The 135,224-nt window shown below is 48.6% G+C and overlaps 1 protein-coding gene across 2 annotated transcripts; it reads right to left on the reverse strand.

The window, feature by feature from the left end:
- Positions 1-20,833: 20,833 nt before the first annotated feature.
- Positions 20,834-96,811, reverse strand: ETS1 (ETS proto-oncogene 1, transcription factor). Of its 2 annotated transcripts, XM_051638533.1 has the most exons (10): positions 96,722-96,811; positions 90,025-90,107; positions 87,808-87,952; positions 45,896-46,015; positions 45,049-45,249; positions 41,406-41,483; positions 40,369-40,617; positions 36,684-36,944; positions 26,945-27,063; positions 20,834-25,652 (listed from the first exon to the last, which is right to left on the reverse strand). In XM_051638533.1, exons 2-10 carry the CDS (start codon positions 90,094-90,096, stop codon positions 25,437-25,439), a joined length of 1,461 nt encoding a protein of 486 aa, XP_051494493.1. In that variant the 5' UTR covers positions 90,097-90,107; positions 96,722-96,811; the 3' UTR covers positions 20,834-25,436. The 2 variants fall into 2 exon arrangements, with proteins under 2 accessions (XP_051494493.1, XP_051494494.1); XM_051638534.1 differs by lacking the exons at positions 87,808-87,952; positions 90,025-90,107; positions 96,722-96,811 and adding an exon at positions 67,892-68,097.
- Between the last annotated feature and the right edge of the window lie 38,413 nt (positions 96,812-135,224).

Here is a 135,224-nt window from a genome sequence, read left to right on the forward strand (position 1 = left end):
GAAACAAAGTGATTAGAAAGGAGAAGGTTGGTCTTTTACTGACCTGTTAGTAGGAGCTACTGGGAGGTGGAATTTCCCTTTAGTTGTATTCAGGTCATTAGAAAGAAGCGCTCAGAGCTGTGGGTTCCTTTATCTCCTGGTCATCTAGCTGAGAGACAACAATCATGGTTGTTTGCTAAGGGTGGCATCCATCTTGCTTGGTGCAGGTCACCTTGCACTCAGGTGCCTCTAGGGGCTAATGCCCTGGATCCCATGGGGACACGGCTCCAAAATCAGGTCCCTAAAACTACTGGAGGAGTTTCAAAACACTTTGCAACCACCAAGGCAGTTAGGTGGAGGTGGCCCCAAGTGCCATGTCCTCACCAAGCAAGGTTTGGGATACTTGGGAAGAAAATCACTGGGACAAGCAAGTCCCAGTGTCTTACTGAAACAAGTAAGAAATAAATGTCAGCTCTGTGGTCACCACACCTGTGGGGTTCAATTCCTCTTGGATCACACAAAGCCCTTGGAGATGCCATGTCTCCCAGGTCCATCTGGCTGCACATCCAAGGTCTGTGTGGACACAAAGCCACGTGGCAGCCTCCCACATGCTCCCCTTGCCTGGCTGCTGGGACTCAGGAAACCAGAACCTCCCTGGTGGTAAACTCAGCAGTTTTTATCAGAGCCTGGGCCCCAACACGAGGGGAGGGAGGAGGACACAAGCTGCTTTGTTGTGCAGGCCAGCTGGAATCAGGGAGATGGCATGAGACTTAAAATATGTCCCCAGGCCACAGCTGGATCCGTGGAGTCCACACGAGGTGACACTGCCCAAATAAACCCACTCATTTTACAGGTGGGAAAACTGAAGCAGGGTGTTAGGGGGGAAACAGTGAGACACCGTGGCCTGAGAAACCTGAGTTCTTGTAGCAAAGCACCTCAGTTCTGTGTATCTGCTCCAGGTTGGTGCTTCCCCAGTGAGGGGCTGGTTGGGGTTACTTTTTCTGAACTTGGGGGGATGGTTGAAGAATGTTGGCCCCCTCCTGCCCACACTGTGCTCTCGTTCTCACTGCTGGCTCTGTGGTCTTCACCGAGATGTAGCAGAGAACAAGGACCTGGCATGTCTATCCCTCCCCATCCTCCTCCTGTCATTTCTGCTGGGTAAAAATCACATATTCATTTTTAATATAAAATTCTATGTCTTTAGGATTGTGCTACAGCACTGGCAAAGGTGACTTTTCTTCTGGGAAGAGCTGGCTCCCAACAAGGAATGTAGAAGGAAGTCCCAGACCTGAAGAACCCATGGCAGATGCTTTGGGATGGCTCCATGGAGCATTTCAAGGATCACCTCCCCTGTGGGAAGTGATGGCACTTCTAGGATGGGTTTTCCTTCCTACAAAGAGCCCAAAAGCAGCTCTGCTGCCACCCTTCAAGCCTAGGGTGAAGCTCTGAGGGAAGCAGGAACATCACAGGGATGGGAAAAAGGATTTAGAGGAGGAGGAGAGCTCTGGGCACAGAGGGTGAGGAAAAACACCAGATCTTAGCAGCAGGGATGGGAAGAAGCCAACAACAGGGAATGGTGGGAACGTTTGTGGACATTTAGAAGCTGGAAAATCAGTGGCTATGCCAAGTCCCACAAACATCCACCCTTTTTTTCCCACCATCCCCACCCACTCCGAAGTGGAGTTGGCTACAGTTCCCTGTGCCAGGGATGGAGGAAGGAAGAGCAAGGAGGGTTGGAGGGGGGGACATTGTCCATGATGGGATGGGAAGGCTTTGCAGTGAGAATTCAAGGGAAACTTTGAGAATAAATTCACATTTTTGAGCCAAAAAGCTGCAAATTTGGTGTGGTTGGTTTTTTTTGTTGTTTTTTTGTTTGCTTGTTTTCCTTCTTCTTCTTAATTGACCATTACTTCTGGAGCAGAAGGAAACGAATTCCCTGGAAATTTGTGGGATTACAGTGAAAACCAGATCCCTTCCCCTCTGCAGCTTCACGAAAACCTCTAGTACCCACTTGTGTCACACCAGGAAAAGTCCCTTCCACCCCTTCCAGGAACTTCCCAAGCCCTGATCCCTTCCCTCTGTTTTATCCTCCTGGATCATCCAGACTATGAGGAACTGGGATAAGTGGAAGATGGTTTAGACAGGAGGGTAAGCATCACTGGGAGGAAAAGACCTGCTGGTACATCTTCCCTCTGTACACACTCCCATGAGGACATCAGCATGGGACCCTTGGTGGGTGGCTTTGGGCAGGCCAACAAAAGCCCAGCTTAAAGCCACAGCAATCCAATAACTCCGAAAAAACCCTCCAGTAACTCATCCAAACCCTGGCTCTGGAGATGTTGAGCTTAAATTCAGTTTTCTCAGGGACAAATCCACAAATTCCCCTTCATGTCTTCACGCCAACATCACGGCAATGCCACCAGGCCTGGAGATGGATCCTGCAGAGAGCTCCTCCCCATTCCTGCCTCACTTTCCCCAGTGATGAATGATCTTTTCCACCCCTGCTCAGTGCACACCTGAGTGGCACATGAGCTGCACGTCATGAACACATTTTTAAAATGCCATTCTGGATTTTAACACCTCAATCTCTAGAAGAACAGAGCCAGCAGATGTGGGCTACTGCACCCTGAGCCAGTAGAAATCCATTGTGAAGCTCTTTGAGGGGGTGTTGGTTTGTTTTCCAAGGTTTTCTTTTCCTTCCCAGTGCACTTCAAAGATCTGGTGAATACAATCATGTCCCAGTGGGGTTATTCTCTTTCCTTCCCCACACTGAGCAGACAAGGGTGTAGAAGGGGCCAAGCCAGGAGATATGCCCTGCCAATACTGATACACCTCTAATAACAGCAAACAAGGAAGAAATTCCAATGAAATTAAGGAGGGAAGGAGGATAATGGAACATCCTGAATTGTCCTACAGGTTGAAGAGAGATGAGATGAAGCCTGAGGAGGTTTCTCATCCTCTGCAGCCCTCGGGGCAGGACCACAAGCAGCTTCAGGAGATGTAGATGTGTAGCCAAGACAGAGAATAAGTTAATTTGGGATCTACAGGATAAATTTCTTACAGAGGCCCGTTCAGCTTGTCTTATTGGTGCTTTGTATCCTCTAAAGCTTATAAATCTATTAACTCGGGGCTGCTAAGCTAATTACAGCTCGTTACACATCCAGCTAATAAAATAGTTGTCATTTTTAAAGCACGTGGGAGTTTTTCTTCAGCTTAACCAAATCATCCCGACAAGCCCTTGAACTGAAGTGATTCCCAGCAGCATTTTCACCAGAGGTAGGAAAAATCTGATTATCTGAGATGATAAGAAGTTTTCCCAGCTGGAGAATGAGGTGGTGGATGGGAGTGATGTGTGGCTGCATCCTCCAGCATGGCTCCCTTCAACAGCCCAATGGGGATGGACAAATTCTGGCCTTGAGGGTGCAGAGACTCACCAGACACTTGGGTTCAAGGGGTTTCATCATTTTGGCTTCATCCTTAAGGCAAGTTTTGGTGGCCCTGGAAGGATTCAAGCTCAGCTGGCTGTTTGGGTTTTTTTAGTTTATTTATTCCTCTCCTGGTACACTTAATTTAGCAAAGAAAAAAGAAGCTTTAAGAATTAGTTTCTAGTTTTTCTCCTTCTATCTTCCTTTATTTTTTTAATGGACTTAATAAAAAAAGGAAATGTATTAGCCAGGTCCAGCCCATGTGGTTTTAATAACTCAATTTAATTAACATCTCCCAAACTGTCTTATTAAAACTAAATTAAATCCTTATTGGAGATGTTTAATAGATCACATAGACTTTGTGCAGAGACAAGGGCAGCTGTGGGAGTGCCAGAAAAAAGGAGCTGAGATTTTCCTTGCTCACCTTTGCAGGGGCCAGACCTGCTCCTTCCCCCATTCCCAGGCCACAATCCAGGACTCCTGCTGCGATTATTCAGTGGAAATTCACTGGGACTGGAGAGAACTAGGGGGTAGAAATGGGCAGTAGCTCCCTGCTCCCTAATTTATCCTGAAAAGCAACAAAATCTGGCAACACAGCAAATTATGCAGAATATATAACCCTTTCCGTGGTGTTTTCCATTTGGATGAACCATTTTTTGACTTAAAAACCTGAGGCCACTCAGGTTAAGTAAGAATTATCCCAATATTTGCACAGTTTGTGACACACATTACATGGGAAAGGGATTTACCTTTGGGCTTAGCTGGAAACAAGGAATTTCTTGACAGGGAAAATACCAACTTCTTTTGCAAATGTTTGCTCTCAACATAAAGTCAAGTGCCAGCTCCACTACCCTCATCTTCTGTCAAGAAGCTGGTGCCTTCTCCTGGTGCCTCATCCCCATCTTCTTGGTCTTCTTAGTCCCTTTCTCTTTACATTCCTTAGCTTCCTTTCCACTTCTGTATGTTTTTACCTTCCCCCCCTGACCCAGATTTTGTAGATGCTCAGACTCCAAAAAAACCATCCAGGCAAGTGCTTCTGGTCACGCTTTTCCCACCAGGACCTCGAAAGCCAAGGAAGACAGTGTCTGCTTTCCATCATACCTGCCAGGCAGGGCTTAGATCTCCTCCAGTGTAAGACATGTTGGTGAATTAAATACATCCAACCAGATTAAAACCATGTTCAACCAGTGTTCACTTGTGGCCCTGTGGGTTGGAGTTCAAAGGAGCTTGTTGAGGGTGATGCTCTGAGATTGCACAGCCCAAAGCTGCTGGTGAAGGTGCCTTGGACCTCATGGACAGACCGACAGGATTGAAACTGAAGGCTTTTTTCTTCAGCATCTGCTGGCTCCTGTCGACCACTGATGTGATGTCAACCACATGGCTGAGATCTTCCCCTGGGCTCTGGGTGGGTGGGTTTGGTAGCAGAGTTCAGCTGCTGCTTTCACTGCAGGAATGCAGAGATGCCCCGGCTGGATGAGGGCACCAGGAATGGTGGGAATTGTCAGTCCCAGGAGATAATGTCAGTCTGGAAAACATCTAAACTAAATACAGAAGACAATGTGCAAAAAAGCAGACGCAAAGGCCAGGGGAGCTGGGCAGAGTCACGCAAATGGGCTCAAATCCCTTAAATCCTGCTGGCCAGAAGGTCACCTCAGAGAGGGACTGGAAAGTGCTTGGGGGGTGGATGAAGCTGGACCACATAGCAGTGGCAGAAAGTCTGAGATTCATTTGTCTGTGAGCCCCAAAGATCCCCCATGCCCACCAAAATGACCCTCATGTCTCAGCCAAGAGCAGGGGAGCGCACAAGGGAGAGCTGCCATGATGGGTTGGACACAGGACCCAGCACTTAGGCAAAAACGTTCAAAAAACCACTTGAAAAACAGAGTAATCAGTTAAAAAGCCATCATTGTGCTTGAGGAGAGCAACTCGGAGCTGGCAGCTGGTTGTTTTGCAATTCCATTGACAATGATTTTCCAACCTCATATCCACCCTTGCTGACGTGTGTGGAGTTGTATCACCTGGAAATCTGCTCCAAATGTGCCTCCAGCAGCATTGTTTACTGACCAGTTTTAATCCTCCATTTACAGCTGCACTGAATTCAGTAAAGGCATTTGAAAGGGGGGGGGGGGGGGGGGGGGGAAGAAAAAAAAGAGCAAAAACCCAAAAAAAGTGGAAGGGGAAAGAGATTTGAATCATCAAGTGCTGGAAAACTTCTCTCATCCGTTTGTTCTTGGGCCTGACATCTCAGGCCTGGAAAGGTTAATCCTGGATGTTGAAGCCTTTCAGGAAGCTGTGTCCTTATTCTCTTTTGTTGGGCTCATTATCTCCCCTTGGGCTGGGGCAGCCCTGGGTGCAGGGATGTGGATCAGCCCCTGGGCCTTGTTTGCACCTAACTCCTTCTAACGAGGGGAGATAACAGGTGGGTGATAATTGTCTTGAAAAGATAAAATGCTGCTGGTGTCTAAGCCATCCTTTCTACAGCTCCATCCTTGTGTTGATTCCACTTCTCCCTAAAAAGTGTCTAAAAAACAAATGGAAAAGTATCCCTGGGGCTTTTTTTCCTGCTTGGCACCATCAAGGGGCAGCCACAACTTCTCTCCAGGTAGATTTTCGGGGTGCTCTCTTCTCCTCACAAGGTTGAAGTTTTGGGGAGGAGTGATAAGATTCATGGTGGCATCTGGGCTGGGTTTGGTCCCAAGACCCTGAGCATGTCGGGTGAAACGTGGTGTTGTTTCAAAGCCAGAGCTACAAGAGGGATTTAGCAACTGAGCTTTGCAGGTTTTAAAGCTGTTCTTCTCTTCTTTATAAAGTGTCCTTAGAGGTTCTTATTTCTTGGTATAAACAAATGTGCTTTTCCTTTACCTGATAATTCAGATTTACAGCGTTTTGTTTAAGCCAACCCCTCCAGCATCTCAAGGAGGTTGGCTGCCATCACTATGGACCTGCTTGCAGAAATTCAGGCAAAAGAGGAAAAATCATAGAAATTATTTTCCTTTCACTTTTAAAACCTCTTTTCCCATCTTTGCTACCTTGGCCCTTTTCATCTGTGTCTTTTTTCCATTCATGGAGCAGTTGGTTCCAAGTGAAGTTCACCTACAAATTGAACTTTTCTTTCAGAAAAAAAATCTTCAATCTTAAAAATAAAAACAGTGCCAGGAGAAAGGCAGAGTAAAAAAAAAATTAAATAAATCAATATATTTTAATAGCATAAAACATGTGAGTGTATTATAATAATATACAACAATGTAAAAACATGGTAAAAACAGATTTATGGACAGCCAACTTATTGATACACTTGTGTGCAATGACCATGTGCAACCATCCTCCTGGGTTGTATTTTGGGGGGTTGTTTTTCTTTCTTCTCCAAGGCCCTTTTGAATGGCACAAGTGCCAGGACGAGTCCATGGAGGTGGGATCTCCTGCCATGGACCCCTGGAGCTTCTCCCTCTCCCTTCTCCCTGCATCCACAGGAGAACCTGAACTTCCCAGGGCAAACATCAAAGTCAAGGGGAGCCAGGGCTGGTGCACAGAAGCTGGGGGCTTGTTTCCAGAGTTTCAGGAGGCAAAATTCCCCCAGTGAATCTCCAGTTTGAACCCAAGAGGTTAATGTGGCCATTTATAGACGGGAGCAGAGATGAGACATGTTGAAAGGGGAGAGGAGGAGGAACCCAACGTTGCTTTTGATCCCTTCTCTGCTGTTCCCCACCCCCCCAAAGCCACCATGTGCCCAGCACCTGATAAATGCTATTTATAAACCTGGAGGAGGGGAAGAGAGGCCATAAATCTTCCTGCTTTCCTCTTCTCTATGGATGGAGAGGAAAATTAAAACCATGTGCTTGATTTCCCAGGGGTGCCCCAAGGACAGAGGTGGCCTTGGGGACCCTCCTGGTGATACTCATGTAAGTCAGGAGGTGAGGTCCCCACACTAGTGAGGGTGATGTTTCACCCAGATGAGAGACTGCTCTATAAAACTAAGGGGGGGGGGGGAAAGAAATTTTACTGACTTTTTGGTGGGGTTTCATGAAAACAAAACAAGGCTCCAGGGTCATGAACTTTGCTGCTGAACCTCCATCCCTGCAGCCCCTCTGAGGACCAGATTCCCTCATGTCATTTCCTTGGAAAGCAGAAAGCTGATCATTTTTGGAAGGGACCCAAACCCTTAATTTTACCAGGCAGGAGCAGCAGGAACCATAGTTTCCAACAGGTCACAGAGATTCTCTGATGTCTGATAAAGGGCTGAGCTTGTGCTGCATCCCAGCACCTCTACAGTTGTGATGAATTTGGTTGCTGGACCCAAAACTTCTGGGCAGAAAAGAAGATGCCAAACAGGCAGCATGGTCTTACACCATCAGGATTCCTGGTGCTGCAGGGATGACATCCCACTCACACAGAGTTATCTGATGGGATTCTTTGGGAGCGACAGGTCAAAGGTCAGTGCCACCAAATGTGACCCACACGGATGACCTCACTCAGGGGTGAGGAGCAGGTCCAGACACCAAAACCCATGGTGGGGGTGTTGGAGGCAGCAAGAAGGGGAGTTGGGGAGGGTATAATGCTCCTTCTCCCCTTCCCCACTGAGCCAGCCCGGGTGAAAGGGGAGATGTCCTGGGCAGAGCTGGTGACCCAAGTGGCCACGAGGGAAGCAGGACCAGATGTCAAACAGAAGCTCCCAGTGTTGCTGTGGTCAGCAGGAGCCTGCCCCGCAGGAAATGACCCCGAGTAAGATGCTTTGTCACCGCAATTTCTTAACACGAGATGGCAGCCAACTGATTAGGACGAGCTGCCCCGGGGGCAGGGGCTGCTAAAAATACCAGAGGGGCAGAAAAACCGGCTCCTCCTGGCCCTGGAAAAAACTGTGCCATGGGGAACCCTCTGTGCTCTTCTCATGGAATTGGAAACGGCTTTCCCCCAGTTTGGGGGTTTCCTTTCCCATTCCTCCTGCTTTCCTACCTGTGATTTTCTGTAGAGCCTGGGGATCTGCAAAAAAAATCCAACCCACCAATTTTAAATGTAATTTAATCTAATTTTTAAGATGGGGAAACTGAGGCACGGAGTAGGGGTGGATTTTGGCCTCACCTTCATATCCTGGGGTTTAGAATGTTTCATACACATTTTTTGTGTGTGTGCAATTCTGGCCAAAATCAAAGCTTCTGGCATGGGATGTGATCCACCCAGAGCCACCCTGCCCAAAGCCTTTTGCCTCCCCATCCTCTCAGCCAGAGAGAAAAGAAACCAATCAACCAAAAAGAGTCACCAAAATCCCTCCTAAAAGCCCAGCTTCTCATGGTTGTCAGTGAGGAGCCTCCCTTGGAAAAACTTGGGGATTTTTATCCAGGTGGGATCATGGGAGAAAAAAAAAGAAGGGCTTATTTTGAAGTCACAAGTCCCAGGGTGAAGAGCAAGTGGGGCCAAGAGCCAACCTTCCCAGCGCTGCTGCAAACCACATTCCTGGGATATCATCGGGCACAAAAACTGGGAAAAGCAGCAAAAGGAAAAAGGAAACAAATTTTTAAAACAGGGAAAATATTCACCAGCCCCATCCAAGTGTTTCCTAACCCTCCCAGACTGAGCTGCAGGAAAACAGCAATAATTCAGCAAATAGGAGCAGGATTTCAAGCACTGGGGGAAAAAGCAACGGCTGAAGTTTCCAGAAACCTCCCCCAGCACCTGCGTAATATTTTTTCTTGCTGCCTTTCCCCTAATTGCCTCCATCTGGGACACAGGATCTCTTTCAGCACCACAGTGCGTGGGCAGGAACCCGGGGGGTTTTGCCCCATCTTTTTCTCAGGCAGCACAGACAAACGTGACCTTTTCCCTCCGAAAGGCTCTTAGATGCTGCGACCACGTGAACACGGAGGGTTCTTCTGGTGCTGCCACCGACGGAGCCTTTGAGAAAGAAGTTTTTAGAAAATGGCTGATTTTCATTCTCTTTTCCTCACATTTCTGGGAAGATAAAGAGAACAGAGCAATCTCCACTTTCCTTTTCCCCAGGAGCATCACTGGGATACAGGCACTTGCTGCCAACTCCTGCATCTGGCTGTGTGCCTCAGTTTCCCTGTTTCTCTTAAGGAGATGCTAAAACTTCACACCCAGGTGAGCTTTGCCAGAAAAAAATCAGTGTTTAAAGTAACATTCCCATGTGCCATCCCAGGTGTGATGTTCCCTCCATCAGAGCAGCACCAAACCAGCAGGAATTTAAAGAGAAAGAGAAACTAGTGCTGCTTGGTGCCAAAACCTCTGGTAGGAGAGATCCTACAAGACAAGGGACCGGGGAGGGAGATTCAAGCTGGTTGGAGTTCAGCACCCCCACTGGGATCAGCATCCCCCAGAGATCAGCATCCTCCTGGGATCAGCATCCCTCCAGGGACCAGCATCCCTCCAGGGACCAGCATTCCACCCAACATCAGCATTCCCCCAGGATCAGCATCCTTCTGGGATCAGCACACCACTCAAGGACCAGCATCCCCTCAGGAACCAGCACTCCCCCAGACACCAGCTTTGCTCTGCAATCAGCATCCCTCTGAATCAGCTGGAATGCACATCTCTATAAAACATGCAAGTTTTGATCAGGTGGGAAAATCCACAGGTGGGTTGTTTGGAGGGATTGGGATGGATTTTTTTTTCCTATTTGCATTTTTTTTTTGGCTGGATGACAAGCCCTGGTGCTCCAAACCACCCCAGTGACTCCAGAGCCTTACAGACACCAACTCAAAATAAGACACTGGCTTTTTGACACCATCCAACCAAGTTGTGGATTTTTCCCCCCATCAATTGCTTCCTAGATGCTAAGGAGAGGAGATCATTAAGCTGCCATTTCAGTGGAGCCTCATTAAGTGTTTTGAGAGTCCATCTCTCCTAAGTGCTCCTATGGTCCCTGTGACTCCAATTAGTCTAGCAATGACCTTTTGCTGAGCTCATCCCATATAATTCAGCTGGAGAAGGGGGAAAGATCCAAATGGGAGATGCTCAGGGATGGAGAAGAGTCAGGAAAAAGGATTTAGATCCAATCTCCTGTTGACACCTCATGGCAGGATGGTCAGGATGGGATGTGGCATCTGAAATTGCAGGACTTGTGGAGGTCTCACAGCTCTGAGCTCACCTCAGCACCCAAAGGTGCCATCAGATCACTCATTATTTTCTCTGCTTTTCTCTGCCCCAAGGTCTCCCCTGCTCCCCTCGACCCAGATAAATGTGGCTTAGTGGGAGGGAAGAGATGGTCATGGAGGTAGAGGAGGGAAGAAAAGAGGAGGGAGGTCCAGGGCCAGCAGATCACTGAGGTTTCTGTTGTTGTTGTTTCTATTTTTACTCCCTTTCTGGTTTTTCCAATTTTGAAATTCCACTTAAAAAAGCAATCTAAATAAATAATAATAAGCCCTGCCTGGAATCTCTTTCATGCCCCGTTCTCAGCCTGCGTGAGCCTTTCCCAGTGCGTTGTCAAGGGTTGCATTGACTCAGCGGGGACAAGAGCCAGCTCTGGTTTCTATTACCAGTGATTAATGCCAGGGAACATGTTTAGACTCCCAGGGCTTACACGCTGCTCAGGGACTCAGGGAATTTTTTGGTACCGGCTCTGGTAAAATCCTTCATTCCTACAGGGTTCACATTACCCACCAGCTCGCCGGGAGGGTGGGAGCAGGGCAGTGAGGCAGGACACCCCGAGTTTGGCAGCTGTTGGGGTAACCTCTGCTTTCCCTGACCTCTGTGGAGGATTTCTTCATCCTCAGGTCCCTGTTCCATCCATGGGAAATCCAGGAGGTCATTACAGGGAGGAATGGGAGGGAGCAGTGCTAGGAGGTTTGCAACGGTGATCACAAAACACAGCAGATCAAAGCAGAATTCCTCCTTCCCTGTCCCATAAAGTCCTGGGGACATCTGGAAATCAACCTCCAGCACCAGAGTCTTCCTCCCCTCCAGCAATTTTCAGCCAACTTCAACCCCTTCCCCACCAAAGGGAACGCTAAATTCACTTTTATTTTATTCCTTATAGTTTTCTTTGCTTAGTTCTTATTGCAAAGGCCAGAGCTGGCTACTCCCAAATTCTAGACTGGGGGGCTGAGGGCAGAAAGAGATGGATTTTAGGAGGAATCGGGAAAGCTGGGAAGATCTTCAGGGCCACAGGATGAAAGGATGCCCAGTCCATGTACACCAAGTCCATGCTCCTGTGGTTTGGCTTCAGGGGTGAAGGAACAACTCCCCTGGGAGGGTTAATCCCTCTGTACCCCTCTCCCAAAGGGACCGTGCCCATCCAGGCATGTTCACAAAGCTCTCCCCAAGCTGGGTTAATTGGATTAGCCCTGGGAGGAAATGCCCAGGCTCCCCAAACTCCTCCAACAGATGTTCAAATAAAGCCGCATTAAAAAATCAAGTTTCCTCTTCCAGGTAGCTTTAGCTGTCAGAGAAGCAGAGGTGAAGTTTATCCTCCTGCTCTTGATGGAATAAATCCTTTCCTGGGCTCCGGGCCAAGGCAGCTGCTGTTGAGGGGCTGACAGATGCACAGAGACTTAATTCCTCCTGCCCTTGCACCAGCCAGCCTGGGCCTATGGGGGGCAAAAACCCTCAAATGCCTTGAAACCCCACGAGGGTGACCCATTGACTTCTCCCTGCCCAGACAAACGAGACGGCCTTGGAAGGGCATGAATTGCTCAGGGTACACCAGTGGCATCACCATGCACCAGCAAGACCTCAGGAGGTTGTTTGGGCCACTTCTTTCTGCTAAGATAGATGGAGGTCTCCATCACTCTTGGTTGCCTCCGAAGCCTTGGAAGGCCACCAAAAACTTCAACTGTCAGTCCTGACCTCCAACAGCCATTTCTCTGGGTTGCAAACGTTTTAGATATCTCACTGACATCCCATTTTTCCCTAAACATTTTCCATTTTCAGCTCCATCCTCTGTTCCTTCCAGAAGGATACTCAGGGCTGGGTTCTCAGGAGCTGCTGCTCTTTATGCCTGCCCACAGACAGCTCTTTCTAAGCTTTTGAAGTCATGGGTTCCAGTTCTCCAAGCAAGGTCAGGGCTTGCTTTTGCAGGCAGAAAGGGTGATGAGATGTGGAAAGGATGGAAGAAAAAGCCCCTATGCCAGGGTGGGAAAGTTGCTTGGGTTACAGCCTCCAGTACCTGGGAGATTTTGGGAGCTAGAAATGCTGAGATTTTTTTTTTTTTTTTTTTTTTTTTTTGAGAGCTGGTCAAAACCTGGTTTGTTTTAATTTTGTTCCTCTCCATCCCCAGAAAACTGTTATTCTTCAGCTAGAAGTCAAACTTGTCCCAGTTTGCTCCCACACAGTGAGTATTTCTGGGTAAGTTGGTGTCGATTCCTTCCCCTCTTCTGTGATGTCAATCCCAGAATGTCCATGGAAAGTTGACAGCTTTTTAAAAATCCTCTATATGAGATCCCATTTTTCACCTAGAAAATTGTATTGAGGGATTGAAGCATTTTCTGGGAATGCAAATTATGCCCTTTCCAGGTTTTTATTCATTTGACAACTCAAGTGACCCAGAAGTTGGCAGAGCCATGAGGATGCAGGGTAGAGATCTCCTGCTCCTCTGAGCATCCTGCATGGAAAAGGAGAGCAAGTTGGGGCTGTGCTGGCCCATTCAATTCTGCTTGAGGTCATGGTCCTTTGTGTTCATCCTCCATTCCTGGAAAGCAGATGCATATTGTCTTCTCCATCCTGAATTCCAAGCCATTCTTGCTTCCCAGCCCATCCCACACTCTCCTGTGTGAAGCCCAAACAACCAGCTCAACTGGAATGGTTTCAAGGTCCAGCTTTAATGGTTGGACTTGATGAGCTTCAAGGTGTTTTCCAACCAAAACGATGCTGAGATTCAGCCCCAGCTTGGTTCCGCTGGCGATGTGGATGAAGAGCTGACGTTGCCTCCTCCCAGCTCTGCTCCTAAATAATAACACAACCACTGGCTTCCTGCTGGCTTCGGCGAGACCTCTTGTCTGCTTCCCCCCATGTCCTTCATGGGGAGAGAGAAAGTGGTGGGAAAGTTATTTCCCAGGGCACCCAGCCGGCTGCGGCAGCGTCTTCTTGGAACAATGCTTGGAAGGGAAGATGGGGAAAAAAATAGACTGGGATGATGGTGGTACAGCCTTCTCCAAGCAGCAGCAGTGCATAGTTTGTGGTGGAAATGGCCTAGAGTTATTTCCTACAGAAATCTGGTTTAGGTTAAGTAGCTCCTCTCACGGGCTGAGATCTTCACAGCTCTGAGCTCCTTTGCTGGACTTTCATTCATTTACCACCAGTTTTTCTGCTGCAGGTTTTGTTTTTCCCCAAGGAGATCTTCTGGCCTCCTCCTTGACTGGTTTTCTGAGGGATATTCCCAAAAACGCATCTGCTGATGGCCGGGGTTTCACCCACAGGAGGACAGGACACCATGGGACCCCTCACTTGGACATTCATTCTTCCCATCCATCACATCCCTGTGCTGTGCCTTCAAGAATGAGTCAGGGACTGTGCCAGTGATTTTGGTGGCTCAACCGGGTGAGATTAAGTTCATGGAGAGGGCAGGTCCAACAAAAATGGGGACATCCATGGCTTGGACCAGAGCATGACAAGAAAAGAAAAATCTGAGTACTTTTCCAAAGAACCTTTTTTTTTTTTTTGGAGGGGGGGGTGGAACAGGAAAGACAAGACCTGAATTCCCACTTGTTAGCACTTCTAATATCTGCTGGGACGTGAACCCCATCAACCAGGTGCTTTTTGACCAAAACCACCCTTGCAGCCCACCTTCATCACTCGTAAGAAGTGCACACAGGAAGCCACCAGCATTTTCTCCCATGGCACACACAGGCATCTTGCTAAGCTTAGATCACCTTCTCCATAGCTCCATCAGCTCCTGCTTGTGATACCACGCCCTACATTTCGGGAGCCCACTTTGAAAGGCTTCACACAGTCCTGCTCTTCCCTGGCAACATCATCAGCATGGTCGGAAAAAAAGGCCTTGGAGCATCTGGAACCTGAGTGCACAGAAGTTGGTCAGACAAAAAAACACAAGCTGTTTTTCTCCACCACCAGAAAGTTCTCGGTGTAGTGCTGCAGTGATGGCAGCCCCACAGGGAGGTGTCTCAGGGCTTAAAAAGAGACAGCTGAGGAAATGGTCAGTGAGTGTGACACTGTCTGGGTACAGGAGGGATGTGCAACGTGAAGAAGATGCAGGTCCCCATGCAATGCCAGGCTGGAAACCCACCACCTGCTCCTGTGCCTCCTGGTCATGGTCAAGGCAAGATTTGGGGCTGAATTTTTCAAACTCTTCTTCTATCCAGCCTGCCCAGCAAATCCAGCCCTTATCTGGGACGGGTCATCTCCAGACGTGCAGGGACCAGCTTGCAGCTCCGTGCAAACCAGCCGGCGAGTGCATACCAGCCCACGGCTGATTTGTATCAGTTTTGCTTGTGTGGTTAAGCAAGTTTGAATCATAAACCAAAATGTTTATTAAACTAATTTAGCTAAAATGTGCAACTTCTGGAAGCAGCTTCAGCTCTTTCCCTCCCCCTACAAGCCCAGCGCTCGCGGTGGGGGGATCGAACGCTCCAGCTGCTGGGATTTCTAAATCCACACATAAAGCTGTATTACTCTGGTTCTGTTTATCATTTCCATAAGCCATCCCGGTAGGAATCGTGCATTCCTCATTGCTAATTTTAATGGAGAAGGGTTGCTGAGATCCCCAGGAGTGCTCCTATGGAAATGGCATTGCTTTCTCCTGCCAGCACCTTGGGTGTGCACAGGGTGGCCTGAGAAGACTTGAAGGCTTTTTGTTGAGTTTGGGTTGGTGTTTTCTTCACTTTGCTGGTGGGTGAGCAGGGAGCTGGCACAGCCTTGCCAGCCATGAGGCTGCCTGTGGCTCACCATGACCAGGCAAAGGTGGCCACATCACTTTGTTTCTGTTTCTTCCCTGCTTGTCTGGTTGCAACCACCATTTTGGGTCAAGGTTGGGAAGTTTTGAGGCTGGGCATCCGTGGGGTTGGTGCAGCCCTGGGTGCTCAGGGAAGGAAAAGATGCAAAATCACATTTTGCTGCTGCAACCTTGGGATTCAGGAGGGATGAGCTTCCCATTGGCACCCAGATATGTTTCCATCTCAAAAGGAGATTGGCTGCAAGAAACTCACCCAAAACTCGTGTGAAAACCCCAGGATTGTCAGCATCTCTGCTGCAAGGCACAAATTCTTTTCTTCGAGCTAGGGCAAATATTTGAGGGGGGGCAATGGAAACAAGAGCCCTCCCAGCTCCATTTAAGCCATGGCAGTGGTGTGAAAGCCCTTCCAGAGGTTACCAAACCTGGCCACTGAATATATCTTCCTCATTTCCACTCTTAAGAAGCCCTCATATTCACATCATATTCCCTGATTTTTCATTCCAAAATCAGACCCATGTATTGGCAGAGCCATCAGGCTGAGCACTTGTCTTTGATCACTTTCCTTATCAGACCAGAGGACAAGGATGATAAAATTGAGGATCCAAACCTGGCAAAACCCCCCAGCAGCACCAAGCAAAATCTGGCACAGCAAAGCCACGGGCAAAATCCTGCCCCAAATAATGATTTTTGTAATATCTGAGACTCAGTTACAGAATCACAGAATGTTTGGAGTCGGAAGAGACCTCAAAGATCATTGAGTTCTGTCTCCCCTGCATAGGCAGGGACACCTCCCACCAGACCAGGCTGCTCAGAGCCCCATCCAACCTGCCCTTCAACACCTCCAGGGATGGAGCCCCCACAACATCTCTGGGCAGCCTGTTCCAGTGTCTCACCACCCTCACACTGAAGAATTTCCACCTGATCTCTCACCTAAAACTCTCTTCTTTCAGTTTGAAACCACTACCCCTTGTCCTCTCACTGCAAGCCCCTGTAAAAAGCCCCTGCCCAGCTTTCCTGTAGCCCCTTCAGGTGCTGGAAGGCCACTATGAGGTGCCCCCAGAGCCTTCTCTTCTTCAGACTGAACAACCCCAGCTCCCTCAGCCTGTCCTCACCAGAGAGCTGCTCCAGCCCTCGGATCATTTTCGTGGCTCATTTTCATTGCACTTCCATAGATGTTGGAACCACTTTGAATTACCCAACCAGCCTGGAGCACACTTGGCTAAGGCACCCGTGGGTGCTGGGAGGGCTCAAGCAGGTGCTGGTTGCCTAAAATCACCATCTGAAACCTTTCCCCAAGTTTACACCCCTGGCAGCCAGCAGCCCCTTGGCCCCACAAGCCCTCGCTCATTTCCATTGATTTAATTTACATTTCATCCCCTCTTTCTCCCTTTCCTCTTGATGCCATGAAGCCCTCAACACTTTTTACTGGGGGGGGGTTGAAGCTGCCATGGAAGCTGCCACAGGGGACCACAGGGGCAAAGCCACGACCCTAAAAAGGAGAAAAGGAAGAATAAATAGATATTTCAGCCCATACCAGTGGGCTGGTTCTCACGGGCCGTGCCTGTTTCATGCCAAAAGTGATATTTCCCCCACTCACCATTTTTTTTAGTGTCTTTGTGATGAAAAAGGAGCCCCTGGTGATGCAGAGCCAGGTGATTTACAGGGAGCTCTGCTCTGACAAGAGCTTTCTGCTCACCCAGACTTGGGGGGGGGGGTGGAGGAGAGGGTGTCTGGGGGAGATCAGGAGGAGAGGAGCATGAGCTGGCAGGGAAATTGGACACAGATGGGCTGCAAAACCCCTGGGCACGAAGGGGGCTGAAAAACACCTCCAGCCCTGGCCAAAATCTTCAACCAGGCTGAGCAGTCATGGGGGAACATGGGGTCTTGCCCCCATCACTCTTTTTCAGGGTCCTTGAACCTGCTGGACTCTAAAATAGAGGGACAGGTCCAAGGTGGATGAAGCAATGCTCTGTGGAGCAGAGAGCATTTTGGGGACCCAGGTGGGTGTATTTGGGAAAACAGAACCATGTGCAGAGGCTGCTCATAGGAAGCAAGTGCCCTGAGATGCTCAGAGCATCCCAGCCACCTCCTAGTGGAGCTCTGCAGTCCTGTGCTGGGGGTCCCAGCCCCCCACTATTGTCCATGGTGTCCCCAAGGAAACCCCAGGCAACATCCCCCACTCTCCCCCATCTCACCTGCACCAGAGATATTTGGGGTAGAACTGGGGGCAGGCTGCTGTGTTGTTTTTTTTGCAGGAGCAACTGGGATAGGGAAGAGGAGAAAAATAAAAACCCCAAAGAAAAAAATGCCATTGTGGGGATTTTCATGTTTTATTTTAGTTTCTTAGGAGGGATGGTGGGAGATGGTGGGTGTGGGGAACTGGGAGGGGTGAAGGAGGAGGGATGGGAGGGTCAGTGGAGTGTAAGAAGGTGGCTAAGAGACAGGACAGAGGTGAGCTGGGGCACAGAGTGGCAGGCAGCAGGTCTCATCACTCTGGGGCAATCCAAGCAGTAGAGGGACAACCAGGACATCCCAGGGACAGCCCTGCCCCCATTCCAGATCCTGAAAAGATGTCACAGACAATGCAGGGATGCAGCATTTTGGAGAACATTCCCACCCCAGGGATGCAGCATTTTGGAGAGCATCCTCACCTCAGGGATGCAACATCTTGCAGAGCATCCCCCACCCCAGCGATGCAGCATTTTAGGGAGCACCCCCCTGCCTTAAGGATGCAACATTTTGGGGAGCACCCCTGTCCTTGGTGTCCCTACAGGGCAGCCGGGTGCTGGCAGCCCCACGGCCCCGGCAGCAGCTGCTTTCTGGCCCCGGTGGCTGTTCCCTCCCCGCCGGAGCAGCCTGGCACAATAGCTCATTGTGGGGGCAGCTTTCAAGCGGGGCCAGGGAACAGCAGCGCCGGGGAAAGGCCGCTGGAGGAGCCGGGAAGTTGCTGTTGGATGGAGTTCAGAGGCCTCGGAGCAGCAGGAGGGAGCCGGGCGCGGAAAGCAAACAGCGCTGGAGTGGAAAATGCTGACTCGGGAAGGCAGCTCCGGCACCCCCGGCACCCCCCCCGGCAGCACCACCCCGGGCACGGCGAGCCCCGGGCAGGGAAAGGGGATCCAAGTGTCCAAAAACCTTCCAGCAACCCCAAATCTCCTGTTCGTGTGGGGTAAGGCCTTTGCTGTTGCCAGCAAAGTCATCGCCACGTGCTTGATGTGGGTGTGCAAAGGTGTACATGGGTGTGCAAGGGGGTACATGGGTGTGCAAGTGTGTGCCAGGGTGTACATGTCTGCATGGGTGTGCAAGGGCATACATGTCTCTACATGCTTGTGCAAGGGTGTGCATGCCTCTACATGGGTGTGCATGCCTGTACATGGGTGTGCATGCCTCTACATGGGTGTGCATGCCTCTACATGGGTGCTGTGCAGGCCTCTACATGGGTGCTGTGCAGGCCTCTACATGGGTGTGCAAGGGGGTACATGGGTGTGCAAGGGGGTACATGCCTCTACATGGGTGTGCAAGGGGGTACAATGGTGTGCAAGGGGGTACGTGCCTCTACATGGGAGTGCAAGGGTATGCATGCCTCTACATGGGTGTGCAAGGGTGTACATGCTTCTACATGCATGTACATGCCCTGTATCCCCGAGGGAAGGAGCAAAGCTCCCTGCTGCAGCACCCTCGGCCACCGCCCCACACCTCTCCATCCTTCCCCTGTATTCCTGCTTCTTCTTGTTCTCCTCTCTTGTTCCATCTTGCAGATTTCTAGAGAGCCCTTCCCCTGGTTCAGTCCTCAATAATTTCGGTTCCCCTTTCACTCCCACTTCATTCCCCCAGCACCAGTTTAGGTGTCACATTTCAAGACACCGACCTGAAAAAAGCCCCTTTCCTCTCCAGCCTCTACTTAGAGCAGCAGCTCTTGGCTGCTTTGGAGCCTGCAAACCCCCCTCCACCCTGCAGCCCCTGGCCGTGGGGATACACACATCTCTGGGACACAGACATCCTGAGGATACAGACATCCCTGGGATACCAACATTCCTGGGACACATTAATGCCTGGGATACCAGGGGTACCAACACCCCTGGACTCCCATGTGCCAGTGCCTGGGAAAACCCTTTTTACTGCTCTGGCTTTGTTTAAAGCTCCATATCTGGAGTCAATAAGCCATGGAAAATCCTCCTGAAGGTGCAATTCCCTGCACAGGCAGGTTTGGCCTGCAAGGCTCTTCCTCCTCAGCTGAATGTTGATGCTCTTTTATTAACAGCTTAATTAATGCTGTGGTCTCACAGGCAGAGACCACTTCAGGGGGTGCGGTGCTGCCCTGGTGATGCTCTTCCCACCCCACACCCTGAACTCTGCTTCTCCACCCTAAATGTCCTTATTTATTATTATTATAATATTCCATGGAGAACCTTGGCTTGGGAAAAGGAGATGGGCACAGGGCAGGGGCACCAAAGAGGGGAGTGTTGGCTTCATCCCCCACCCCTGGTGCTTCCTCTGGGGGGCTGGGGTGCTGAGCGGGGCCGTTAACTGCCATCATTTCCCTAGAGGCTGCCCCAGGTGCACAGGGGCTTCCCAGAGGGTATTTTTAGTGAAAAACGTTAAAATAATCATCTGCAGTCACTAGGGGGGGGATGATGAAGGATACAGCTCACCTTCCCCTTCGTTTTTTTAACTCTTCTCCCTCCCTCTCACCTGCAAGGACACCTTAACCTGAAGCCCTTCCCCAGGACATCTTGCTTCCTTGCCTGGCTGCGAGCTGAGTGACTAGAAATGGAATCATTCTAAATATTCCTTGTCCTGGATTCATCTTTTGCAACCTCCTTCAGCTGATGACTCCTCCACCCTTCTCGGTGTTCAACCAAGGGGGACAGCACGTTGGTGGATGCCCAGTCTGATCCACTTCATGCTGATTCAAGCAACCAAGTGTCAGATGGTGTCCCCTGGGAATTTCCTGTCTCTCCGACTCACCAGCCCGGTGAGTAAGCTCCTCCTGGAGTCTGAAGCTATCAAGATGCTGGCCTCATGAATCAGCACAACGGTCTGATTTGTTGCACTAAGAGCCTAGAGGCTATTTCTCCTCTTGAAGGCCCACGGCCCAAGGTCTCCAGGAGGAAAGTGGATGCCCAGCAGCATCTTCATGGCGAGCTGGTGGCCACGGGGAGTTGGCCCCACCTATTTCACAGGAGTCTACTGAAGCAAACAGCTGCTACCGACGTCATTTGAGGTGGTAAACCACAGGTATCCCAAGCTCCCAGTGATGATTCAGGACGAAAGACCAGTTTGAAGCCCTGGGGGAACAATGCAGTGGGGACAGCCTCTGACGAGCTGGAGGGGACAACCCACGAGTCCTGCTCCCAAAGTGAGATGGAGCCAACAGCACCTCCCTTCTCCCACCCCCGAGACCACAACTGTGCTGACAGAAGCCAGACAAGCCAGACCCTTATCTCCTATAACCATGTAACTTTTTTTAACAAGCCAAAAAAATAGCAAATTTTCTGGGATTTCCAAGTTTTTCCACTTTGCTCCCCAAATTTTAAGAGTGAAGGCAACCAATAAGCACACGGACACGGGGGGCTATGAATTATTCTTCTTTTAATTTCACATGGTTTAAAATACGATATGAAATAAGGCTACAGTATATAAAAAACTCTCCAGCAAAATGATGTGCCAGCATCAGCAATTAAAACAAAACCAACCCCCTCCTTCTTTCAGAATTCCATGTTGGAGGGACTTTTCTTTTTATTTTTGTATCCCTTAAAAAAAAACAACACAACAAAACCCAAGACAAAACAAAACACAACACACAGACACACACACGTCGCTACATCTCTACGCTACCTCAGCTCAGTTGTTTGGTTTCTTTTTTTTAAAAAAAAAGCACCTGCTTTTTTCCTTTTTTTCGGATTTTTTTTTTTAATCTCACTTTTAAAATTTTTTTCCACTTTTAAAAAATATAAATTATATGAAAATACAAGTTGGAAAATAGTCGAACAGCACAATATAACAATCTCTTTCTTTTTTTTTTTTCTTTTATGTTTATCAGCTTATAAACAAAAGAAATCCTGTGTGTAAAAAACAAAACAAAACAAAAGACTTTTTTTTTTTTTCTTTTTTCATTTACTGAGGCAGTTAATTCCTGGAGATATTCCATTAACATATATGTATACATAGATTTATCATCTATTTAAACCTCTTTGGAATGTAGACAACAGCTCATGGATGTTATATAGACCCTACCAGAGAGCAGAGCAAGCCAAGGCATCCAAATTTTGCAGTATTAATGAGGAACAAGCAATTAAGCCTTAAAGCCTCACAGAAAACCCTTCCAGGAGAGCAGGAGTCAGAAGATAAAGATGTTTCCTAAAGCATCTAAATTTATTGGTGCTTACAGGGCCTGTTTTTATGGAGGAGGTGTTGGTTTGGAAAGACGTGAGAAGGTTAAATTTACAATGTTTTCTATTTCTTGCCCTGTTTGGATCCACCTGATGTTTGGAGCAGGATAGTGCTGGTGTAGAAATAAACCTACACGAATGGTTATGGTCATCCTACACACAGAGATGGAGACAGGCAGCAGAAAAAGTGCTTTGCATTTTTCATCAGGTTTTGGGGTTATTTTACCTTTTACTGAGATGCCAAACCTGAAGCCCTGTAAAGCTCCTGTTTGCAAGAGCAAAGCTCCCAAGGGAGGGCTCAGGCTTTGCTGGGGACACACACTCCTGCATGAAGAACAGCAGATCACAAGGACAACATAGAAAATAACCACCCAAAAAATCACCAGACACACCTGAGACGTTCCAAAACAAGACAAAATTTCCCCGTTGCCAAAAGCCATGTGTATCTGCCAAGGGTGAAGCTCATCCCCATGCAGACAAACCAGCACAGGAGCAAGTCCCATCCCTGGCAGATCTCCATCATCCTTCTCAAATCCATCCTCTGGTGTATGGGTTAACCAAATTTTCATGGCCTCAAAAAATAGGTCAGAGGGTTTGGGTTCCAGACAGCCCTTGCCATAGGTCAGCAAGCAGTTAAAAAGCAGAATGAAAAGAGAGAAGAAAAAAAAAAAAAAAAGAGAAACAAAATCTCCAGTGTATAAACAGCACACAACCCTCTCTGGGATGGTCTCTAGGTTGGGAATATTGAGCTAAAGGAAAACACAAAGTGATGTCCCTTTTTTCTGTTGCACCTCCTGTGCACAAGCTGTGAGCTGGGATGGCCAATGGCTGGGAAAAATGATGGAGAAGATCTGACCAGGGGCTACTGCCAAAAACCAGAGCTGCTTTCTACAACTCACCCTTTCTAACCTTCAAACTGCCTTCCCAAAATCACTGGGAACACACAGGTTCATGCTGGAAACCTGGAACAAATAAGCATGGTGAAGCAAAGGAGGTATTTAGCCTGGCAGAAGGATGGTACCTGAACCTGCGGGTTTTTTTGTCAAGAGGGGAAATTTCATCCCTGTTTTCTGCTGGAAAAAGGCACTTCAGCTGCAGTGGAGCAGCTGAGCAAAGCAGGAGCCACAACCTGAGGCACAGCGTGAGGGCAGGACATGGTGTGCCCAGCTTCCTGGCAGCACCCTGCTGTAGGGTGCAAGGGAGTTTCATTGCTGGAAGTGGCCTGTGAAGGGTAAGCTAAGGGCACTTGGCAGCAATCCTGAACCTAAAAAACCCACCCAACTGCTGGAAATCCAACCCCCACAGTGTGTCCTGGCAGGGTGCTCTTTAACTGCTCCCCCTGCACACGTCTGTGCCATCACGTCTTGCTCAACTCCCAGAGCTCTACCCCAGGGCCTCACTGGCAGGGGATCTCATCCATGATATCCACATTTCCTTTCCTCTCTCCCCAGCTCAGCCAAGCTCTTTTCTCCCATCCTCCCTACCTGCCCAAGATAGGAGCTGAAATTTAACCTCTCAGCAGGCAGCATCCCTTTCCTCCTTTGGTGCACGTTCCTTCCACCTTCCTTCCATCTCCTTTTCCTTCCTTTCCACCCTTTTCCCTCCATATGCTCAGTGGGATGATGCCCAGCCCCATGAGCTAATAGCATAACTGAAAACCTCCCTCACCTAACCCACCATCTGCTTCCAAACCCCTTGGCTGGAGCTCCCTCTTAGCCCACTTATTTCCCCTCCAGGACCCCCTTTTTTAAGCAGGCAGCAGTTTGGGGGCTGAATCCCCCCAACATGACCCCCTGAGGATACAGAGGTGCTGGGTGCCTCTGGCTCCAGAGGAAGTAGAGGACAGCCCAGCACCTCTGAGCATCACCTTGCCCCTCTGATGGGGGTTACAGGCCCCAATGTTGCAGCTCTTTGCCATCCTGTCCTGCCAAAGATTTATCAGCCTGGATCAAACTGGCAGTGCCCAGTGAGGATTCTGGGGAAGCTGAAGCCCTTCCCTGCCTCCCCCAACTACTGTCTCACAGCACCTGTGCAGGGAACACAACTACCTCTACCACACCGACAACACAAAGAGAAGGTACTTTTGGTTCAAACACTGTCTTCCGAAAGAAAATGCCCAGTGGCTCTCAGGGGAGAAAAACCCCATTCCAGCAGTCAGATCCATGCAGATCTGGCTCTGGGGTTCTATTTGGACAGGGAAACACCTCTTAACTCCTCTAACATCTCAACAATCCCTTAGCTCACCCTTTGCTCAGAGCATCCCGGGAAGTGCTGGGGGCAGCAGGATTTCCCCCTCTGAACACAAACCATGCTGTGAAAGGCTTGGAGGAGAGAGGGAGCAGCTGCCTCTGGACTCATCCTGCAGCCATCTCGAGCAAGCAGTGACACCTCTGATTTACTCTGGTGGCACTGGGATACACTTTGTGTCACTCACACCCTGACAGGGTTTGCAGGATCAGGAAAGAACCCATTTGCAAGGACAATTTCCTTTCTGCGTGTGCCCAGGATGGTAAAAAGATACAGCAATAAAGACAGAGCTGGTCGAAACAGGAAGAAAAAAACATTTCCCTTTGTTTTTTCAATTTTTCCTGATTTTTCCCCCTTCAATGAACTTACACATTTTCCATTTCTCACACTCAAAACACGTGAATTTCTCCCCTTTCTCCTTCCAAAAAACAAAACCCCCACATTTTCTGAAAGCACCAAAGTGTTCCTTGAGCACTGAAGAAATTTGGAAAATGCAAAAAAGACATTTTCCCAGCAAATCTCGTTAGGTTTTGTGCACGAAGCAGACACAGCCATACAAAAAGACCCCTTTTTAACAACAAAGAAAAGCAGAAATTTCAACCAGCTTTATCAGCAAACAGCAGAGCAAAGAGCGGGGGATTGGAAGCACAAGCCACACACCCAGCCAGCATCACCAGGAGCCAGTTTGGAGTTAAATTTTTCCTTCACATATGATCTGGAGATGCCAAGTGTTACACTTCTCCAGTGGGGTCTACATAAACACACTGGTTATTTATTGATTTTTTTTAGTTTTTCCTCACTGTGATAAAACTCTCTGCTGGCAGAACAGAAACAAACACACACAATATTGCAATACTGAGACCATCTTAGAGCTTAAGACTATTTAAAAAAAAAATACTGGCACAAAATTTAATAAAATTTTAACAAAAAAAAAAAAAGTCTTGATCCCTCCTAGAAAAAATTCTGCCTTTTGTAGAGAGAAAGGCCTTGTACCAAGAATTACAAAGTTCTTGGTTTTTTCCTATATTGCCCCTCCCCAAAGCAGGACTATTCATCCACTTTGGTTTTCCCTCCCTGACCTTAAAAAAAGATTTAAATCCTTGGGAATACTGTCACTTCCTGAACTGTTGGCTTGTGTGAATAACACCAAAACCAAAGGGATCTGCTTGATTCTTTTTTTCTACACAGCAAGGGATGAGGAGGGGTTTGTTTCTTTTTTGAAGTGAGCTACATTGTTCTGGCTTTCTTAAAACTCAGAATTTCACCCCAAAAAAAGCCTGTCTTGGAGCTTTCAGGAAAGAAAGAAAAAAAAACAACAACCCATCCTTCTGCGAACCAAACTCTTTGGGTTTTTGGCCAAAAGTCTGCTTCTTTCACCACCCTCTTTCCTCAAAGCATCAAAAAAAAACCCAAAACAAAAACGAACACCGAAAGTAACAGCAAAAAAAAATAAAAAAATCAAAAAGAACCAACAGAAAAAAGTCCCATCGACTCTCCAAAATAACACGGGTGAGGTTCTCCACCCATGGTTGACCACCTTCACTCATCAGCATCTGGCTTGACGTCCAGCATGGCGTGCAGCTCCTCGGGGGTGTAGCCCAGCAGGCTCTGCAGGTCGCAGACGAAGCGGTAGACGTAGCGCTTCCCGGCCGTCTTGTGGATGATGTTCTTGTCGTAGTAGTAACGCAAGCCCCGGCTCAGCTTCTCGTAGTTCATCTTGGGTTTGTTTTTCCTCTTCCCCCACCGCCTGGCCACCTGGGAAGATGGGGAGGAGGAGAGTCAAGGTGGGATGCAGGGCATGGGGAACGGGGAGGAAAAATCAGTCTGGATTTGTTGGGCAAGCAGCTGGACGTGAGGGAAGGGAGAGGACTGGGTATTAGAAGAAACTTCTTCACTGAAGGGGTTAACTGAAACCGGCTGCCCAGGGAGGTGGTGGAGTCATCCTTGGAGGTTTAGAATCAGAGACTGGCTTGGGTTGGAAGGGACCTTAAAGATCATCCAGTTCCAACCCCTCTGCTTGGGCAGGGACACCTCCAAGCCCCATCCAACCTGCCCTTCAACACCTCCAGGGATGGGGCAGCCAGTTTCCCAGGGTAACATGTCCCAGGGTCTCACCACCCTCACAAGAAGGAATTTCCTTCTCATGTCTCACCTACATCTCCCCTCCTCCAGCTTTAATCCATTCCTTCTTGTCCTCTCACTCCCTGCCCTTGTCTCAGGTCTCTCCCCAGCTTTCCTGGAGCCCCTTCAGGCACTGAAAGGTGCTCTAAGGTCTCCCTGAAGCCTCCTCTTCTCCAGGCTGAAGAGCCCCAACTCTCTCAGCCTGTCTTCATAGGAGAGATGCTCCAGCCCTCTGACCATTTGGGAGTGCTCCTCTGGGCTCAAGATCTCAGTGTCCTTCTAAAGCTGGGAGTCCAGAACTGGACACAGTACTCCAGGCAGGGTCTCAAGAAAGCAGAGTAGAAGGGAAGAATCACCTCCCTTGAGACCTGCTGACCATGCTGCTTTTGATGCAGTCCAGGACACGAGGTGTTTAAAAGCCTTGCAGATGTGGTGCTGAGGGAGACTCCGTAGAGTTGTTAATGCTCGATGACCTTAAAGGTCTTTTCCAACCAAAGCAGTTCTGACTTCCCTCATCTTGATGGACACAGATGGGTCACCAGCATTAAAGTTTGGGAAAACCAACCTCCACATGATGGCAAAACATTACAGAGGACTCTATGAAGACCCGTAAGTCAGGGAAGGGAATGATTTTCCCCAAAATCAGTGGGAAGCACCCCCCAACCTGTACACATCCTATTTTAAGAACTTTGGCTCTGTGACTCTCTCTATGGTGTTTCAGCTCCTTCCCACCAACTTTGGGCACAAACTACTGTGCCCTAGTTGTTACCACAGCCCTGTTTTTAACACATTTTTAGCTGGGCTCTCATTCAAGACCAGAGCCAAGTGACTGCCCCAATCTCAACCCTGAAGGGAGGATGGGAGGGTCATTCACACCAATATTTCAGAGGAATTTGGGCTGTGCACTTAATTCCAAAGCACTCTACCTCATCTGGGTCAGAGAGCTTGAATTCCCAACCATCACCCGTCCAGCTGATGAAGGACTGACAGGACTTGTCAGTGAGCAGTTCCAGCAAGAATTGCCACAGTTGGATAGGTCCACTGCCTAGAAAGACAAAGAGAACATGAGACATTAATGCCAGGAAAAGCACGGCCCCTTCTGCCCTGGGGAGGAGGGGCTGGAAATTAATATGCTCACTGAAAAAAAATAAAACCTACTATAAATAAAAAGCACCAACAGCCACAGGGCAAGAGCTGGGCTGGGATGAGAGCTTGAGAGTTAAATCCTGTAGGTAAAGGAGCTTCCTATTTGCAATTAGAGCTGAATATTCATGCACTGGAATGCTTCACGTTGAGTTACATAAATAGGATTATTTTTCTGGCACCCAAGCAACAAGGAGTCATCGCCTTGGCACAAGAGCACCCCCGTTTCCTCCGCGCCAAAACCCTCCTGGCCACTGCCTGAACTCCAGCAGACTCCTGCTTCCCGACCTTGACTCTTTGCTCCGTGGCTGTTTACTGAGATAAGGAGGGGGGGACACCCAGGTATGAAAATTATTTGGCCTCTTTCCAGGGCGTGTTGCTGCAGGAATGGGCTACGCCAGCTCACGAAGGCAGGGTCTGGTTGGATCTCCCCAGGACTGGTGGGTCTCCCCAGTGCAGTCTTGGTAAAGCCATCAGCAAACCTTCCTGTGGCTTCTGGGTCACCTAATCCATGTGGAGAGAGAGGCACAAGGTGGCAGAGGCAGTGACCCTGCCACATATGTTCAGCCTGTCCTTACAACCCTGCAGTTTCCATCTTCTCCCTTGGGTGCTAGTTTTGGCCAACAACAATTTGTCCCGAGCCAAACACATCAAACCTGCAGTACCCAGCACATCCCACTGAGAGTCTGCGGCTCCCCAGCCCAGCTTGGGCTGGATTACTGGGACACGTGGAGTGATTTTGAAATCCTTATCTCTTCTTTGTGCCTGTGTCCCAACCAAAGGTAGAGGAGAAGCCCTCAAGCCAAAATCTCTTTGATGAGCAACTTCCAAACGCGGCCACACCCAAAATATCATGTTTGGCTCCAGGCAACATGTTTGGGGAGAGATTTTGCCAGGTTTTAAATGCAGCTTAGAGTGTATCACTGATAAGAATGACAATAATAACAATAAACAGAACCAGAGGTTAGAGGAAACAATTTATCACAAAAAAACCCTGCACAGGCTGGATTAGGATGACAGGCTGGGATGAACCTGCCTGCTGACAGCAATGAGCAAGGAAAAGCAGGGAAAAAACAAGGAAAAGGGAAGGAGAACTGACTTGTTTCCAGGAGTAACAATGAAGGCTGTCAGAGCTGTGGCTGTGGGATAACCCACTGAGGGAAGAGGGGGCTGCTCCCCTTTTTCCTCAAGGTTTGAAATTACTAAAAAGCAGAGAAGCTGCTGGAGAGGAGGAAATGAGAGAGCTGGCTCCAGGACATGGGAATCGCTGTGCCCTGTCCAGCCCTCCCCAAATTGTTTCCCTTCTGTAATCCCTAAGGAACTGCTGCAGGGTTTTGCAGGCACCAGGTTCTCTGCTGAGCTCTGGAGATGGATATCACACAGGACCAAGCAGAGGGCAGACAGCATCTCTCTGCCTGGAAACGGGCAGATGCCAGTTGGCAGGGAAAGGCTCCAGGCTGTTGTCCTTGGCAGGAACTTGCCAAGACTCCAAGATTGAGCTCCCCAGCAGGGATGGAGTTGGGTTATCCACACCAAAACGAGGGAGGAATTTCAGATCATGCCTTCACCTCTCATCTGAAAGGGAAGTGCCAAAACTGTGGCCTGAAATGCCACCTCATCTCAAAGCTTAGACCTATTTATAGCAGCGAGCTTTAAATACAGAGAAACTATTGGGCAAAAAGGTTATTTCAGCCACCCAAGGTCCTCCACAGGGAACTGCAGGTCAGTTAATGTGGGGTCAGATTCTCTTGGCCCACCCAATTTTACACCAACTCCCCACATGCATATAGAGAGCATCCCAAATCAGGTTAGCAGAGAAACACTCCTACGAAACACGATTCATCCAGGTTCATCACCTCACCTTGATTTCCCTCCTGCCCAACCAAAGGACAAGTGTATTTTTTTTCTTCCTTCTTCGGAATAAGATGGATGGAAACTCATCACCTGAGCGCCAGGTTCTTGGATACATAACTGCCCTCTAAATACCCCAGAGCTCTCAAAATACCCCTGGGCCCTCAAAATAAATACCCCAAGGCCATCCTGGCTCTACAGGAGCCTTTCAAGTTCCAGTATCACTCATAGTTGGTGCTCCCAGCTCAGCTGCCAGCTGGCATGGAGAGGTGTCAGGAAACCCAGCAATGTCTCACCCTCTCCAGCAAGCCAGGTAGGACTTCTTCCACTGCACTGGGTATTTTGGGAATTTGAGGGCAGCAGTGTCATCCTTGGAACAGGGGTTCCCAAGGTCTGTTCCAAGCTGCCCGCAGGACGCGCGTAAAAACCCAAATCCGCTGGACGAGCAATTATGTCAGGAATGTGTTTGTTTACTGCAGACATGTCTCAGCTCCTAGAGACACACGCCCTGCCAGAGGGGAAGGCAGCAGAGGCCCTGCACAGCTCCAAAATGCCAGAAAGGCAGGAGATGCACGAGGTGGCAGGAACCAAACCCCAGCACATGCCCAAGCCTGTGTGCCTGAAAAGATCATGGAGGAAGAAGGTGAAATGAACAGGGAGCTGGAGGTCCAGGTGTCATCCAGTGGGCCAGTACAGCTGTAATTAATGCTGGGAGGGCCATCTCCATAAATTAGCTTCTTTTGCCTTCTCTACAGACCAGCAAGGAGCAGGAAGTTAATTTTTCCTGGCGTCTGAAAGGACTTCAAGGTGACCTGTGGCTCATGCAGAGATGCCTCCCCTCCACATCACGTCCCCAAAGCTCTCAGGGCAAGAACAAAGCTGCAGGGCTGGTCTCCTCACCCCAAACCTACCACCCTTGCAGGACCTGGGAGCAGTGCCCATTTTCCATCCCTTCTGCTCCAACCCTTCCACTTGTCTCTGGCCAGGGCTGGAAATCCCCACGGCAAAGCCTGGTCCACATGGCTTCATGGTGGAGGGAAGAACAGCCACAGTGACTGCCCCAAGGCTGGGTGCACCACACCACGCGACCTGTTGCCTTGGTTACCTCCAAAAAAAACCATCACTGGACTGTTCTTGCAGCCTTTTTTTTTTTTTTTTGGATGCAGCCCCAAGCGTGGGGTGCAGGGACACAGGCCACCTTTTATGGCACTGGTCCTGCTGCACATATCCAGGGGCTTCCCAGAGCAAATCCGGCCCTGGCTGGGGAACAGGGTCAGCCCCCACCTCCCAAAAGACAAGGCAAGGACTCAGGGTGGTGAGATGTCCTCCCTCCCCACTGTGACCTCCAGCACCCACAGAGGCTGCTAAGAATAGCACCCGCCAGAGGGGCTTGCCTGCCCGACAGGGCCACAATGGGGGCCCTGTCTGGCTTTGGTGGCACCAAACAGGGGGGGTCCTTCAGCAGGGAGTGTCACACCACAGGAATTTTCCCACGTCAGGGGGAAAATATGCCTCTGAAACCAGACCAGAGCCAGCTGCTACAGTGGGAACCATTGGCTGAGCAGTTCCTCCTTCAGCACTGGTCCTCCACCAGCACCTATGGATGTCCCTGGAGCACTGGGCTCAGTGTCATCCCCATGCCACCATCCCTTGGTCAGGACTGGAGGGTCTCTACCGCCTTCCTGGTGGCTCTGGAGGGGTTTGAAACCAAAATATGTACGTTGGCCACTTTTGCTGGAGCGGTGATGGTGGTACCACCCAGCTGGGGCAGACAGACCCAAAACACGTCATCCCCACTCTCTTTCGAGACGGTTTCACACCCCCACCCCTCTCAACGGCCTCTGTTTTGTTCTCCTTCTTTCAAACAACGAGAAAAGAAAGAAAAAAAACCCTACTTGAAAAAGTAAAAAAAAAAAAAAGCAAGCAGCACACCTATGCTTTTCACTCTGTGGTTTGTGGTTCCAACCAACAAAACAATTGAGCGTAGCAACATCTCCAAAACAGCCCCTGTCTCACTCCTGTGCCTGCCCTCCCCGAGCCCCCTTTGATGGCACCGTGGCACTGAAGGTCCCCAGTTTCCCTCAGCACCCTGGAGGATGGCAGAGTTCATCCCCACTGCTCCCACGTTAGACCAAGATCAGCCACCTCCTCCACAGCTCTTGCCTAGGTAGTCTCAGCACTGCAAAGTGGTGGCCTGGCATGGGTGAGAGGGCAATGGTGGAGCTGGGATGGAAGCATCTCCAAAGAGCAGGGGTAAAGAAAGCAGGGAAGGGCCCAGAAAGCACCTTCCTTGGGGAACTATGTGCTCTTGGCCATGCTTACAGACAGGAGAGCAGGTGGGTCACCCTTGGCTTTCCTGATGCGTCTCCTGTTTCTAAGAAGAACATGCTGGGAGGACTGGTCCCACTCCTAAGGCACCTAGCAAAGTGCAAGGGATTTGGTGAGCTTCACATCTCCCCCTGAAGGTGGTCCTGCAGGCCACGAGCTGCTGTGCAACGCTCCAGCTCGTTGCTCGAAGGAGGGACTGAGCCACAGTTGCTGCTCTGCTGTCAGCTCGGGGCTGCTGAGGAGCTGCAGCAGCTCTGGGGAGCAGGGAGCTGCTGTCACGGTTGGGCAGCGTCGCGAGGGGCTGGTTTCACTCTCATTTGCACATGTCTGGCAGGTGGAGCAGGAACCACTGAACCAGCCCAGGGCCCCACCCTTGGGCTCCCCACCTTGTGGAGGCCCCTGAGCCCACACAGTGGAGGCAGAAAGCTGGCAGGAGCCATGGGCTGGTGACACTTGAAGTCATCCCAGGAGGGCACGTAAATGGTAGGACCCAGAAGGAGAGAGCTGACAACATCCCCTGCATCACACACGGGCTGGAGGGGCTGCTGTGCTGCTGCTGATTGCTGCCTGCACCTCCACATTCCCCTCACCCACACGTGGCTGTGGGTGCCTGCACAGGCCCACTTCTCCAGAAGTGCAGGCAGACTGATCACAGAATTGTTCTGGCTGGAAAAGACCTTTAAGATCATCAAGTCCAACCATTAACCCAACTCTTCCAAGTCCAGGGCTAAACCACATTCCTAAGGACCATGGCTTTAAACACCTCCAGGGATGGTTATTCAACCACCTCCCTGGGCAGCCTGTCCTGGCATCTAACGTTTCTAGGAAAGCTATGGCATGGACTCTGGATGTCAAGGATAGCTGGATCACTGGATCATGGTGGGAGAGGGGCCAGGAAGGCAGGTGCTGAGGGACTTTTGGATGCTGATGATCACAGCACATCCAGGGAGCTTGTTGGTGGAAGCTTCAGGCCAGCAGCACAAGCAACAAGAAGGGGGGAAGCAGCACCCAAGCTCTGGTGAAAGAGACCCACTTTCTGTGGCACCCACTTGACTCTTGCAAAACTGCAGCTGTGTGCTTTCACTTCTGTGTCACAGATAAGCATCACCCAGAACCAGCAGCTTGTCAAGGGCTTCAGGCTCTGCACTGCAGGCAGCTCAGACAGGGCAGATGGGTTTAGCAGGCAAATTTTGGCCCGATTGCCACGGGCCCATGAATGCTGATAGCCAGGGTCAGAGCCAGGCAAAATCATTACGGAGACAGAAGTGCTCCTGGGTGCTGGGGTGAGATAGCATCTGCAAGAAGTCAGCCATTCCCTGCACCACTCACTGTCTTCTTGAAGGACAGTGTGATAATGAAGATAGCATCAATCTGTCGATAAGAGAGACACTCAGGGCACGTGTGACATTAGCTGGGGAGGGGGCATTAACTCTTTAGGTGCAGAGATTGTCTAGTAAGGCATCAGCAACTTCCTAACCAGGTCCCTGAGAAAGGACAGCACCACAAATGTAAAAACAGCCTCTGAGATTAGGGATCAAGGTTTGGTGTGCAAACACTTTGCCTTTCTTGTCCCTTTTTCCTCCTTTTGCCTCTCAAATGTGAGGGGACTTGCTCTGTTCTGTCAGTTCAGCTGTGGAGCAGCAGCTGAGCACACAGCAGCTCTGCTGGTGTAGCAATGCAGACAACACCTCACCACGGAAAGCCCCAGCCTGCACAGATGATGCTGAGGTCCTACGTGCCACAAGGCAAACAAACACCACGTCTGGGCTGTAAACTCATGCAGGTGCTTTGGGGCACTCAAGAAAAGCCAAAAACAATTCAGCCTTGAGAACCTGAGTGGTTCAGAGGGAGGGTCTGAACCTTGGCTGGACCTGCATCCCCAGGAGGGCAGCAGCACAAGTAGGTCAGAGCAATGGAAAAATAAATCTAGGGCAGAAAGGCCCAAGCCCAGTGTGGTCAGACCCACAGCACCTGCCACACACCCTCTGAGTTTATCCACAGCATGTTTGGCCTCATGAAGGATGCTGGTGGCCATGGCAGGATCCAGGGAGGGCACAGCCACAGACAGGGTGCAGGAGGCAAAGCTGAGCTCAATTCAGCCCAATTTGGCTCAGGGATGGAGGGACCTGTGCCTGTGTGCCTGCCTGCACTGAGCAGGAGCCAACACGGCTGCACCAGAGGGAGCTTCAACTGAGCTCAGCCAGGCCAAAGGGAGCTAGGACATCTGCCTGCATCCTGACACACTGCTTGCCTACATTTAATGGATGCATTCTGTCTCTGTTTCTTAGGTCATGCTAAAAAATAAAAATAAAAAGTCCATCTTAATGTTAGACTCAAGCTTGGCCAAGCTTTGAGAGAGCTGGCTCCAAAAGCAGAGGTGTCCGGAGCTGGCCCTCCCTGCAGCTCTGGAAACTGAAGTTCACCACCTCCTGAGCAGTTACATTTCTCCTTCAAAAAAAGATAAGAAAATTGCATCAACCTCTATCTGAGCAGCCATGGCAACTTGTTAAATTAGGTCAAGATGTGGGGGCAGATAAGGCAGCGTTAAAAAGCTGCTTGTGAGCTGGGTGAAGAACACATCAAACGCAAATAAGCTTCCGCCAAAATGCACCTTCTCACAAAGGCTGCGCTTCCTCGGGCAGATACCATCAGAGCTCTGCCACTGCCATAGAGCCCCGGGCCACCTCCCCTTGGTAACAAAACCTGAACAATATTGTCAAGTTCTTCAAGTCAACTCAGAGAGCCCAGGAGATGAAGGATGTGATCTCCCAGGCTTCAGCCTTGCAGCCCCAAGAGGTGCACAGCATGGCGTGGCTGTTGGGGGCTCCGCTGGCTGGTGACTGGGATCGGGCAAGTGCCTGGGGCATCATCTGAGTGGGAAAGGGAAAGGAGGGGTCCCAGTGCTTTGGGACCCTGGGCTGGTAATCCCCTGCTCTGCTCGTTTGGAGGCTCCACCTCCTCACCAGAGCTGCAAACAGCCCAGACTACAAGTTTTTCTGCTCTAGCTGATAGACAGCACTTCCTCCTCCAAGTGTCAAAGTCATCTAAAGCAAAGCAGAAAAAGAAGGACCCGGGCATCCTGCCTGAGAGTTCCCATGCCCCTTGCTCAGCTGGCCCAAGACTGAAGTCGAGAACTTAGTGGCCACCCTGGATTTTTTTCCTTTTTTTTGCAGAAATACACAAATACAAAGCAATTTTTAGAGGGCCCAGTTCTCCTACAGTTTCTAATGCAACATGTTCTCACTTGCTCTTGCTGCGACCTGCTTTCACAGCAACCTGGCTTCACTTTGCACCCATGCTGGGCTCCCTCTGCACAGAACATGTGAGAAGCTGACAGGTCAGTAGCCTTTAAAAAGGGAGAGAGGACATCATGGAGTCACATGCCTGCAATGTTCATCTCTCCAAAGATCTTTCCCAATGCTAAATGCAGGCTGTGGCAGTCTGAGTACTGAATTATTGCTCAGCAGCCTCCAGAGCAAGCAAGCACTCCAGCCCAAGGATTTCCAAGCGACTGCTGATTCTGGAAGCACTCTGATTTTCCTCTCCCTATTTAAAGCTTCTCAAGTGAAGCAATGCAAAAAAAAAAAAAAAAATCAGGCCCTCCCACTTATTGATCCCACCAAAATGCCTGGGCCAAAGGATTATCCTCCTGGCTCCAAACACGGTCTGAAATGAGGCAAGGGAAAATGTTACGCAGCGCACAAAGTTTGGAAGTGTGCTCTGGCACTGCACTAACTGAAGTCTCCCCTTCCTGACGGCATGAAGCCAGGGACACTCTTTAGGGTGCTGATATTCCTTGGCAAAACTCAGGGTTCAGCCGCCGACTTCAGCTCCGTGCTCGCAGAGGAGCTGGGAATGCTGCCTCTCTACGGGGGTGGCTCTTTTCCATGAGCAAACGTGGAGGGAAAACATCCAGCTTGGAAAAGAAAGCTCCTGCTTTGGCCAGTGCCTCCGTGCCTCAGTTTCCCCAACTGTTAAAAAGCAAGCAACGCTCCTGCTCAGGCACTGGGCACCCAAAACTCTTCCAGGGGCTGTAGCAAAATGCATTATCAGAAGAAAATAGGAAGAAAAATTCCAAGTCGTTCTCACTGGTTTCTTTTCTAAGGAACATCAACCTTCATGGCATGGCAGAGGATGGTGTCTGGGGGCACGGCCCCTCCTACTGCTCGTGTCTCTCCCCGCCACATCTCCCAGCCAAAAAGCCATTCAGGAATAGCAAAGCACACTTTTATTTTGCATAGACTCGGTCGAAACAAGCTCATTCAGCAGGCAGGGCTAAGCCTTCTTTCTAACTAAAGCTATAGCAACAAACCACTTCCTTTTTTTACACATAGCTCCTAAAATTATCTCTCCACCTCTCCTCCCCTCTGCTTCTTTCCCCCCCCTCACAAAAAACTAGATATCAGCTCTAAGCTGAGCAGTGCGTGGGAGGAGATTTCAGGGACAGTCGCACCTCAGGATCTGCTCTGAACCTTTTGATGATCTTTATCTGCACAAACTATTTCCACCACTTGGCTCCTCCAGGCCACAGCTGCTACCAGCTGGGGCAGGAGAGATCAGTATGTACGAGGGAAAGGGGAACTGGCAGGAGGCTACCCTGTGGATTTTACTTATAGTACAGGGAAAAGACACGGCACAGAAGGACTGGAAAGGATTATCTCAGTTTTAGCTGGAAGCTCCATCCCACCAGGTTTCTCTGCTGGAGAGCAGTCACATAAAAAGCTGGAGTTTCCATGGTCAATCACCTTCTCATGTCTCCCAGTGCAGGGGATGGAAAATGTTTGGATCTGCTTTGGCATCACCCCATCTCTGCCTTGCCCCAAGGTAAAGATCAAAACCAACTGCTTCCTCCATGCCAAAAGGGGAGGAGATCATTTCACATCACACACAGCAATGCTGGAAGTGCAGCTTCTTCTTTCTGAGGTGGGAAACCACAAGCGGCCAGTACGTTGCATAAGTCAGAGGGGGAAACAAGGGCTCTATACTACCTGTCAGCAATACAAAGCACACACCAGTTCCTACCAGATCCAAGCAGGAGGCATCCAGGCATAAATGAAAACACAAGGCATCAAATACCCTGCATTCAGCCAGGTCATACATCCTTCATGAGGACTGGAGCACCCAGACTTGAAGGACATGCAGCCCTGGGGGGCTGCGTGCTCTCCAGTGTGCCCACTGGTATGTGGCTGTCCCCAGGGACCCCCCAAAATCCCTCACTCACAGACTGTTAAACCAGCAACAGACTTTGGGCAACCCAGAGACCCTGGAGGCTCTGCCCTCCACTGATGGAGAGGCTCTACCAACCATGCCCAGCAGAGAGGTGGTTTCCTGAGGTGACTCTACCTGTGTAGCCAGCGAGGGCAGCAGCAGGGATGACAGGCTTGTCCTTGTTCATATCGGCCCGATCTCGAACATAGTCCTTGAAGGTGCCCTTGGGCTTGTGGTTGGGCAGGGCAGCAGGGTAGTCCTCTGAGTCGAAGCTGTCGTAGGAGGGGACGCGCTGCAGGCTCTGGAAGGAGGACTGGCTGCTCCAGGACTGTGTCAGGCGGTCGCAGCTGTCATAGCTCTCTATGCTCTCAAAGGAGTCCTGGCCACCCAGTTTACCTGGCAAGAAGGAAAGGCATGTGAGATGTGCCTGGCCACCACAGGGATGTTCTAGCTTGCCACAGCCATGAGAAGGCTGCTTTGCCTGCCTGCTGAGCAGGCAGAAGGCAACCTGGCAAATGATGCTGTCGCACCAGGTCTCATCTCCAAACAAACTCAAAAGTACAGCTTGAAACTGGGATGCTTTTCTTATATTCGTAATTCAGAGAAGAGCTGAGCCCCAGGGCAAGGCAGAGAGTCAGGGGAAAAACTCACTCTTTACCCAGGACTGGTGGCCTGAGGCTAAGTGGAAATTGTTCTCTGTTTCAAAAAGGCAATGGCAGAGAAATAATCCACTTTAAACAGATATTTAAGGCTCAGTCCAGGTGCCAGGACCTCTTGTTCTGGCTGCTGAAATATATGGGTGTCCAGTAAGTCCCACATTCTATCTGCCAGCCCTATATAAAGGCTGCTCAGTCATATTCAAGGGCACTGGACACCCAGCTTCTTTACTTTTGATGTTTCCTACAAAACTATACAGCAGCCTTTTATTGCCATATGTTACAACCAGCTTCAACCCCCAAATCCCCAAACAGCAGCAGATTTGATGGAGGAGGAGAGCAAAAGGCTGAGAGCTCAAACAGCTATTTTTCCAGTTCTGGTAAGGTGAGCACAGCTGGGTTGTATCAAAGCTACTCTCTGGGGTATTTTTAGTAAAGACTAGAACATGAGAGGCCAGATCCTCAGCAAATCTATGCTGACTTACACCCACTAGAGACAGAGTAAGTATACCCTCTGTACTTAAAACAGAGAGCTAAAAAAGGTTCCAAAGCACACACTGAAATTGCTCTCTCTGATCTCCCGTACGCTGCCGATTGCTCAACATCTTTACTGACAAACTGAGAGCGTAACAGGATCATTCAAGTTCACTAATTTCCCAAACCAGGCTAAAAACAGCTGCTGGGATTGTGCAAGAACTCCTGGAGAAATTTCCATTGGCAGAGCTACCCACAGCTTGGGCCCAGATAGGAAATCACAGGGGAGCAGGAACGTGGAGGGACGCTGGCACGCTCCCCCACATATTTGTTGTGTTGTAGTTTGAAGAGCACTTGCTGCAAAAAGACGCAACTACTGTGGGCTCTGCCCTGACTGCTGGCTCAGAACCATTTGAAGTTTGGACCTGATTCTTGATTCTGCTGGTGAGAGCCATCCTTCAAGCTCATTTTCTTTGCTTCTCCTCGTTTTTTTGAGAATGTCACAGAATATGCTTCAATCACTTCCTGAATCCTGCCAGGGGAAAATAACCCTGCTTTGTGTGTGTTTATTAATTGGCATAACCACTTCCCTGAGAACTCCTGCTGCACAAGCTCACTTAGAAGAGGAATTAAAATCTGCCAGATTAACAGACACCATGTTGGAGATGTGATTTGGGTAATTTCACTGAAAATTCACCTAAAGTCTTTGGAAAAATCAGGCCTTGCCCCTACTCAGGAGAAACCTGCTGAGGGTTTGGCAGCAACACTTTCCAACCAGACGTCCTAACTGATAAGGGAAAGTGCAACCAGCCCCATGGGACCACAAAATGAACTCCAAAAGCCAACACAAAGAAAGGTAAAAAGTGACTGTCTGAAAAACCTTCATCTTGAATTTCCCACTGCTGGAGTACTTGACTTTGAGACTGACTAACCTTTTCATAGAGTAGAAGGTAAAGCCTTACACGATACATATATATAAAAATTACATATATAAATATAGGTATAATTATAAATACAAATTAACTACTTCTGCTTTATCTTAAGCCTTCTTTATTCCACTCTGGGAGGATTTATGCCACCCAAAAGCCCTTCTACATGGCTGAACTGTAGCATTAGGGTGAGCATGGCTGTTGCATTTCTTCAATTGCAATCATTATGTTCAAGTGTTTGCTAACACCAGGGGCCCTGGGTCCCCAGTACTGAGCTAAAGGCTCTTTCTTCCCTCCCCTGCAGCCTTTTTAGGTTTGCCAGTGAGAACAGGCTCAAGGTACAATTGCAAAAGCATGCCTGAATCATTGCACTTCAATGAGAGTTATTATGAAATCACCTACACTGAAGAAGAGCTTGAGAGATGGGAAAGACACTGATGAAAGATAGTCAGAAAGAGAACCTCAAAAAGAGGAGCTTGCCTAAAATTGTAACACTGCTGCCCTTTTGGCTCTCCATACCATCCAAGTTACACACAGCCAGCAGCAGAAGTGGAGATGATATATAAATAATAACTTGGCTGTCATTAGCTGTCTCAGCTTGGAAAAAGAGTGAGACTTAAAATGAGCTCCTCTGAGCAAGGCATATGTGATGCAGACCTGCGGAGGGGCTCCAGCTTTCACAGGGAGCCAGCACATCTTCAGCTCTCGTGGCTGGATGAATGGGTTTAGATGTTCAACATCAAACCCAGCACACAGCTACGTGTCACTATAACGAATTTTAGGCATGGGGACACCTGGATTCTATTCAGGGCACAATTGCAGGCAGGTCAGATCTCTTCCCCCTGCCTCAGGTTCCCTACCTGGAATCAGAAGATAATGACACCCCTTTGTAAATGACTTTGAGGTCTATGAATTAAACTTTTGCTTTGAATATACACCATGAGCCAGATCCTCAGCTTTGCATTAAGCGATGTAACTACAAAGTAGTCGGGCATCTGGGCCCCATGTGTTCAGAATTTAATAATATTAATTGAAAAGGCATTTGGGCTCAGATCCTCCAAAGTGTTTAGGTGTTTAAAGCCCATCATCTCCAACAGGAATCACATATCTGTAACTCTTTGGAGATGCAGGGCTGGAGCACAAGGATTCAGGGGGTCATTCAGCTCTGTCTCTGACTCAGCCCATGACATTTGCTTCTCCTAACAAAGCCCAGGGCTTGGGTTCACCAGCGAGATTATCAGTTCAAACAAAGAGCCATCAAAATCAATGGAGATAATGGACAGGGACTTTCGATCATCAAGTGTAAAACCCTTCACAGCTTTGGACAGTAATTCCTGATGAGAACTTGTGAAGGATTTGAGGAGTTTTGCCTGGTGTCCTAGGAAAATGAGATTTATACAACCACACAGCAGCATGTGCTCCCTAATAACCTTAAAGCCTATTTCAGCTTCACTCAAGTTTGACATCAAAGTCCAGAGCCAGAAATGCTACATTTTTGCAGATGATGTAAAATCAGGCAGCAAAGCAGAGCAAAGAAAGCCCTTCTTCATATTTTCCTTGGAAGAGAAAGGCAGGGAGGCCTCAAAGCCATCAGGGAACCCAATCTGGGGGGTCAACCTAAGATATATGGCTTAACTACTGGCATTGCATGGTGCCCTGATGGCCTTGGTCCCCTCAAAGCACCATATCCTCCAAGGAGGTTATGTTGATATAGACAGAAAGCAAGAACCCAAGCAAATCCTGGGAGATACCCAACTCTACCTCGACTGGCACGGCCCATGCACATGTTGTCTGGCGTCACCACTTCCTGCTTGATGGTGAAGTAGTCTGTCTGCAGGGAATCCGTCTGGACCGGGTCCCGCAGGATGACCGAAGGATAGTCGTTCTCGTACTTGAGGGACAGAAGCTCTTCTGAGCTGATGGGATGGAGGGTCTGGTAGGACTCTGTGATGAAGCTGGGCTCGGAGAACTCGGAGGGAGGCACACACTGTGCATGCTCGATGCCGTAGCCTGCCAGCAGGATGGGAGTGTCAAAAAGCAACTCACAACCAAACAGTTCCAAGAAACCAGAGAGTGTTGCTCATCCCCCCTCCAGTTTCTCACAGGGAGATTTGGGGTCTACAGTGTAAGAGGAGACTGGATATAAAATACCTGACACAACTGGGCACAATTTTTGAGTAAGGTTTCTAAAAGCTACAGAGAGATGGTGTCTTATAATTGCAGCCATTTAAAAAAAATGAGACATCCTTAACCATTATCCACGTGCATTATGCCAGACTCCTCTCAAGCAAGCTGGTAGTGGGAAAAAGCTGGAAAATCCCAAAGAGCATAGTCTCAGCAAAGAAGATATAGGGCAAAGAAGTTTCTCTGATGATTGTAATAGATGAGTCACTTCCACAGTCACCTCTCCTCTCTGGCCAGAGCCTGGAATCCACGTTCAGGTGGGTTTGGGTTCATGCTTGCTGCTTCATGAAATACACCACAAATGCTTTTCCCTTATAGAACATCTCTAAACCCATAGCAATGGGAAGTGTGGGAGTCCAGACTGTTGACTCAACATTTTCCTTGCTAGATTCATACCTAGTAATCCAGAATTAAGCCTTCTTCCCCCATTCCCTCCCTTTTTAAATAGCTTTTTTTTTTAATTCCCAACATTCTGGGGTGTTGAGGTCACTTTTCGGGTCTGCTGAGACAGAGCAATAACTGCATGGTGCAGTCCTCAAGTGATAGAAACAAACCTCTAGTAAGTGGCACTTATGCCTGGAAGCACCAGAATGATACTGATAATTAAGACTTACTAATGAAGTAGTCTGAAGTGTAGCGGGATTCTGGGTATGTTGTATTCACTCCATTTGCTGGGTATGGTTTTATCTCTTCTGCAAAGATAAAAGGAAGGAAATGTCACGTGTCCACAGGCAAATTGTGCTTTGCAAGACTTGCTGCAACTCTGAGAGGTCTGAACTTCCTAAAATGCACCTCTCTGGGTTAAAGTCAGATGTTCAAAGGAGTAGGAAGGAGTGAGGAGCTGAAATCCCACTGAAACAAGTGCTTGATGCACTCGGTTCCTTTGGGAATCGTGCTACAGGCAGGAACAAATTTCAATGAAACAAAAGCAAACAGAACAGCAACAACATTCTCAGTCAAGGGCTCCAGGTGGTTCTGAAATACAAATTGCATAATTTCCTTGCTTGCCTTCATTTCTGTCATCTTTCATTCTCCTGAGGATTGCTTATTATACTTCCACATCTGAGCTCATGAAAAGCCCCTATACAAGGACAGCTGTTTTCTTGAAAAAAGACCCTATTTTTAGACCAGCAGTAGGTGTGTGTGCAAGTGAGTGGGTAATGCACACCAAGACCAGCTCCTAGAACCCCAAGTTAATGCTAATTCCCAGTCTATGCAGCTCCTTTTACCTTATACCTGATGCAGGCAGAGGATCCCATGCTCAGAAGAGCTTTGCCACAGTGTCCCTCACCCAACTCCTGATCTGTCTCCACAGTGTAGATATGGGCAGCATGCAAGATTGTAGCATTTCTATAGGCACAATTCATGAAGAATTCATGTATCACACCAGAGCACAGATTGCCCAATTTCTATTGCTTTTTCCAAGCACTTTGGTACTCCTGGGCTTGGTGCTGAAGTTGCTTTCCCATGTAACAGCCATATTGCTCCTGAGCAGTTTTTCCACGAACACCTTACTCCTTCCAGCACGGCATGTGGGCAGAGGTACCAGCATGGGAGCTCTTCTTTTCTTTACAGAGGGTAACCAAAACAAAAAACCACACAGACTACTCAGGGTTATGTTTATTTCTGCTGAGGCTAAAGAGAAGTGAACTGAAGATAACGCACGTTCGCTTGCAAGGAGCCTAATTTTGGCCCTCTCTCCTGGGGATTGCAGGGTGGAAAATATTCTCTAACAAAAGGAGGGTTTGTGCAAACACTGAGACCTAATGAGAAATGCTCTTTTCCTCTCCCCACGGTATGTGCCAAGCGGCAGGGTGGGCGACCACAGAGAAGGAGAGCAACCTTCAGCTATGCTTACAGTCAAGGGGAGGGCAGCTGCTGACTGCTGGTAACTGAGGAGGTTATTTTAGGAAGAAATTTGGAAAAATATGCCTGAAAATACCCAAATCCATGCAGGGAAAAGTCGCCCATCTGCTGCCATTTTTAAACCCTGAGCAGCCTGTGGTACATGAGTCACTCTCAGAAAGGGCTCACAAGGGAGAGATGTTAGCAGGAGGGACAGCAAGGTCACAGCCTGTCCCAGCGTGACCCGATGCTGGCGGTCACACCACTATAGGTGAAGCCAAACATTTTGGGCTTAACCACCACTCCCAGCATCAACACCCCCGAGTGATGATGGGGGGTGGCTGGGGAAGATGGAAGAGATGAGAACTGGCAAGTTGGAGCCTGACTCTATGGGGAAACCTTCAGGCTTCACATCTCCAGTTGCCAAGTGGAGACAACCATCTCTGCCTGTTGTGGAGTCTCTGGAAATATTTAAAACCCACCTGGATGAGTGTCTGCGTGACCTACTGTAGGTGATCCTACTCTAGCAGAGCGGTTGGAATAGATGATGTTCAGAGGTCCTTTCCACCTCTGACCATTCTGTGATTCTGTGTGATTCTGTGATTTCCTCTTGCACAGGGAGTGATGTGGCAGGGACAATCTTACTACTTTTGTACAGCACAGGCACAACAGAACTCAGATCTTGTAAAAGATTTGGAGACGTACAATGAGCAAGACAAGTCCCATGACTTAAAGGGAACAGAAATCAGTCCTTGGGGTGAGGCTGGTTATTTCTTGGAAAAAGCTCTGCTTAGTTACTCTCCAAATACTTCACAGATATTGCCCTTCTGTGAAATGTGTTGAGAACCCACCACCATAGCTAAGGCTCAGCTGGCTTATGCAAGAAGTGACAAGTCGCCATTCAAACTAAACACAGGACAGAGAATTCTTGGCTCCCAGGACTGCACCAACAGTGTTGAAACAAAGACCTCCAGCTTTATTGTTTTTCATCCTTTTGGAAGAAAAGCAGCAACAGGTACAAAGGTTTCCAGCTTCTTTGTACAAGCTCCTCTCTATCTCAGACCTTCCTCATCCTCACCATTGCAGCATCTGAACACCCTCACATGCCAGAAGGAAACATGATTCCTACTTCATTGGGAAACTACAGCAGCAAGTTCATCTCTTGTGCCTTGGGGAAGCTGCAGGAAGGAGCTGCAAACCCAGTGCATCACACGCCTCTCTAGTGGGTTCCAGCCCAAACATATGAGGAACGGGTTGAGGGAAGGTAGAGCTGCATTATAAATGATGGCTTGAAGCAAAGAGACATCAGACTGACCACAACCTTCTGCTTTGTTTGGTGAAGCTGTTTGCCGTTGATATAATCACTCAATAAAAATTATGCAGAACAAAATGGATACAAAGAGCAGAAAAACAGCCCATCACACACAGACCCTGGGAAGAGCAGTGTTTACCTTCAGCAAACCACGGGTAGCAGTAAAATTAGTAATCAGCAATTAACATCCATTTGTCAATGGTTTCCTGGAAGGTGTAACTTGGCTACCCCTCCCCTTCCTGCCACCAGCACAGGCCTGGTGACAAGCACCCAGGGTTGGTATGACAGTGCCAGAGATATTCCAGGAAAGCAAACAGCTCTGCACAAAAATGACCTAGAGAAAGAGCCCAGATTTGCTGCTGCTCGTGGTTTGGTTCAAAGTGTTAAGCTCTTCACCTGCTCTTCAGAAACCACAGTATCAGGGTATCACTCTGGTTGAAAAAGACCTTCAAGATCATTGAGTCCAACCACCCCAGGCTAAGTGGCACTTGGGCATCCAGACACTATGAAAATCAACACCCAAAATCAATGTGCGGGTCCCCAATAAATAAAAATTAATGCCCTTAAATTCTGGCATGCAGGGACTGGCAGAGATGGCTTCTCCTGGGGGGGGCACAGCCTCTCGTAACAAAATGCCATTATAGTTTTTGGGACATGAAACAAAGCAAAGCAGCTTCCAGTCACAACTGGGAAATTAGGGTGGGATTTTGGTGGTATTGTTGTACCCATTTTTACCGGAGGAAGTAGTAAAATTCACAACAGGAGCTGAATGAGCTGAGGAATAATGCTTTGGAAAATCCCACCACCGATTCCAGGCAGGCAGAGCGTCCCTGCCCGCAGTGGATTCCTGCCAAGCGGCCAGCACAAACACTCCTCCTCTTTCAAGCAGTACCAGGATTTGCACTGCCCACCACTGGCTGGGATGCCCATTGGAAATCCTGCTGGAAAGTTGGGCTTTGAAAGCTGCTTTTGTTGGTATTAAAACCCAAGGTGAACAACTCATTGCACAGCCAGGCTGAGAGCCAAGGTCTTTGGAAAGGCCCAAAATCAGGCTAGCCAGGACAGAATGAATCATTCCCCCTGAAGACTCCAGGACTCACCTTTCTGCAAGATCTCCAGATGCTCCCAAAGGATATCTCCCACAAAGTCAGGTGCTAGCTCCAGGAAGCACTCCTTGCCCAGGGCGCAGAGGGCAGCTCCATTCATGCAAAACTTCTGGAAATCCACTCCCTTCAGGCTGAACTCATTCACCGCCCACATCACCCAATCCCGCACGTGTGTCTCTGTCCACTGCTGGGGATCTGCAACAAGGGGGTGTAGAAGAGATCCCTTAATGAGAAACCATGAGCCATTTCCCCAGGAAAACAGGACACAAACAGTGCTACAGCTGTCCTGGTAGATAAGCACCTGCAGAGCTTCATCCCATTGGCATAAGGGTAAAACATGGAGGGGGAACCTTGTACTTACAGTTGGGATCAGCCCTACTTCACAACAAGGAACAAGCTTTGGATTTATTTGGGACTTTTACCAATCCCACCAGTTCTCTGACCCTTTCTCCCACCCATTTCTCTATTTTGCTTGGTTTCTTGATGCTATCAGCCTCTTCTAAAGAGTCCCCACTGCTTCTCCATGCAGTGGAGATGACTTGCAAACAGAAGCCATGAAGCTGTCTCCAAATGGAGCAGGTGCCCAAAGCTTCAAGGTCAGACACCCAGCAGAGGTTAAGCAGGACAAAGAGGCACATTCTGCCAGGCAAGTATCATTTGCAAGAGATACTGAAAGCTTTTGCCTGTACGTCCAGATTTTTCTAGCTGAAGCTGCCATGAAACAAGACACTACTACCTGAAGAGAATCAACAAAGCACATGGCAGATGTGGAGAAGGGCATCCTGGCAGAGGACGTGATCTCTGTGCCTGCCACAGCTGCTTGCTGGAAGCCATGTCTTACCTTTGGGGATCCCCAGTCGCTGTTGCTCTTTTGCAAAGCCACTGAAGGTGGCTTTCAACGCCTGAGACATCATTTCTTTGCTGCTGGGAGTTAATAAAGGCACATCTGCACATTCCATATCTGGAAGAAGAAGGAGAGAAAATGGTAATAAGGCCGTGGGACTGGGAAAGATGTCAGAGTTCATGCTGGCCATTGGGTTGTCAGAAAAACAGAGAAATCTTTTCTTCTTCTGAAAATTTCATACCTGGGCCCTTTAGCTCTACAGCTAAACCCTGCAAGTTTATAAGCAGGCTTCTTAAATACAAGCAGAAGAATCTCATGCTTATAATAAGCCTGTACTTAGAGGACATAAACAAGCCACGTCTGGTAAGCCAGGTTACACAGTGCAAATGCTCTCCCTTCGAGCCAACCATGAATGAGCTACTGGAAATTTGAGGATGATATCAAAGACCTTTCCATACATCAGCCTGCTGGGCTCCATCACCCCACACAGCAGCTGGAGTCTGGGAGATAGCTGAGCAGCTCCAGATGCCACTGAAGGTTAAGAGCCCTGCACCAAGGTGAACAAGAACACAGGGAGAAAAGCACCTCTGAGCTACCAGTCCAAAGAAAAGCAAGGGGGGGGAAACTAGTTTTAAAGAATCATGGGCAATCCTGGAAAAAGTAAGTTGACAGCAGGCTGAGGCAGGATGGAGAACCAGCAGAAAACCCATTCAAGGAGGGAGGGAAAACAAAGAGCTGGAAAATCCCACATTAGCCCAGAGTTACATCATGCGCAGCCCCGAGCAGAGCAGAGCAGAGCGATTCAGGGTGAGTCACTGAACAATGCTCAGCCACCCCATAGGACAGCATGGGCCAAGCCAACAGCCAGGCCTTGGAGTAAGGCCTGATGAGAAGCAAAGCTCTTCCTTTCTTTTTTTTTTTTGTGTTTGTTTTTTTCCTTTTTCTAATTTATTTGGAAGGAGACGGATATTTGTAGTCAAAGAGTTTCACAAACAAAAGCAACTGCTTAAAAAAAAGAGCAACCCTCTTCAATCTGAATAAAGTTTGGCTCTTCTTCATGTATTTTAAGCATTCCTGAAAAACATCTTTCATGGAGAAGGAAAGCCTCATGCAACTACCGTCTCACATGACTGAATGTTCACTGGTCTCATATGTAGATCTTCCACCTGAGGCTGGTTTAGCACCCTTGCCCACTGGAATTTTTTCAATGAAAACTGTTCTGAGTGTAAAAATGACAACACGCACAAGCTCTTCTGGTGTTTTCATGACTGTCTGGATGCAGACATCAAAAGTCAAAGAATTCTCTGTTTTGTGGGAATCCCAGCCACCTCAGCTTACCATTGCTCTAAGTTAATTTAAGCTGTGATTTAATAAGCTATTACAGTGCAAAATGGTTGTTCCAAGCAGCATTGAGTGCACCCCTAATGCAATGGGGATGGGGGCTGGAGACAGAGCACAGGCAGCCCAGAGCAACAAGGCAGCTTTCCAGCCTGACCCAGTCTAGAGCTCCTGCTCCACTCCACAGCCAAACTCATAGGCATCATTTTAAGTCCAGACAACACAATGTTGGGGTTTTTTGCAAGTGGGAATCCAGGGCTTGGTTGATAACCCCCATGTGCAGCACAGGGTGAGGCTGACCAGACTGCAAAGCATCCCTAAATCATCAGCAGGATGCATCAAATGCAATTCCACCTCCAAACCAAACAGAACCACTTTCCTGTCTCCATCTTTGCACCTTCTGCCCATTGTTCCCAAGTAAAAGACTTGCAAAATCACCCCCTCTGCTTGCAGCTCTCTCTAAGGTTAGTCACCGAGGCACCCAAGTAATGATTTGCACGGCTCTTTGCTCAGGCAGGACTCACAAAGTCCCTGACATTGAGCCCCTCAGGACTCAATTCCCCACCCCAGCCCCACCACAGAAGTCAAGGATTCCCTGCCACAGTGGAAATATTGAGACCTTCGAAAGCAAACAATACATTCAAAGGCTATTTGGCAAATTACACTTCATTATTTACTGGATTTGGCTGGAGAGGGCACGGAAAATTGAGCAGCCACCCTTGCTATCTCTGTTCTCCATCTGCTGCTTTCAGATAACACTGGGAGAAAGTGGTTCAGTGCCCCTTTCCCTTCATCCTCATGTTACATTTTAATGCTTTGCTTTCTGTGCTCTGTGGTTACAGGGACCACCCAGGAATCTGCTCCCCTCCACTGGCTGGTTAAACGGCAGTTCACTGCTCCTGGGTGCTCTGGGAAGATGAGTCAAAGTTAGGCTAAGAAAACATTTTAACTCCAATTTTTACACCAAATCACTCATGAAACCCTGTGCAGAGATGACCTCCTTAGGCTAAGCCACAAAGAGCAGCAGGGCAAGGTGAGGTGCGTGCAAAATTGTATTTTTATCTCTGCAATACAAGCACATACCTATGACCAATCCCCCCCGTTTTCTCCTGCAGGATCCATGGGGTCAGGTTTGCACATACCAAGTGAATCAATTTTTCAGTAGCGGGGGATAAGGTTTCGGTTTAGTAAGGTGAACGCTGAGCTCTGCACAAACAACATGTCAAAACAGGGAAGACTTAAAAGTGTTTCCCAGGGAGAGGTCATCGGGGAAGCAAACAGTCTATTTCCAAATTAAAAAAAAAAAAAAAAAAAATTAAAAAAATTGAAAAGCAAAGTGCCAGAGAAGGGTTCCTGTTTAAACACCAAAAGAAACCATAATGTGCATCTCAAGGCTTCTCCTTCAAAATACCTTGCAGATGGCTTATTTCAGATTGAAACGCCATCTACTTTTTTCCTGTCAGACCTAGCTACTAGCTAAAGTTTCTTCAGAAGTAAAAACAGCCAAAAAGCCCCAAGCCTGCAGATGCTTGCAGAAGCCTTATTTTAGTCAGCAGTGTCCCACATCTACAGAAAAGCTCACACGTGTAAAACTAAATGTGTTTGTAAAGCTCTACATGCGTGTTTGTGGACAAGCCTTAGCTGTGTGACCTGAAAGAGACTGGGGGGATGGACAGTTTTTCATCTAAATTCTGCCCTTGCTGGTTTTGAGAGACTGAATTTACTTAAAGATCACTTCCTTTGTTTATCTGGGGAGCATGATGGGCTTTGCCCAGCTCTGACCAATGCAGCTTTGCTGGGTGCAGGGGAATTGCTTTCCAGCGGGGAGAATCGAGCCCTGGTGATGTCCTCCAGGACCCCAAACAAGTCCTTCACCTTCAGTTTGGGAAGCCTAAAGGTCAGAGCCAAGCAGAGTTTCAGTAACAAAAGCAACCCGCGCTCAGCTCCCCCGGTTTCAGCTTTCACTGCCATCTGAAACCTGTTTCCAAGATTTTAATCGAATCTTGCACAAATAAAACGTCTCCTTTTGTGTACCTCCCGCCGTCCACAAAGTCCACACACGCATGCATGCGTGCACACACTGGGAAGAAGTGGCTGGGAAGGAGAATTAACCATCACCAAACCCAGCTGTTACACCTCAGCTCAGTTCAGAAATTTCAAGGCTTTAATCCGAAAAGCAAGCACAGCAGCAGGGGCCAAGCAGCCACGGCGCTGCAGCACAGGCTGAGATTGCTGGATGGTTTTTATGACACCCATGAAAGCCCCATGGACATGGCTGTCACGTGTGGTTTGCTGCCAAATGCCATGTCCTCCTCTCGTTGCCCCTTCATTGACAGGGGACTGCATCTGATTTTCCTCCTGGGAGACCAGGCAGGGTTATGGTTTGATTTTTAAATACTACCAGGAGCAGCAGTCGCTCGAAGATTATGTCACCGGCATCTTCAGCATCTGTAGAGCAGAGATGAGTGATTTGCCTTGCATGGTGGAAAGGCAGAGAGGGGACACCTATTTGTCTGGTTGCACCTTTCCAAAGCAAGGAGGGGTCCAGGGGCTTATTTTGAGACCCTGGTGGCTTCTCATACTAAATCCCAATTTTTCCTCAAGCTCCCTGACAGCCCTGGGGACAGAGCTTCAGGAAGACAAGAGGGTAACAGTGGCCATTGCTAAGGGTTTTATGCTAAGGGGGATCTGCCCAAACCCACCACCCCACTTGTGCTACGTGTTGCACCAGCAGACCTGGAGCCTGTGAGAAAACCAGCCAGCAAAGGGACAAAGAAGCCAAGATCACCGAGTTCATCCCCCAGCCCAATTCCAGCTCTGCTCTCACCAGGCTCCGCATGTATAAACTTTTCTATGCATCTGATCTTTTTAAGAGACTATGATTTACAAACTTTAGGGATTTTGACCTTAAAACACAAGCGACTCTGTTGCACGCCATAGCATCTGATTGCATAAGCAAAATAAATGGCAGTAAAGGGGCGGGGGGGGAAAGATGCTCAGAGCAAGAGGATGGGAGCAATGTAATTTTTCACCCGAGTTTCCACTTGGGGTCAATGCCTCTTTAAAGGTCCCATCAGCCATTCACTTCTTTTCCCATCAAAGCCCTTGCCCAGTCCCTGCTGGTTTTGTCCGGGACTGTGCATCCAAGGGCTGCACAAATTTGTGCCTGTCTGCCTCCAAAGACCTGGCCTTGAGCCTTGAGCTAGCTGAGATCCTCCTCTGATCCCCTATGCATGACAGCCACCAGCACTGTCTCACCTTGAGGTGTCCACAGTCCAGGACATTCCCCAACTGCTGTGATGGAGCAGGAGGAGCTTCTCAGAGGCTCTGGAAGGAGGGACATGGGTTTGCTCTCCTACCCATGTCCCCAGGAAGACCACAAAGTCCCAAAACTCCCCATCTCCAGCCCCCAGCAGCTGCCCAAGCTTGTTCCCCCAAAGCCCCTCTGTCCCAGCCTTCACGAGGACCAAAATTAGGGCACAGTTGGAGATGGGGGAAGAGGCTGAACCACAGCAGATTTCCCAACGTTCCCCAGCTGGCAGGGTTCAGCAGCCGAGAAACCTTTCTCAGGATAAGAGGAGGCTGGGGAGAGAGGGGCCAGGAGCTGAGACCCTTCCCACGCTCTCCGATGAAGCAGCCCAGGCACCGTGGAGACACCATCTCCCCATCTCAGGTTTCCACCACCACCACCACCAGGCACCTCCATTCCCCCACTGGGGCAGCTTTGCTTTTCTCAGATGCTCCCCGCTTTGGAGCAGTGACACCCGGGCAAATAACCCTGGCTGAGCCCCCTGTTATTTAGGCAGGATTAGGCAAAAATTTGTCTGCACTTTTGAACTGTTTTCACAAGCGTTGCCTCTCACTCCCACGCAGGAAGCAGGAGAGGAGCCGGCCTGTTCCAATTAGGGCTCCTTGGACCCAAAGGGCAGTGAAATTCAGCAGGAGGAAAGGGAAAGTGGGACAGAAAGCTGGAAAAAAGGGAATGGGAGGGAAAACTGGGAAGTAAGGATGGATGGGAAGAAGGGGTGAGCACAGGGAGAGGTGTTTGCTGAGGATCTGTGGACAGGACAGGGGGAGAGGGGCAGCACAGAGAGATTTGGTTCCCCTTCCTGCAGCAACTCACCAGAGACTGGCCCTGCTTCCCTCCACAAGGCATGGCACAACAGGCACAGACATTTGCTATTTTAATTTAAAATAAATATATTTCCTTTTTTTTTATAAAAAAGAAGTCTTCCTTGTTGTGTGTGTTGGGTTTTTTTATGTCCTTCAAGCAGTGAAAAATAAATACTCTGAGATGAAAGCTGCGCTTCAAGAGAAAAAACAAGAAAGGAAACCAAAAGCCCACACTGCTTAGCGCGGCAGAAAGCGCAACAAAGCCGGCTTTCTTCCGGCATTCAGCAGCTTTCTTATGGAGATGTGGTGTGTCATGGGGGCGAGCTCTTCCCCTAAATAAAGGGCCCAAAAACTGTCTTCCCTAAATGCAGATAAAAGCATTTATTCCAAGTTTGGACTCTCGATACTTAGAGCATCACAGTAAGGAGGGAAGGAGAAAGGTTAAGGTGAAGGTGAGATGGTAGGATGCTCTGCTCAGCCTTGGGCTTTGGGGTGAATTACTTCACCTCTCTGTAAAACAGGTACTAGAGGGTGCTCAGGGGACACATGCCCACAAGAAAAACTGGACACTAGCCAAAAGGTGAGGGTTTGTTTGGTATCTTATAGCTGGCAAGCAACCAGGCAGCAGCATGGGCAGGTGAAAGAATGCTTCACCCACCATCCTGATGCCATCAACCTCACAGGCTTCACTCTCCAAGCCTGCCTACTGCCTTCCTTCAGACTCCTTTCCACTCCCTCTCTCTTTCCTGGCTTTATACTGTGGGTGTTGGACGGAGATCCTGGGAAAGCGGCATCCCCAGCGGTCCCAGGAGCTCACAGGGAACAGCAGCCTGGTGGCCAGCTCTCTCAGTCCTCCCTGGCTTTTGTGGGGGAGACGAGGGCAAGGAGTAGCTAGAGAAACCCCCAGACTGAAGCTAAGCAAAACCACAGGGCTTGACTCAACCCTGGCTGCAGTAACAGGAATGTTTCCTCAGCCTCAGAAGGCAGGGACAGGACCTACAGTTTGTCTTCCCACAGCAACTCAAAGCGGGGCTTCCCTCGGTGGAAGGCTTCGCTCCATCCTCCCCACTTCAGCTGCTGGAAGGAGCACAGGCAGATAAAAGTGAGCAGTGGGGAGCTGCAGCCACCTCTGAGTCTGGGGAACATGACCACGGTTTAAAAACAGTCAACCAAACTATGCAAAGCAGTCAGCAGAAAGATTTTTCCATCAAGATGAACCAGCAGCAGAGGTGAGGCTGTGCTACGAGGCTGCTGTAGTTTAGCTCCAGCACCGCTAACCCAACACAAGCCCCCTCTGCAAAGGCAAATACTCTTGAACTAGCCTCAAACCAGTGTCCCCTCTGAGGATAGGATTAGCATCTCACTTTTAGGCTGGTTTGCCTTCCATCCTTCCTTAGGAGAACTGGGAGGACCCTCCGAGCCTCACACAAAGCTATGAGACATGCTTCCCCTGTGATAATTCGCTCTAATCCTCGCTAACCACGCTGCTAAAGAGCTCTAATCCCCACACATGGGCACACAGGCACTAATGGGAGCACAGGGTGGGCTCAGCAAAGCCTGTAATGGACACCCAGCTCCGACTGAAAGGAGGTCAAGAGTAAAAGGCAAGTCCAGGTCACGCCTGTGTCAACTGCCCCGCATCAACGCTCCAGCTCCAGGAGATGCTCCTCTGCAAACCAGCAGCTAAAACCCAGCTCCTCACAGCCCGAGTCCCAGCAGTGAGGCTCAAATTGCTCAACAGCAGTGAGAAATATGAAAAAGAAAAAAAAAAACCCTCCAAAAACCCAGCGATCCCCACAGAACAAACAACCAGATATTCATTTGCTTCTTGGAAGGGTGCCCGAGGTATTCAAATGGCTCATGCCTGGGACCAGAAGCCTCTTGAAATTCCTCACTCTCCTCGGGCTGGGCTGGGAGCCCTGCAAGGCCAGCCATGCCGGCCTCATCACCCTGGAGGTTTCCACAGCCACAAGAGCATGGCCTGAGCCCTCCCAAAGCAAACCCAGGGCTGGGCTCCATCACTGCGAGAAGTGTGGTCCAGGTTGTCCACACCCAGCACTTCCCACCCCCTGTGAGAGCACTCACCTCTTTCCAGATAGGTTAAAACCAGTACTTGTGCTGTTCTCACCTCAAATTTCTGGCTGATGATGCCATTTCTGGCACCTTCAATGAAGGACCAGAGGATCTGTCCCAAGAGAAGGTTGAATCCCAGTACACAGCATAGACTTATCCTGGGTTGCAAAAGCACACGTGGGATGTACAACTGTAATCACACCCGAGAAGCTCAGATCAAGTCTTTCTCTATCCATACAAGGCCTCACACTCTCCTCCAGATAGTAATATCCCTTTCCATCATCATCTGAGGATATAGACAGACACGCAGAGGAGATTCAGCTCCAATGCCTCCAACTCCTTGCTCCCAGGAAGGACAGGGCTGCCAAACCACGTGTGATTGTCTCCCAGAAAAGGGAGAGCAGAGATTCTGCAAGGCCAGGTTGAGGTTAATCATCAGTACATTGTGTGAGGGAGATGCTGTCAGGATGGGAAGAGTGAAAAGGGAAGGCTGAGATCTCTTGGCAGGGCTGTCCCCTTGCAGCAGGGATAAGGCCCAAGGAATCTTCAGTCATGTTGAGCTCTTTCATCTCACAAAGAGATCCCAGCTCCTCTAAGTCAGCTCAAACACACCTGAAGAACTCACAGTGCCAACATATTTTGTAAGCAACTACGTATGACCTCACAGCTCGGGATGGTTTCACCGAGTTATCTATGACCACATGAAATGACTCTGTGTCCAGAATTAAAAGCATTTGTGCTGCCCATTGCCATATGACACATTTCTGATGTAGATGGACTCCAGAGATGAACCTGCTGCTAGAAGCCACTGGTCCTAAAAAGGAGCTTCAATCCTCCTTCCTCCAGGAAGAGATTAGACATGCAGACACTCAGCTAAATGCCTCCAATCTGTCTTTCCCAAGGAATTCCCCAATCTTCATTTGATTTTCAGCCCAGTTCCTGCATAAACTGATCTCTCTGTGTCCTAGCCTTAGCCCTTGCCCTCAGGCTGAGTCAATGCCACATCATGCCAGACACGAGGGTACCACATGGCACGACACAATCTGAAGAGCCCTCAAGCTAGGATGATGTTCAACCTCCAGAATATCTCCCTCCACATCAAAGCCGCTCTCCTCCACTCGCCAGCTCTCTCATTCATAAACCAAGAACATTTGTTAAAGTTGGAAGGGCTGGACCTGCTGTGGAGACATGGTGGTGTCCATATAATAAGAGTGCTTATTAGTCACAAGAGGAAGGTGTCCATGGAAATTCCTACAGCATTCGTCAAGCCTGGCAAAGTCAGTGATGCAGAAGGGATGGAGCTGATGATGAAGGAGGGAGGCTAGGCAGCATTGGGTCACCTCCGGATCACACTTGCTGCCCCAGGGCAGCAGGGAACGGGGGCGAAGCTTGCCACATGGCTCTGCAGCTGCAGATTCCTGCTGCCCATCCCACCCCCACCTCGACAGCCTCCCTGGCCAACCCTTCCCTTCAGGGCAGCACCAGACAGATGTGCAGCCAAGCCACACGAAACTGCCGTCGATTGCTCAACGACAGGCTGCAAGTTGCAGCCCATCACATCCCCCATGGAGTGCAGAGGGACTGCTGCTGCTGCCCTACCTACCCAGAGAAATCCCTTCTGCTAATATTAGCCTCTTGATAGCATCTTGTTGTTTTTTTTTCCATACAGCAGGGAGTGTTTTGATTCTGCCCAGAAAAAAGAAAACACTTGATGAGCAAGGTGAGTATGCGTGGAGAAGAAGCCTGAGAGCTTCACCCTGTCCTCACCTGGTCCCCATCTCACCACCTTGCCCCTTTTCTGCCCAGAGACCTGCTACCACGCACAAGGACTCCAGATCTGTCCTCCCTTATCAGGCTGAGCCGTCTTTGCAGTTACCAAAGGAGAAGAGGAAAGATTAGGGTATTTAGCTTTGAAATCAAACAAATACTTGCACAGGCTTTTGCAAACAGATCGGGGTTGGGAGGTCAGAGAGTGGCTGGTAAATCTCAGCACTGTTTGCTCTAGATAAATAATATTAGACCAAGGATAATCAACCATTTTAATCAACAAAATTGTTTCTAACTCTTTAGAGCAGTCAGCTCTGCTGGCTACTGCCAAGAGGTGGCAGGTAACATTAACGATCCACATACCTCCAATTCCCCTGTGCTAGATATGGATTTTCTTCGTTGCATCACTGGATTTACTGCCACTGAAGACTTGCACTTGCAAGCACCTTGATCCCTCCTGTCTGCAAGCATCCTTCCATGGCTCACAAACACACACAACAGCCCACCCTTGAAGCTGAAATCAAACCCAAAGTAGCTCACAGTACCCAGTCCAGGCATCTTCCCTGTGCTCGCTGCATCTCTTAGTGCAGCTTCATTTCACAGGCAGGGAGAAAGAACCAACTAAACAGAAGAGGTAAAGGATGCTCATGGCAAAGGATATGCTCCCTTTGCTTTGCTGCCTCCTTTGTCCCCCAGGCACCCCTTGGGGTTGTGACTCCACTAATACCACCAAATGACACCTCTGGGAGCACCACCCCTGTGCCTGCCCATGAAGAAGACATGCTCTGCACCCATTGCACTTTGAATGTTTGCACCCACCAGCCCTTGGGGCCAGGAGGGGACACGGGACATCCCTGGATGCTGCCTGCCAGTCCAACGCTGTTTTGCCGCCCTGTCCCTGGGGAATGAACTGCTCAGCTCCTCCAGTGGTAGGGGCATGAAAGGGCCCCAGGAGAAACCAGGGAATCAAAACTCTCCAGCCCACGCTGGAGAGAGTGCTTCAGAAACACCAGTGCCAAACCAGTTTAATTTCACAGCACCCCAGGAAAAATTATCCTGGTGTTATTCTTTTTAAGCAGACAAGGAAACTTAGGCAAAGAACAAGAGGATTTTACCAAGCACATTGGGAAGACGAAAAGCCCTGAGATTAAGCCTTCTTCATACCAGGACAAGCACAGAGCTTCTGATCTTTGCCCCTTCCAGGCTACATGATGCAACCTCCAGGTTTCCAAGCATCCCAACGCAGGGAAGCAAAGGTTTTCCCAGACAACCCCAGGAAACTCTTCCAGCTTTGTCTTCTAGGAAACTTCCCACCAGGGACGGGACCAGCATTGAAACTGGGCCAAACAAAGCCCTAGGAAGATGGAGAAGGTGGGAGTGAGCTGAGGAAAGCAGCCAAAGACGAACTCGGCTGCCCCATCATCTTCAGTCATCCCCATCTTAGAGCCAAGGGCTGTCCAGGACAGGGATTATGTCACCTGTTGGCCTCAGCCTGGAGAGAAAGGAGAGCAAAGGGCGGGCAGGGATAAATCAGAGTGGCTGGAGGTGCCTGGATTTGCCCAGAGGAAGCCTGAGCTTGGAAGCCTTGGCGAAGGCTGGGGGTAGAGGCTGAGACACTCCAGCCCTCGCATCCACCCCGCACGCAGCATCCGGAAGCTATTAAGGAATTACAGCCTCTCTGGCCCCGAGCCTTCCCCAGCAGAAGTGCCTGGGAGCAGATGGTGAAAGGGCTGATTGAATTCGGCTGCTCAGGCCAAGAGGCTATTAGGAGATGTAAATGGAGGAGGGGGGCGGAGGGGGTGTCGTTTGGCGACTCGGGAGCTGGGAGCCCTTGCCAGCAACTCCGGGAATCCTTCATCGATTGTAATAGGCTTGGAGGAACTTCAGTAAGGCTCTGGATAGCTGGCTCGGGGGTGTGAGCCTCCCTGCTGCCCTGGGTCCCAAGCTCCTGCTGCTTAGGGACTGGGGTGAAACCAGAAGTTTATGGGGAGCAGGAGCCACAGGCTGGTTCCTCTTCCCAGGCATCTCTGTCCCAAAAGGCAGTACGGCTGTCACAGTGGACAGGCAGGATCCTGTCAGGGAGGCAGGATGCCTGCAGAGACCTGTGTCCCTACAGTCACAGACCCAGGAACTTGTCCCAGCTGAGGAGGTACAAGAGCTGTCAGCTCACAGCAGCCCTGCCTGCCCATGGGGCCAGCCTTCGTCCATGAAAAATGCAAGTTTGCTACGATTCTTGATTCCCAACCTGGTCCAATCCCATCCCCAGCACTGGGACCAGACCTTCTAACGTGCCTTCAAAAGGGGATGGGACCCAAGTGACTTGTGTATGGGGAGGGGGTGGGGAAGAAAGGCCAGGGTGAAAGAGTCACGTAGGATGAGAAAAAGCCAACAGGCAAAAAAAATGCATAAAGACAATTTGTAAGTCATCCACAGTGCCAGCCCGGCTGCTGTCTGAGCGAAAACACTGACGAAGAACCAAAATTGCCTGAGGATGAAGGAAAGGTTTAAATCCCTCCCTGGGAAGCTGGGGAAGCAAAAGGAGTAATGACCCAAAAATCAAGACAACGCTGAGCTCTGGGCTCCCTGCCCCAGCAGGCCAGTTCCAGCCCTACACCCCTGTGCCCTGGAGGAATCAGGCACCATCTCCAGGGCCCCCATGTCACCCCCATCTCCAAATCCATCCCTCTTTCCAAGGGAGGAAGGTCCAACAAGTCCCTTTGGGCTGCCTTGGCTGGCTGCCCTGGCTTCCCGAGGTTGGGAAATCGGGATCCTCGTCAGGGCTGCGCTGGGGGGGCGGGCGCGGAGCGCTCCGTGACCGTAAGGGGATCTTTTCGGAGCAATCTTTTCCGAGACAAGTCATGAGATTATTTCTTGCCTGGAATTTGCTCCCGCGGCTCCCATCAGCCCCGGACTGCTGAGTCAAGAGACCGCTAGGGCTGTGCCCTCCAGATGAGTAAATAAATTGCCATGGGGAGTGGTGGGGCGGCTGGGGAGGGGGGGAATGGTGCGGGATGAAAGGAGGGAGGGGACCCGATGACTCCTGGAGCCTTGGGCTGGGGACGCAGCCCGGCTTGGCAGCCGGCTCCACTGCTGCTTCCCAACGCATGGAATTAGTCACCAGATTAGCCAGCGCAGTTACACATGCTGGCGCACAGCTGTTTAAAGGCACACTATCCCTCCCCTTTGCTTCTCTTCTTTTTCACTGAGGGTTTGTTTTTTTTTCCCCTTCCTTTTTCCTTTTTCTTCAATTTATTTTACCTTTTTTTTTTTTTTTACACCCGACTGTGGCTTTCCATGAGTGCTCAGGACCAGCAGCCAGCTTGGGGAAGCCAAGGATAAGGCAGCTCTTGACCATAGCCTGAAGAAGCCAAGTGGCTTGGGCAAGTGGCAAAAGGACTGGTCTAGTCCAGGCCCAGCCAAGCCCCCTTCCCTCCTTGCCTTGCTGATGAGCAGGCAGGTCACTCTATAGGATCCATATGGCCTCGGCTGCTCAGGCTTTGGCCGTTTGAAAGCAGGAACGTGCAGAAGTCATCCAGCTCGAAGGCAAACCAGGCGCACGGCCGGGGCCTTTCAAGTCGCAGCTTCAGAGCCAGTTTCAAATCTGGAGCCGCTTAAAGGGATGGAAACCAGCCCCAGTGACTAACCACCCTGCGGGGCCACAGCTACCGTGACAGCTCTGAAACCTCACTGCTGAGGCTGGAAAGTGAAACTTTCCCAGCAGCCTGGCAGCACCGGGCTCCTCAGAACCAGCGACAGTCCTCTGACATCAAGCCCAAATTTCTCTGCATTCCTTAGAAAGGACAGGGCTGGGAAATGCCCTGGCTTTGGGGCATGGAAAAAGGAGCCACAATGCTGCTACCAACCTGCCAGACTCATCTGCTGCCTGTGGCTGATGCTGGGAATTGAGTAAATGAACTTTTCCCCACCTCTGGCTGCAAACGAGGAGGAACTGTGTTTACTGACCTCACAAAGCAGTTTGGAGGGACGGAGTGGTTGGGTAATGTGTCTTGAGGATTTTAAAAGAGAAAGCACTTGGCATTGCATTTTAAAACTGCTTCTAACAACAATGTGTAAAAAAAAAGACCCAAATTTCATGTGTTTTCTACATCTTTTTTTAATTTTCCAGTGGAAAAAGCCAGGAGTACGCAGCTTTTGCAAGTTGTTCTTCTGATGGTTAAGGTCTCAGTAAACAATTTATCAAAACTAAAAGGTAAAAAAACCTAAACCCTTGCTGCTTCCAGAACACTGATCAAAATTAAGTGGTTTTGCACAAATACATGCAGACACCTATGAAAAAAAACACTTTCATGTGGGTCAAAAAGCCACATTTTGATTACTGTGATAGATGGTGCTGAGGGCGGCGGGAGGCAAGCTATGGAAAACAAACCCCAAAGCATTTCCCAGTGTCCGGCTTCAGCTTCTGGGGTGGAAACATCAGTGGCAGCTTTCCCTCAGTCAGCAGTTTTCCTCCAGCACATCCCAGTAGAGGCAGCATCCCAGTGGAAAACCTAGCCCAGGACTCCAGCCACCATGAGGGAACACAACCCTCATCCTGCTTGGTTCCCAGAGGGACACAGGGCTGAGCGCTTCCCAAGTATAGCTCCCAGCCCAAATCCAAGTCAACCAGTAGACCCAAACTGGAAATCCTGAGTGGCAGATTGGTCCTGGCCTTCCTGATGTTGCAGAGGAGACAGAGAGGTGTACAGCTTAAAGCAGCCCAGCAGAAAAACTAAATACTACAAGTAGAGGGAGATGCAGAGAGCACGGCTGGGGATGCTCCCACATCCCTGCTGCAGCATAATGGAGGCACCAAGCCTCAGTTTCCTCTCACACCAAACCTCATCAAGCCTTTCTTCCACATCTCTGGCTCAGAGGCCAAGCGCAGTTCCCCCAACGTTTTGGGGCTGAGCACCCAAGTCATGGTGCATTAAAAAAGAAAAAAAAGCAAAGTCCCACTGGCTGGCTTCTCCTTGCTCTCCCCACCAGCCATCTAAAGAATGCCTTGGAATCACGTCAAATATTTGAAATGAGATGGGGGGGAGAGGGGGCAGGGGAAGGGGAGCGCAGGGGGAGCCGCTCCGCTTTTGACTGTCTGGCTTCTTTCATCAAACTCACATTCCTACTCATGCCATCACCCTCCGGGAAAGTGCGACAACGTACATAATCCATGTGGAGCCAATTTAAAATCCCCTCCGTGTAAGAAAATGCATTTTGTTCATTAACAACCTCTGAATGCTTAGCCAGCCTGCAGCTCCACAGCCACCACAGCAACATGGTCTTCAGCAGGAAAGGTTTCCTACACACAGCCATGTCCTACAGGGGAGAAATTCTCCCTGCAAACCCACCCAGGGTGCTGGGGGGTGCTGAGCCAGCACAGGTCAGCCCACTGGTTGTTGTGATATGAATAAACTTTGGGTTTTCTACCAGTCACCTGAGATCAAAGAGGCAGAGCTCTGCCTCTTCTGGCTTTATAAAGGTTTAACAGGAGCGAAAAAGCTGGGAAGCAGTGGATTGCTGGAGCAGGAGATTGCTGCTGTGTTCAACACCAGCCCAGAGATGATGGGGAGGGGCATTACAGCCCCAAAGCCCGACCAGGTCAGACCCAGACAGAGCCCTGTGATTTTCCACATGCCAATCCACAACCAGGGCTGCAAATAGCTGAGGGCTCACGGCAACCTCTGATCTTCAGCTCTCATTCCCAAACCAGAGGGAGCCACAAAAACAAGGGGATTTTTCCTCTCTGGGAAAGAAACCTGCTATTTCTTCCTTGCATTTGTTATATTTTTCTGGTCCACCTGTGTGGTGCACAGAGCAGGTCACTGGATGGAGGGAGCCAGGCACTGACATGCCAAAAAATTGTGCAGCAAGACCCAGGGGAGGAGATGGGAGAAAACATAACACCTGCCTTGTCCTGCACCTACAGAAATTGCCCCAATGACTTGACGCATCAGCAGAACAAACCAAGCCTCAGATTTTTGCCAGTTCAGTGGGAAAAAACCCCACACACCCAAAACAAAAAAAAAGTGGTTTAATCTCACAGTTCAGGAAGGTGAGAAACGGTGGAGAGCTCTGGGTTGCCACCCCCATCCAGGGCTAAACAAGCCAAAAGTTACTCATCATCGCATTGGAGAAGGGAACAGAGGGACTTAGAGCACTTTTGAATGCAAACACCAAAAGCTTTGCCCTCGTCTAAACACAGGCAGCCTTGCAGGAGCTCAGGCTTTGCATGCAAACATTTGCAGCCTGTTAATGTTACATGCTTTCAGATCTGGTGTGCGTCTACAATCTAGACCCAAAGGCTGAGCCTTTTAACCAAATTTCGAACTGAAACTAACTTGATTTTGAAATTTTTTATTATTTTTTTTTTTTTGCCACCTCTCTGGACCCAACATCCAAGTATGTATCTCCTCCCCAGGATGTGAATCTCTGTTGGGTTCAAGGAGATATTCAGGCAGGTAAAGCAACCTGCAGATCTGCTCATTTTCACATCATCACCACCAAAGACTGCAGCAGTCACAGGCGCGAATCTTCAAACCCAGGGTGGACAGAACAGAGCAGATCTCAGGCTGGATGTGAGAGGCCATACAGCAGGACTGAACCCAGGGCTCACCTCTGCATCTGACACGACTACAGTGCCATTATCTCTGGAGCCATCTCACCATTTTGGGATCTGCAGGACTCAAGTGGCCCTCCCCTCAAATTCCACTGCACCTGGGAAAAATGTAGGAGCTTGTAGGAGAATCAATAAATATTTATTGTTTAACCAGCAGTATTTTGACTGGAGATGTAAGCATGGCCCCACGCCAGGGAACCCAGAGCCTTCTTGGCCAGCGCTGCAAACAATTTTTTTTCTGTATCTAGTTGGAAGATTATAAACTACACAATGAAGGAAGAAAAAAAAAAAAAAAGAAAGAAACACAAGCAGCGAGCAGTTTAGTCACGGAAAAGGAACAAAAGAGCTGAGATGCCTAACTATGTCGTGGGTTAAAAAAAAGGGGCATGCAGGCCCAGTTTTTGGCTGCAAGACAGCTGTACAGTTTAGATCAGCTACAGATTTGTCCCACTGGCTTCTGCAGGGATGAGGCTTTATGCAAGATCGGAGCATATGTCCCTGGTTTCATTTGGACAAGCTGCAAACCTGCCCATGACTTGCAGCCAAGAAGCAACCCTTGGGAGTCAGGTCTCAACCTACAGAGGCACAATCCTGCACCCATGAGGAAGATTCCAGTTTCCCTTAGGATCCCCGAACTCCCAGTGCAATGATGAGCCAGTCCCTGGCTCCAGGGGTGCTTTAATGCTCAAGACAGGCAGATCATCCTCTGCCTCTTCACTTCAATCAGTCCCCTGGCACCCTCCTACCAAGCACAGGTCCTCCCCGAGCAAAATTTTTAAGCCCAGAAGATGCCACCAGCTCCATCCTTTGGATCCATCCCAGGGACAGCAGTGACACTTGCTCTCCTAGTTCATGTGCGCAAAGAGGAAAAGACCCTTTCTTCTTGTCTGGGACAAATCCACCTGGATTTGTTCCTTTCTTTTCCCAAATCCTAGCTGATACTACAACTGAAAATACCCATTTGGGATTACAGATCTGCACGTTTACAACCCTAAATTTTGCCTCCAGCATCAAATTAATCATTCCAAGGCCTAACCGCAGGACAACCTTTACACTCTAAATTCTGTCCGGGCTGCCCCCCCAGCTCGGTCACCCAGCAGGGATCCATCCAGGAGGATGCAGCCACTGCTTTTTCACAGCAACCTGCTCAAGAGCTGGCTCTCCTAGTAAAATTCTGCATGCCATAGTCCTGCTGGAGAGCATGAATGCTTCCTGCTTGCCAGCAATCTGCTATGGATTTGGGAGAGCTGGATGGCATACAACGTGCTTGTCAGCTCACTTTGGAGAGCTCCAGCACGGCACTCCAGCACGAGGCTGCGTTATCCCTTCATTTTATAAAGCCTATCAAAGCATGGCACGCTGTAATTACATGGCAAATTAGCGGCCACTTCGTGTAACAACACTGTAATTACACAGTTGTTACATGCTTTGGGGAGCTTATGATGAAAAAGTGGAAGGAATGGAGCTTTGCTCCTCTTTCCTGGAAATCTCAGTCCCTGTACCCAAGTTAAAAATGCTCTAGTCAGGGATGTGCTTTAGCTGGGGTATCCGTGAAGGAATGGTTGCCCTTTCCACCTCTTCACAGCTTTCTCCCTTAAGTAGACAGAAGTTGACACTTAAAAAGCTGGAGCTGGTGGCAGCCAGGTGCAGACAGTGCCCTCCCTCCAGAGAAACTCTCATTCACCCACCCTAGCTGGATACCACAGTAATGGGCATTTTGTAAATGCACAGAAAGATAATTGCTCTTTTTCAGTTCAAATTCTCACCTCCTCCACAGGCAATCAACATCGAAAATGCCAGAGGAGCCCAAAGCCCTCAGTTTATTAGAGGCTGGCCCTTGTTGGCTGATGATTCATGCCCACACAGCAATCCTCAGCCAAAACCCAGCTCTCACCTTTGCTGTTAATGCAGAAGCAAAAGCTTCATTCAGAGAGATGCTGAATGCAATTCTCTGCATCCCTGAAATCACTTCACCTTTCAGTGCTTGTTTCCTTTCCCCAGGCTTTGCTGAGCTTCCAGGCAAACACTCAGGCCTTTCATGAGCACGAAAGGGTCCGGGTGAGGACAAGGTAAATGCTCTTCCAGTGCAACCCGTGCACAGGAAGGGACGGGACATCTCAAAGCAGAGAGGGAAATATTGGAGCTCCGCTGCTATTTCAACCCACATGCAAAAACGAGACCATGCAAAGTCACCACCACCAAGACTGATTTAAGAGCAGCAGAGAAACAGAGTCACTGACACTGCAGGGAGCAGCCTGCAGTCTGAGTGCTGGGCAAGGATATCATGGGGTCAAACCTTCCTTTTGTGTTCCAAGTCCCTATGCACTGCTCTTAGCCCCAACCAGCTACCAAATTGACTCAGGGGCTGATCCAGCTGTGACACTGTTCTGTGCAGATATATATACCTGGGAGGGGTGGAATGTTTGGAAACCTGCCTTCCCTAGATGAGACAGAGGATGAAGGATCCGTCCCATCCTGAGACTGCAATGGAGATCACTCAGACAGCCAAGCACTTTGCCATTTCCCTGCAGCAAGGCACTGGAGCCAGGTATGCATTTGCCAGAAAACTCACTTTAAATGCAAACTCCCTGATTTGCTTGCATTGGAAGTGAAAGCAAAGGACAAAAAGGAAAGATTGACCTGGCTGTGGGAAGTGATGCAGGCAGGTCCTACACCGACCAACACAGCAGAGAAGCTTGGTTTCCCTGTACCCTGCAGCAACCACAGCAGGAGAAATCTTGCTTCAGCCCTGACTTGACGTTGTCCCAAACCTTAAACAGAGCAAAAGCCTCTTGCCAGATAAAAAATACACCCCTGGGATGCCACCCACGCACAGACCAATGGAAACAACACGTCTGCCTTCCAGCTGTCCCTAGTGAAGCACTGGGATGCACAGGGTCCTTCTGTCCCTCCAAGCCAGGATTTCTGCCCTGCATGTGCACAGACCAAGTCCTCTTTGCAGGCCAGGCAGGAACAAATCCACCACCATGCCCACAACCCACCTCCAGGAAAAGGAAGCAAGAGGGGGAATGGATGCAGGAGGATGGGGAGCCCAGGATCGCCTGTGATGCCCAGCATCACCACCCACAACTACAGCCCTTCTATGGTACCTTGACCAGCTTCATTAGCAAGATTCTTTCTCAGTACTTGGGAGTCCCAGTGACACACTGCCAGCTTCCAGCAAGGATTGCAGAGCTGCTTTTAATTCTGACCACAGAGAGCAACCAGAGCTTTGCAGAAGTGGAGGAAACAAATTGATGCACAGAAGGCAGCATTTACCAGTCGCAAGGTTAAGTTCTCATTAGGGTCGATTTTCACATGGTTTGGGTTTTTAGCTGGAAAAAAGTGGTAAACTAAGTGCCACCAACTCACTGGTGGATCAGTGATATAGCTGCAACCAAAAGTGATGTTACCATCAACTCCGTCAGACCCTTACAGTGAAAACATGTGCATATACAACTTGTATATGAAAGGAGAAGCCCACCATCATGTTTTTTTTGGCTCCTGACCTACTCATCTCATGCACACATTCTTGCTGGCAACAGCAGGGGGGAATTTGGCCTTTGGAAGCTTTGTACAATTTCACATCCCTTTCAGGTTATTTTTAAACCCTTTGGACACATTACAAATCCCATCTAACTTTTACATACAGAGGCTGCCTGCACGTGTGGGTTGGGGGAGGGTTTCATTTCAAGGGAGTGAGAGGGGGACGGTGCTGTGTGGCCAATGCATCTCTGCAGTTTTACGGGGCATCAAGCACCTGGCACATTAAACATCCTGCACAATTGAAAACCTCTGCCTGTAACGACTCTCCCATCGTAAGGTTAACCCTATGGGTACCGTGAAGCAAATCTGCTTTGCTGTTTGCTGACATGCAAAGGAATGAGAGGTCAGACTCCTTCTCAGCGAAGCATTTGAAAAGAAAGGCAATGGGCACATTTAGTGGCAGATTCAGCAACCAGACCAAGGGCTGAACGAGCCATCAGGGAGCAGTGACATCCTCAAACATAAGCCAAAACAGGTAAGAGTAGAGAAAAGTTACATCCCCTACACATGGCATCGCTGGATCCCAGAAAGATAAGTTAGCACCATCCTTACTCCTTCTCTCAACATCAATCTGACCGAGCAAGAAAGCTTCAGCATTCTCAAAAAGAGGGGAAATGAGGTTAAGCCGGCTAATTGACAACATCGACCTTTTTGGCTCGCAGTGTCCACGCAGCCACCAAAACAGAAGCAACTGCAGCTGAAGTTGAGAGGGAGTCAGCTCTTTTTTACCTTTTTGGTTTTTGTTTTTCCATGCTCTTCCTGCCCAAATTTAAACTTTGGGTCAAGTCTAAAAATTGCTTGCTGACATCAGCTGAAAAAAAGCTTTCATGGAGGGAAGAAAATGAACTTGAGGCAGAACAAAACACTGAGTCCTCACTTTAGGCACAAAGCACATTGATCCAATGCTCAAACACCTAAATGACATGTAACATGCTCCCACGCCTGCCAGGAGACATGCAAATTTGAACGGATACTTTGGTCTGAACTGAAAAATAAACCTCGCATCCCCCCAGCTCTGCCCCAATGGACCAGGAGTTTCTTCCTATCGCATTTTGTCCCCGGCAAGCAAGCAGACTGCCATCACAACCTGAAGAGCAGGAATGAGTCTCTGGTAAATACGCTTTTAACCAAAGCTTAAGGAATGAAATAGGCACAAACTGCTCCTCAGCTCCACCAGAGCCTCTCATTTAACCCGCATAGGGGCTTTGAAAAATCATCTTAGCATCCCTATTTTGAAGCCAGGTCCTTCCAAGCCCACACGTGAAAGGCAGGCTCAGGTGCGCTGCAACTAGCAACTGGGTCCTCTCTAGGTGCAGGTAGAGATGGATCATGAGGAAGGCACTCCCCACATGGGACGACACAGCGTAGCCCAACAGTGGCAGATCCCCCAGAGCTCTCTGCAGACAAGCTGATCCTACCCAAGTGTTTATTTTCAGTGTGAGTACCCAGCCCTCTGGCCCCCTGGCACTCCAGCACTCAGCTGTCATTTTATTTCCGACACGCAGCCTGAAATCATCTTGCCTGGCAGGAGCTGAGCCCCCCTTCAGGCTTTCCTAGAAACCTGGTAACTGGCAAAGAAACGCACAACTCTTATCTTTAATTTGATTTTCCTCATCTCACCGGCACTGTGCAAAACCCAGTAAACCCTCCACTTCGGCGCAGGGGGGTTACAGCAGGGACAGATGAAGCAACAGGACTCAGAAGAGAAGTTTTTTTGCCCTGCAGGCCCTCCAAGCCCCATCCTCTACGTCGGCTGAGATCAGATGAGTGTCTGGGATCAGGAGGCAGTCAGACGACATCAGTAGGTGAACAACAGCCTTTGCTATGGTAAAGGCTCAACTATTAGCATAAACCACAGCCAGCAAAAGCTAAACTTATCGTTACAACAAAAAAAAAAAAAGCACACGCCTCGTTTCACTAACATGTTGCTATCTCTGATAGCTCCTGCACCGTTCCTCCACCCATCTCTCCAGCTCCAGAGAGAGGAAAAAAATAAATCAAAGCAGCAGTTTTAAGCAGAGGAGGTACCGCTGGATTTTTGCTTCACAAATACCAGGAGTGCAGGGACCAGACAAGACTTCCCAGCGAGGGATGGGGGGAACGCGCATCCCGCCAAGGAGCTTGTGCGGGGCTGTCGGGGAAGGGCAGGGGTGTCCTGAGGAGCTCGTAAAAATAAAACCAAACCCACCCAAGTGCATCTCTCCTGCCTCCCAGCCGGAGATGCTTGCCTACATCCCCGCAAGGATGCCAGAAACATTAAAAAAGGAGGCTGGACAGGCGGTGGGTTGTTTTTTAAGAGAAGGGGTGGATGGGGGGAGGTTTAAAGTCTTAAAACTGCTCGGAAAGCAAGTTCGCCTTCCCCCAGCGGTGCTGCGGGGCAGAGCCGGGAGAGCGCAGGGCAGAGACACCAAAGACACCCCCCAAAAAACCCCCAGACCCCAGCCCAGACTGGGAAAGTATTTCCCCACCACCGGCCTCGCTGCGAAAACGGGGGAGAAGGGACCCACAGAGCTCCCTCGGGACAGGGTCGGCAGCGCGCTTACCGGGGGACGGGAAGAGCTCGATGTCCACCTTCTCCGTCTTGATGATGGTGAGATCCACCGCCGCCTTCATGGCTGGGGCAGCACCGGGGGGGCGGCGGCGGGAGCGGAGGGGGCGGCCGGGGCTGAGCCCCGCCGGGCGCGGAGCGGGGCAGCGGCGGCCGGGCGCCTGCCTCCCTCCTCCTCCTTCTCTTTCTCCCCTTCCTCCTCCTTCTCTCTCCTTCCTTCCGCGCTCCCTCGCTCCTCTCTCCCGCTCCGCTCAGCTCCTCCGCCGCCCCTTCCGCGCTGCCGCCTCGCCCGTCCCCCGCCGCCGCCGCCCCGGCCCGGGCTGAGCCGCCGAGGGGCGGGCGCTGGGCCGGCCCCGAGCGGTGACAGCGGCGGGGAGGGACCCGCCTGCCCCCGCCCCGGAGGCGGCCCCGGCAACCGGCGCCGCGGGGAGCGGAGCCGGCGCTGCCCCAGGGTGCGGGGGAACGGCGAGGGCGGGAAGTCTGGGGGTTGCGGGGTGATGGGATGGAGGGTGATGGAGGGTGCGGGGTGATGGGGAGTGTTTGGTGATGGAGGTGGGGGTGGATGGGGTGATGGAGGTGGGGGTGGATGGGGTGATGGGGAGTGTGGGGTGATGAGATACAGGGTGATGGGGGATGCGGGGTGATGGCGCATGCAGGGTGATGGAGAAGGGTCTCAGCACATCCAGCACGAAGTTGGGTGCTGCTGCGCCTCCACTACAACCTCCCCTTGCATCCCAGCCCAGAGGGACGGAGGGAAAAGCAGTTGCAGTTTCAGCACAGGGAAAACGCCGCTGGCTGCACACGGCGGCCTGCCAAAATAAGATGCTTCTTGAAACCAGGCCAGTTGCCTTCACCTTGCCTGTCTTGACATGAGCTGCTGCCTTTCACACCCAGATCACGCCTTAACACCCGCATCACAGCTCATGCTCACATCACCCCTCCACGCTCACATCACAGCTGCCTGCTCGAGGCCACCTGATCCACTCCCACCCACAATCATGTTCAAATGTGCAGGCACAGTCAGGGCATGTGCTCGGTTGTGTGGCGATGGGTGATGTCTGGGGTGGTCGTTCTAGGGCTGTGCTCCATACAGGTGGGAGGCCAAAAAAAGGTTTGGGAACTGACAGGAAAAAAAGCATCTTAAAGATGCGAGATGAGTATCGTGCCAGCATGGCATGAAGTTAACAGAAGAATATCGGTTTTCACATGAAATATGTTTTATTATATTTAGGTAGCACAAACTTCAGACCACAAACGGCAGAGCAGAAGGGAGATTATGACTCACAGATGTCAATTTACCGGTACAAGTGTTAAAAAAAAAAAAAAAAGTAATTAGCAAGTAACTCTTGTGGTTCTCTAACTCCAGAAGTCTTAACAGTCTCTGAGACTTCGGCAGAGCCAGGGCTGCTCTGATCAATGGTGGGCTCAAATAAACAGCCCAGTTTTAATGGGGAAAGAAGGCAGGGACATGCGTTAGGCTCTGGGGTTCAGGGCTGCCTGCTAACCCCTCGGGTGAGCCAGGGCCCTACTCACAGACACAACTGAAACCTTCAAAGGCACTGAAAGATGAGCTGCAGATGCAAACAGTGCAGCTAAGGATTATTTCTAGCTTCTTCAGCGGTGCCTTTCTCAGCCGCCTAAAGCATTTTTATAGAAGAAAAGTTTGCGAAACTAAAATAAGCTGCAAGGTGCTGGGGCCAGAAACGGAGAGGCTGATTCTGGCTTGCAGGAGCAGCTGGTTCTACCCAGGCAGACTGCTTGAGATGCAGCCAGCAGGAAGCCTGAGAGCGAGCAAAGCGGGGCAGGCAGTTAACTCCGGCCAAAAGTTCATCTTTCAGGTGCCTCACTCATTGACAAGCACTCGCATTTCCAATTTTGTAGGCAATTGTGTTTCCAATTTACTTGCAACCTATTCCTGCAGCAGTGGATAGGACCAGTGATTTGCTGTGTGACCAATACATAACCTCCCTCCCCTGATTCTCAGTGGCTTTGGAGAACCTTGAGCTGTGCTCAGGCAGGGCACAAAGTTTGAACCCTTGGGTGGTAGGTCCTTGGCTTGAAGTCTACCACAGGAACGAATCTGGAAATGCAAAAGTGAGAAGAGGATGGTGGTAAAGGATAAAACTTGGTCCCCATTGCCTCTCCCTGTACAGGATAATGCGCCTGCACCTGCCCTTTGTTTTGAGTTTCAGTCCCCTCTTTCCCATATGGGATGGACAGCAATGATTGTGGAAGAAACCATAGAGAGCACAGAGATTTAGCAGAATGTTTCCAGTTGAAAATCAAAAGGGGATTCAGGAGAAGCAGCTGCCTTTCTGTACAACTCCTTCCAGAGCAGGCTTGGGAAGAGAAACCTGACTCAGTTATCACAGCCTGACAATCTTTCCCTACGCTTGCCAGCGCACTGCAAACTCCTGGGTGAGTGTGGGAGAGTGCAAGCCCATGTGCTCTGGGCTGTGGCAATGAAGCCATCAGAAAGCACCTGGGGTCCCAACTGGATTGCAATGACTCCAGCGTTCCCCCCGATCCAGCGGGGCTCGATAATCCTCCCTGCTCAGAGTGAGCGCAGCAAAACCACAGTCCCCGAGGCTGGAACGGAGGAGGCGCTGCGAGGCTGCCGAGGCTCGCTGGAGCGGCGCTGATGGGGACGGGCTGTCAAGGAGAAAGCTCTAGTGAGCAGGGATGGTCCTGGATGGAGCTGCTGGTGGGATTAAAAAGCAGCACCAGAGGAGGCAGCAGCTGCCCCTGTGGTGTCTGTGGGCTGATTCATTTGGCTCAGCCTCTCCTGCGAGTGTTGCAGTCTTAAGGACTGGCCGAACTCCAGCACACCTGTAATGGGGCTCCTTCTCTTTGGGACCAGTACAAAGGCTTTAATAAAGATCTTTTCTGCAGCTTGTGTGTTTTTTATTAGGAAAGATGCACATGTTCTTGGCATCCCAGCTCAGTCCTGATCCCACAAAGCTCATGACAGTAATCCACAGCATGATGCAGCGTGGCCATGGCCAAGCTTTGAGCTCCCCTACTCCCCTGTCTCACCCTCCCTTCCATGCTCCCCCAAACGTCTGTTTCATTTTCCTCCTGCAATGTACTGCAGCCCTTATATGTGGGGAAACTAGAAAAGCTTCCAAAAGTAGCATCAGGGCAAAAATCCCCAAAGTGGAGGAAAAGAAGAGAGAGGCTGTGGACAGAGGTTTCCTCTCAGGGCAGCTGAATCTCTCCTTCAAACTCGACTCCATCCTAGTGGCTGCCTTAATTTGTGTTCACTTCAGAGCCTGCAACATGAAAGCCCTGGCTCTGAACTCCAGCTGAGCTGCTCAATGGCTCAGTGTTCGAAAGAGGCATGGAAGGAATCCATTGATTAGTTTCTTCAGCTGGGATGTGACCATTCGGAGTCCAAGACCTGCCAAACATGACTTCGCCTCAGCAACTGGTTCTTATTTGCTGCTTACAGGCTTTAGGAAAATCTTTCCTCTTCCACATCCAGGTCTCACTCTCCTTTTCCATTCTGTTGTTATTCAATGTTAAAATCTCTTCAGGCTCTCTCCTGTCGAGGGAGGATGCTCAGTTGCAGAGAACAGCCCTCATGCCATTAATATAGCCAAAAAATGTTGCCGTTGATCGGAGATAACCATCTGCCCTCCCTCCACAATGCAGTCTGACTGTTTTTCAACAGTTTGGAACAAAGAAAGGACGGGCAGTAATGCTACATTGTTCCCAGGGATGCTGACTAACCTTGGTTTAAAATAATAATAATTATTATTCATTTAGCATTGAGGAAAGGTATTACAAGACCTTTGCTGTGGTTTCTGAACACGCAGTGCGGGCAGGACTGCTCTTCCACGAGCTCTCTCTTAGCTGGGACCGGCTCTTTCCCTTCAGCAGGGCCAAATTCACTCCTGTCACTGCACTTCTGCAAACGGGTGGCTCCGGGCTCTCTTCCAGATGTTACGGAGCTGGGACAGCTTCTCCTGTCCCTCATTTACCTATTCTCATTCCAGCAGGCTTGGGATTAGGTGTGACCAGTAGTCTGGAGAAGGAGCTTTTCCTAACACTGCTGCTACCAAAATGCAGCCACTTCTGGAGTGAAACACAACAGCTACGTAATAATGTGGAGCAACACCGCCCAGCTGCTATGGACAGGAAATGAAGAACACCATATCCAATTAAAACTGCAGGGGGATATTTATGGCAGAACGTAATTAGCCAAATTGGAGCCTTCCCCAAAACTGCCATGGGATTTTTAATGACCGCAAGCGGTCACGGCTTCAGTTTGATGTTTTGTCAAGTAAACAATATCCAGAGGGTATGAGACAAAAATCAGGAGCACAGGGGTGGTGGGGTGGGGGGAGTTCTATGCAATTCCAGGGAGAAATTGAGACATGAAAGGATTTATCGTAAGGGGGACATTGTTGGAAAGAGCAGCAGCCACCACTCTAAGAAAGGAAAGAGCAGGGAGGTGGCTTTGGGTGTGGAGGTGGCCCGCTGCAATGAGAGGAAAGAGCAAGCAGCTGCCATGATCGTTCCCCAGGGAGATACCTTTCCTGGAATTTAAAATGATATGAGAAATTCTTTCAAGCACTGTAATAGCTGGGAAGTACTTGAGTGAGTTGTTTTAGTCTGGTAACAGGAGGCTGGATTAGTAGTGCTGGTGACTACAGCCTCCCCTTTTTGACTAAGCAGTGGGCATGGAAATAGAGCTCATTAGTCACACATACTACGTGTGCCCCAGAGCTGTCTGCAGGGAAGGCTGGCTGCTCCCACATCCAGCATTTGTGACCAGGAGGGGATGACCATTACGAAAGCACTGGCTCCTCCATGACCCAGATGGCTGTGGCCTCTGGGGTCCCCTCACTGCTCTGTGCTCTAGGGCTGGAGTCACAGAAAGTCCCCATCCTCCACGCCGTCTGCAGTAAAAGCAAGTTTCTGTTCATGCCGCGGACATCCAGACTTTAGTCCCCAGTTCAGCCCGAGACAGCACAGCCACAATACCATCCTCTGAATGCCCTCCAGGCACAAGCAGAGGAAGCCGCCTCAGAGCCTCCCAACTCCTGCTCTCATTAACTTCCCCAGGAGATGGCTCACAAAAGCATCTTTGTGGCCAGCGAGGCATCAGGACTCCAGCACACGCAGCGTGGCCGTGAGGGAGCGGCAGCTCCGGTCCACACGCCATAAGTACCTCAATCAACTGTCTTGGAAGCTGCTTGAGCATCTTCAAGTACCTCCTGCTATTGGTTTCCCAGAGGTCCCATGCTGATTCAAAAGCTGATTAGTTAATCTGGGCTCCAGCAATGAAATTCTGCCTTGAATTTTGTTGGTAGGGGGTGCTGCCACTCACTTGTTACCCTGCTGGAAGAACTGGCTGGATGGAAAATCCTCGTCAGCTGCTCTGCAGCACCATTTGCGCTCAGTACATTTTCCCTCTCCTCCTCAAGTAACAGCACTGAGTTCTTGGTAAAAAGAACCTGAGGATTTTTTGCCTTTTAACTCTCGATATTCACAAGTATTCTGAGCATGCACAGACCACACACATCAAACCTGACCTGTAGGACCTCTTAGCTTTGGCCAGACCTCTCAGGCAGCCTTCTTCAGAGCAGAAACAAATGTGGCCACCTAAGACTTAAGCAACATGTCTCTGCCTGCAACTTTAGCATTCACTAATCTCTGTGACAGAGGTTACTGAAACTACTTCTCATGGTTCTTGAGATCCCCTTCCCTGGGAAACAGGTGAGGGATCGCAAAGGAGAGGCAATGGGATTGCTGCTAATAAAGCAGATCTCCTGGACAGTTGAACTGTATTCAGTAATACTTATCTGCTCTTTCAATCTTTAAAAATAAATAACACCACCACCAAAAAAAGACCCACTGCCTCAAGAAATACCAAGTAACAACCACTTTTTGCTTTCATAAAGGTGTCAGGAGCCACACAAGGACCTCCCAAGGAAGGTGAGTCCAGCACCAATCTCTAGTGTCCAAATTCACAGCCTAAGAAATGGCAGCCATCAGAAAAACACGCCTGCACACAGCCTGTTGGAAGTGCTTAGCCTGGGGAAATAAAACACTTGATTGCAATGACACTCAGGTTAACACTGTGGCCAGGACAGAGGGTTCAAGAGATGGAAGTTTTATTTCTGGTTAATATTTCCACTTGATCTCTTACAAACCTTTGTGCCTCCAACCCTTTTTTAAAATGAAACACTTTCACTCTTCACAACGGGCTGGGGGCATCAACTCAGCAGTCCCAAAGAAAAAGTTCAGGGGTTGGGGACTGTGATGGGGTCTTGACCGAGAGAGATTTGAGGGGAAAGCTCAGGAAAGAAAACTGGGATTCCCATCCCTGGTCACGCAGGATCCCAGGAGGGACAGACACTGATCCAACAGCCAAGATTCTTCCACCCCAAACCACTGTCCCATCATGTCCATGAGATGACAGGTGCACACAGCCAGTCTATGGGCACCATAACCTCACAGACACCATGCCCACAGCAAGGGAAGTGAAGGATGAGAGCCACACTAGAGTTAAAGCCCTAAAGCTGCCCTCCCCAGACAGGCTCTGCTGGTGGAGACACCCCTTCAGCCCACTGCATCATATAATCATAAAATGGTTTGGGTTGGAAGGGACCTTAAAGATCATCCAGTCCGTGGGCAGGGACACCTCCCACCAGACCAAGTTGCTCCAAGCCCCATCCAACCTGCCCTTCAACACTGCCAGGGATGGGGAAGCCACAGCTTCCCTGGGCAACCTGGGCCAGTGTCTCACCACCCTCACACTCAAGAATTTCCTCCTAATGTCTAACCTAAATCTCCCCTCTTCCATCCTTCCCAGGATGAAGGATTCACCTGTGTATATGTTTCAAAGAGGAAAAACCCTGGCCTGGTGCTGGAAACCTCCTCACTTCCAATTGTCTCCTCTTGGCAACCCGGCCGGAGAGTGAATAAACGACAGAGAAATACTCCGCTCTACACGTGTTTGGGTTTTTCAGGGTGGTTTTCTTGGACAGGGATCCTGGCTCTCCAACAATACCCGTCTTGTTCAGCCCCACACTACAGAGGAGGCTTGAATAGATCTGTCTAAAATTATAAGCGGGCAGCCCCTGGGCTCTGAGAGATCACAGGCCACATGCTGGGGCTGAACAAAGCCTCTGCTATTTCCTAACAATTAGCCCAGCTAAAAGGACATCTATCTCCTTCTATTAGAGCCACCACGTGCCTCCCACTCAGTCCATTGTAAAGCTAATTAAATAACACGCCTCTCTCCCCATGAGCGTCTCCTGATTAGTCCACTGAGGTCCTAAAGCCTTGCTGGTGGAAATGGGGAAGAGACAGCTGGTCTGCAGGGGCCTGCAACTCCAGTGGAAGCGTGGTGACCCATCCATGGCAATCATCATCATCACCATCAGTTATTGCAGGTTTTTAAATTATCTTCAAAATGCCATTGAACTGAGATCTTGAGATACAAGGGGGTTCAGCACAGACACTGGTTTGCTTGCCTATCTGCTTCCCCACCACCTGCAGTAAAAGTTGTGAAAACAGCTGATTTATTATTTTTGGGGGCCTTGCTACTAGTTGGAAGAAAAATAGCAGACATAAATACTTTTTCTAAATATGTTCCGGGTGGATGCAAACCAGTTTGTGTTTTTTTTTTTCACACGCTTCTCGTTGGGTTAAACCAGTGCAAAGAAAATAAACAAGGAAAATGGTGTGTCATTCAACCTGAGCTCAAACTTGCTATTTTTTGCACTTTTAAAATAGGAGGACATTTCAAAATGGGGAAAAAAAAAAAAAAAAGTAAATTAAAAATAATCTTGTTAACAAATCCGCTTTTTGCCCAGTTTGATCACTTCCTTGAGCAGGTTGCTATGGGAAGAGTAGGTCTTGGGTGTGGATGAGCTGAAATGAATCTGCCTTTTTAGCTGGGAAGCCTGATTCATGTTTTAGTATCACGATGGAACAAAATACACCTCCAACGTTTGGAATTTCCTTAAAAAAGGAACGTTAGCTCTGGCAAGTCAAGCAAATTAATTTAGATGATACAGCAAACATCACAGGGGCTGTCTGCATTGTCCTGAGCAATGCTTCAGAGAGGCCGAGGGCCACCAGGACCCCTCATCTGTCCCTGGAGGAGGTCAACACGCTCTTCTGCAACACTCAACCTGCACCTGCTCAAGCTGAAAGCCACAAGTGGCTTTTCTCTCTGACACCCTTCCCAGTTCTGCAGAGTGAGCTGCTTTTGCACCACTACGAGTGCGCAGCCTCACACAACAGCAAGAAACTGCTAAATCATTCCAGATGTTCAACACCTTTTCTCACACTCTCCCAAGACCCGGAAGAAACAGAGTTTCCTTCTGCCAAGTCTACAGTCAGCAATAGTTGTGAATATCCCCTTTACCCCTTTAAATCATTATTTTCCACCCTTGGCTATTTAAATCATTATTTTCACACTGAGGGAGCATAGCTGGAAAACTGGGAAGGTGGGTCAACAGACTAATGAGCTGATTTCCTGTGGACCTTTGGATCCAGGCTCCAAACAGCTGGACCTGCCGCTACAGCCAGAGCTCCATCCACTCAAGGAAAACAGAGAGACCCCATTCCTCAGCTCTCATGGTGGGGAGACTGCAGAAGGAAGGATATGGAGGAGGAAGCAGAGCTTGGTTTTGTTCTGATGGGAACCGGCGAAAGCTGACATAAAGCTTGCTCTTGTTTTCCAAACCCACGAGCCACCTGTGCTGGTCACAGCCATCCTGAGTAGCAGCCACGGTTGAAACCTGGGTGGGAAAATGCTGGGAAGCTTTAGAAATGCATCATGGCTGGCTTCCCAGGAACTATATTCATTAGCCTGGGTGCACACATGTCCATGGGTTTTTGTTGTAAAAAGTGCAGGGAGCAACTCATTGCCCATTGCTGTTGAAATCATACAAACCTTACGCTAGGCAATGCAAATAATTTATAAATTTAATCCACATGAGCAGGTAAATCTTCACTAAAAGATGCTACATCGCCTGAAGGCCTACAAGGGGTTGGTGCAAGAGCCAAGCCCAAAACATAGTCTGAATGCAACACAGGAGCATGCTACTCAGTCCTGTGGCTATTTTCAAACCCCAACAGCCAGGTCTGACTGCTTCATTCATTGCAAACCTACAAAAAAAAAGAAAAAAGCAAGAGCCAAGAAAAGATGTCTTGGATTAACCGCCTGCCTCCATTCACCCAGCTAGTGCCCTTGATCCCAAAGCTATGGGAATGGCTCCACAAGCCACTTGATTAATAAGAGCCCAGGGGGGGAAAATCGTTTATATAACCTCGTCTTCTCTAAACTTCCTAAGTGCTTTAGAAAGTGGCTGCCCTGGAAACGCAAACTGGAAACGAAAAATATTATCTCTTCCATTTATAAACATCTCTGGCGCTAATGAAGTGAGGAGCAGCAGCAACGGGGAGGGGAAGGTGGAGATGCATTTGGTAGGCATGGGAGAGCCCTGATAAAACCATCTCGTTTCAGGTGGGTGTGGAGTGGAAAGTCCTCCCAGCGTGGGCTGGTGCCACTGTCAGCTGCTGACTACAGCACTGGGAGGCCCCCAGGGAGGCATTTTGGAAGATGGATGGGTATGGAAGTATCTGCTCTGCTAAACAGAGGCAGACTGATAGCCTTCCTAGGTGCAAGTGTAGGGGGGAGGAAGACAGGGTGACATGAACGAGGCAAGAGAGGATAGATGAAACATTAAACATCTGGTCTCTGAGCTTGAAGTTGTAGCTTGGATGGAGCATCAGGTCTTGATATTGGAAAGTGGGGAGCAAATATTGATACTTACTGTGCACACAGACTCTGTGGCACGAACTGCACAGACCAGGCTCCTTGTGCAGGTCAGCAGAGCACATCTGATTACACCAGTCTGGTCTAAATAAACATACAAGTGGTCCAGATTAAGCTTTTGGGTTCAACCACCCTCTGCCTTGCAGGCCCTCAGACACACATCTCAATCAGAGAGCCAGGAGAAGTATTCTGCAGAATAGTCCAACCTAATTCTCCATTTTCTTCCCAGGCTGGCATTTCCCACGGAGATTTGTTTTTGCATCAACACAGCCAGCACTAGAAAATGCTGAGTTTTGGCTGTAAATGTTTGGATTTCATTTTGACAAAATATGGATGATTTCCGCAGAACAATCCCTCACTTTTGGCAGCAACAAGAGGAAAAATCAAAAAACCGTTATTTCATCCAGATAGGAGACTGAGCTGACACCCAGCCTGGAACTCAGCAAAGCAGGCCACTGGGTTGCCTTGTTATCCTGTCATTTTAATTACTGTAAAGCAAAGGAAACTGCTACTAGTTTCATATAGTAGCTGTTTGCCTCAATAGAAACACAACCAAAGCTGCCAGACAAAGGGAGCATCTGGTCTCCCAGGCTTAGGAAGTAACTAGATGCAAAGCAGGGGGGAAGAGAAGGCCTGATCATCTCTGGAGATGTTTCACAGGAGATGCAGATACCCCAAGGTCGCAGCGTGGTGAAAAGCTGGTCCAGGGCAGGAATGAGATGCCAGCTTTATTTCCATCACTACCTTCCCTAATTATTCATGCCTCTTGAGCCTGAAAAACTGGGTTGAAGTCTCCCAAGTGCAGGCTCTTCTGTGAGATGCCTGCAACTGACCAAATTAGAAATTTTCCATGAACAGGCTCCCTTGGGGCACCTCCTCATTTTTTTTCCTATTCCACCTCAATGCTGACATCAGTCTGGCCAAAACAAGTGCCCTCTGGCCTCCCTTGAACATAGGATGTGGGGAGTGAATCACGAAACCAGGGGAGAAAGGCATTTCTGACTCCTGAAAAATACTTGCTGATGAGTTAGGGAGCAGCACTTTGGGCCAGCTATTCTTCAAAATCAAATCTCCACTTTGCTGGAGCAGTTTTTTTGCTCCATCCCATTTGTGCTCCAGGAAGCAAGAATATCTGCAAGTGTTTTGGTCACTCCAAGGCACCCCTGCTTGATCAGCCTATGCCATGTCAGTGGCCTTGTTTCCCTTTCCAGGAAAGGAAGTCCTGTAATGAACTTTATTATATTGCTTTCTGGTGTGTACACTCATCCCCTCCATTGCTGAAATGAATGGCAGTGTTCCCACTGAGGGGGTTTTTTCTCGCAGGGCTGCAGCCAGCCTTGGGGGTTTGGAGGCTAGATCCTGGCCTTGAATCCCAACCTGTCCTTGCAGCACTGTGGAGGAAGATAAAACACCAAAAGAGGGGATTAGAGGTCTCTGAAGGCAGCTCCCAAAGGATGGACCTGCGCTGCTCACGCTGGCTGGGAATCTCCCTTCATAAGTTTAAGGCTGAAATTAAGCACACATGTTAATTCCCCCCTCCATCCCAAGCTTTTCCCACACCTCACTCAAGTAATTTGGAGGCCAACTACAAGTCTCCCATGGCTCTTCTGCACAGAAACCATCTTCCTGACATACACACACAACCTCCTTAGCCCTGCCTGCTGCCAGAGAGGCAACCTTCCTTCCTGGGGAGAGAAAAACTCCATTTCACCTCTAGTGAAACAACCAACAATTAACTCACTGCAACTTTTTCAAAGCCTATTGATACAAACCCCCAGAGGGGAAGGTCCATCCAGTGGGCTGTAAACTTCAGCACATGTTCAGCAGCTTCAAGGGCTCACCCACACCAGCAGTTCAGTGCCACTTAAGACATCAATTTTTATTTTTCTGACAATATCAAGCACTTGTCCAACACCATTCCCCAGGGACTTCCAGTCAGTCGCCTGACCTCAGTGAATTAAGCATCGCAATAAAATGTGCAATGAATTAATCATCTGCATCTCCAACGTGAGAAACTGCTGCACAGTCACTCACAGGCAGCCTTTTGAATGATTTAGGCATCTCACTCCAATGGAAGTCAGTGGGATTTAGTGCCTAAAGACTTTCTGTTAAGCACTGTAGCCAAGGCCTTCCAAATCCCAGCTGTAAATTCTCAGCCAGATCTCCTAAATCTGCTATTCTTATCCCTGAGAACCATTCCTCCACAAAAAGACCATGAATGCTGGGGAAGAGCCACCAGGACTGAGAGCTCAGGTGAATGAAACCACCCCATAGTCTGGGGATGTTGCATTATACATACCAGGAACTGCAGGGTCCTTTCAAACAGTTGATTGCTGCAAAGCAGGAGAGATGCAAGGAGAGGAGCAAGAGAGCATGGACCCTGTATCTGCCCTCAGGAGCTCCAGACAAGGTGAGAAACTTCTCATGCACAAAACAGGCTCTAGTAAACAAGGTGCAGAAAGCACACTGCATTAGAGAAAGCTCAGACCTGCTTTGAAAGGGAGGAATCATTCCCAACCACAATTAACAGCAGAGGCAACTTGAGTTTACTGCTATTTAGTTTCAGAAAGAGCAGAGAGATGCAATCCCTTACAGGATCCCTTCATGGAGTATTCATCCTAATCCTGTACTTAGTCTTGTGTGGCTTTAAGTATGGTATTTCTCCTTCCTGCTCCTCATCTCTCCAGCCTGCATATAAGCTCCTTGAGCTGCATGGGGCACAGGCCAGTCCAGCCTTCCTGGAGGTGTCTGTGTGTTAGAAATAACAATGAAAAAAAAAAATACAGACCATCCTAAAGCAACTTGCTCCCCCTCCCAACGTCTGACAGCCTGGTTTCTCAGACTGAAGTGATGCAAATAGCTCAGATAAGGTCCAGATAAAGTATCTGAGCTCTCAAGGGCTTATCTGAGTTGAACACCAACTCCAAAAATTCTGAAATTTGCCCTCTGGGACTATCTCTGTAGAGCTTGATTTCCATCTGAAGCCTCGACCTCCAGAGGCTGCAGAAACAACTCCTGTTCAAATGCATTCTTGAGATAGCAGGGTGGGACACAGCAGGTCTGCAGCTCCCCTATCCTGCACTATCTGGGGATTTGCCTTCTGGTGGGACTGTTGCAAGATCTGAGCTGATGGCTCAAGGAACCGGTGACGGCACCTTTCACCACCAGTGCTTGCACTGTAACAGATGAGGTAAAAGATCACTTTCCCTTGGCTACAAAGTGCTCCATGCTGGCTGTTCCTTTCATCCTTGTTCCCTCTCAGTAAAGGGAGTCAAGGATCGATGCTAAGAGCTTTGATCAAACAGACCCAGGCTCACAGTAACAGAATCTCTAATATTCATTTACTGTGATAGATATTCATGCTTAGAGATCCAGCCTTTCTGAAACAGAGAGTGCTGCAGTGGTCTCAAAGTGTGTGAGACCTGGTAGTGAGCATCTACTTCTAGTATGGAGCTCAGACTGTGAAAGGAGCCAGGAGAAGTCCAAAGCCAGGCTTAGAGAGAGTTAATCGAGATGTCTTTGTAAAGTTTGTACAAAGGGCCCATTAGGTCATTTACACCTGGACTACAGTTATTCTTTGTCCTGCAGGAGCATCAAGGGTGCCCCATCTTACAGCCAGATTCCATCTGCTGGGTGCTCCACAAACACAAGAGTGAAAGATGGCAGGAAGGATTCCTCCTCCCAAATAATCAGGAATCTAATCAGTTACATACACCTAATGCAAATCTAGCAAGGATAAAAAGAAGAGCTTTCAGAAAACAGCTCAAAGCTCTGCAGAAATTATCCCCAAATCTTGCTGATTCAAGCAGAGAAAGATTTCCTCTCTGTCGAGGTTTGCAACCGTCAGGCAGAGTTCTCAGGCAAGAATAACTACGAAATTCTATAGGATGGCTCATAAACCATAGGAAAAAAGAAAAAGATTTCATTTCCTACTAAAACATTCCCCGTGGCTCATTCCCAAAAGGCCAGCATGCCAGAGGGCTGCAGCAGAGTGCTGGCTCCCCTTCTGCATGGGCACTTCACCCTGGCTAAACACCAGGGGCTGGGGGAAAACGCGTGGGCAGGATCTGGGCTTTGCAGCTCCCCAGAGCTCAGCACTGTTGGCAGCACCAGGGTTAACCACGGCGGCGCCCTGTAATGCAATGATTTCTGGTTTATTTCAGCAGGGGAAGTGTGTCCCGGCCTGATTAGCCCAATGGTTTCCTCTTTTCCCATAACCTCCAGACCCCCATGGCCTAAGTGTTTACTTTCTGAAATAAAAAATCTGCTAGTGTTTTTCTTTTTTCGGGGCATGTGTATTTTGGGAGGATTCGGGGGGAGGAAAGTGAAGAGGGGGAGTTGAATGGGATGGGAGGCTTGCATACACCTCCCTTCTCTCTCCCACCCCTCACCCCCAGCTAGCTCCTTTCCAGCTGCAACCTCTGAGCTGAGACTTCTGGCTTCAATGTGAGAGAGAGAGAGAGAGAGAGAGAGACGTATTAATGAGAGAGTTCAGTCTCTTGCTTCAGCAGCTATAAACACAGCAAACATCTGGAGGGAGAGAGAGGTGCTTCATGCTGCCAGGAGCTGAGAGAAACAGGCTGTTTTCAGGGTCCCAGCCCCGGTGCTCCCCATGTCCCCCTCTGCCTGCCCTGTACATAGGTCTCCTGGCATCACCCAGCCAGTCCTGGTCATCTGGAGAGAAAACAGTAGCTGGTCTCACTCATGCTGCCCTCCTTGCTCTGTGTCAGGGCAGCAAAGCCCACCTAGATGCTGCTACAAGAAGGGCAGTCCATCATGCAACCCAAACCCTCTAGAGGTGTTCTGCTGCCCAGCATCCTCAGAGGCAAATGCTTGTGGGTCTGTAGGTAAAGGAGACTGGGAAAGCTCAAAAAAACCCCAGCTGTGCTTTCTGTGGCCTGTCTGAAGCAAGTGTTTGGTGGTGCAGGATAGCCTCCTCCTCTGGAAAAAAGAAACAGGTACATCCACCTCACTTCATCTCTACAGAGATCAATCCTACTCCAAGACCATCCCAAAACAAGACATCTGCAGTCATCCTCAAGGTACCATGGAAGCCCTGGATACTCTATTGGCTAGTCCTTTTCCTCAGTTGAGTTCCTTGACTCAACACTCAGTTATTCCTTCTCCATGGAATACCAAATCTGCCAGTCCTGGTCCAGCATTCCAACTTGCATTTTCCCTCTTGCTGAGCTCCTGCTCCTGGATTTAACACTTGAGGCCCTTAGCAAATATGCAGGCATCACCCAAAAAACAAGCAACAACCTCCCAGCTTTCCTCCAGCCACATCCCAGGGACTAACACCCTGTTGAGAGCACAATTCCTTCCTGCAGCTGATCCCCAGCTGACACCAGTCTGCAGTTCAAGTGGGAAAAGAGCTCAGTGCTGGTTCTCTGGTAGCGACCCAACGAGCAGGGAGCTCCCTTGGGTTTTGCCTTTGAGAGGCGAGACAGCGATTTTTCCAGAGTCACGCAGGAAACAAATGGAAAAGCGAAAGCCTGGATTTTTGTAATTCTATTGCTTCAGCACAAATAAACCTCTCCAAGTGCTGACTTGCAGCACGTTAGAGCTGGGGATGCAGAGGGAGCGTCACCAGGTATCACAGCACGTGTTTTCCTCACCTGCAAAACAACAGGGATCCACACAAATCAGACATTAAGTCCAGCTCCTGCTGAAGAGCAAACAGTAACTGTTCAGCAGCCTTCACGGGCCTTGTAAAAGGGCCAGGAGAGTCTAAGACACCACAGGCAGCCCATGGCTCAGCAATTCATTCACAAGGGGATCTTTTATCTCAACCAATAGACTGGAGCAAGTGCTCTTAACAGAGAAAATTATGCATGTCCTTCAACAAACCCAGATTGCACACCCAAACTGTGACATGCCTTTAACTGGAGCCAATGAAACACCCAAAGACCATCAGGGAGAAGAAGGGTCAAAGAAGAATCCATTTCAACCAGGCTATACACAGCACCAGACCCCAAGGCTTGCAAGAGGCTGGGTCGCCTCGCTGGCCAGAGGAGGACAACAGAGCCCAGCAGAAAGGGCTCATTCATCCCCCAGGTGGGAGTGAACGGCCAGGGAGGGCTGTGGATCTGGAGGAATGTCTGGAAGAATGACCAGCAGGTTGGGCAGAGGCAGCATTTTGTGCTTGGCTTTTGTGGACCCTTGAAATGAATTAGCATCCAGCTGCTCTGCTCTCACTCTCCCCTCCCAGTGGTGGCTCACCCCTTTTTTCCTCTCCCTGTTCTTGTCTCCCTTCTACCTTCCTCCATGTCCTCCCTTGCCCCCTCCTCATTGATTAAGGAGGGAGAAGACAGACTGCCCAATCGAGAACTGCCTGAGAAGTCCTGCTAGGTCTAGCAGCCACAAGCAGATGTGTGTGCCCTGTGAAAAGACACCCATTCATCTCTGCAGAGAGCGTGCGGGGGAGGCAGCAGCAGTGCAGGGGAGGAGGGAAGTGTTGGAGGAGGCTGAGAAAAGGAAGGAGGCCACAGTTAAAAATAGGATAAAAGGACATGAAAAAAAAACCACAGAATTATTTATTTATTTATTTATGTATTTATTTTTTCTAACGTTTTGCTTGGAAAATGTGCTGCAGCTGGAGAAGCCATTGGGCTGAGCTTTCACCTTCCCTCTCCTCTCTCCTCCTCCCCAAGCCCCATTCCTCCAAGCGTGGGCCTGGAAAATGGCCCAGAAACTGCTCACAGAAAGAGCTTTCCTCTAGGGATCTCCACCAGGGAAAAGAGCAGGTCTCACAGAAAAGGAAGGAGCAACATGGGGAAAAGCTGGGAGAGGTGGCCAAGGCTGGAGGTGGTCCTCATGGGATTCCTGCCTGCAGTCCAGGCTGAGCTGAGAGCTGGGCTGGGAGGAAGATGCTTGGGTGGCATCAGACCTGCAGCTCTAATTTCTCCTCTAGAAAAAGTTTTCAGTCCATTTCTTGCCTTGCAAAATCCCCAAGCCAATCCCATTTGCCTCAGTGAAGGCAAGATCACTCCCCCAAATGCTTCTGTAGTATCCAAAAGGGCGGGAGCATCTTCAGTCCAGGCATGCTAATTCAGCACAACAACAGTGGCGGAAATTCTTCAGCCAGAGTATTTTCATCTCTCGCTTGCCACTAACAACAGTTTTATCTCCCCTATCACTGAGGAAAACAAACCCATTCAGAGTGGAAGGGCTTGTCAAAGTGGCCTTGGCTCAACAAGGCAGTGCAGGCAGGACTATGTCTGTGCTGAAATTATAATATTGTTATCAAATCTTTTTCTCCGCTTCAATTTTATGCCTAACCTTGTATCAGCCAAAAAGTATTGCCAGAGGGTAACATTAGGATACTATTGCCTTATGAATTAAGCATACAGTGCTAAGTGTGGCTTTCAGCATCCTTTCAGCAACCCTGCAGCTTTGGGCAGACATGGCACCCTCAATTCTGGGCTGCCATATGGTTCAGCTAAGGTGCAATGGCCTCTGCGCTCCTATTCCCACCTGTCCAAAAAGCAGAGCTACTCTTCATAAACAGGCAACAGCTCCCTTCTTGCTAGTTATTTTTTATCACCTTTGGGATGAGCCCTTTGCTTGCTGTGGACTCCATTTGGGTTGATTCTCTGGACAGTAATCTGCATTGCAGATTGTGGTAGCAAAGCTAACAAATAAAACCTGCGCTACATGTTTCCTAATTTTTGCTTTTTAAACAACAAAAAAAACCTTCTCAAAAGCCACCACCTTGTCTTTATCAACAAGTTAATCCCACATCAGGCTTACCTTTATGCATGTCATTGAATAATCTAATCAGACTCCAAGCACGACGTAAATAAACTCACCCAAGTTTCAAAGGCAAAATATCTCTAAATGCAAGCAGCTCTAAACTTTTAGAAACGTTGTGGGTTTCTGTTGCAAGAGGATATATTCACACTTGCGTTTTCCTTGTTGACTTGCTTCTTTCACCAACACCAAGACCATGAAAACCAAAATAGCCTCTAGTACACCAGAAGAATAGATGACAAATGGTTTTAATGGGCACCCAAAACACAAAGGAGAAATGAAAGACCGTTCCTAGCAGTATATACAAATGAGAGTTTCCTCTCATTTAAAATTAGAAACTACTCTAGACTTAAGAAACAGCAGAATAATAAAAAAAAAATCTGAGAAAGAGTACCTTGCTTTGCAACAGGAAGAACTGAAAAGTAATTCTTAGGTATTGCAAGAGAATCAGAGACCTGTGCTACCCGTCCCTATATACTGAAAGTTTGAGTGAAACCTGTTGAGGACAACAACCGTTTTTTTTTTTTCTTTTACTGCCTTCTCTGAGGTTGGAACCAGGCTCCAGTCTCTGCAACAAGAAATTTCACAGACCCAGCATGGGGTAATGAAGATCTGGGATGCAGATATGTTGGTCCCTGGAGAGAGCACTTTCACAGAAAAGGGGAGAGGGTAGGAGAAAAAAAAAACAACACAAAACACAAAGAAAACTTTCCAGGCACAGATTTGCAAAATGTTTGAGTAAATCCAAATGCTGCAAGGGCAGATTTCATCAGAGCAGAGTTGACATCACGCTGAGAGAGGTCACCCACAGGAGTTGAGCAAATAGCTGAAATAAGAACAGCTGGAAATAGGCAGCAGAGTTTTGCTCCAGCCACAGGCGTAGCGCTCTGTGTCCATCTCCTGCTCACACACAAGTGCTCACCAAAGGAGGAAAAAAAAATGGAATTGCCTGAATATTTGCCAAGGAGAGATTTCAAACTGCACATTTCACCGCAACAGTCCCTGGCTCTGCTGAACTCCTTAGCTGCAGAAAGTCTCTAAACACCAGGGCTTTTCCCCTCCCAAGGGGCCAATGTGCATAACTAGCGAGCCGGGAACAAGTCACAGAAGACCAGCACATACCACGCAAAAGCTTACATGGGATTTAAGTGCTTCATGATAGGCTTATGTGGGACTTAAGTGAAACATAAACTTCATATTGGCCCTTTGCAAAGGTCACACTTGTACAATTTGAGCTCTTTTGCTCAGTTCCTGCAGTTGGCCTGTGCCACGGTGTACCTGAGCCCTCTTCTCTGCACAGCACAACCGGGCTCTTGGCTGATGCGCCAGCAGCCATTCTGCAGGCAGGAGGACCCACTGCCCACCCAGCTTCCACACTACCAGCTGGTTATACAAGCAGCAGCCCAAACTGCAAACTCAGCTTGAAGATTCATAGGTTGAACAATGTGGCAGGGTCACCAGTGATTTTGTAATGACTTTCAAATTCTGAATGTACTAGAGATGATCACCTCATCCAAGTCAGTGAATTGCTTTAGCTGTGCAGAACATTGCAACCACAAAGCCCTGGCAGCACAGCATGATCACAGAGCTCCTCCACTTGTGGCTACCTGAAGACCATGCCACCACCCTCCCAAGGAGCAAGGTGATGAGCTACAAGGGCAAGAAACCCAAAATGACTGCCAGAGTGGAATTAAAACTCAGAAGTCTCCAGATCCTTGCAACCCTCCACAGAGGCCATGTTTCCTTTCCAAAGGCACCGGTGAGGACATCAGTCCTGCTAACACCATGAGAAATGCTGAAGGTGTAACCAGCAGGTGGGCAGGTCCACCTAGCCCACAGTAATTTCCCAGAGACACCCACGTCTATCGAGACCCCAGGGAGCAGTAACCCCTGCTGCAGTCCCTAAATGTTAGGGAGGTACATGCAAGGCATCAAAATCACCCCCCAAAAGAGGAGAAAGGTTCTCCCAACCATGGCAGGGAAGAAAGAAGCTCCCAGCCTTCAGCATCACTCTGACTGCAGAACAGTTAAAGCAGGTTTAATGTTTATAATTGTTTTCTGCCTCATCTCCACCATGAGAGACCCTTCAGGACCAGCAAGGCAGGTACCGACCTGGTGGTGCTGTGGTAGGTGCCCTATAGATGCATTAAGGGGCAAAACACCCTGATAAATGAAGTCAGTACTGGCGTAGAAAGCAAATATAGGAAGAAGGGGAGAAGGAAGACATGCTGGACAACAAACAAGAGCATGCCAGGGCTTTAAGGATTGAATTTTACCTGAGCACGCTGCCAAGCCCCACAGCACAGGCAAAAAGGTGCCAACCCGGTTTGCAAACCCACCCCCAAAATGGCATCTACCTGTGCTATAGTGTTCCAGGCCAGTGGGCACTTCTTGTGTGGCTGGCTCGTCCCAGAGTGGGCAGCATGTCCTCGGCTGGCAGCAGGAGGACTGAAAGCCGCAGGTAAACCAGGGGTCCTCGCAGGGGCTGGCGGCACCTTGTTTCTGGGGGCAGGGGAGGGAAACGTGTCAGGGGAGAGGGATTCCGAAGTGGCTGCTGCCCTGCGCGAGGTGGCAGAGCACTAATCCCCCGCCAAATTCAGGCCCAAAACCCCCCGAGATGACAGGGTTCGCTCAGGAGAAACTACGTTGTGCAAACTCACCTGGCTGAGGGGCGTCGTGAGGAGGGCAAAAAGGTCCTTTTTTAAACAGGTGTGAGGGAAAAATAATAAAGGCCCAGAGTGAGAGCGCGTTCAGCAAGATGGTGGCAGCCGAGAGGCCGCTCCTCGGGGCTGGCTGAAGGGGGGACACCCTCCGTCAGGGGGTCTCGCTTTAGCCCTCTCAGCTGAAGCTGTTCTTTTTGGGCAGCCTGAGACAGGAGGTCCCACAGCCCCCCAAAAAACGGGGGATGGCCGGTGAGGGGGTGGAGGGGTCAGAGGCCTGCCCAGGGCTCTGCTGGGTGAACCCAGCCCCACGCTGAGGTAAGCCTCCATATATATCTGCATATTCCTATTTATCTTGATACTCTTTGTGATTATTAGGTTTATATTTGTATTACTTGTGTTCATGTTTATGTTAGTCATGTTTATATTTATATACAAATGTATATATAAGTGTGTGATATGTGCACAAGAATAAACACGTGTATATTTCTATAAATTATCTATTATTACATATATATTACATGATATACTGTATTATTATATGCTTACACATAATACATTATATATATAGATACGTGTACTGGTTAGATCACAGAATCATATAATCATTTTGGTTGGAAAAGATCTTCCAGATCATCCAGTCCAACAGCTAACCCAGCACTGCCAAGGCCACAGGCATGTATATACACACATGCACATAATCCTAGGTTATAAATGTTTGGATTCATTGTATATAAACCTATATTTATATTTTATATACGTATTTTGTATATAAAGTATGTATTTGTATAAAGTATATATTGTATATACAAGTATATATAGATATATGGAAATGATCCCAGGATATGACCTTCATTTTATTTTATGTATACTTATTTTATACATATATGTTTATAAAGATGTATATATAGTGTGTATATATGTGCATATATCTCATACACAAATTCACCATATATACATACATATATATACATATATACCATATAAAATTTATGGTATATATACATGTATATCTTTATGTAAGAGGATAACAACATATACATACATACAGATAAATTCAGGATGTTTTCATTTTTTATTGTTATTGTTATTTCCCTACAGGGAAATAGCTTTGCTTCATCTCCAATCAATATTTAAAAGCTAAATGCATGGTTGGAGCCATTTACAGGAAAATATTGAGCTGTGTTAGAAATTTTTCATGTGTCAGAGTGATCTTACCATCCTGATTTAGTGAATATTTTGCTTTCTAGCAAGTTTTCTGTACGGCCTGGTGTCTCAGCTCAGAGTCACAGCTCTCGTCTGACCTGGACTAGGATCTTCAGCACTGGTCAGTATTTTTTGGATGAATGTCTCTAAATTAGGGTCTGATTTCTCTAAATAAGGGTCGAAGCACTGTCAAACATGTCCCATAGCTGTTGGTAGTCAGCACAGGCATGCCCAGGATCACACCCTCACATATATGTATGTATATAATGACTCATCAGCCTCACAGATAGAAAGGAGTTGACCTGTGAAAAGGAGCACCACAGTTGTCCAAAACCTCCAGAAAACCAGCCAAATGTTTTCCAAAGCTTGCTCTGCTTTGTGCTGATCCCACTGCATTCACCCCCAGCAGGGAAGGTCAGCAGGGGGAGCGGAGGCACCAGGACAATGGTTACCCTAACAATCCCCCTCCCAACACAAGCGCAGGAAATCCGATGCAGCGATCCTATTTCCAGTTGAGGTTTGCAGCTTTGTAGAGGTTCAGATAAGCTCTGGGTAAACACTCAACATTCAGACACTGCCCTGAACTACGTGAAACCTTGGAATTTTTCACAACACAAGCCATGTCAGTGGGTGGGTTGGCAAAGTCACAGCAACCAAAGAGAAAACCCACTGCCAGGGATAGAAAAATAACACAAACTCCTTTCTTACCATCACTCCGGAGCGACCCAAAGGATAAGGGGCTGCGTTGCCAATGGTTGTGTCCATATAGTAGCTCATCATCTCAGAGGTGCCTGCAGAAATGGGGATGGACATTAGACACCCTGCTGCAGAAAGCATGACCATTGATAGCACCAGCTAAACCTGTGCTTTCTCACAGCCATATAAAGCTAGGGACCAGACTGTCATCTTAACAAGTTTAAGCTGGAAAAGCGAAGAGGAAAAATACCTGTATTAATAGCAGATATTGTGATTAGACGTGTTGTATCAACAATACAAACATACAGATCCGTTAGTGTAAACTGATGAGAGCCTGACAATGGTGAATGAATTATCACCTGGAAGCTGATGGAGCTACTCTGAGGGAAGATGAGATCATATTTCCTTTGCTGCAGAAGAGGTGGGAGATTGTTGCCAATTTTTTTTCTTTTGAGAAAAAAAGAGCAAAAAGCCAGTTTGTTGAGATCGACACCTTTCCTGTAAAAGTCTTATCACAAACAATCTGCTTCACAAAGAACTCTTCTGTTTTCAAGAGGCATATTCTGTTTTCCCCCATTAACTTGCTAAAGCTCTCCCTTGCATGGCTGGGGCTTATACACCTGAGTAATTTGTAGTGCCTGCTCTGCCTGCAGGAGCATGTCACAGTTTCATGTATCATTCCTGGCATGGGACATACTCCTCTGAGCAAGTCCTTTGGCCAGTGCTGTTCCTTAGATGTGATTTTTAATCATCGATTTAACCTATTTGTGTAGCTGAGGTGAAGGAGCTGCAGTCTGGCTCGGTTTTCAAATATGGAGATGTCTTTTCCGCTCTCCTTTAAATGCACAGTGGAAAACAGGGCTGAGGCATTTTCTGTGTCTGGGGGAATAGGGCTTAAAGTTTCTGGGAGGGAAAAATAAAGGGGGAGTAGCCTGGGCTCAGGAGGGCTCGCTCAGGCAGGATATGACTTGGAGCCAAGGGGAATGGCTATTTTCATCACACTGCTACACAGCACAGCCTGCCAGATGAAAGAGCTGCCACTGCTTTAACCTCTCTGAGGACAGCAGTTCTGGCTCCTCTGAAATACCTTCATTTTGGTTTCCCAACTATAACCATTGCAGATGCAGCCACTTGTCCAAGTCATCTTCTAGACAGAACCAGCACAACCACGTTTCCTTCAGCCTCTGCTTCTGCACTGCACCCACAAATACCTCCTGGAGGCACTAGGACCCACTCCCAGCCTTCCCTCCTCTCCTCCTCTGCTCATAGGAGGCTTTGGTGCTGAAGGGGGGTGTGGTGGTTTAGCAAACATCCAGGCAGAGCCTGCCTCAGCTGGGCCCCACTTGCCACTGAGGCAAGGAGGGACTGCAGATCATGTCTCCCACCGTGCTCTGTGACTAATGGCCAAATGCAAAACACCTGCATGTGTATGTGTATTAAATTATTATCATCATTTCCTGCTTGTTATTGCTAACTTTTGCTCTAACACCAGTATTATTTTTTTAAAAAACACCCTTCTTTTTCTAATTCACAAAACTGAAAACTACTTGCATGGTGAAAGAATGATGAGCCTATTTCTCTTTGTGCCTTTAGCAACCCAAAAACATACTCTGGCTGAGAAGCCTTAACTAATCTTAGCATCTGTGCACACCAGCCTGCCCTAACTAGGCTTTAAAACACATTAGCTTACATCTCTTTGCAGCTGGGTCAGCCTGCAGCTGGGTAGAACAATAAAGGTGTGTGGAGCCCATTTCTGAGCTCAGCTGATGAAGGTAAGGTGCTCAGCCCCAATTCACTGATCCTAACCTTAAAGTAGAAGCCACCTCATCTCCCTCTAGCTCTAAAGACTGAACTGCCAAACTGTGTGAAAGCAAGACAGAAACTGCAAAATGGAGATAGACAAATCTACAGGCTTATTTGCCTATTTCAGTGACACACAAGTGTCCGAGAGTAAGGCGTTACAGCACTAAAACAGCAGTTAAAAGAGCAGTCCCCATGAGCAGCTTTTTTTCCTGCTTTGCAGTTTGTGCAATAGGCAGCTGGGATTTGGTTGTTTTTTTTTTTCCTTTGCTCAAGACACCAAAGTCGTTCCAGTTCTCAAGCAGTCCTTTCATGCCTCACTGAATGCCATTTGCATGCCCTCGCCAGCTGAACCTTCCAGCAAAGCACCACACGTTGATGCTCGAAGCAGCATGTGCTTTGGTCACAGGAGAAGGACTAAACCCATCCTGACACCCAGGACAAGGCTTCATGCAATAAAAAATATCAATAAGATTTGCCAGAGCTGGAAAGCAGCACCCTCCTGAGCCCTGGACTGAAAAAGGGGAATTACCATCTCTAGACAGCAGCTCCAATAGATTTATTGCAAGAACAGTTTGCTTTTCTATGTCTCATCCCCTGCAAGCTGCACTGCTAAAAAGCACAAGGGGAGTCAGAAATACAGTGCAAACCTCAGCAACTATGTGCATCCCCATCCCTGTCTGCTCAAGGCAAATCTGACCTAAAAGCAAGTTAAATCAGTCCTCCAACCTGATACAGATTTTGTGGGTGAGAAGTGTTAATCAACAGAGTGACAAGCTTTAGGCTGAAAAAGGGACCTGGAAGACAAGACCTGCTTGAAGAAGGCAGGTGAGCAGATTCTGTGCACAAAATAATTATGCTGTGGAAACCATGTATGCAAGGCCAGCAACAGGAGGCAAGATGACAGCAGAGAGGGAGCTCTGCTGTACTTTGTCTAGGCTAATTTTAACAGAACTTCCACCACTTCCCAGAGGAAACTATTTCACAGCCCAATACATCTCTCACTGTCAGCAAGTTTCCCTGATGTCTGAGCGATATTTTTCTTCTCTTTAGCTTCCCCTAATAAGAGCCTAAATAATTCCTCTCCTCCCCTTGGATGCCATTAGATAGCTTTAATGACTGCTCAGCAGCTACATTCACTAAATTCAGTGATAACGCTTTTTGTGGCAGGTAACTTGGCTGATATTAAGGAAATCACTGCAGATTTACACCAAGATAATCAAGGTCTACAGCTTGCTGAGAGCTGTTAATAAATAGAGGAGAATCAGAGCCATTTGGTAAAATCCTTAATGACTTAACAGCTTGACTTCAGCTTTATTGTTTGCTCTTATTATTCCTGTCTTATTGTGAAAATGTGTGGGAGAAACAGCATTTATTTTGGGACTTGATCAAGTACCAGCCAAAGCTATTAGACTCTTGGGTCATTTCTAAACTGAATTAAGATTCTAATTTCATTTCAACATCCATCCCCCTTCTTTTACAAGGTATGGGTGTTTTTGTAAAGGAGTTACCAAGCTTAGTTTAAAAGAGAAAAGCTGTTTGTCCTTGTTATTAACTCACACACCTATGCAGAAGTTAGGAAACAGTTGAAAATGTGTATTACAACAAAGTGACCTTTGTCTGTTGGGTACATGAAGTCCCATTGCAATATTCCCATATATTGTTTTACTATTTTATTGTTTTAAGGATGCAGAAAGGGAAGTGGAGTGAGACCACAGCAACTTCTCTGTGGCAGAGTCAAGACCAGCAGCTCTCATCTCTGTCTCCCAGTTTAGTGCTCTGTGCATGAGTCTCCCTTGTCTTTTGTAAAATCCTGTGGCTCAGATTGCTCCCCAGTTTCTTAGTTGTGGGAAAGTTCAGCTTCTGCCCATCCTGTATCTCTTAGCCCCAGGCTGGCAACCCAGTAAAGATGTCACTGCAGGGTGGCACAACTGGGACAGCTGCAAAACAATATTCGGGAGCTTTTCTCCATCCCAATAAACCAACAAGATTCCTATTCTGCAGGGTTAGCTGGGAAGCCAGGAGGATGAGGCAGCATCAGCAGCCCCATTAGAACATTTCTGACTCCAGGAATGTGACTGAAGACTTTAAAAATGAGAAGCAGCACCTTCAACACACTCATCCTTGTGGGCTGCTGCTCTGGCAGCTCACTGCCCCAGACCTGCTCAGTGATAGCCATTTTATTTTTTGCATCAAGGGATCATTTATCATCTTTGAGGGGGTGGGGAAAGTAGCTTGTGGAAATTACATTCTTCCGCAAGTCTTTAACCCTTGGAATCCTGGCACTTTCCAGGCCTCCTGCCAATTCAGTTCTCAGGAGAAGGAGTGTTTGTTGATCGGTTGGCATGTTAAAAACCTCATTCAATTCATCAAACCCTGGCACTAGCTTAAAATAGACGGAGCATCCCTAATGCAGGGATATGAGCAATAGAAATGAGTGTGTTCCTCTTGCTGCCTATTTACAAAACATGCTTTTTAAGAGACCAGCTACCTCCTGTCTCCATTTCATATCAGAGCATCCCACATTTGTTATGATTTTAAAACTCTGCAGCATTCTCAAAGCTAATACCTGATTTACTGAAGGAAAACCAGGAAGGGCAGTCAATAATGATGTCATGGTAAATAGAGCAAGATTAACAATTGCCCTGCTGCACCCTCAGTAAATACTCTAAGAGATTAAAGGACTTGGCTAAGGTCATATAGAGAAAGTGAGGGTGAGACCTGAGCCCCAGAGCCGCTATCTTAGCTCCAGGGCAGGGACTGCAACCGGATCAGCGTTGCCATAGGAGGGTTGTCTGTGCTGTTTCTGGGATGGATGTGGCTGACATGGGGGCTGCCTGTCAGCACATCACTTTCTGCTTTAACACTGTGCTCTTTCTTTTCTCAGGAGCTGTCTGATCTGAAGGGGATGTGATGGTACCTTAAGAGCCTTCCCATTTGTCTGGACAAACTCTAGCTGGGATGGATGACACCAGTCACAAGAGAGCGCTGGGACGGTGAAGGTTTGGACCAATCTCATATACACATGCACCTACTAGCCCTTGTTCTCTGCACTTGGGAGTAAACTGCTTTCTGCTTTAGACTCTCTGTTCCCCCTGCTCATTTGTTTATTGCTCAGTTGCTATTTTATAATTAAGCTAAAATAATGCCACTGTCAACAGCACCACCAAATCTATAGCAAGCTGACAGCACAGGTCATGGCCAGGAAAGGGGTTTAGGTGGGATCCTGAACCAGAGAGGCTGTTGCCATTCAGTTGTGCTGCTCTCCCTTGGATCCTGGCAGCTACTTGCAAATGCAGGAAGATGTGAATGGGTGGGTGGGTGGGGGGGTAATTAGGTCATCTGTTATTTCACTCATTAATTTCCCTTTGTGAAATAATGGTCTTACAGCACAACATCATTGGGCAGATCCTCAGCTGGGGCGAAGCAAAAGGAGAAAGGACCGGATGAGTTTCCCACAGTTTAGTGAGGGATCCCCTGTACAGAAGGATCTGTCCCTGCAAGGAACAGCCATCCCCCATCTCAGAGATGGCCTGAAAGCCCAGCTGTAAGTCTTGTGTTTTGCTCCAAACTCCCTGTGTGACCTGTGGCAGGACACTTGGGACCAGCCCGACCAGTGCTTTGAAAGCCCCAGCAAGCACCTCTTTTCATCCCAACAGCTTTAGAAAGTTAAGTTACCTTTCATTTCTCTGTGCCTCAACTTGCCAGTTGTATAAAAAGGAAAATAGCACCGAGGTGTTTTCTGATGTGGAGAGGCCTGTGGCACCCAAAAGCTCAGCAGTGAAGCTGAGGACAGGACACACACACACACACACACACACACACACACACGCATCCCAATGCCAGGTGCAAAAAATACAGAAGAAAATTTCCACTAAAATCTCAGCCCCTGGATGAGTGGTGCCATTCCCTGCTGGCTAAAATGAAAATGTCTGAAAATGAAAATAGCCCAACAAATCTGGCTGTTTACAAGTCTGGCAGGGCAAAGCCAAATTAGAGGCAGCATGAATAGCCCGCAAGCAGGAAACCGCTCTGGACCCAGCTCACAGCCCCCGAAGGTGTCAGTTGACAGCACAGGATGGGAAGTTGATGGTAGCTGTAATACCAAATCAGTGGCCACATGCAAAGCAATGATTTAGAGGCTAATGGGAAGGGGGAAGGCCTTGGCTGTGCTCCCTGGGGCCTCATAACTCCCTCTAGCTCTTTTTTGCTGGGTGAGGAGTGAATGCAGGATTGTGCCCTTCCCAAGGAATGGCAGCGGTACAGCAGCACCCTGTGGCTGTCACACTTGGGGCTCCAGTGCCTTCCAAAAGCAAGCACTGGCACCTGTGGCACTTTCTGCACTCGTGGGGTGGCATTGCTATTGAAAACACACAGAGGTGCAGCAGAAAAACCCCTCACAAGTATCTCTCCTAAGGCAGGAATCAGCCCTGGCTGAGGGAGTCTGCTTCTTGTCTGTCTGTGCTCAGGGCTGGAGGGAGCCGAGTGAGCATCCAACCCTGGGTACTTTGCTTCTCCTCTGCCTCACCACAAAAACAAACCAACCCCCATCCAAACCAAAATGCAGCTCAAAGTAACTGCAAATTTAATCGACTTTAATAAAAACCTTTCTACTGAGATGAGGGAAACAATAATGCTCTCCTAAACATACATATAAACTTTACATAGTCTATACAATTAAAAAAAAAAAAAAAAAGAAGGATTTTTAAAGGGAAGCATAAGCTCAGACATATAGATAAGACCCTGCAGTACTGTTAGCAAGCACATGAATCAGTCACTGGGTGAAACTGGAAATGGAGAGAGCAAAAGTAAATCACTGGCAAAACAAATCTTAGATGTCTTGAAAATAAACACAGGTACCTACAACCCCCAAAGAGTTTAAAGCGACTCTCTCCCCATCACCACTTACTACTTAGCTGAAAGGCCAGGGGAAAAGCTTATGTCCTCCACGGCTTCCCACACTTGTCTCCGATTTCTTTCCAACTACCTGGTGCTATCCTCTTCACTGGAGCTGGAGAGGATGGAAATACCATAGTGTTTGCAGCAGGGCCGCCTATTCAAAGGGAGGGGGAGTGGTCAGCCCCGCATCCAGGGCGGTGGGAAAGGCGAGCTCCACGCCGCTCACGCTCCGGCCACCACTGCCAGCCAGGAAAAAGTCACCTCTGGCAGTTGTCACGCTGGTGGGGAACAAAAAAAAAGATGTTGCTTGGAGGTGGTCATGCAGCCTCCTGCCACCCCGTAGTGTGGTGGCTTTTGGGTCCGTGTTGCTCCTGTGTCCTGTAAAGTGATCTGAGGGCTCTGGCATGCTTTGCAAGGGTTATTTGGGACCCTCAGACTGCCTGTGAAGTGGAGCTTATTCTTGCATGGCACTGAAACACAGGGACACAGAGCAGGGAGAGGTTTATCAAGCCTTGATCCCTAAACCTCAGCTCATCTGCTGCCTCTGCCTGGAGGTGCCTAATGGCAGAAACTGCTGTTTCCTCCTAAAAGCTCTCCTGGGCACCTCCAGCTTTCCTGCTGCCATGCACATCCCAGGGCATCGCTGGCTCCAGAGTGCTGTGCTCTCTGGTACTTGCCTTACCTCCACCCTGGGAAGGATCCAGCCTGGTAGCATGCACTAAAACCCCTCATCACATGCCTCTGATATCAGGTATGCCAGAAAACAAGCCATGGTAGCTGCTGCTTGCTTTTAGAAGCAATCCCCCTTCTTTTGGGCACCAGAGAGAGGAGATGCTCAGGTAGAACTGGAAGTCACTGGTTCAGCTCCCTGCTCTGGTAGAGGTGGATTGTCCCAGCCTGCATCACCCCAAAAAGTGTTTTTAATGCAGATGCTAAAGGAGGCCAAGGGCTCTCTGGAGAGGAGGAGGCTGCCAGAACCAGAAGGGCAGGCAAGGGCTTTCCCAGCTGGGCAGGAGAAGGGAAGAGAGCAGAAGCACAGGTTGGACCAAGCATGCTCCAAAGCCCTCTGTGTAAATTACATGCTGTGTTCTAGGAGAGCAGGACCTGGGGCTGCCCTCTCCTAGTGCCTCTGCCTTCCCCTGCCCAGCCTGCCTGACCCTCACAGCCTGGCCAGGGACATCTGAAGCTCCAGCACTACCACCAGATCCTGGATGCAGGAGAATACGCCCATCCTGCCTCTCCTGCTCTTGCTCTCCAGGCAGCAAAGCTGCTTTTTCCTCCAGGAGAGGGCTCCAGGCTGAAATGGTCTCTGGCTCCAGCACAGATCCAGTCATGAGCAGCTGCTCCAGCTAAGCCTCTGCCAGCAGCCCCGGGAGCAGGGCAAAGCCCAAACACCCAAGAGTTACATATGTGCTGTTCTGGGACAGCTTGTTTCTGAGCAAAATGGGAGGCTGAGAAGAGCTGCTGTGATTTTCCATAAAAATCCTAATATCAAACTGTAATATAATAGCAAAAAGGAGGACACAGCCATGGGATTCAGCCCTTATTGCTTCTTCTGTGGCATCTACTACTGTCAGATGCTTCTCAAATAAATAAAATGTGCAAAACTGGTGTTCACAGCCATAAAGGTCTCTCCTGTTCTTCATACCCCAGCCCAGGAGATTGCTCAAATGCATGTAGTAAAAAATAACAAAATAAACCCCAAGATTCATGCACATAAAACAATGAAAAGGCCTTTTAATGATTTTCTTGAGCTCCTAAGAATGAACGTCTACTTTAGCCTTAACCTAGAAACACACATCAACAGGTGGCCCAAATAGTCGTTACCTGTTGAACTTGCAGCCATCAGGCATGGGTTGATCTTGTAGCTATTTTCATGCAGGAAATTATTTACAGGGTTCTCATCTTCTCAGGAAGGTTTCCAGCCTCCTGGGCTTTGGTACAAAGGCTCAGTCACGTCTGAGCACCAAAGGAGTGGAATATATCCAGCAATCAATTTTTTTATCCAGCCAACTCTTCCCAAGGCTGCAGGATAACCCCACTGGCAGCTGCAAACAAGATGTCTTTCCCTGGGCTGGATGCTTTGCTCTGCAGCAGACAGTCCTTCCGATACAGTAATCTATATATTAATAGCCTCTGTATTATGGCTGTCCAATCCACTGTGTGTCTGCAAAATGGAGAGGCTTCTGTTTTCAGCTGTCTCTTACAAGGCAGCCCAACGTCTGCTGCCTGCAGATCACCTCACCCAGCTTGCAGATGGTCGCCTGGTTTTGGGGTCACTGCTGCCACATCAGTCACCCAAGCCAGTTGCTTCAGCTCACAACAAAAAGATGGGTTAAATTTCAGGTAGCTGATGGAATTTATCATAAAGCCATTGTGTGTCGAGAAGTACTTTCCATTCCAGATGGTTTGGATTTTTTTTCTACTCATAAATAAAGAAAATTGTTCCTTAATGTTTCACTATTATTAACTATTAAAGTTTTTAGCTAATCTGAGATGTCCCATGGATGTTTCATGGGTTGTGTGCTGATAGGCTGCTTAAATTTAGAGGCACCTGGGCACACAGGCTCCTTCTGGAAGGTGCTGGATATAGGTGTCAGCAGAAACAGTCCCTTTCCCAATCGCCAAAAAAATCCTTATCACCATTTTTGCAGCAAGAGGAATGGGTGGAAAATGTAAGCAGCATCCTGCTGAAGGTGGCTGTGACTGGAGAGGAGCATCCTGGAGCTGGGGAGGGAGCACAGATCACCTGGGCAAAATGCATCACAGCCAGAGCACTCGGAGTTTCACCGACTGTTGTCTACCACAACTCACCCCCCTGCAGTCCCCAGATTGCTCTCCAGGCAGAGATCCTGCAGGTTTGTGGTTCTGCTTGAAGATCATAAACCACTAAGGGTGAGTGTAAGCTTCCACAATCCCTTTATGGATCTATAGGTATCATAATTTCCATATTACACTGGAAAAACAGAGCAGGAGCTGATAAACTGACCCTGAGTACCTGAATCTGTCTGCTTATAGTTGCTGTTACATGCTGATCCCAGTACAAGGGGACCTTGATTTGGAGGGTTACCTTCCCAACCTCCCTGTGCCCTGGGACCACGTGATACAGCCAGATCAAGGAGCTGCCTGTGCTTGTAAATATTGTGGCAGGTTTGCCCAGGCTGCAGCAGTATTCTCTCCTGCACCTCCTCAAAATCAAGGCAGTGACACACAGCCTGTGCCCAGATGCTTCAGCAATGGTTCACCAAGAGCTGCACACATCTGGTTTCCAGGTGCTGAGGCTTTCTGTCACTGGCTGGCCTGGAAAGCAAACCAGAGGCACAAGCAGAGCTCATCTCTTCTGGCCAGCAGGCTAGGAATGGGACAAACATCCTTTTAATTGCCTCCTTGGAGAAGAGAAGGCTCCAGGGAGACCTTATAGTGGCCTTCTAGTACCTGAAGGGGCTACAGGAAAGGTGGGGAGGGACTTTTTACAAAGGCATGGAGTGATAGGACAAGGGGAGACACTTTTAGGGTGAAAGAGGGGAGATTTAGATCAGATATCAGGAAGAAATTCTTTCCTGTGAGGGTGGTGAGACACTGGACAGGTTGCCCAGGGAAGCTGTGTCTGCCCCATCTGTTCAAGAGCAGGTTGGATGGGACTGTGAGAAACCTGTTCTAGTGGAAAGTGTCCCTGCCCATGCAGGAGGACTGGAACTAGATGATCTCTTCCAACCCAAATCAGTCTGTGATTTTATGATGCTGTCCAAGTCCAGGGGAGTTGTCTGTCTTCAAAAGCAGGAGAAGAAGGTTTTTCCATCCTTGGGTCAGGCAGGAGCTCAGATCCATTATCTCAGATACAGGAGATGGATACAGGATATAGACTAGAAGAGAAACAGTTCAGGGTGTATGGGAGCATCCTGAATGCTTAAAATTAGCCCACACGTGACTTAGGTGAGGCTGTGTTAGGTTAGAAGCTGCTATAGTTAAACCTCCTTCATTGGGTTTGAGTTAATTGCTGTAAACTGGCTCATACATGGTTTATCTCACTTCTATCATGGGTACAAGAGCTGTACAGAAATGGGCTTCAAATAATATTGGCCTCTTAATACGTTGAACTGGCTTGAGTGTGATACAATGTGCTGAAAAATCCCTTCCTTTAACTTGAGTTTTCATATTTAGTCTATACACATGGCTATAAATACATATACATGTATATATATATATATGATAAAATCCAAAATAACACCAAGTCACATCCATATTTTCACTCTGGAAGAGGAAGTGAGAAATTTCCACTCAGCTCTAACTCTGATATTAAACAACATCTCTAGGGAAGTTGTAGCCACAACATTGCCAAGCTTGAGCCCTTAAGATGCAAATTTATACATTTTGCCTTGTAAGCACGAAAATAATCACTTTTCTAAAAGCCAAAGGAAATATTATCATTGTAATCTCCTTTCTGCAGGTGCCTGCCCTGCTCACACTGTTAATAATGCAGGGGAAGGATGCACAGGAGATCCTGAAAGCAGCCAGAAAAAAGGTAAATCAGTGTTCATTTATTAAAAAGTTAACTGGAAAGTCAGTCATCATTTACCAGTTCTCTCATTTCAAGAAAAATTAGGCCTTGTTGGTAGGGAGGAGCATCTTTTACTAAACTATCTGATACACTCAGGAAAACAAACAAACAACAACAGATAGGATTTCATCACACATTCCCTCTTGAAATCTGTAAATTAAAATCATCATCCAAAATAATTTAATCTAGGACTATAAAGCCAGATTTCAGAAGTGCTCTTTTCCCAGGCAAGCGTATAAATAAAGATCAGATTTGCAAAAATGCTATCAACTAACAATTCCTGCTCAAACACATCTGGCCAGATTTCAAAACTAATTCAGCAGCCAGTTAATCACTTGCTCTTTATTACTTAACTTACTAATAGCATGGGGGTAAAAAAAGAGAGATATTTTTATTTTCTTTTATCTGTTAAAATATTCCCTGCATCTTGCTGTAGTGAAATTCAAAACATTGATAAAAATCTTGACATTTTAAAAAAGTCAACTGCTTCCCAAGCCAGTATAAAAATACAGAAGATTAATTGAGATCATTTAACTGCTTCCCTTTGCATCTTCTTTTTAAAAAATAAGATTAGCACTGCAGTGAAAATGTCATATAAAACCCATTCTGAAAATCATAAGCAGCTTATTATGGTTAAACGATGATGAGATCAAATGGGAAGCTGTAATTATCGGTACTGCTCTTGCTGTTGTCTGAGGACATCAGTCCAAACCTCAAATCTGGGTCCCCTCATGCCATCTGCCCTGGTTTCTGTAGTGAAGGTGGCTTTGCCTGGAAAGCAGAGCACAGTGGCTTTGGTGTCCTGGGCTTGGAGGACCTCTCTCCAGGAAAGCACTGCCTCCAAAAATGTTGGGGAACAGTTGAATGAAGAAAAAGCTTCTGCTCTGGGTTCAGGGCTGTGAGTGGGCCTGGAGCAGTTCACAGAGAATGGGCTGCAAAGAGAGAGCCCACGTTCTCCATTGGGATCCACTCAAGGTGTTCCTGGAGACCTGGGGAGGTCTGTGTTCCCTCCAAGAGGACACCTCTGCAGCAGTGCTGAGCACAGCATCTCAGCTGCATCCATGAACCAGCTCGTGGTTCCTATGCATGATCCCAGGCCCAGAGAAAGGAGTGGCTGGCTTTTCCATCCCGCTGCTTCATGACTCATCACTTGACTCAGACCCAAGGCAGCACAGCCTTTGAAGTTGCTGGGCTTCTCCTTGCATGGCTCACATCTTCTCAATGTCAGAAATGCCACTGTGCTGGGGGTGAGGAGGAGAAAGAGCTCCAGTGACGTAAGAATTCAGATATTTCATTGCATTTGGGTTACATGGCCAGCTGAAAAACCTGGGAACCTCTCTTTTTCTTGAGGCCTTTTTCCAATATCAAAGAGACCTTTTTGTTCTCCCTCAGCTGACAGACACACAGCAGAGGACAACGAGGGCTTGGTGGTTTTTACAATAACCTCAGGTGGTCCCAGCTGGAATCTGTGCTCTCCTGGGTGCCACTTCATGACTTCTGTGCTCTGCAAAGAAAATACTATTATCCTATGTTCCTGTATGAGGAACCATAGAGCAGGGAAGTTGTGTGATGTGCCTGGCAGCTGGATGTAGACTGGAGATATTTTGGCAGGCTGCTCTAATTGCACATCTAAACCAAGGCAAAAATATATGTATCTGACAAAATGCTCTTTGTTATGAGAGCAGAGGGGGGAAAAATGTGGTAGCAGAAATGTGAGGCTTGGTCTTGTGGAAGTGAGTTATTAACATGTCCTTTACCTCGCTGTTTATTTTCCACATGGTTCCAGGTCAAGGAAAGTTTGTCTGTGACAAAGATTAGGCTTTCTGAACAGCTGTATCTTTTTCCGATTTAACTCCTGAGCTCCACTAAGCATGTTTGGACAGATTCTCTTTTGTGCCCTCCATCCATTATCAGGGGAACTCAGGCAGGATAACAGGACACAGGTGACATCCCCAGAGAGGTGTGATGTTCCCTTCTGTGAAGGACACCAAGAGCTCCAGGAGGAAGAAAGAGAAAAAATAACGCTTGTAGCGGCAGGCTTAATACACATTGTCACTGTGACTGCCTGGTGATGGAGGGGTTATTTATGGCCAGGCTGGGATCACAGAGCTGGGTCCCACATGTGAAGTGAAAGTGGAAGTGTGTGGGTGGGAGGGGAAACAGCAGCCTCTCATTTATCAGCGCTCCTGGGGCCGAGCAGGTTTCCACCCAGAGGCAGGCTGCTTTAAGGAGGGCTTTGCATCCAGCACTGTGTGACCCCAAGGGCATGACCACATCCCAAAATCCATCCTCCAAGGTGGCACGAGGCAGGCACACCTCCTCAGGAGAAGGAGGACCCTCACTGACACCCTATGACCTGCTCTAGATGCTTCATTAGCCTGCCCATCCTTATTGCAGCTCCACAGCTCTCCAAAAAAAGATGCCCCAGCCTTTCTTGCCCCTTCCCAGCCCTCACAGAAGTCAGTGGGAGCCAGTGTGGGCCCATGGGTTTTAAGGAAAGCAAAGGGGAAAGAAGGAGGAGGGGTCATGGTGAGGTTAGCTGATGAACAGCAAACAATCCTAATTTATGCAAAAAGCAGTCTGGAAAAAATGACATTGCTGGTTGTCTGCATATTTAATATACAGAAATCCTAAATAAAGAAGCCAAAGATGTTTCTATGAATTAGACCTTTATCCATCCAGCATCCCAGAGCTCCGCCCATGAATTTGGGTGAGTTTGCCTTTTTAATTCCTCTGTCTTTCTAATGCAGGCTATTTAGAAACTGCAGGAACAATGCCCTATTGGAAATCAAACAGGTCATTTGGATGAGGGCTTTTATCTAGTTTTCCACCATCTTAGACAACAAACAAGCCATTAATGTCTGGAAACACAGCTTTGATTTCAGCTTTGAAACCACAGCCTAGATCACTGCCACTGTCACATTTAAGGCCAGCCCATGTCCCAGCACTGGTTAATTCCTCCCTGCCCGTATACCTGGGTGCCCATGTGCAGCTCCCATCTCAGTGGAGATTTTTACAGATGTTTACAGCCCTGGAAATAAGACCACTGTGTGGCTTTTTAAAGTTCTAATAGTAAGAAAAAGTACTTCTGTTCCTAGATTTGGGTCTCCATTAGGATAAGGAGGTTTGCAAAGGATCTCTGGGCTAGTTGCTGGATCAGCTGTAGTGAACAAGCTGTATATTCATTAACAAGCATTTTCTCTGGAGTAACACCTCATTTCTTCTCCTGATGATTCTCCATCTTTTACTTTCTACAGGGTCTCTGCCTAGTCTGGTCCCACTGCAGACACTCCTTAGGAGACCTAGCACAAAGTCCTGGTATTCCAACCCTTCATAAGCTGCAAACTCCTGGATTTTCAGCACAAAGTCCAGAAGAAACTGCATCCCAAAGGTACCTCTGAGCCTCTTGCTCTTGCTCCTGTCACTGGGCACGCAACTGCGGCTGCCTGTCCGGAGTGCCAGCCTGTGGGAACCTGTATCCTGGCAGGTTTTCCCTGAGTTTTCCCCCCAGGGCCCAGCTGGCAGGTCCAGTCAGACACCCCACAGCAGGATGCGGAAATTTTGGCTCATGCTGAGAGCGGGCGAGAAGGGGAGCCTGGCTCACAGGAAGGGCTGATGGCAAGTGCTGGTGGAGTGTCACCAGGCTGTCACTCCCACTCCAGGCACTTTTCCCAGATGGGGAAATGCCTCAACCCTTGCCAGGCAGTGATAATGCACCACTGGCTTCCTTTCAGTCCCTTGGGCAACCTCCAAGCACAATTTCCAGGCAAGTTTTGCCAGACAAGTTTTCCACCAGCAAACCCCTCCTGGATCAAGTGTTTGGGACCAGGGTACACATGGAGACAGGGGGTGGATTTCACAGAGGCTGAGATGCCATTGTTGCCCAAGAGCTGCCTTTCCCAAACCTGGAGTAGGAGATGGCTTTTCCATTCCCTATAAACACTATAACCTCATGGTGCAGATGAGGTTTCTCCTGTTGCTGCTGGTTGAGGAACACACACGGCTGGTGACATTAAACCTCATTGTTATCCAGAAGGTCTTTCTCAGCTAATGCTGAGTCCTTTTTGAAGTCAGCAGGAGTCTGGCCTGGGAAAGGTTTACAGAATAAGTTTTGGCTGTCCTGATTGAAGCTGTTTCCAAAAAATCAGCAAATGCCATTTTCAGTGCAGGGCAAGGAACTGAGGCTCACAGCATCAGTTCATTCAGTGCCTATAAAACTCCCTCTGAGACTTTATAAGTCTCATCTGGGAGTTTAGTTGTATTTAGGCCACCCTAGGCACAAGCACAGGGCACTGCCATGAGCACAGACTCAGCTTTGCTTATCCTAATGCAAATAGGATGAGAAACTGTTTTTTTTTCCAACCCCGTTCTGAGCATCTGTGGGCTGAAAGGGACCTTGCTGAAGCACAGAGCAAGCTGAATTTGCCTCCTCCCTGAATGAGCTTCATTAGCTCGTGCAGTCAGCTCCAGATTTTAATGGATGCAGCAAGTGGGAGAAATAAAATAAATACTACAATCAAAGTGCTTAAACCTACGCCTCATCTATGCCAACACAAACCCTGAATCGGAGGAAGCATTAGGCTAAATATAGATCCTCCAGCAAAATCTGAGAGCTTTCTTTTTTTTATTTTTTTTTTCTAGGTTCATACTGTAAAACATCTGCTGAACAGTTTCCTATAACTGTTTTTGGCTTTTAAATCAAAGAAAGAAGAAACAATGTCCCATTTTTGTAGAGAGAAAAGGAGGAGGGGAATAATAGACCTTCCTCTCAAAGCAGGATGACAATAAGGATAGAAATAGAAAGGGGAGAGCTTTGAAACATCTTGAGTCCAGACAAGGAGTGGGTGGATGGCAGGTTCAGGTATCTCTGCTTGCTTTGGCCTCTTCCCATTTCAAGAGAGAGCTGGGAAAACTGCTGACAGCCAAAAGGGAAAACCCACAGGCAGAGCTGGATTGTGCCTGGCAAGGCAGAAGGAGCTGAAAAGGGGGTGCTGGAGGTGCACAGGAAGGAGTGTGGGGCTGGTAGTTTGCTGGGAAGAAAAATATGTTATTTAGCAGGAGAAAGATGGGAGGAGTGGTGCTGCAGTGGTAATGGCTTTTCTCGTGGCCCAGGAGAAAACCCCCTGCTCCTTTCAGCATCTCATGGCTCCATCCAAGATCCTTGGGGAGCTGCAGCCACATCCACCCACCAGCTGCAGCTGGAGGGGTCCCCTGCACCAGAGGTGGGTGGCCCTGAGCTGCCACATCTGCGTTCAGTCCCGCAGGCAACCTGCTGCTTGGAGCCACCCGCTTTTCCTCTCTACCTTCCCTGAGGCCACTGAGCCCCTTCTCTGACACCCAGAGGGGACCACGGGGGGGACGTGCAGCCCACGCTGTCACACCTCTTGGGTTTCTTGGCCTGCACAAAAGCCTTTCCTGCCAAGTCACAGGATGCGATGACGGTGCGGCTGGGAAAACTTCAAAACAGCCCAAACAATCAGAGATTGTCTGCGGAGAGCAGGCTCTAAAATTGGCTCCTTGGATTAGCACCAGGCTCACCCCTGGGGCCTTTGTCAGGAGCTCTGGGCTCAGCAGCGATGACGGAGAAGGACTTAATCTTGCTTCCTATCTGTGATACAGGTCGAATTTAGCCTGGCTGGTCTGGTCCCTTCATGACCCACTGGCATCCAGGCACCAGACAGGGGCCAGGACTGACTTCCTGGTGTCAGAAACCCTGCAGTGCCATAGGACATATATGACTCAGGAGTCTGCAGCCTTTTTTTACTTATTTCCCCCCAAAACTCAGGAACTCGCATCCCCTCTGTAGCCCAGTTCCCAGGCAGCTCTGGAGGACGGGGGTACAGGAATTGCTCTTTTTCACAGTTTCTACACATTTTTGGCTGGATTTACTCTTTTTAGATAAATCCCAGTTAGGCAGTGGTAAGGACCTTTTTGCTCACAGGGGTTTCTTAGCACCTTCTGTCATTGGCATGAAGGATTTCTGCCACAAAGTCCCTGCCATGAGCACCGAGAACCAGGGCCAGGATGGCAACGTGGCTCCATCCAGCTGTGAACCTCTTTCTCCATCTTTTGACCTGTGGCTTGGCCCTGGCATCCTCCTGATCGCAGCATCCTTGCAAACTCCCAAGCTGCTCCAGAGGATATATTAAACATGGTTGGTGTGTGTCTGCAGACCCCTGGGCTTGCCCCAGGCTGTGCAGACTTGCTTCTCCCTGCCCCATGCAGCAGCATCCCTCCAGCATCCCTCTCCCAGTCCAGCCCCTTGGAGGAAAAGAAATTTGGAACAAAAGAAATTCAGAACAAAAAACAGGAGTGGGGAAGTGGCAGGTGAGGATCTGTGTCAGATCAGGCAGATTCCCAGGAGGAAATAATTGAAACAAGGCTCCAGCATGTGCCAGATGGGATTTGTTGGGGAGATGATCCCTGCTGGTCCTCTCTGGGCACTGTGGGCAGGGACCAGCCACACGCCGGCCCAGCCCTGCATGTTCGGTGCTGCCAGCCAAGGTGACAAAGAAAGGTAGACCTCAGAAAATGGCACCTTGTCAGAAAAACCTCTCCAGAATTGGATCCGGCAGCCTGCAAGGAAGGGGCTTTGCTTTCCACTGGAGTTTCCCCTCAATCCTGTCAAAGCCAGAGAAAATGATCCTGCAGGTGCTTCCCAAGCACCCAGAGACACTTCTTATAATCTTACTCTGGAATATACCTTCTACCCAGGGCATAGAGGGTCTCCTGACCCTAAAAACCTGCTCTAAGCCCCATTTCTCTACCCTGGCTTTGCAGAAGGGGAGCTGTAGAGTATGGGGGACAGGGAACAGACTTTCCTCTGCACTGGTTCATTGTCTGATGCCAAGGGGACTGCAAGTGTAAACTCTGTGATAAATGTGTAAAATACATTTCTGCTCCAAGGGGCCATTTCCAGTCTGGGAGGGGGGGAAATATGGGGGGACAAGGGGAGCAATGGGGCACAAAATCTTTTGTCTTTTCAGGAGAATGAACTCTTGTATGTGTGCAGGTGCCTGGGTATTGGAGAGAGGGAAGGCAGTAACTCAGCAACAGGAACTCACAGCAACAGGCTTCTTAAAAAAACACTAGGAAATGTTGGAGAAACAGGACCTGGGGCAGCAGTGGGGCTCACCAAGCCCACTCCACCCTGGCCAGAACCCACATGGAAGGCAGAGGCACACCCCTCCTTCCAGGAAAGACTATATACAGCATCTGCATCCATGGGACATCTTGGTTGGGTGTTGTGGCTTGGCACAGGCATGTCTTTGTATTTGTAAGTGTGCCAAGTGGGCAGGATGCCTGTCTTTGTGACATGGAAGAAGCCCCCAGTGTGTCCCTGGGGGATGCAGCCCCTCCAGAGTGGGTGTCCTGCTCTTGGGGGTTGATGCCAGGAGGTTTGCTTGTAAAGCCAGATTCACAGGAGGGGTTTACATTCTCACTAGCATGCCTTTGCCAGAGAGCTGATTGCAGGCAAAGGTTTGCAGCTTGGAAACTTGGAAGGGTCCAGCTATTTTCATTCTCTCTCTCCCAGGCTCTTTCATTCATGCTTCCTCTCTCTTTTCCCCAGTGCATTTCTCACTCACGCTCTCATTCATGCTCACTCAACTCATTCTCATTTTCCTGGCTGTATTTTTAGCTCCCTCGCCGTTTGGAGGATGTGAACATTATCCCTGAGTCATGACTTTGTGAGGAAACAGGCAGCCAGGGCTCCCATTACAATCCGTGAGGGCTCTTATCAGCTGCAGCCCAGGCTTGCTGGGGAGGGGGCTTTATCTCTCCGGTCCTCTCCTCTTCCTTTTTCGCCAGCTGCTGCGGCTCCAGCTCCTCTCCCGAGGCCCCGAGGCTCATCCCCCCTGGCGTGTCGTGATGCAGAGCTCAAGGAGTTAAATTAAGATTGGCAGCCAGGAAATGGGAGTAAACGGGAAGGGCCAAAGAGCATCCTCGGTGCTGGGGTGGCTGCCGCAAGAATGACATCAAGCGAAAAGGTGTCTGGCAGGGCTTTGACACCAAATGCTGCTGGTGTTATTCCCAGCCCGTGCGAACAAACATGAGGTAATGGCACCTGGGGGTTTAGTCTTAAGCTTGTTCTGTGTTTGGAAAACACAAAGCCCCCGAGGATTTCAATCTGGCTCACGATAAGGCTGAAGCAGCAGCGAAGTGTTACACCGGCTCTGTTCCCACACGTGGAGGAGCCGTTGAAATAAAAACCATCCCATGTTAGGGGAGAGCAGAGCCGATCGTTTCTTTGGGCTCTGTTCCCAAATGCCAGTGACTTGTTGCACGCTACAAAAGAGGGGACTGTTTTCTAGGGAGAATAAAAACATGATCCCAGGAGGGAGGAGGCAGCCTGCCCGGCTGCTGCCTGCGCGCTGCCCCCGGGAGCCCACGCATGACATTAGAGATGTTTTCCAAGTGCCCCCCTGGATCGGTGCTGCAGGGAGGAGGGTGCAGGGGGTCAGCTCTCAGTGTATCTCGACACAGCCTTGTGCATCACGACTCTTGGCTAATGTGGTCACTCAGTGCTGGTCGTGAGGCTCAGCTTCACCTTTCTGTGACATTCAGGCTGTTTTCAGCTCATTTCCTCCGACTTTCCTCTCTAACCTTTATGTTATCTCTTTAACAGCCTCTCCTCCCTTTTCCACCCATCTGCTTATTTTAGCTGCCTCTTCCTGCCTGCATGTGTGGCTGTGTTCCCCCCATCTGTGGCAGAAAAGGGATCACTCCCCTGCCCTCAGTTCTCAAAATTTGCCCCATGTTCATGCTTTCTAATCTATGTAAATCCCCATCTTGCTGCACACCCATCCTCCCCACACCTGGTTTCACCTCCCCATCTCTGCTCAGGAGCAGGACCTCCTGCTCCCTTTCCATGGAAAGGGACATAAGGGGTCCCTGCAGTCTTTAATTCTGGCATGGACTGGCTTGTGGTTATCCATCACCATTCCCAAAAAAACCCTGTCTGCAATGAGCTGCTTCTAGGTCCCAGAAACGTACACCGGCTACACAGCACTCAGCACTGGGGGGGTTAAAATTGATCCTTGGAGCCCCCTGTCCTCACAAGTGCCCCTATGGAGACTGTCCAGCCCCTTCATCTCCTGCATCTGCAGAGATGCTGTGCCAGGAGCAGAGTCCTTCTGCATCCTACCTTTGAGCCCATGTGTCCATGGCAGGAGGACAATGAAGGGTATGCTCTCACAAACCATCAAAAGAGATGAAAGGCTGACATGGGGTCAAGGACCAGCTCAAGAAACTCAAGGAAATAAAATCTACTGACAGCTACTAAAGAAACTACTTTTGGGTCAGGAAATCCCAGCATTGCAGCTATCAGCACTCAGAGAGGATATCAGGGAAGTATCAGGCCCTCTTCTTCTGCTTCCCCCTCTGGCTCCCAGTATGAGCCTGATAGTTGGGCCACTGGTTTGGCTTAATGCAACCACTTCAACACACACCTATGAGCTGGTGACTTTCTTCCCTGGGACAGACACAGCCTCCCCCAAGGTGACAATGGGGAAAAGGGACCTGGGGAGGGAAGGAGGGACATTTTTCCATCTCAGGTCATGCAGCAGAGAGGATGCTGGGGTATGTCCCCTGACACCCAGGGCCCTTGGGTGTACGTGATGGGTAGGAGAGGACCAGCAGGAGCTTAGGGACCTTCATGCTCATGTTTGTTCAAGAAATGAGGCCATTTACAGTCCCAGAGTCAAAACACTCCAACAGTGGAAACCAGGACTTCCTGGGCTGAGCCCTGTTCCTAAATAAAAGACAAAAGAAAGAGTAATTAGATGCTGTTAATTGTTGTTAAGAGGACTTTTGCTGGCAGCCAGCACTCCTCTCTGGAGGACACAGCCCTGGCCTTACCCAGCACGGCTGCAATAACACTCATGTGTGCATTGGATTTATTTTAAGCATCCCTGCTCCCTCTTCTTCTCCCAGCCCCAGTGACTGCCTACCCTCCCATCCTCTCCATCTCCTCCAGCCATGCTCACACAGAGGTAAGACATGCCCAGGGGTGGGAGGTGAGGACAACCAGGGACCACAGCAGGATGTAGCCTGCTTGAAGCTAATGGGGGACAGCAAATCCATGGGTGCTCCGAGCATCACAGCCCTGGAAAATCAGCAGCTGTGGGAAGGGATGCAATGCAAGTTACAAGCCAAGAATGCGTAAATTACTGGAAAATACTTCAAGTGCATTCAGCGTTGAGGGAAGCACAAGGGGTTAGTCCTGTAGACATTGAAGAATCTTCTGCCCCTGTCATTTACCTGTGCTCTGGCTTCTGTGCTTTTCCATTAGAGTTTATTAATTATGATGGCTATTATTTTGTTGTATGATGAACACAGCCCTTTTGGCAGGCCTTGGGACACTGCCTAGAATTACAAGCAATTTAATAACAAGGAGCTGAACACTGAGGCCTTGCTTTCATTCCTGCCTTCTTGGTGAAAAACCCCACTGGCTTTCATCAAGAGGAGAATCACAGCAAGCAGCCATGCCCCCGAGCTCTGTCTGGGTGCTTTTACAGTGATCCTGCTCAGTAACACCACAGAGCTGCAAGGCTTCAGCAGGGAGCAAGCACTGCAAGACCCATTTCCCAAGCTGGAGAAGGGGATGCAAAGTAGGGATGGAGCCCCGAGGACTGGGACTTTATATTTCTCCAAATTATTGACATGTTTCCTCCAGGAACATGTCCTGCTCAGGAACTCTCCTGCCTCTCCTCAGGCCACTGTATTTCTTCTCCTTAGATGCAGGTTAGGGTGGGGCGGCCACTTCTGGGGCACACACAGCATGACCAAGAGCTTTGGCAAACCACCTCGTGTGGGATGTGGAGATGCCTGCAGCCTCCACCCGGAGAAGAAAGGAGCACCCGTTTAGGGACACCTTCCCACCTAAGACCCACACTGGGGTTCAGAGTGTCTCCACCCTTTACAGGCAATGAGCTCTTCTCTTCCCCAGTGCAATTATAACACTGAAGTCCATACTTTTCCCACATTCCAGCATCATAGAAGTTGTTTTTCCTTCTTCAAAACCCCAAAACTTTGCAGTTTAAAACGAAAAGCTTTTTTGTTTTCTTTTTTTTTTTTTTGGTTTTTTTTTTTGTTAATTCACAGCGATGGTGGGCAGCACGGTCCCGGAAAGCCGTATCTCCTGCAGCGAAGGCGCTGTGTTTTCGAGAGACAGTGTTCCGAACAGGAGGGACGGCATCTCTGCTTCGCCTCTCCCTTCCTTGTAAGGCAGCGAGCGCCTAAGAAAGCACAAGGACGCCTCCTGAAGGCAGCCCTCACCCACGGGAGCTTCCCGGGGTGACAAAGCAAAGGCGTCCAAGGTCCATAAAAGAGGGCTACTGTGCACCAGCAAATCTTCGCTTTGGCAAAAATCACTGTGCTGTCGTGAGGTTTCTGCTGAGAGAGAACAGGTCCGGAGCATCCGGGTGGAATGTTATCCTGCTTTTCGGGGTTATTTCTGCCTCCAGTTACCCCCATCACAGCATCTGGAGAAGCTCACAGTCTTCAGGCTGTTTATCTTTGCTACACATCTGTAGAGCAGGGAAGTGCTGTCGCCCTCACCGTAGGAAAGGAGTCTATTTACTTTTGAATCACTCGGGAGCTGAGCTATAGCGAGAGGTCAAGTGACTTGGCTCCAAAAACAGCAGTGCCAGGGCAGGCACCTCCGTGGAGCAATGTCAGAGTATTGTGGTCCATCAAGGGGGTCAACTACTTGGTAAGGTCTATGCAAGCCATCCCGAGAACATATTTCCATGAGGGCAACCCAGTCCCTGTAGGACAAAGACCCATTTCTGCTGTGGTGCTTGTGCTCAGCACATCTCAGTTCCCCTTACAGAGCAGTAACGTTTTGTTATCCTCATTATACAGCTGGAAAGTGAAGCACAAGTGAAGGCAGGATTTGCCCACCATCACTGAGGGGAAACCCATTGTTTGGCACAGCCACTGCTGGGTCCCCCAGGCTCAAACAACTAAGCCCTGCTCATACTTATTGTAGTTGCATCAAAAGCACATTTTCCAACTAAAAGCAAGAGCAAATAAAATCATCACTGGTGCTACAGTGAAGCCCTTCCATTCTTGTAACTAAAAACCACACATAATCCTTCCTTCCTTCCTTCCTTCCTTCCTTCCTTCCTTCCTTCCTTCCTTCCTTCCTTCCTTCCTTCCTTCCTTCCTTCCTTCCTTCCTTCCTTCCTTCCTTCCTTCCTTCCTTCCTTCCTTCCTTCCTTCCTTCCTTCCTTCCTTCCTTCCTTCCTTCCTTCCTTCCTTCCTTCCTTTCCTTCCTTCCTTCCTTCCTTCCTTCCTTCCTTCCTTCCTTCCTTCCTTCCTTCCTTCCTTCCTTCCTTCCTTCCTTCCTTCCTTCCTTCCTTCCTTCCTTCCTTCCTTCCTTCCTTCCTTCCTTCCTTCCTTCCTTCCTTCCTTCCCTCCTTCCCTCCTTCCCTCCTTCCCTCCTCTTCCCTTCCTTTCTTTCTCTTTCTTTCTCTTTCTTCCCTTCTTCTATCTCCTCTCCTTCCCTCCTCTCTTTCTCTCCTTCTATCTTTCTCTCCTTTCTCTCTTTCTCTCTTTCTCCTCAGGTAATGAAAGAAAACATTTTAACCAGTTTCAGTTCCTTTTCCTACCAGCAGCAACTCAATGCCACTTAGAAATTCTCATCTATTAGAACAAATGTTTGGGCTGCAACCTTATGCTATTTCAATTAAGAGGAGGAGGAAATGGAGAAGCATTGCTCCGGTAACACAGAAGCTTGTTTTTAAGGGGAAGGTGAATCTGAGCTCTTTAAGACAGTTTCTAAACTGCGAACTTCATTTAAAAGACTTAATGCTACATGTAAGAGCATCTGAGCTGCAGCAAAAGCTGGGTGTGCCACAGGAGCATCTCATCCCCGAAGCCTTGCACACATTTCCTGATACCTCTCGTCATTTTGTTGTGTGCTTGGTTGTTTTTCCCTGCAGGGCTAAACATACGCATGTGCTTGACGTTTTGCTTTTCTCTGAAGTGATGGTCTCGGCTTCCCCGCGTTTCTGGAATGGTTTGAACCTTGCAGCAAGCTGTGGCCTGACAAACATCCCTGGGAGCCGCCTGCCGCCGTCTGGCCGGCACTGCAGGCCCTGGCTCGGAGCCAGCAAACGCTCTGCCAGGGGTTGGAGATGAGTGAGCCCCAGCGAAGTGTAGCACAGACCCACCTTCCTCTGGACCGAAGTCACAAGATCTGGCAGGTGCGGACAGGCTCGTAGCTGAAGACAGGCGCCTTTTCTGGCCCCTTTTCTCCTTCAAGGAGAAAAAAGTCATCAGCAACATGCTCACTTCTTATTAATTCAGCTGGAAAACGTGCACAAGGGTTATAAACTCATAAACTCCTCTTTGGTCTCTGCTCTTTTCAGTTCATCTTTGTAAGATCTGAAGTGCAACGTCGCTGTTAACAGATCTGGATCGTGCTTTTCATCTTAATTTTGCCCCCAGTGGTTTCATTCACTACTGGCTTTTCTGGCTTGCTTTCCACATCCATCTCCCAAGCGCTGAAAAGAGGAGATGGAGCCAAAAATACATTCTCTGAGCTCTGCTCTCCTTGCAGGGCCAGGGAGTTTGCACCAGCTTTCCCTGCTGCTGTGATTAGTGTGAGATGAGTTCACCTGGGAGGAGAGGGCAAAAAAGGGGCACCCCAAAGTGCTGAAGAACTGGGAAAGGGATTGATGGTGAAGTTCTATCTGCAATCATGGCTGAAGGGCACAACCACCCCTGGGAGCCAAAGGCCACGGTTGTTTGGAGGTTGTTTGGCGGGTAGCATGAAAGGAGCATGGTGGAGGCTCAGTCTGCTGCCAGCTCAAACCACCACAACCACCACCTGGGCTCAGGAGGCAGGTGTGGGGCAACGAAAGCCACAGGCAGGGGGTCCCAGCTGGGGTGGGACAAGGCCAGCCTGCATGGTGACACACTCAACTACGTGTCACGGGCACCAGCCCGCATGCAGAGGGAAAACTAGCTCATACTGACTCATTCCTGAGCTCCCAACCTGCCTGTCTACGCTCCTCTTTCTGGTTGATAAAGCCTTGGTTCACTTATTTTACTGCATCAGATCAAGCAGACACATCTGTCATTTTCTTCTGGGCAAGATGTCCACTCAATAACAGGGTAAGCCAGTAAGTGTGGAGGAGCCAAAGCCAACCCAAGTCAACACTTGAGACAATGCCCAACATCCTCCCCAGCCCCCTTGTCACTCTCCACAGGGCTGTCCCATAGCAGCAGAGATGGGCTGCCAAACTCAGCAGGCTGGACTGGCCTTGCCAGAGCGTTTCTTCATGCTGGCACCTCTGCATGGCACATGGTCCCTCCAGCAGCACTTATCTCCCCAGGCAGGGATGCAACCCAATATCTGCTCTGTCCTGCTTGCCTCCCAGGTCCCCATCTGGCCTTCGGAGCTCTTCTCCCCATCTAAAGTCTGGAGAAGAGATAATTTACTACAAAATGGCATTGCTTCAGGTACCACTGAAAATAAATCCGTAGGTACTGGTAGCTTTCCAAGCAGTTCAGAGGCTTTCCCATACCCCAGGGCGCTTTTGTTTTAAAGGCACGTGAAGAGTCCCATACTTTGGCTGCAGATCTGAACTTTCATAGATCTTAAAGCCAGAAAGGACCATAGATTATCCAGGCTGACTTCCTGTCTAACGCAGGCCATATGAGTCCATCCCATTATTCCTACAGTGAGCCCAATATTTTCTGTTTGTCTATACAGCTCTTCCAAAAAGACATCCGGTCTTGATTTAAAGACTTCGAGAAATGGAGAACCCATCACTTCCCATGGCAGCTTGTGCCAATAGTTATTTCTAATAAAGGAGGAAGCTATTTAGAGCCAGGCTTACATGTCAGAAGCTTCTCTGGGTGAAGAAACACTCACAGACTGGCTCACCAGTAAAATAAGGCACAAAGCAGCCACAGAAGAAGGGCTTTGCCCCCCGAATTATGTCTATTTCCCACTGTTGCAGCTGATCTTAAGTTGGTAATTTCTCTACAAGCATCATCTGCCATAGCCCATCATGGCTGTGACAACTTTGCTTCATCAAGTCTGCACATTCATTTTAAGCTGGTTATCTGGCTCAGAAGCAGCCCAGCACATTTTGCAAATGCAGAAGTCCCCTCTGGGAGCAGGTAACCCCCCCAGTCCTTCCAGAGTCCACAGACAAGCAGATGCTCTGCAGAAAACCCCTCCATGGCTCCCCCATTCTCCATTACATCCTCACTGCTCTAAGCTGAGGAATGAAGCCACGGGGAGTAGGGAAGAGATTGCCACTTGCAGAACTGCCAGGTCATAAGGACAATCATACAGACACCTGGGTCTACGTCATCTTTTTCCAGGTTTTTTGAGTTCACATCTCCCAGCATCTGAGCGAGACGGCCCTTGGCCATGGCCCAGCTGGCCAAGCCTCAGCCTGGACAGGACAGTCAACATGGGTAAGTAGCAGTAGGAAGTATTTGGGAGAGCTGATGACAAGTGGGACTGTGCCTTGGAGGTAGGACATATGTCCATCCACTCTGCTACTGACTTGGACTCATCTTTAATCCTGGATTCCCATCATAGCTGACAGGGGACTTGTTCTTGAGCAGATTTGGATGACCAAGGCACGGCCCTGCTGACATCCAAAAATCTCTTGCTATGGACAAAAATTGAGAGTTATCTGTTTCTCTCCCTTTGCCATCAGACTGTACAGTAGTGTGCAAAACCAGATGTTCTTGTAACCCACTTTTACTGAGTTATTTATATCCGTGTAATATTTGACGTTTCCTGTTCTATTAAAGGGCTCCAGGTCCCTAAGACAGTTTCCAAGCAGTAAAGCAGTGATGGTCACGGGAGCTCCTGGAGCATCTCAGACAGTGTGTCCATGCCAGGAGCGACGTGCGTGGAAAAGCAGCTCTGGGAGAGCAGCAGGAGTGGGCGGGAGGGGTGGGAGTTGTTCTGCAGTATTTTGACAATTTAATGCACTGAGATAAAAATTTGTGCTTCTATAGGAGGCCTGTCCAGACTCTTTGTGAGGAGATTTGGCACCCACTGAGCACCTATATGAATCAACCTTAAACCGTGTCTGTGGGAACTCACTTGTTCATATGGTTTAAATAACCCTTCCCTTGCTGGATAAGGATTGCAGCTGAGCTCAGCTGAACGTTCATCTGGCAAAAAGAGTTGGGCCAGATCTGAGCCAAACCCACAGATATATTTACAACCCCTACAATACATCTATCACTGCTGGCCAGTGGGGACAGAGCTGCCATCAAATCCCAGGTCTCTTAGATCTTCTAAAATCAGATGAGAGAGATCGCCAGGATAAAGGAAAATGTCTCATGTGGTCTCAGTTCCTCAGCTGACTGACACAGAATCCCAGCCCAGATACCACAGGGAGGGCAAAACATGTCACGGAGGGACAATCAGGATCAAAATGCATCTGGGAAGTTTGTTGTTTGAAAGACCACATCCTACAAAAGGCTCATGCAGCCGGGACAGGGCTGCTGCAGAAACAGTGCGGTGGGAGGAGCAGGACTTCCACATCCCGTCTTGGCAGCCTCGTACCTTCTCCCCAAACAAAAGTGCCCAATTTCTCTCTCTGCTCATCGGAATTTCCTTCCCATCCAGCCGGATCTGAAATAGCACGGTTTTTGGAAGAGCAGGTTTGGCCCCGGCATAAATGCTGTTTTTCCCAGCTGCCGCAAGGTGCCAGCATTTCAGAGTGTTACTGTGCTGGGAGCCAGACCTGCAGGACGGGACTTGGGCTCCACCAGCTCCCCACAGCCCTGCCCAGGCTCTCCTGGATTCTCCCTGTCTCCCCATAGGTTATATTTGTAGAAGGCTAAGACGGAGAAGGTAGAAGAAAGCATCTTCAGGAGGAGGTGGGAATCCTCGCTGTCTAGACTCGTTTCACCAGCTTTGGGGCTGAATCGTGGTGATTAACCCATCGCTCCCTCGTCATGAGGCACATTCTGGTGTTCCCTGATGCCCACGAGGACCATGATTTCTCCAGCTGGGCTAAGGGCTCCTTCTATGCTCAAAGAAAACATCAACCTTCTCCGGAACTGTGCAAAGGCTGCTGCTGGACCTCTACATCAGCATCTGCAGGCACTTTGCAGTAGGAGATTTCCCTCTCACTTCCCCAAACTGAGAGACGGAAGGACGAGGCAGTTCTCCATTTTCTCATATCAGTTGCTGCTTCTGCTGCTGGGGGACGTTCCCTGGGGAGCTTGCAACTCTCTTTCAGTTCTGTTCATGCTCCATTTGACTGACTGCCCTCCACCCTGTGCCCTCCATCAGGTCCCAGCACGAGAAGAATGACTTTGTGGACCCAGTTCTCCTACAGAAGTCACTGCCCTGAGGCCTCTTTGATGTCCCCTAAATCTTAGATAACACTGCCACTGAGAAGGAGCAGTTGGTGAAGCTTTTCCTACTTGAGGGTTTTTTCCTCTCTTGGAAAGACATACAAGAAATACAGCTTCTCCATCATGCTGATAACCTTCTGACCCCCTGCTACATTGCTGGCAGTCGCCAACAAGACTTTGGTAATTTCTCTAATCCTCAGTACATCCTGATCCCCAGATAGGCTCTAACATGGTCCACCCTTTCCACATGGAGCTGAGACATCTGGCAGATGGGATGCAGCAACCTGCCATGGCAGCTGAAACCCTTGGTGGCTCCATGTTTCTTCTGTAACACCTTAAAAGCACCATCCACAGTGGCCAATGAGTCTCAGGGTGTCCCCTCAGCAGCCCTCAAAAGTTCTCTCTAAAATAAGATCCAGCAGTGCTGATTCACAGCCCCCCTGCTCTAACCACTGCCCTGGAAACGGGGAGATGGAAGAATTAGCACATTTGTTTCTATTATGTCTTTTTTCCCCCCTTCTGCCTCATTTCATGGGTCTTTTTCCCACGCAGAGGAGAAAAAGGAGATAATTGAAGGTGGTGGGTTGATGGTAAAAGCACAAATCCCCCTTTGGTTTCAGGCAAGGCAGAACAACCAGCTGGTTTGGTGCTTTATTATTTAAGACCACAACAGGGGAGGACAATTTTGTTTGGGAATATGCCTATGCAATCACAAAATTCCTCACCTCATGGCAGCAAATTTGTATGGATGTCAGCAGAGCAGCCTCAATTTTCCCAACCCAGAGCCCAAGCCAAGTTCTTCTGTACCTTGAAATGATTTTTACACTTCCCAGTCTTGACATGTCCTGCTTTCTGCAGCTCCGCAGAGGTGTTGGATAAATTTCCTGTTTCACTTCTGGAGCAGCAAGCTGCAGCTTTATCAGTGAATATTTAGGGAGACAGACCCTGCTTCCAGACAATACTGTCTCCATAAAAGAGAGCTGTGAAAACGGCACTGGAGAGTAATTACTTTCCTGCTCACCACAGGCCGGCAGTTCAAAACCACAGCTGGGGAGCTGACAGCGCGCTCGCTTGCGACAGGCGGGGGATGCTCATCCAGGGAGCTTGTCCAGAACTCCTGCATGGCTTTTTTTTTTATTTATTTCTTCCCCACACATGTATAAAATAGATTTCTCAGCTCAAAAGTGGAAAAACAAATGTTTTACCTTTTGCCCTCCATTTATTTTCATTACAGAATGGATTATCTCTTTTTTGTTTAATAGCTAAAAGATATTTATTTGTAGTTGCCTGATAATATTTCCATTCTGCAGAATCACAGAATCAGGGGGTTTAAAGGGACCTCTGGAGACCATCTAGTCCAACCTCCCTGCCAGAGGAGGGTCACCTAGCATAGGTTGCACAGGATGGCATCCCTGGCAAGTTCTGAATGTCTTCAGAGAAGGAGCCTCCACAGCCTCTCTGGGCAGTGCTGGTCCAGTCAAGGCAACTCTGTGAAAATTTTTCACTTAGAAAATAAAATACTATTTGGTCTTTACCAATCTTCAGGGAAAAACTGCAGGCAGAACTTTATGTGTGGCTTATTACCTGGCACTTAGAACGTGTTAGAGATGCAGTTCCCCTAGGTCACAGAGCAGAGCTCTACCAAAGCCAAACCCTGCTGATTATTCATCACCTTCTGTACCACACCTCAGAACTAGGTCTTTCTGGCACTGGGGAATACTGGAGGTCGACCATTTTAACTCGGGCCACAGCAGGAGAGCCAGAGCACCCTCTAGCCACAGGGTGCCACTGGGCACCTGTGGACCAGCAGCAAAGATACCAAAACATCTGGGTCACCCACCAAAAGATGTGATGGAGACATTCCTGCTCCTTTCTCTGCTGCTGTGTCATTAACATAACGCAGAAGAGCCTAAAAAATAAGCATGCTGTCTCCAGATGTTTAGAACATCTGGTCAGACCAATAAAGCAAAAACAACAAAAAATAACTGGGGGGGAAAAAAAAAAAAAAAGGAAAAGAAGCCTGCAGGTTCAGTGTTCTTTTTGACATGACATGATGGGACTCTCCATGGGAGCCTCACAGCCGGCTGACAATGCAGGTATGAGCAACATCCCTTCTCCCAGGCACTCCCATCCTTGGTCACCAAGGCATGAAAGTTGAAGGGATTTGGACACCCAAGGGCAACCCCATGGAGATCTGTAGCCCTTCTGCTGTATGGGTGTCTCTGATGGACATTTATGGCCTGTTTCATCTGCACATGACATAATCTTTACTGTATTTGTAGCAGCCCTGGGTGGGAAGGAAGTGTTCTCATCCCCCTGCTGCAAACTCATCCCAAAGTGCAAACAGGCACCACAACGGGCTGTGGTCAGGACTCCACAGCTCCATGGAGATGGAATTTGGGAAGTCAACAGGAGCAAGGCACTGCAGGGCTTTCATGGCTCCTGGCACAGCACCTTGCCCAGGATCATCCACAAAGGGCACGTGGGAACAGCAACCCAAGTCTCTCAAACCAAGACCTGAGTCCTCAGATGACCTTCAGTTGGTGGTCTCAGCATAAGCCAGTGCCTTGGGGTGTCCTTGCATCTGCAGACAGCCCAGCCCGGAAACGCTGCCACGTTGGCAAACCTAAAAAGGACAAATGCCTCTTTCAGAGGGCAGGAGGCCATGTCCCCACGGAAAGGGAAGCTTGTTGGGTTACACCACTGCCCCTAGGATGGTGCAATCTTCCATGGGGACATCCTGATCTGGTTTTCTGCTCTGGTTAACCTCAGAAGGGCCATTTCTCAGCTTCCACCCACCCAGTCCTCCAGCCCACCTTCTGCATCGCATTCATGTCATTGACTTCAGTGCAGACACTGAGCTCCCCAGGTTTAAACCCATGGAAAACCACCTGTCTTTTCACTACTCTGACTTTGCAAGTCAATGACAGGCCCAAGAACATCAGACCCCAACCTGGACCATGCCTGCAAGTGCTCACAGCAGCACCAGCCATCCAGTGGCCCTGACTCTGCTTGCAGCTTTCATGTGGTTGCTTAAAGAAAGCCCAGTGATCACAGCTGAAAGGTTGTAACTTGGCTCTGTATCATCTTGTGTGACATTTGTACCTTGGTTGAGCTTTCAGATCTGCTCATCTGTGCATCCTGCTGTGATGCTGGAGGCTGTTTTGCCTCCTCAGTCTGAGCCTGGTTGCGGCTGAGAGTTTAACCCAATCCTGCAACCTTCTTGAAGCTGCTGCCCCTGCTGCAGCCCACCAAGAGTCCCCATCCCACTGCTCCTGGCTGGGGACAGGGATCCCTGGGAGCAAAGCCAGGGGAAAGCAGGCCACAAGAGGGCACTTTCACTTCCCAGACACTGACAGTGGTAGGTTTTACATATGTGAATATGTATGTATATGTATATATATTAAAAGTCTGAAGCCAGGAGAAATGAGTCATTTGGCAGAGGTGGAGCTCTGGTCTGGTGACAGGCACTAGCTTGTGAGTAGGTCTCCTGGTGAGACGACCTTGCAAAGAAAAACACCTCTGAGGGTGGCCTCTGTTGGACGGAGCAACCACTAGGTCCCAGGAGCCAGGAGCCAGTGAACACCTTGGGCTGCAGCACTGGCCTCAGCAGGCAGCAGAAAGGCAACAGCAGTGCTGCTTCCAAGTTAAATAAAGACAGATATTCCACTCAGTGCCTTTCAGCCACCCTCTCTGGAGACTGCCTATGCTCATTCCTCCTCAGTCACTTAAAAAAGGCCCAAGCAGAAATGCAGAGTGATTTCTCTACACCAGCAAACCTGGTCTTCTTGCCACTCAGCCCAGGTTTGAGCTCTACCTTCTGCATCGTTTAATTACCATGGAGGAAGGGCTTAAGTAAAATAAAAAAGGAAAATAAGAGCTCTGACGATCATGGAGCAGCAACTGGCTTCTTTGCACAAATAACATTTCTTTCTCTGGGTGGTGCTGTCCTGTCTCCAGCCAGCATGGGAAGCTTCAGCATCCCTCTAGGCTGCCAAGGTTGCTTGCCTCCAACCAAGCCCTTCTCATGCTGTCCAGCCATGTGGAAAATACCATGATGTGTATCTTTCCTTGGCAGTTTTGAGATGCATCAGGGCAGTGAGTGATCTCAGGCTTTGAAAACTGGAAATCTTTCTGTGCCTTGTGAAACTACCAGGAGTGAAAGAAAGATTCTGACTAAAGCAGGGAATGGAGAGGTCCTGGCCTTGGTGAAAATATTTGCCAGTGTTTCCACATGCCACCAAGTGCAGCAGCTTTCTCCAGGTGACATTCTGTTTTCTTCAAGATGAAGAACAATGTAACTTATTGCAGAGAAACTGGCTGTGCCTTTGTGCAGGGGCAGGATGGAGACGGGATGATCATTGTGACTTTGGCAGAGGATCTGAATTTAATTGATAAAAAGTGTGTACAAGGGGTGGGGAAACTTAAAACCAAAAGAGCTGTGATCCAAGTTACAGTTCTACACTGGGAAATCCGGGATTTTGAAATATTTCAGGTAGCTCCAGATTTGGGAGGAGGGCTGCTTTTTCTCCCTAAGTGTTGCTGTTTCAGCTGTTGTAATCATTCGAAGCTATGGCCATTTTCTGATGCAGACAAGGAAGGAGGACATCCAGGCTCCACCAGCTTGTGGGGCAGCCAAAATTATCGCTTTCCAAAGTGTCCAGCAATTACAACACCCAGCACAAGGGACATTATATTGTCAGGAGCTTCTTCAGAGGCACACATGCCACTCGTGGTCTACCCAAGACTATCAGTGGTGCCCACTGGTGACTCAACTTGTGCCCAGACTCTCATGGGAGCCCCAGAGCAAGTGGTCTGGCTATTACTTTTGTAGTATATTAAGTAATAGGAATAATTCACCCTCCTCCAGCTAATAAGCTTGTGATATGGCCATCTGCCCAGAGACAGGGTGAGGAGGGTGTTTTGGATGGTGAGCTTTTGAGGATAAGGCTTGTCTTTCTCAGTTCTTTAGGAGACATGCAGAGCATGCTTGAAATTTTAATAGGCACCACAGTAAATCCTCAGAGGATCTGATTTTATTCCCAGACAAAATCTAGGGCATGGCTTTGGAGAGAAATTGAAAGAATTCCCCTCTGGGAGGCAAAGCTGTGGATTTTTGCAGTGTCACCCTCTCCTGAGGTGAAGCACTTGCTGGGGAGGCACCAGGCAGAGGGCAGGGGGACGATGGTTTCCTTTGCAGACTCATCTGCCCACACGCTGGAGAGGGGCCACCATGGGCCATGTTGCTTTACAGGCTGCTCATGTGAAATTTCACACTGCTGGATGTAAATCTCCACCCTGGGTGACATCAGGGCTGTGTCTGTAACTGCCAGGCAGATACAGCCTGGGCAGGAAGCCTGAGCACTCCGCTCAGCCTCGGGGTTGCAGCCATCCCCATCCTTCGTCCCAGCGCTTGCCAAGTGCACTGATTCTAAAGTTGCATCAGGAACAAGCCTACTAGGGCAAATTGCTTTATTTTTGTCCCCTGTAAGCACTTTGTAGCTCACAAGCAAAGCTTCCCATTGCCTGACAGCTGGTTGTGTCTGGGTCCTGTTGAAGTCAACACCAGAGTGAGGGCAGGACAAGGAACAGCCAGTGAAGAGACAGGCACCCCAGGACAGGCAACTCCACCAAGCAGTGCAAAAATGCACTTTCTGATTCATCAGTGACTTTGAAGCCTTGACTATTCTAGCTAAAATATGTTTTAAAAAAGAAAGGAGAGAAGAATAATAAAAATAGGAATATTTATTTTTTCAAGAATTGAGACACCTCAATATTGAGTATTCATGCTATTTGAAGGAGAATCAAAGAGCTCTTTCTAACCAAATGTTTCTCTGGGTGGAAAAAAATTTAAGCATTTGACAGCTACCAAAACAAGGCACTTAAAATTTGAAAACACTGGCAAGAAAGTCTGAATTCAAGAGACATTTTGGGAAGCATTTTAGCCGTGCTGAACCTGCAGAGCAGGGAGGGTTAGCTGGGTTTCTAATGAAAGGAAGCTTGAACAATCTCCCCACTCACCCATCTGCTTTAACTGCCTTCTCCTTTCTACCTCCCTGCCCAGCTCCAACCAAACAGCCTCTAGATGTCCTGAACATCATTCCATTTCTACTGATTTTTGCAAAAATCAGCAATAGGGTGGAAGGGAGACACCCAAATTAGGCCTCCACCAAGAGAAAGGTGGGCAAGGCTCTGATGTTAAACCTTCTGCTCTGCCACCCAGCACCAGCCCTGGCCTAATCTCCACCTTTTGGAGAGGACACAGCAGGAGGAATGTCATGAGTGAGTGGACCAGGAACACAAGCCCACAAGAACATAGGCTTTGTTAATTTTGCTGTCTGCAGAACACTTTGTAACAGAGGAAGGGAAAAAAACCCAGTAGTCACTGTGCAATGCTGTGGAACCCGTCATGGGGTCACTCCTCACTGAAGCTGGGTAATGGGGCAGATGGGGAGCAGGGCAAGGATGCAGCCACGAGCTGGACTTTCTGGGTGGAGCAGGTGCCTCTTGCATCATCTCTCTGGGTCTGGCCCCTCCTGCTCCCACATCCTGGTGCTCTGTGCTCACTTGTGTTCCGCTCTTCTGTTTCTGTTTCTGTGTCCTCCACTGTGTCATTGTCTTAGCCAGAAACTTGGAAAGCTTGCTGGCTTGTGCTGCCCTGCCATCTGGCAGCCAGCTAATGACTCCAGTAGCAAACAAAACCCAAACATTTTAAAATAGGCCTGATGAAAGTTCATTTTTATGGAGAGGATAATGGGATGGGAAATGGGAGAGAGAAACACATCTGAATCCCTGTCTCCTCCCAAGCTGATGAGGAACTGTCATCAGGGCTCTTCAGACACTGGGCTGTCAACAGGGCTTTCAGGCAAGTGGAGATGCCCAATGGTTCTGTATCTCAAAATTCCTGATGAACAGGGATGGGGAAACTGAGGCACGGGTTATGTAGTGTGTCTGTGACAGAGCTACGTGTCCGGATGCCCAGGAAATGTCTGCATTGTGCAGGAGGGGAACCAGCCAAGGAAGGTGGCTCTGAAGACAAAGAAGCTTCTTCAGAGAGTTTAGGTCTTGACTCTAGAGAAGACAGTGGCAGCCATGCCATTCCTCCTGCAGGGATCACACTGGAATTGGCCAGTGAAAAATGGATTCTGGCTTAAATGAAGCGATCTTATCTTTGGCCTCTTTTCCTCCCCCTGAGGGGAAAATGAATGACCGAGGCTGCCTGGCTCAGCTTCCATTTCCCTGGGTGGTTACGGGTGGTTGGGCCCTATGAATCAAAGTGTTGCAGCAGGAGCCAGGAAATGGGCAAGGATGGAGAACAGGAGCTGAAACCACTCTACCACAAAGATTCCAGTAGAGGAAAGCCCCAAAAAACCCTACCTGACTTCAGCTAGGGACTCAGGGGTGGTATTTAGCAGCTTCCCAGGTCCTCAGATTTCCACCCCGTATTTTTTGAGGCTGTTTTTTGACAGGTCAGCCATAAAAGCTGGGGTTTTGCAGCCACCATCTGCTTTCATTGCATTTCTACCTCAGTGGCAATGTGTAAACACAAGTAAGATGAATGACTTTGCTGAGGGAGGTCAGGGCCAGTGGGGTGGGGTGGCGAGAAGATCTGATGGAGCCGAGAATCCACATGGATTGAGACTGTTCTTCCTTCCTAAAACAGACTCATGTAATACTTCAGCCACTCCCTGCACAGGACTTCTCTGGGGAAAAAGAGATGAAGGGAGGTTCTGCTGGTTTGCTCCATCCTTTCCCAGCAAGAGGCCAAGCTTGACACAAGCCAGCTCTCTGCCCTCAGCATCTCTTGCTATCTTCAGTATTGCACAGCCCTTGCTGCCATAGCATCTGAGCATAGTTATCTCCTCATGGACTGTGTGTAATGGAGCTCTGCTATTATCTCTATTTTGCAGATGGAGAACCAAAACATAGGAAGAAAATGAAGGACAGGTCTGCAAAGCACTGGCACTCTGGAACTGCATGTGACAAAGCACATTAGTACTGAATTCCCACTGCCATTTCCTGGGGTCAGAGGGTTCTGTGTGTCCCACTTGGGCATTTACATCTATAGATACAGACTTTTTTTTTTTGCAGTTGACATGCTGGAAGTTAAGGAGCTCTGTTGAGCACTTGGCTCATCCTTCTCTTTCAGTTCCTGAAACTTCATCAGCAACTTTATGATCCCAGGAAATGAGTCGAGTTTTCCAAATGAGGTATGCCTGGTCTGGGGATAAAGAAGGCACCCAGAGCCAGTCCAATGTCTTCTTTACTTTCTCGTGCCTCGTCTTTTCTCCCTGTTTCTGGTCGTTTCCAGCACATTTGCTCCCAAAAACAATTCTTGAGAAGTAACTGGTCTGAAAGCTGTTGCAAAAGTGTGGGTGCTTCCTGCACATGCACCTTAAAGCTGCCTGGATCTTATGTGTGCACAGAGAGGAGGATTAGTCCCTCAAATTTCCTGGTGTTTCTTGTATCAATGGCTCTAAGTCCATATGGAAAACAGTGACAAGTGGCGTCCCTCAGGGGTCAGTGCTGGGCCCAGTGTTGCTTAATATCTTCATTAACAACACTGACAGTGGCACTGAGAGCACCCTCAGCAATTTGCTGATGACACCAAGCAGGGTGGTGTGGTCAATATGCCAGAGGGACAGGATGCCATCCAGAGGGACCTGGACAAGCTAGAGAAGTGGATCCAAGTGAACATCATGAGGTTCAACAAGGCCAAGTGCAGGGTCCTGCACCTGGGCCCAGGTAACCCCAGATACACAGGCTGGGGAGGTCACACTTGAGTCCTTTCCTGTGGAAAAGGACCTGGGGGTCCTAGTGGATCAAAAGCTGGACGTGAGCCACCAACGTGCAGTTGCAGCCCAGGCAAATTCCATCCTGGGTTGCACCAAAAGAAGAGTGGCCAGCAGATGGAGAGAGGTGATTCTGCCCCTCTGCTCTGCCCTGGGGAGACCTCCCCTAGAATACTGCATCCAGCTCTGGTGTCCCCAGCACAAGAAAGTTGTGGAGCTGTTGGGACGTGTCCAGAGAAGGGCCATGAAAATGATCCGAGGGCTGGAGCAGCTCTGTGGTGAGGACAGGCTGAGGGAGCTGGGGTTGTTCAGTCTGAAGAAGAGAAGGCTCTGGGGGCACCTCATAGTGGCCTTCCAGCACCTGAAGGGGCTACAGGAAAGCTGGGCAGGGGCTTTTTACAAGGGCTTGCAGTGAGAGGACAAGGGGTAATGGTTTCAAACTGACAGAAGAGAGTTTTAGGTGAGAGATCAGGTGGAAATTCTTCAGTGTGAGGGTGGTGAGACACTGGAACAGGCTGCCCAGAGATGTTGTGGGGGCTCCATCCCTGGAGGTGTTGAAGGGCAGGTTGGATGGGGCTCTGAGCAGCCTGGTCTGGTGGGAGGTGTCCCTGCCCATGCAGGGGGGTTGGAGCTCGATGATCTTTAAGGTCCCTTCCAAAAATTCTGTGACTCTGTGATTCTGTATCCCTGCTGTATCCCAGCTTCTCAAGGAACTTGTACCAAGGTCTCCAAATTCATCCCAAAACAAGGTCTGAATCTTGCACCCAGTGGAGTCAACAGGGGGTTTTCTTGACTTCAGCACCAACAGGAGATCAATTAATACATTTACATAGCACTTCCCATGCAGGGATCACAAACTCTCTTTATCATTCCCTTCAGACCTGGGCTGCCCTGGGCCCTGAGTCATTATCTGATCCATGGAAGATGGCATATCTTGGTACCTCAAAGATCAAATGAGAATTTTGCATGGTTCAGAGAGAAGTGTTTGGGGGCTGCTGGATGTGCTTTTTTGAGCAGATTTATCTTCCTGCAGGAGTCAATGGGAGCTTTGTCACTGCGACCAAAAGCTGTGCAGCTTTGCTGCATTAACTGTGGTGATGCAGCCAAAGGGACCATCCCAGCCTTGTGCAGAAACAGTTTTATAAACCTGTTTATAGCCATCTAGCTCCAAAGTTTTCCTTCACCCTGAGCATTTTACCAGCACAGGAGTACTCATGTACACCCCTAGCACAGACAGAGCTGCTCCAGCTTTGCATTGTAGCTGTGCAGTAAAACCACCACATGAGCAAAGTCAGCTGCACCTGTAAAAGCCCATTTTTCTGTCACTATAAGCACCCAGCACCGTGGTGTGCTGGCAGGGATCACACTGCTCCACAGGCACCAGCAGAGCTGTGCTTACCAGAGCCTGCAGCTAGACCCTATCTCCTGATCTGGGAAGTGAAATAAGTTACTTCTGCTGATCTGAGCAGTAGCTGATATGAACAAGTGACAATATTTGATCTGGCACTGCTGGGACATTAATATGTAGCACTTTTCATGCAAGCAGGAGGGGGGAGATAGAGATTTCCTACCGTTCTGACGTTCCAGTTTGAACGGGTGTGTGATCACACTGGGGTTTTTTATCAGTTTAGTGCTTAAGTCACACCAGAGAATCACAGAATTGCTGGAGTTGGAAGGGACCTCTAGAGATCATCTGGTCCAACTCTCCCACTGAAGTAGGATCACCTAGAGCACATTCCCCAGGGCTGCATCCAGGTGGGTCTTGAATATCTCCAGAGAAGGAGACTCCACAGCCTTCCTGGGCAGCCTGTCCCAGGGCTCTGTCACCCTCACTGTAAAGAAGTTTTTCCTCATATTTAAATGGAACTTCCCAAGTTCAAACTTGAACCCGTTGTCCTTGGTTCCAACAGGGGGAACTACTGAGAAGAACATTAGCACAGAAGTTCAGCAGAACTTCTCTCATGCAGACACAGCCTGGAGCCCTTCCCCATGGCTTGAGCAACTTCCCACTGGGTGTCACTCCTGCAAAACCTGCCCTTGGAGAGGCTGGAGGGAGGTGGTCATCCAAGGGCTTGGCTGAGGAAACAGCACTATCCTTTGGGAGTAGTCTGGTGTTTAGGAATGGGGCAGGATAACAGGAGCACAGGGTTTACAAGTGCCTGTTGCACCAGGACCTTCGCTGAACTTCCTTCATCAATCTTCATCAATCCTCCCTTTCGTACTACCCAATTTGGTCTCTGGAACAGCTCCCTTCCTCTTTTCCCTCCCCTCTCTCGCTGCCCCCCAGTGCTCACATGCACATTTCCTTTTCCTTAAGCAAACAATTTTCAGATTTAAAAGTGAATTCTCAGTGCAGGCTGGAAAAAGACAATGTGGCCTCGCTCCTTATCTCCTGCTATCTGCTGCTGCTTGTACTCACAACAAGCTGTGAGCCTAGATTGGGTTTACAGTAGATTTCAAGTGTTTATGAGCCACAGGAGGGAGAGAGAGGAGGGGAAATCTGGTCGGTGAGATAAGTCCAGGAAATAGGGCTAGTGACTGGAGCAGAGTCAACAAGTTGAGTGAGCAACCAGACACCTCTAAAGACCCAAGGATGTGTGACTCAGTGTCACGACTTCAGTTCCCTGCAGCAAGCAGGAGTGCTGGAGTGCTCGGGGGATGCGCTTGTAATTGTTCGGGGGAGTTCGTGACTGGGATGGAAAAGGGAAACATCTTGATCTCTTTACAGGCTTGGAATATTTTCCAATTAGGAACCCAAATTTAAGCCCCTCAATCCATAGTCAGGCTCCTAAAATAAACTGCTTGATTTTCAAGGATTGCAGAGAACATGCTGGCTTCACTAGCAGCTCACGGGTCAGTTTATCACACTACAGGGTTTTATAACGTGTGGTGTAAATCTAGAAGCTCTCTGGGGCCTGCAGCATCATCTGGTCTTTGTTCATATGCCACCTAGAGCAATGTGTCTGAGTACCAACAGGACAAGGCACTAGCTGTTCACATGGTCACTAGGATATTTTTATAATCACCTTTTTTCCCCATGTGGACAAGGTTTGTGACAGTAACTGGCAAAGTGTGTAGGCTTCATCTGTAATGTATTTCAAAGACAAAAATATCTGGGGTAGTTATACCAGAGGACAGTAATTCTTGTTCTAGACGGTTCTGTCTCTAAGCATGGCTGTACAATGAAAAAGTAAGGTTGGGTACTTGTTCTCTGAAAGCCCAACTGGAGGAAGTCTCCATGATCTGAGGGTTGTTTCTAAACTGGAATATGTTTGCAAACCATGTCCTTCAGGAGGAATGGTCTGGGTTTACCTTAACATCTGTAATTTATGACATACTTTTCATTTCTTGGGCATTATGGGAACCATAGTGACATTGATTTCCAACAGCCATCAGCTGCAGAAGGCTGGCCCACCACAGATTTGTACTTGTTTAGCTGAGTAGACAGTACCCTCATTTATTGTTTGGGGTTTTTTCTCAGGAACTGGTGCAGCCTTTCATTTGGCTGTAGTTATTCTGCAGTTAACTTGCTACAGCATCTTCAGTCTTCCTTCCCTTGTCACAATTGTAGCACCTCCCTTCAGTAGTGAGCTCCAATGGTCATGTGCTCAGGCCACTAGACATTAACCAAGGCTCCAAGCAGTGTCCCTTGTCCAGGCACCTCTAGGCATATTCCTCAAGTGCTCTCCATCATGCATACAAAAAGAAACCAAGTCTTCCCTTCTCCTTCACACAGATTCCTCTTTCACGCACGTGACTTCCCCATGAAATCTCCTTCAAATCCCTGCTTCATCCCTTCCACACTTTTCTTGTCTGAGGCAAATCTGCCTTCCTCACATCTCCTTTCCTTGCACAGGAAATATTACTTTCTTCTTGTTCCACACAATCTCTTTGGCTCATAAAAGGCTGGTCAAAATAAAGTTTGTTGAGCTCAAAAATTTATGTTGTCTCTGTTCTGGCAGGGATGTCCCGGAGGCCCTATCAGTGAGCAGGGATATGTCCTGACATTGAGCCATTTCATGATACAGCAAATACTCACAGCAAGCACTTCATAATATTAACCAGAGAGATTTCCCAAATCATCGCTCCTTTCCATATGGGAATAGTTATCCTCACATAAAGCACCTTCATACCGAGCAGCCTCGCTCAGGAGGAGTGGGCACTGAAATGCTTTAATTTGACTGGTACAGCCCAAGCTGTCTGATGACAGTGCGTAGACAGGGCCCAAGGTATGAGAGCTCTTCAAGGCAAAGCCTTTTGTGGAAAAGGGCTGTAAAACACCATTTTACAGTGTTGTTCTAAATTTCCTTTTTATTTTATGGTTCATCTAATTTGAAGGGAAACCTTCTCTGCAGAGAAGTGGAATGGGAAACATGCTTCCATGTCAAAACACTTGGAATCACATCAAGCTCCTGTTTTAGCCATTTATTTTTCTTTAATTCACCTAGGGTTTGTCCCTTTTTTTTTTTCTTTTTTTTTTTCCCCTTTCCATGCATTCAGCTGTTTATGCTGCCTTTTGGTGGAGCTCACTTTCTTCTCACTCTTTCCCTCCTGCTTGCCTCCTTTACCATTCCACAGTGGCTCAAATACAAGGTAAGATGTTCTCAAGAAATTAACCTCTGGGTGGAAATAATTAACGTTTGCTTGCCTCCTTGATTTCCTGTGGACACCAGAGCAGATGGAGCCCCTTTAGAGCTCCAGATGTGTCTTCACAAGCTGCCTGGTCTCTCCCAAGGAGCAGCTACTCCAGGAGCTCAAGCCAAAAACTGGCCAGGGAAGCTCTAAAGAAGCCACAGGTTCCCAGTAATATGGTGCAAGACTCTGGGGCTTTGTCTAAAGAAAAGCAAAAAAGAAACCCCAGAGGAAGCAGACACAAAGGGCTTGAGTTTTGGAGCTAGACTACAGCTAGCTTTTTTGGTTTGGCTTTTAATTATTTATTTAGGTGTCTTCCCCCCTATATAAGTAGGGGAAGCTGTGCGGGAGACAAGGGCATCCTCCAGTTTTATATTTTTAAAAAAGCTGTCGACCTTCTCTTCTCCAAGAAGAGGTTTTTCTTGTAAGATTGATGATGTAATGCAAAGTCACAGCGAATCTTGCAGTGAACTTGGGGTCACCATTACTTCTTTTTTCTTAAGAGGCAAAACTCTGCTGGGGGAAGAGACTTGCTTTTAATTTCATTTACTTTTTTTCTTCTGTTTTCATAGTTAGCGTCAGCTAGGCAGGTGTTTCTGCAGGTGTGTCAAAGTAAAAGAGTGGTAGGGGCTCATTGGTGATGATTAATATTGGGATTATTTATTTAAAGGGGTCTCATAGACGTGCATCCCCAGCTTGAGGACCCCTCAGGGGCATGAGGGAAAGGAGGCTCCAGGTGGTCCAGGTATTCATTGCCACGGCCCAGGTATTCACCTGAGGCATCCCTGCTGCAGAGGGGACCTCAGCATGACCCGTCCTCATGGGAGGACCTCGGAGTGGGTGGCAGCTCTGTCACCAGTGGCCGTGGCTGCTCAGGGAAGCCTCTGCAGCTGCCAGGTGTGGTGTGGCTGACGGGCGTTTTGTTGGCAGATGAATGCTGAAGGGGCTGAATGCAAAACATTTACAGCAGGGAGGTCCCAGGAAAGCAGAGGCTCCATGCAGAGGTTGCTGGGGATCACTCAGGAGGATCAGAGCTTGCATGACATAAAGGGTTTGCAATGATTTCTGTCCTGCTCCTGCCACCAAGATGTTCTTCTGGGGCCTGAGGTGTTACCACCTTGTCCTCAAACCTGCTTTCCTGCCCTTTTGTCTGTTAAACTGTGTTTGGGTCAGGAAATGTCTTTCATTGTAACATATTTTGCCCAACCTGCAGGACAATGTCACCAAAGTCTAGTAAGGAAACTGAAGAAAAACACATTAACAGTGAAACATACAAGCCCAGTCACTAAACAAAACTGGTTTAACCAGAAAGTTACATGACATCCTGTGGACAGTTAAATAATTGCCTTCAATGTTTGTAAACAACAGGGAGTGGAAACTCCAATGTTTTGTATATCTCCAAAAACAGAAACAAAATCCACACTTTTTTCTAACTCCATGTTTAACACTAGTCAAAATAAATAGTCCGAAGAGTAACATGTCCTTGAGTCAAGGCATTCAGCAAAGTGAAAGGTTCTTGTTCCCATTAAATAGAATATATAATTTCTGGGACAGGCATGAGCCTTCACCTAACATTGCTTTTTCAAGAATAATATAGAATCTAACAATTATGGCAATTCCTTTTTTCCTATCCCCTCATTTTATCTCTGTAACTAAAGCTTTTCTTTTGTTGTGATAATGATTTTATCAATAATTTATGATTCTTTATTTTCATATACTAATCACATTCATCACTAATATTAGACTGGGGTGAAACATATTCTATTTCAAAGGTGCCTTTCACGGCAGAGAGTGATTTAGCAAAGCTGAAATGTTTTTCCCAAAAATATTTATAGTGGTTTTGCTGATTTTCCGTGAAATTTATCACAGTGCTTTTAGTTACATTGACAAGTGAAAATGAAACAGCCTGTCCTCACTGGAATGGGTGTTTCTGTTTTCTCTGAATGAAACTTTTTTGAGATGATCACTTCGGTTTTCCTTGAAGTAAATATTATGGATTTTTTTTCATGCTAAAATTCAAAATTTGCCCTTCTTGTCAATTGTAAATGAAAATTAATGTTAACAGGTAGGAATTTCCTATAGAATTAATATTTTCACTTCAGCAATGTGGTGTTATTATGACTAATGATAATTAAATTCAACTGCTTCTTCAAGTTCCAGCCATGCACAAGTACCTATTGTATCAGATGTTGCTTAAAGATAGTGCAGGGGGGGAAAAATTGCAGCCACAGAGGGGTTCTTATCTCATCCAGAAACTCCCCAGCAGTACACCAGATGAAAAATCAGATTAACATCTCTCCATGGTAGTTCTCTGTTTCACCCTTTCTTTCTTGAGAGGGAAATTCATGGAGCTATTTTTATTCAGTCTCTTGGACCTATCTGTAAGATCTGTTTGTACCAGCTCAAGCAAGTTCAAAGACAGTCCCTGCTTTGGGAACAGAAAAAGGAAGGTGTGTTGAAGTCCTCCTTGCCTCTGAGATTTTGCCCCTCAGTCACAGATGGGTCTTCAAGTTGTCTCCCTCCCAAACACACACATTTGGTTGTTGTGGTCACTCATTTCACTGGGCTACTCAGTCATCACCCGAGGCTTTGGCTGGTCTTCTTGCCCATGGGCCCAGGCTACAAAGATTCTTGAACATTTGGACCAAGAGGACTGGGGAAAAAAAAATTGTCATTTTCCCATAGAATGTAGAAATTATGATGGCCAGTTCAAAATCATCACATTTGCATCCTAGGAAAGAGAAACTGAAGCACAGGAGCGTGTGTGTGTGTGGCTACATGTCAAGCACTGAAACTCCTTTTGACTTCACATACTTTCCCCCTTATTTCTAATTAACATGTTGAGGAATTTTAAAATGTAATAAACATTATTTCTAAACAACCAGAAAGTAAAGCTTGCTTATTTCTGGTTTGATGTAAACATTTATAGCACAGCTCCATCCTTAAACAGTTAATCTTATAGTGACCTATTAAAATAAAATGAATTGTGTTATAATTCATCCTAAAGCAACCTCAGGGTTAGTGTATCAGGTAACTCCTGCTTTTGCAGCCCTCATGACGTTTTTAATCAAATTCAGCTGTAATTGCTGGAGCATACACATGCCTCTTTTAATACTCTGCCTACATTTGGGACTCATATGAGTCTGTTTTCTCTTAACGTATCTAATAAATAGAAAACA

This window comes from Apus apus, chromosome 22 (genome assembly GCF_020740795.1).
Source record: "Apus apus isolate bApuApu2 chromosome 22, bApuApu2.pri.cur, whole genome shotgun sequence".
Taxonomy (NCBI): Eukaryota; Metazoa; Chordata; class Aves; order Apodiformes; family Apodidae; genus Apus; species Apus apus.

Coding starts and splice junctions, on each gene's coding strand:
- ETS1 (XM_051638533.1), bottom strand. CDS start 90,096: ATGATGAGCTACTATATGGACACAACCATTGGCAACGCAGCCCCTTAT. Junction 46,016..87,807: donor CCTGGAACACTATAGCACAG/GTAGATGCCATT, acceptor TTCTTCTTCCAG/ATATGGAATGTGCAGATGTG. Junction 40,618..41,405: donor CACTTCAGACTACTTCATTA/GTAAGTCTTAAT, acceptor TCCTGCTGGCAG/GCTACGGCATCGAGCATGCA.